Here is a 144,179-nt window from a genome sequence, read left to right as displayed (position 1 = left end):
GTAGAACTACCATAGCATACATCAATCCCACTTCTTGGCATATACCCAAAGGAAATGATATCATTATCTAGAAGATATATCTGTACCTTCCCCTGTTCATCACAGCATTATTCATAATAACCAACATATGGTAATAACCTAATTATCCATCAATAGTAAGCGGATAAAGAAGATACAAATGGATGAATGCACACACACACACACACACACACACACACACACACACGTACATATATATGCATATACACCTACACATACATATATACCATGGAATATTATTTGGCCATAAAAAGGAAATCCTGCATTTGCAACAACATGGATGAACCTGGAGAATTAAACAAGACAGAGAAAGACAAATGTGTGATCTCATTTATATGTATAATCTTAAAAAAGCAAACTCAAAAAAAAAAAAAAAGAGTAGAGCTGTGGTTCCCAAAGACTGGATGGTGAGTTTAGCCAAAGGATACAAACTTCCCATTAGAAGATGGATGAGTTCTGGGGATCCAATGTACAACAAGGTACTAAAATTAACAATACTCTATTGCATACTTAAAAGTTACTAAAAAAGTAGATCTTAAATGTTCTCACTTCAATATAAAGGTAACTATGTGAGGTGATGGGTGTAATAATTAACTTTATTGTGATAATAATTTCACAATACGTATGTGTTAACAAATCACCACATTGTACACCTTAAAATTATACAATGTTATATGTCAATTATATCTCAATAAACCTGTACAGGGTTGGGGTGGGGGGAGAAAGTAAATATTCTATGCTCTCTTTCTGACCTTCCTATCTCACTATATTGTCTTCCTCACCTCTACATGCTCTCCGTAAATTAGTGACTTAACACATACTTTTTTCTAATAAAACTTAATACATATAAGAAGTTCTGGCTATCCAAAGTCTTTTATCTGGTTTTCTATTATGATACTACTTTATTCATACTGATTTCTAAACATTCTTTATTCATTGATGACATTTGTCTTCCATATATATAGTAATTATCTTTTATTTTTGTTAGCTTATATTTTGCTTATTTTTTAACAGAGGATTTTAATTTTACATTGTCAGTGTTCTTTTATTTTATTGCTTCTTTCTGAGTTGTCACACTTAAAGAAACCTTTCTTAACCTGAAATCTCACATATATTTACTAGTGTTCTCTTCTAACCACATCAATCGGTGCTTTTTTTTCTCGTTTTAATACATCTAGAATGTGAAGTTTCTTTTTTAAGTATATGTATGTATCCTATGGACCTAGTAATTGTTGAAGAAGTTAATATGTTGTGAGTAAAGGAAGTTCCAGCTTGATTTTGCATTAACTGGTCCATATCCTGAAGTGTGATCAAGACTGTGATGGTTAATTTTATATGTCAACTTGACTGGGCTAAGAGATCCCCAAATAGCTAGTAAAACATTATTTCTGGGTGTGTCTATAAGGGTATTTCTGGAAAAGATAAATGCATTTATATCAGTGGACTAAGTAAAGACGACTGACTTCACCAGTGGGGGTAGGATACAGCCAATCTGTTGAGAGCTTGAATAGAACAAAAAAGACAGAAAAGGGCAAATTTGTTTTCTGCTTGAGCTCAGACATCCATTTCTTCTTTCTGCCTTTGGATGCTGGCACTCCTGGTTCTCAGGCTTTCAGGCTGGGACCCGGTTCCATCAAACTGGTATACCGTGAGGCCCATAATGCACAGGCCGTCAGACTCAGCCTAATTTATACCATCAACTTTGGTAGTTCTCCCACCTACAGATGGGAGATTTAGGACTTCTCAGTCTTCATGACAGCATAAGCCAAATGAACATCTATATTTTATTTATATAAAATATATATAAATATATTTAAAATATTTAAAAATTTAAATTATTTAAAATTGAATAATTTAAAAATTACATTGATTAATTAACAAAATTTTGTACTTAGGATTCTCCAGAGAAACAATACAAATATATGTCTATATCTATATCTGTATCTATATCTATATCTATATAGATATATATTTGTATTGTTTCTGGTCCAAAGGATCTGAAGATGTCAGACTTAGGTCAGTCATCCTAATTGAAGAAAAATTAGGTCAGGGGGAGCCTAAGTGGCCTAGTTAGTTAAGCATTTGACTCTTGATTTTGGCTCAGGTAATGATCTCACAGTTTGTGAGATCAAGCCCCACATCAGGCTCAATGCAGGCTCTCTCCCTCTCTCTCTGCCCCTCCCCTGCTCTCTCTCTCAAAATAAATAAATAAACTTTAAAAAAATTAGGTCAGTTTTATATCCATTTCCACTGCTGCATCTAGACATTTTCACTATTCTCACACTAGCAGCCTCAGCCATCAAAGTGAGGAGAGCAACTTTATCCCTGATGTCATTTAGGCAATTATTATTTTTCATAGATTAGGATTATGGTATTATGGCAGAGAATGCTGCTTCTAATTGCAAAATGCCTTATTACTTTTAGTATACCTTAGCTGTAAAGCGGCTTGATTATTTGTTCTCAGAAGTAGAAAAAAAAATGGACTGTCCAGACATATAAGCCCAGGTATGGTCGTATTAATAGCGGTGGTGGAGGCTATGTGCGTGTGTGTGTTTACATACATATGTATATGTATATGTATATGTATATGTATATGTATATGTATATGTATATGTATATGTATATATATGTTTATATACATATATATATACTTGAAAGTATTTATATAAACATACAATTTAAATACCTACACATTAAGATGCTTATTCATAGTGTCTTATAAACTTTATTCTCACAGATATGGTTCTGGAAAACCCTACTTTGTCAATCAATCAGCAAATCCTCCTGCCCTGGGCAAGACACTGAGGACAGATACATAAAGTAAAAGTGACAACTGCTATCCTAGGTGAACTTCTAGTAGAATAGAATAATCAGGACCAAGAAACAAACAGAAAAAGTAACAGATCCAAGTAACAAAATTTTTTTTAAAATATACAAATATCAGCTATAAACTAGTAAGACACAGATAGAATAGTTTTAACAGCCCATTTCAACTCTAAGTCTAAGGACAGAGACCCATTGACTTGGCTAGGAGTTGGGGCTTTGTGGCTATGTATAGGGTCATGATCATCAGCTAGTCTAGAGGAACAGACCATCCAATTCACCAAAGACTCTATGTTAATATAAAAGTAGGTGCGGGGTGCCTGGGTGGCTCAGTCGGTTAGGCATCTAACTTCAGCTCAGGTCATGATCTCACAGTCCATGAGTTTCAAGCCCCACGTCAGGCTCTGTGCTGACAGCTCAGAGCCTGGAGCCTGCTTCAGATTCTGGGTCTCGCTCTCTCTCTGCCCCTTCCCCACTCATGCTCTGTCTCTCTCTCTCTCTCTCTCGTAAATAAAATAAAAACATAAAAATTTCTTTTAAAAAAAGTAGGTGCAAGTTCTCAAAACATGATAAATTGTAAAAGGTCTCTGTCCCTTCTTCCCTTTCAGCACTTTTTTCACTGACATTTATTTATTAAAAATATTTTTATATTCTCACAAAATATAAAATTCATTTATAATATCTACAATGAAATAGGTTCTATGTTAAGCACCAGAAATACAAAAACGAAAAATTCAGCCCCTTCTCTTATAGAATTCACAATTTAATGAGATCCCTGGGTTGGAGACAATTATAGTGTGAAAAATGCCACCAGTCTGGGGAGAAAAGAAGTAAAAAAAAAAAAAGACATGGGAGGCTTCCTGGAGGAAGTGTTACACTGAAACTTGAAAGATAAACAAGATCGGGAGGGAGGGAGGGAGGGAAAGTGTGTGTGTGTGTGTGTGTGTGTGTGTGTGTGTGTGTGTGTGTGTGTGTGTAGGATGGGTTTATGTGGTTGGAAGGAAAGATCATAAGCATTGTGCATCATCACTGAAAGAAGCGCTATCAAAATAAACCCAATGTGTTCTTGAAGCTCTTTGCACGTTTACAAAGCACTTCTTTGTTGGCCACAACCACTGAGAAAAATAGAATTGAAGTGATAGGATCTCAATCTACAAATCTACAACCAGCTACCTGCTGTGGCTTTAGCCACTCCAGCAGGGTTCTTAGAAATATAGATCATGCAGAAATACAGATCTTACATATCATTATAGCTGGCAAGTACATGGTGTTTACTAAAAGCCAGGGTTATGGTCACAGATCAATGAGTACTGGACTAAGCCTCAAAAATCCCTTTGGTATAGAACAGTAGTTTTCATATTGTGTGCATTGGGGCCCCAGTGTTTTCAAAAGGAGACACAGAGTAGCACACCAAGCTAGTAGAAGTCTAGAATCCCACTCCCGATTGCCATTTCATTGGTTTATGTATTAGAATGTTGCCTAAGGGTTTTCTTGAAAAGAGTTCTGCTGTTAACAAAAAAAAGAAAAGAAAAAGAAAACAAAAAAGGTTAAAACCATTGTCCCACTAACCTATACATTGATTGCTTCTATTTTTTTTCATAATTATATCTGGAATACCCTTAACCTCTAATAAAATTTATAAAGATATAATAACGGATTCTCTGGTCCTAAGGTCTTTCCAAAGACATTCTTCTTCCTATATTCAACCTCCCTAGTTCCCCATTTCCATATTTTTTGATTCCTAATGTTCCAATCCTCCATTAAATATGGTTTCTTCCCAGGAAAAGAGATGCTATTCTTTCTTTAGAATTCCATCAGCCCATAATTCTTGAGGCCAGGAAAGTTACACTTTTTCCTCCTACATTTGCCCTGGTTATAGACTTTCCTCAAAATATGTTTTAATTAGAATTGCTATTACTGATACTTTACAAGTCAGTACACTCATAATCCCAGAGAAAAATGATATGTACTCAACCATGGATGGACTCTCCTCCCAAACTCTTTTCTCTACTTTAGAATTACTCAGGACTATATACTTTAAACAGTAGAGAACATCCTTTTCTGTCATTCCTCTTTCTGTTGCTAAATGTACTTCCTCTGTGCTCACCCCAATCCTTTTATTCATGTTCAGCTGGGTTTTAAAAATTCTAATCTGTTTCATAATTTGCTTCTCCATTTTCTCTGAGCCTTTTATCTTTGCAAGCAACAAAAATTGAATTCAAACCCATAAATAAAAACAACCTATGCAATTGGAAAGCCCAAGGGATGCTAACTTCAGGCATAGCTTAGTCTAGGAGTTAAGAAGATGTCATCAAGGGGCACCTGCATGGCTAAGTCAGTTAAGCGTCCTACTCTTGATTTCAGCTTAAGTCATGACCTCACAGTTCGTTAGTTCGAGCCACGCATCAGGCTCTGTGCTGAAAGCACAGAGTCTGCTTGAGACTCTCTCTCTCCCCCCTCTTTCTTGCCCCTCTCCCACTCATTCTCTCTCTCTCTCTCAAAAATAAACATTAAAAAAAATGAAAAAAAAAGATGTTATCAATTCATGCTTATCTCTCCCCTCACCCTTCTCTTTCCACCCCTTCTCTCTCTCTCCCTGCCTGCCTCTTTTCCCTATCTCTATCATCATTTTTCAGTTATTGTTTCTCCTATATTGGCCTGTACTAAGGTAAACTCTTTCCACGTGTCAACAAATATGGTCCTTAGCCCCTGTGTTTTTAAAAGTAGAGGGACTTTTGCTCAGTATGTCTATCAGAGAAGAATACCAGTTGCCTTTGTCTAAGGCATGTGTCCAACCATGGGCCAATCACAGTAACTGCAGAGGAGAAGATGATCTACTGACAAAACCTAGATCTCCTGCACTCCCCCTCCAACTCTCTCTGCCATCCCCAGCCTCACCACAGAGAAGGTATGGATATGATCTAATGTTGAGGCAGTTCCCAAAAAGAAACAAAACTAAGAAACATATAAGAATTAGCATTATTGATTTCATTTGAGTATCTTCCTTCCTTTTTTTAATTCTCTCAAAGTCTCTCATTCTATTGCAAAATTAAAAACTAGTCTAAGTGAATGCACTTCCATTCTGGGTTTTTGATACTCTCCCTCCAAAGCTTGAGCAGTAGCTTTTATTCTCATACCAATGTTGCATCTTTTATTTACTGACTGTGTTTTCATTTTGTCTGGAACCAAACAGCTCTGAGATCCAAAGTGTCCTAGGTAAAACTTTTTAAAATTTCTTGCTTCAACTTTGGGTTTGCAATAAATCTGCTAATTTTTTTCTCCACTCATCCCAAGAGAATATATGCCTGATATATGAACCCCTATACTTCTCTATTTCTTATTTCTGCTAGATTTTTACCACTCCCTTATTTATGATTAAACTCACATTCTAATTTCCCTGACATATATAATCATAATCATCATTTTCTATTCTGTCCATCCTGGCATAGAAACAAGATTGATTAATTGACAAAGGATGGAAAATGGTAGATGACAGATGGACAGACAGATGGACAGACAGGTAAACAGATAAAGAAAATCTATTTACTTAGAAATAGAGCTAAAGCCATCCCATGTACCAATAATTGCAATTCCAATTCAAACAAAGAGAACTGTTAGGCTCTGCCTAAAGCAATACATTCCTACTCCCTAGAAACACCCACCAAGATTCTTTCCCTGTGCTAGACACTTTGCCTCTAGCCAATGTTCTTTGAAGCTCTTTGAGCAGACCTTTCCTGAATGAAGAAATGGAGAAATGACTCCCCATACCTGCCAAGGTCAGATTGCTCCAAATGGGTTGTGGTTCTCCAGGTGATCTTACTGCATAAGGCTCATGAATGAGCTCCAAAAAATAATCTCCTTTCCTACCAGTGTCATATATCCCATTAGTCAGAGGCCCTAATCAAGATAATCTCCCAAATCAGGAAATCTTTTTCTGCTCGCATAAGATAACACCCATAAGAAAATGTTTTAAATCTTGACATCCCTCAATGAACCTGGATCCCTAAATTTAGTTCCTGATATATATCCTAACTCCCATCTGCAAATGATAGTCATGTATCTGAGAAGTGAAACCAGACTCAGTCTCATTATATCCTCCCATGGCCATATGAGGACAAGAGAAAGCCTTCTTTTCATCCTACCATTTCTCCCTTAAACCATCCCTTCGATGTTTCCATTTCTACCCTGATCTACTTGATCTTTCAAAGGTCAAGAGATATAAACCAATAAGAGATATCACATGGGAATCAGAAAAGAAAAATTCAATAGAAATCCAAAAAGAAAGTCATCAAAGTGAACACATCACCCAGAAACGGAGTCCTGCAGAAAACATACCGAGGGATATCTCAGGAAGAACATTTGTCCTAGTTATGAAAAGGTTTATTTCAGCAAAACCCACTGAGTAATGTAAAGACACTTCTCAGCCACCTTTGTTTTTCTACACACACACACGCACACACACACACACACACACATACACACACACACAAAGCCCAATGTATAGCAGTAATAAATATATTGCATAGAGACCTACAGTAATGAGGTACAACTTTAAATATTTAATTGATAAAAACATATACTTTATTACTTTAGCTAAAAAAATTTTTTTCAGTAACACAGTCATTAGAGTTCTTAAGAGGAGAATTTTGGAAAGACAGATGTCCATGTTCAAAGAACATTATTAATGTTCATAGAATGGACATAAGGTGAGTATATTCAGTTAGATCTTGGTTCAAATCCCAGCTTCACATCCCAGGTAAATTATTTAATCTCTTTGAGCCTCAATTTTATCTCCAGGAAAATGTAAACTCCCCCCCCCATAAGATTCTTGGGAGAATAAATTAGAAATCTGACATAGCATACCCAATAAATGATCATTATAGAATTTTATTGTTAAGTCTATTGTAGCTAAAAATTAGAGAACTAGTAACTCTTCCCTTTCTTCCTAGATTTAGAAGAAAATCTTAAGTGTTTACTTGTAGTGATTATTACAGAATCCAGTGTCTAAACAAAAAGTCAAATTTATCCAGGCAAGAGTTTACTTGAACCAACTCTACCATGAAACTTTATATAGTATTATTTCACAATTGTGATATAATATATTTACTCAGGTCTCGTCAACCAATAACTCTTCACTTTTTCTAGCCCCAATCTGAAGTATTTCAACAAAATGCATCTTCTTATATCTGTATGCATCAGCATTGTCTCTTCACCAGATTACAAAATGATAGCAATAAACAGATCATTGTTTCTGAGTCACTCTAACATTGTACCCTCTTAGTATAGCACTATAGGAACCAAAAACAGGCTTGATCTTAAAAGTTCTTCTCCAGGAAAATAATAAGAGCATCCAATTACTAAAATATAATCAATGTTCCTATAAAGCAAATTCTCAGATATTTTTCAGGCTTTCATGGTCTGCCTTTCAAATTAAAAAATATAAAAAGATAAAGAAATAATAAGTTTTGTGATGTAGAACTTATTAAAGATACTGAGAACATGCTTCAGAGTGTGAAGAAAAACTGAATCAGAGTCAAAAGACCTAGGATTCAATCTCACCTTTGCTATTCATAAGCTTTAGCCATTTAAGCTAAGCTTCAGTTTTCTCATCTGTAAAATAAGAATAATAATATCTACTTCACAGAGTAATGTGAAAATTATGTGAAAAATGCCAACTCCAGTGCTTTCATGTAGTAGGTCCTCAAAAAAAATGTAAAAGAATGCCTAAATACTCTTGTAGTTATCTCTCCTTCCTTAATCTTAGGAAAGAAAATTAATTCAGTTAATCAGGACTTTCCCTAATACAGCACTGGTTTCCCAGTATCAACACTCTTGTTTCAAGAAAAATTTTATGTACAAACATAAAATGTTTTACATTATAATATGGTCAGAGCAGAGCTCCTTCTTTCAACCACCCATCCATCCATCCATCCATTCACCCATTAAATATCATTGGTGTCCAGTGTTGTACTAGACACTGGGAGTACAAAGAATAAGATATGGCTCCTGCTTTCAAGTAAATTGGCATATAGTACTGTCTAATCTGTTCTGGATGAGTCTTAGAAATTGGTTGTTTCAAAGTGGAAGATCCTGGGTGGACATGCAGACACTCAGGTCAGAAATAGGGGTACATGAAATGGGCTATTTGCTGCAGACCTAGCAGAATATAAGCTGAAGCCAGTCTTAATAAGTGAGGCTGCTAGAAAACAAGAAATAGTCTGAAACATCAAGTACAACATCAAGCTCCAACAGGAAGGCTCAACACTTAAGCAAGACAAAGTAAGGATTCCAAGGGCAGATAGATCTCATATGGTGACCGCTTACTGGAGAGGGGTTTTCATTCAAAGGGCATAGCTACTTAAGAATTGGATAGGAGTAAGTAGTAAATGACTTAGAGCAAGTTTGAAAAAGGAAAAAGTTATGGACATACAGGAAAACATACTCAATAAAGTAATAACATATAAAATTTTAGAAGTATAAAGTTCAGTGAGGCACCACATCCTATGGCAAACATTGATGATTTATAGTTCATTCAAAGGAAGGAACTGCATGGGTAAAATGGTCCAGATAGGATTTCACACTAGGAATGCTTGAGGCAACTAGGTTTATTTAGCCTGGAGAAGAGAAAGTTGTGCCATAATAACTGATACTAAATATCTAAATGGCTATGAGAGAGGAAGGATATAACATTCTGAGCTCTTGAAAAGCCATTTCCAGAGTTTTTACTATGATCTCTGGTCCCTTCTAAGATATAAACAAATCTAACTGTAGCCTAAATAGTTACTCTAGGCTATCCACTTAAGACAATTGTGTTTAAAGTTCAATTGTATTATTTCCTTTCCAAACTTTTCATCCTATATACTGTATCCTTTTTTACTGGCATCCCCTCTTAGCCACCAAGAAAGAAACTTGGAAATCATTCAAGGTACTTTCTCTAGCACATCCACATCAATTTAGTTACTAAATTATCTTCATTCTATTCCTTTTTTAAAAAAAAATTTTTTTAATGTTAATTTATTTTTGACAGAGAGAGAGACAGAGCATGAGTGTGGGAGGAGCAGAGAGAGAGAGAGACACAGAATCAGAAGCAGGCTCCAGGCTCTGAGCTGTCAGCACAGAGCCCGATGAGGTGCTCAAACTCATGGACCGCAAGAGCATGACCTGAGCTGAAGTCAGACACTCAGCCAACTGAGCCACCCAGGCACCCCTTCATTCTATTCCTCTAACATGTAAAGGGAGTTTTCCAAAAAACAGCTATGACCATAGTTCAATTTCCTACCTAAAATTCTTAAATGGATCTATGTTGCCTAGAGTAGACTTTCTCAATGCACACAGTACCAAGCATAGTCCTAGGTACAGTGTTTGAGTGCATGGGTAGGTGTGTTCCAGGTACAGAAGTTTGGGAAACAGAGTTTAATTGAAGCCTCTTAGTCATCATAACATTAGCATACTAAAGTGTGAGAAGTCTTTAAAGAAAATTGTTTTGATTTGTGCAATCAGTATTTCTTAGAGGGTTTTTGGTTGATCTTTTAAGACCTCTTATTTTTCCATAGTTAGTGTTCCATAGAATACATTTCAGTGAATGTTGGGCTATAAAACAAAATGGCCTAAACCCATTTAGAAGAGGTTTACAACTTTATCTGCTATTGTATTTATCAATCAATCAATTCAGGAAATACTTATTGAACAGCTGTAATGTTGTGTGTTAGGGATACAATAGTGAGTTACTAGACATAGTTCCTGTTCTCACATATTTACTTACAGTTTCCAAAAATTCTGACATCTTTTATTTCTCTAAGCCATGCCTATTACCTGGAATATCCTTCTCCCATATTCAATTTTTTTTCTTAATGTTTATTTATTTTTGAGAGAGAGAAAGAGAGAGAGAGAAAGAGGAAGAGGCAGAGAGGGAGGGAGACACAGAATCGGAAGCAGGCTCCAGGTTCTGAGCTGTCAACACAGAGCTCAAAGTGGGGCTTGAACCCATGAACCATGAGATCCTGACCTCAGCCAAAGTTGGATGCTTCATCAACTGAGCCACACAGGCACCCCATCTTCTCCCATCTTTAGCTGATAAACCTCCCATTCTTTAACTGCTTATACCCTAAATTCTAAGCTCCTTGACCAAAGAATATCTTATTTTTATTTTTCAATGCCTAGCATACGTTCTACTCAATAAATGCATATTACATTAATAAATGGATAAATGACTAATATCGAGTGTCTTTATTCTAATATTGAGAATTCAGTTTAAATTTTCCAATTAAAACATATTTTTGTAATAGTGATATCAAAAGAAAAGACATTAATAACTTCTTACTTTAAGGAGATGCTTACAAATCTCTCTCTCTCTTTTTTAACGATTGTTTTTTTGAGGTGGGAGAGGCAGAAAGAGAAGGAGAGAGAGAATCCCAAGCAATTCGTGCTCAAAGCACGGATCCCAATGCAGGGCTCAATCTCACGAACTGGGAGATCATGATGTGAGCCAAAATCAAGAGTCAGAGATTCAACCAACTGAGCCACCCAGGTGCCTCTCTGTTTTAAATTTTATCTTCTGACTCCTTATCTCAGTTCTTTAGCATAAATTACAGGTATACCTGTCATACTCTTAATTGTACATGAAGTACTAATTTGCAAGAGTTTTAAAAATTTATGTTACATGGAAATTGAAGTAAAATAGCAGTTTAAAATTGAACTTAAGTTTTAAATGATCTGATCTCCGAAAAACACAAATACACAGTAAAATTGATTTGTCCTATCATTAACATAAACTGAAGTGTCACAAATATTAACATTTTAGTATTCCAAATGCTGGGTGAGCCTACCTTGAACCAGCATGGTTTGTCAATGGGTTCAGAAATCAAAGAGCTAAGCTCATTTTTTACACTAACAACAGTGAATATGCTAGGTTTTATAGATCATATATGGTTAGAATTTACCTAAATCTATTACAGTCAAGTGTCAACAAGTAGGTTATTCTGGTGAATGGGGCCAAAAGAAGGGAGATTTAGAGGGAAATATTTATATACTAGTGATAAAGAAAAAGCACATGATATAAATGGGAGGAAATAAACTTGAAGGAAAGAGGTTAGAGATTGGCAAAAGACTGGCATGTGGAAGCTACATGGTAAATACAGGGGGAGTCATTATGCCATTCTACCTACTTTTATGTATAAGTTCTCCAGGTAGAATGATTATGATGTCACACTGAATATGGGATTTACACAAAGAAATGAAGACTAGAACACTGGTAATAAAATAGAAGCAAAGTATTTTTCTTACTTTTAATTATTCAAAAAAATGTGATTGTCCAAAGCAAAAATAGCTGCAATGTATTTTGTGTTTATGGCATATGTAGAAGTAAAATGTATGACAACAAAGCACAAAGAATGGAAGGAATACATCAAAGGGTATAATATTTGAAAGTAGGATGTCAAGGGAAAGATGGAATCCAGACTGCAATGAATCTAACTGTATTACAGACAAATCTCATAACCTCAAAGAGAACTGGAAAAAAAGGTGTTAAACTAAATTATTTTTACAGGATACTGTAAAGCTAAAGGCAAAAGAAACTATTCTCAAACACCATTTGGAGTAGTAAATTTGTTAATAAGGTTATGTGCTACCAATTCTCAAAATACTTTATCTGTATACAAGAGTTGAACAAATAAGCAAATATATATAATGAGAGGCATGTTTCTAACTGTTGAACTAAAGACATTTAAAATAAGGAGTGAAAGAAGGCTAAAATTAGCTGTGGGATAGGACTGAAATCAGACCTATCAATGTGGAGTTGCAGTTTAACAAAAGCATAAACATACAGAGAGATGTACAAATGTAGAAACAAACGTAAATGTGTGTCATGAATTAGCCGGTATAAATGAGGCAACCTGAAAGAGCTCTCAAAAACCAAATTAGGAACAATTTAAACAATAAAATGTATTATTCAGTGTATTGGATTATAACCCAATGATTTTTTAAAAATCCAACAGTTCATACTGATGTAACTAAATAACTGAATAAATAAATGGCAGATAAAGAACAATTCTTCTTACAGAATGATTTCAGTTAAGAAATATACAAAGAACAGGGGCACCTGTGTGGCTCAGTCAGTTGAGCGTCTGAACCTTGGTTTCAGCTCAGGTCATGATCTCGTGGTTCGAGCCCTGTAACAGGCTCTGCACTGACAGTATGGAGCCTGTTTAGGATTCTCTCTCTCTCTCTCTCTCTCTCTCTCTCTCGCTCTCCCCAAATAAATAAATAGACATTTTTTTAAATGTAGAAAGAATGAAGGAAATAGAAAATCACCATTAGTACACCACAATGTTTTGTTTTTAGGCAAGATCCACTGACAGTAATTAGTGAGCAAAATTTAAGAGAAATGGAATATCTGCATGGCTTCAAAATAACTCTCCCACAATATTTACAAATTACAAAGGGAAATATAGTAATGTTTAGAATATCCCAGCAGATGGCACTTAACCAAGGTTAATACCACTGCTAATACATGTTAACATTGTGAAACCGCCATTAAAATGCACTGAGAGGGGCACATTACCTCTATGGCATCCTTCCCAATAATGCATAACCCAATAACCCAACCTACTCATGAGAAATCATCAGACAAACCCAAATTGAGAGACATTCTGCAAAGTAACTGACCAGTAGTCTTCAAAAGTGCCAAGGTCATGAAAGACAAGGAAAGATTGAAGAACTGTCACAATTGAAACAATAAGGAAACATGATAACTAAATACTGGATTGGATCCTAGAAGCCAAAAAAGAACATTGGTGAAACACTAGATGAAATTCAAATTATGTAGTTAATAACATTTTACCAAGATTAATTTCTTAGTTTTAGCATATATTTTATGGTTTTGTAAGATGTTAGTATAAAGAAGAACCTGGGTAAAACTGCAACTCTTCTGTAACTCTTAATTATATCTCAAAATTTAAAAGATGAAAAAATGGATTACTGATTAACCCTGATCTCAACGAACTCAATCCCTTAGGGAAAAAACACATAAAATAATACATTATAATGTGATAAGTGTGAACAGAGATATAAAGTGTTATGAAAACCAAGGACTAACTGCTGAGCAAATCAACAACTGTGTCTAGGAGAAAGCGTAAACTTTGAGGTGAGCCTTATAATATGCTGGTTATAGAAGAAAGCTAGAATTTCCAGAAAGAATTTTAAAACATAAATGAAAGACTGTGGAATATTCCAGAAACTACAAGTAGACTGATATTTGAAGCAAAGGTGAAGTGGTAAAACTGGAAATACAAGTAGACATTAGACCCTGAAAATGTTATCTTCTATTCTAGGTAATTATGAGTAACAGAAATGCTTTACATCAAGGACATGATAGAGGTAGTTTTATGTTTTAGAAACATCACTTTGATAATATTATGGAAAATAAAATAAAAGAGCACAAAGTGTTCTTTCAATGTTTATTCTTCCAATTTAACTTTTATCTAGAATGATATATTAACACAATGTACACCAATTTCATAAACTCTTAGTAATGGAAATATTGGGAATTTTCTAATGCCAATACATTAATCTTCACTCCTCATATGAAACAACCTAGAAATATCTATCGCTCACCAGAGAAAATATATTTAAAGTTCAAATACTATGCTTAATTAATTCATCAAAAATATTCTTGGGGTGCCTGGGTAGCTCAGTCAGTTGAGCTTCTGACTCTTGATTTTGGCTCAAGTCATGATCTCACGTTTCATGGAATCAAGCCCTGCATCAGGCTCTGCCCTGGTAGTGCAAGGTCTGCTTGGGATTCTCTCTCTCACTTTCTCTCTGTCCCTTCCTTCTCTCAGAATAAACAAACAAACCTTAAAAAATAAAAAAATTAAAAAATGTATTATTTGTACTTCTTTGGATAACAAAAATAATAATACTGCTAATGCTAATAATGTATAATATTTGTATACATAATATTTAATACTAATGCTAATAATGTATAATATTTGTATACATAATATTTACTGAGCATCTACGGGTGTGAAGCACACCATTATAGGTGTTAAAGATTTAATATTAAAAACACAGACCGAAATAAAACCCCATTCATGAAGTCCGTGTTCTAAGGCTCAGTGGTGATATAGAAAAACATGATTAACTAAATTACATATAACTGTATATTGGAAGATGATAAGATTTTTGGAGAAAAATAAGAGGTAATAGAAAAACCAAGAAAATGTGGTATTGTAATCAAGAAATGAAGAAAGCAATTTAAGGGAAAAAATGATCCAAGTCTATCAAAAGCAGCTGATGGTTTAAGTCAAATAGAGACTGAGGATTGTCAATAATTTGAAGGTTATTTGGACCTTGGCAAGAACAGTTTTGGTAGAGTGACTGGGGGCAAAAGCCAACTGACTTGAATTTAAGTATGACAATAAACAACAAAAGGAAAATAAACTCTTGCTGGGAGATTTGCTACAGAAGAAAGAAAAGGTGAGGTCAAAGGTTTCTCATTAAAATGGGACAAAAACAACATGTTTATGTTGATAGGAATGATCAGATAAAGAGGAGGAAATTGTTCATATGGGAGAAGGAGGAGAAAATTGTTGGGAACATGTCCTTGTGTATGAAGAAATGATGGAATCTAGCCCACAGATAAAGATGCCATCCTTAGATATAAGTGGGACAGTTAATCTATAATGGCAAGGGTCAGGCAAAGTAAAGGTAAAGAAATGGTGGTTAAGCAGGCAAGTGGTTAAATCTGATTGTGGGAAATTTTGAAAACCATCTTCTGAAAGTCAACAACTGAGAATAAAGATGGTTAAAGGGTTTAGAGATTGGAGGAAAAAGATGATAGAAGATAGTTAACTAAGGAAGTGGGAAAGTGACTGCATCAGAAAGTACAGTGATTGACAGGGAGCATTAGAGGTTTGTATCATAAATTTCAAATGAAAGCTGTCAACCATGCCCTCTTGTTTTTTTCCTGCCCTGTTCATCTACATTGGAGCAAACAGCCCTATGTCAGATATAACCAGTATTAAGAGTTTCACAAAAACATATGACAGAGAAAAGAGTAAGACAACTATATATTAGAGGGAAGGCTATTAGTGAATGAAAATAGCAATTAATCTGGGTAAAAAGATAAGTGACATCATGAAGGAGTAAGGGACAGTGAAAAAATGTTAAGATCAAAGGACTGTCTTCCAAATGGGCTGAAAGATCGTTAAATTCAAATATTTGATAGAATGACCCCAAAAGAGGGCAGAGAGTAGGATGCATGAAACTGAGATTATAGGTGTCTACAAAACTCCAGTAATGACAAGGTCATGCATGTTTACAAAGTCACAGACCTTATTCCCAGGTGCTTGACATGTATTCACCCATTTAAATGACATAAAATACTGATGATGTACTTAACATCAAGAAGCATAATAAACCACTGCAATACCAAGTAAAGTAGTAATAATTACAGACTTAATCTTCTCTTTGGCAATCCATAGTTTATGTCAGAAGCAGATCATCACAATCCCTCCTCATTTAACCATGGATAGGCAAGGACATCTTTCTAGAAGATTCCTATGCATCTCCAAGAAAGATACTAATCACTTCACAGCTTGTATTGAAATATCTGTCTGTTCTTTGAGGCTTCTTCTGTTGTTATCAAGGACGTTATTTATATAAGTTATAAACAAAGGTAAATTCTGTAGCAAGAGAACATTGACTACATGTTAATTTAATAAATCATCTTCCCTAAGGAAGAAGGAAATCTATTTTTAAACTTATAGGAAAATACAAAATTCAACAAATAATCAAAGGGGTTAATTATGTATACGTAAATTATATAATCAATGAGTTAACCCTCTTAGAATGCACTGAAGTTTTTCTCTAAATCTACCAAATTCCAGAATAATGTTTATTTCTCAAGACAGTGTCTCGTATTTAGTTGGAGTTCAGTAAGTATTAGTCGAATGAGTGAATAGAAAGTGAGACTGTCCTTTCTTGAAAACTAGTGACCTCCATCCACACTTAGTTTTTTTCATTTTTTTTTATAATATAAAATCTCTGAGTTAAGCCTGTTTTTTTTTCCTTTTCCCTGGACTACACTTACACAAGTTCTTTCCCAATTCACATTAGGTAACAACATTGCTTCATAAATACAACACTGCCAGAAGTGTACTATTTATAGCCCCTTGGCTTCAAAAGACATCCCCCCCCCCTCATTAATTTGTTTCCTTTTGGTCCCAGTCCTCAGCCTTTATAGGACAATATGTAACAGGAAGAAATCTTCTTCTGCTTTGCTCATGCTCAGAGGAAGCTGAGAGCCTGGAAAGCTATACTTCATGTACAAAGATGATGCCAGCCAAACCCTGGCAAGAGAATGACTGAGCATTCTCAGATTAATTTCATGGCTATTTGTTCCATCCCAGAATCACATCAAGCACAGGCCTCCAAGTTGAAATTGCATCACTCTGTCCTTGCTGCCCAGGTAAGGGCAGTGAAAAATGAGCATATTCCCTACTCTCTAATGATAAATAATGACTTTTCCCTTTACAACTGGGATGTATTTTACAGCATCATCAGAATAGTCTAATTACCAAACAAAATGATAAGATATATCAGGACAGAAGGAGCTTAGATTAAACTCACAAGAAATAGGCATTTGCATCTTTACCATCCTTCAGTGTCACTGCAGTAATAGAAAAATGGCAACTGGAAGGTGCATAATAAATATTCCATTAAATATTCATTGGATTATAAATAACTTAAAATTTTAAACTACCCAGTAAAAGATTATAAGAGAAGGGTGCAAACATGTATGGCTGCTAAGGGAAAACTGACAAGCAGAGTTGGAGGGAAAAAAAATAGAGGAACGATTGAGTATTAACTGGGTAAAGAAATACTGTGGGCACAAAGAACAAAATGGGGAGCATTAGCTTGTAGGGATTGGACAGGGCAATTCTAGCTTTCACAATTTTGATCTGTAATTGTCCAAGTGGACCAATATTATGCTTCCTACAATAGGGTCATTCTTACAATCATATTTAACACTATTAGTCCCTTAGTCATAAGCATGGCTCTTAACATTTTAGAGGTTTTCCTGGCCGTGAACTTATTCTTTGTTTCAAGTTTATGTGACCCATTGATCTGGGTACTGAATCAAGACTTTGAGTATTCTAGATTCTTATTTATTAAGCTTGACCTGTGATTCCAGTATCAATAAAATAAGAATAGCAATAATAACTTGTTGGGAGCACTAGGCAAAAAGAGGATTGAAAAAGAAGGTTGAGGGAATTAACACTGAAGGTTGAAAGGTTAATGGGAATTAACATTCACTGAGTACCTACCAAGAATGAGGTACCATCTAAATACTTAGCAGTTACATATATAATCTTACTGTATCCAACAACAACCCTGCCTGGTTAGTATTAGTGTAATCAGTTTTTAAAATGAAGGAAGTGAAGTTCAGAAAAGGTGAGTGATTTGTCAAAAATCAGAGTAGGAAGGAGGTAGAACCCAAATTTAAATCAAAGTCTATTTTAAACCCATAGGTCTTATTCTTTTATTATCTCATATGGTCTTATTTGTCCCGCATTTTAGATCATAATAAAAAGTAAAAGATGGGGCGCCTGGGTGGCGCAGTCGGTTAAGCGTCCGACTTCAGCCAGGTCACAATCTCGCGGTCCATGAGTTCGAGCCCCGCGTCGGGCTCTGGGCTGATGGCTCAGCGCCTGGAGCCTGTTTCCGATTCTGTGTCTCCCTCTCTCTCTGCCCCTCCCCCGTTCATGCTCTGTCTCTCTCTGTCCCAAAAATAAATAAACGTTGAAAAAAAAAAGTAAAAAAAAAGTAAAAGTTACAGGCAAATTGGGGTTGGATTCTTCATACCCAGTGCTTCTTAAGATTCCTGGCACAGAGTATGCACCCAATAAATACTTACTAAAGGAAAGAAAGAAGAAACAGAGTTAGAGAGAGGATATGGGAGAGGGAATGAGACAGAGGAAGAGAACCACATTACCACTCAATATTAAACGATTTTTAGGAATATCATAAGTATAACCAGTTAAAGATAATTTTTAAGAAGATAAATACATACAAATATAAAAAGAACACATGTGGCAAAGATTTTAACTAGTTAAATGAGGAAACCAATAAGATATTACAAATGATACAAAAGGGAAATTGAAAGAACCACATTTAGATATAAACCATAAGGAATGCTGAAATGAATTTGCTTCATAGATGCAAAACTGGTTAATACCTACAGAGAAATAATCAACCACCTTTCCAGGGGACATAATCTGCACTTCTATGGACAAGAATCATTTGCATTACTATTTTAATTGTACAACTTTATAAAGTCATAAAATAGCCCAAAGACCATGAAAGGCAGAAATAACCTAGAAGAAAACACTAGACAAAAGATCCAATAATTTTGATTTTTGCCCATTTCAGTCTTTCACAGTTTTTTCTGACAAACTATTTTAAAAAACTTACTATAGAAACAAGAGTAACTTCAGTTTTACAAAGTAGTATCCTAAAAGTTTAACTCGATCAGTAGACAGCAATGTGTTTCTGATCATTATCATTAGAGGTTTTCCTGGTTGTGACCTTATTGTTTTGGGTTTACATGGCTTGTTAGAAACCACTGGCAATCTATGAAACACAAATGATTAAAGCTATTGTATATATTTCTTCATGAGGGTAAAAGATTTTCAAAGAATCATAAAAGGGAATATATTTTCCCTAAAAATTTGAACTTGCAGAATTCAAACAGCGGAGAATTATAATGCCAAGAGTTAAAACCAGAACTCTGCCAGCTGCCATTGGACAGCCATTCTCCCACTGCCATTTTGTGCTTTCTTCCACCATTGCCAAATTGAGCAAATAAAGTTTATGTCCACCTTCAGGTTTGCTGGTTGGAGTCTGTCACCCTTAAAATTTTTGTTTGTGTTTTTGTTTTGCTAGATCTCTCTAATGTCTCTTTTTTTCTTATCATCTCTTTCCCTTTCTTCCTGCAGAGCTTATATGCCCTTCAGGTCTATATTTCTAAAACTGGAACACTGTACAAGCATATGAATCACATAGAAATGTGTTTTATGAGTGACTTTTCAGATATCTACATTATCCAAAGATTTAATTACACCTGTATCATTACCTTACAGCCTGAAGTTAATGACAAAGATTTATTTAAAGTTCATTTACTACTGGTTTACAGGTTGTTTTCATATAGTTTATTTTGTGGATAGTACACTAATCTCCCTGTTCATAGATATTTCCTTATCCAACAGTAAACATATACTGTATATGGTACAGTATATCACTCAAAACTACTTGGCAACTTGTTGCCTAAAAATGATTAACAAACATCAGAAAATATCTCCTCTGGGCTCAGGACATATTTGATAGAGAACCTGATTAAGTATAGCATGGCATTCACCTACTTAACATGAATGTTCATGCTATTGCTGGTCTAATCCTGCCTATTCAAGATGTGGAAATTGTGTAAGCGGTAGAGTATTCCAGAATAATAGAAAGACATTCTGTTCATCTCCAAATTACTACACAGTCTACAAAGAGGCAAACCATAGCCAGCACATGTCAGCACAACATTGAAAGTTATGTATGAGTGGCAATTTAGGGGCTTTTATAGTAGCTCCTGGAGTGCTGCCCATCCAGGATTTTGCTATACCGGTTTTGAAAAGACACTACCAAACTTTAAGCCAGCAATCACATTAGGCTATTGGCAGCCAAAGGATTATTCTGTCCTGGAAAATAATAGGAGCACAATAGAAAGATGCTCTTCTCCCTATTTTACCATAGTGCTCTCCTCAGCATAATAGAAGACTCCAACTTTGTTGAAGTGTGTCCAGATCTTTGAGAGAAAGATACTTTAAGAATGTTTTAATTATGTATGGTAAATAAAAACAATGGTACTTTAAATAATTGAAAACCTGGATGATAAGGAGTAATAGTTACTGTAATCTTGTTTTTATTACCACACAATTTATACCCAGGATATGTACAGAAAGAATTTAAGATTCAAAATTCATTTAACTAGGGGCAAGTGGGTGGCTCAGTTAAGCATCTGACTTCAGCTCAGGTCATGATCTCGCAGTTTGTGGGTTCAAGACCTGCACTGGGCTTTGTGCCTAGAGCCTGGAACCTGATTCGGATTCTGTGTCTCCCTCTCTTTCTGCCCCTCCCCCATCCTCTCGCTCCTTCTCTCTCCCTCCCTCTCTCTCTCTCTCTCTCTCTCTCTCTCTCTCTCTCTCTCTCTCTCTCAAGAATAAATAAACTTTTTAAAAGATTCATTTAATTAACATTGTGCTACATGTCAATATGATATGGTCTTCCTTTGAAGAATCTATTTGTCAGAGAGTCATAAACTAACTGGATAAAGTACCAAGGAAAGGCAGAGAAGGGAGATTAATTCTGCTCAGAGAAAATCCTGGAGGGTTTCACACAATTGATATGAACCTTGAAGAATAATAAAAGGAAAAAATGCTTTTCTGGATGTCTCTAAGTAAAGGTATACCAAAGGAATTACAAGTAATTAGTTGTATCAAAAACCAAAGTTATCGGATGGCAGTATAAGGAGCTGGAAGGGAAAGGGGAATGTAATACTCGAAATCCAAAGGACATCATTATAAAGAACAATGAATGCCATGTTAAATATTTTACCTAATCTATTGGTAATAGGAAGACTCCAAGATTAGAAAAACAGGAGAGGTATGTAAAGGTCAAGTGAAGAAAATTGTCAAGAAGGGAGTGGATAATGGTACAAAGGCGACAGAGTGATCATGACAGGTGAAGGGACAGGACATTTTTATTTTTCTGCTCAACATCTAAAGAACTTGGTTTTTTTGTTTGTTTGTTTTTGTTTTGTTTTAGGGGAAATCCTGCTTTATGTGAAGGGCAAAGGGTCATGTTTTCACTAAAGAAGGTAAAGAGCAACCAGGGTTTATTGAGATAAGTGGTCCAGTTCAGGCGATTAGATATTCCACCCAGAACTTTCAGTCTCAAGTGAGAATGAAAATGTATAAAGATAGCTCAGAATTCATATTCAGAGCTGTGGAAGTATTCAGCATTCCCCACCACTTAACTGAAGTATGACTTGGCCATGCGACCTATTACTCAGGAGTTTTTTTGCTTCTTATGCATTATCTAAAATGAAGAAAGGTAAACAGGAAAAGCCAAAGTTGAAATTCTTTTCCTCTTGTTTGCCAATGAAAAGACTTAAGCATCTTCATAGGCTAAATGGCACTGGTTAGAAAGATAGAGATTTTAGGAGAGAGGCAATATTTGATCACATGAAATACCAAAAACGAGTTGGAAAATAAGTGGTTAGAAGGCTCTTTTGGAAAAGTTAGTCTTTGAAGAGTGGGAAGGATAAATGAAGATAAAGAAAACTTAGTAGTTCAAGGAGAGGGATTTTGAGAGTTTCCACATGTGATAGGATCTCTTTTATCTGTGAAAAAGGGAGATTAAAGAGGAAGTACATGTATCTTAATTAAGAAAGATGATAAAGGGTTAGAACAATTTAACACCAAGAAAAGATAATTACTTATGGAGAGGGTGAAGAAAATGTTTGCTAAACACTGCTCACATTGAAAAGTCAGTATGTGCTACCAATCAAAAACATCTTACAAGTAGTGCAGCCATATTCTTTATATAGCAATTTCTTGGGGAAATCTGTAACCACCATATTAAACCAATCCAGTGGAGGTATTTCTGCAGAAAACTAAGGTGGTGCAGTCCAAGCATAGAGATTTCTAGTCATCTAAATTTCTAAAAGATAGAACTTAAACAATAGATGAATCATATGTAATTTACCTCATAATATTTTCTCAATGTCTTCACTCTAACCACCTAGAAAATTCTTATTCATTCTTCAAGAAACAATACAAATGTGGCCTCTGATCTGTAGTCTTTCTCCACCTGTAATAGACAATATTTCTCCTGCCTCTCTTAGTCATTGTGTCACTGTGTTCAAGAAATAATTATAATGCTTATCACATGATAGATCAGTAGTAAATCTACTTCCCATGATAAAATGAGAAGTCCCTGGAGATAAGTATTACATGTTATTCATTCATGAAAACCCAATATCTGCAACAGCACCTAGAACATAATAGGAGCTCAACAAATGCCATTTGTTAATGAATGGATGAAATTATATTGACTACCATTTATACTAGTTAAGTGATTGATAGGAACTGAGTAGTTCATATAACTATACCCTATGATGCAGATTGAGAGCACAGATTCTCTGCAGCTTAATAAAGAAGGATCCATACTGGCCCAAGGTTTTGTTCTCTGAAGTTCTAGAAAGTGCAATAGAGTATGTTCTGTTAGTTCATATTAAAGATATTAAAATACTGCTGTCTAAATAAGGCATGTAATAATTGTGACTCTAATATCTTGGACAATAACTTTATATATCACATAGACATAGCATATATTCTGCTTTTGCTACAGTGACTCTTTATATCATATAAACACTTCCATACAGTAGTAGATTCTGAATTTCTTAATAGGAAGGGCTTTGAGGCAGCACTCTGGTTGGATGAGTTCCTATGTGCGTGTGGTAAGCAAAGATCACAAACTTGCCTGAAGCTGTGCCTGCATTCTAAGCATCCAGTTTTTATATAGGCTGTATGTTTAATGTGGAATGGTTTGGGGGAAATACTGAAAATTTGGGAGAATATTATTACAACACCAATTCCCAATAGTAAAAATATAAAAAAATAGGTGTACACACATACACACACAAACACACACACACACACACACACACACACACACCACACACACACACACACACACACACACACACACACCACTCTCTGGGGACCATTACTTCCATAATCAAGACCTTAATTATACCAATATGTTAACACAAACAATAAGTGCATCTCATCTTCATGGATAATCATCTATCTTATCTTAATCTTATAGAACAAAAGGAAGACTATGGAAAAGTATAAAAACATATTTACTAAAATGTGCTTTCCCTGAATTAATGATGAATGTAATAGCTGGTTAAGAACACTCTCACGAGTACCAGTAGCACTGTGTGTTTCTTTACATCCTACTTAATTAGAATTGCCTGTTTACTTGTTAGTCTTTCCCACTATGTTATAAATATCTTATTTATTTTTGTCTCTTCCATGCCTAACACAGTCCTTGGTATTTGTTAAGCATTAATGAATTTTTCTGAGTGAACAAATATATACAGAGAGATAGATATATAGATACAGATAGATGCCCTTCATCAAGTAAAAAAAAGGCAACATTGATATTTTAAAGAAGATGGACATTATATGAATATTTGACCTTTCCTCTTAAAGACTAAATTGTTACCTAATTCTGTGTGCTCACATTAGTACTCCATTTTTTTCACTCTTTATATCTTATTTAATCAATGTCTGCCGTGTCTAACCAAAATATGAGGAAATTCAATTTTTTTCCTTACCTTTCTAGTCAAAATGCTATGTAATAATAGAAAATCATTACTAATGGCATGCACTTGAAAAACACGATTCATATTTAATTTTTAGATTTGGACATCATAAAATTTACAATCATAACAATCTATGCAGTTGTCATGCATAAGTAGCTTCAGGAGGTCAGAGTCAGAAATATCACCCTCTGAAATTATAACCAACAAAATGAATACAAAATGGACGTAATTAGCCATCTGCAGAAGTAGCATGTCGTATAAGGTCTGATTCATCTCTATACCTTGGCATAGTGTCCCTCAGGGAGCTGATACTGTAATATCCACCAAAATGCTATGGCATGGACAATGACCACTGTGAATTATCTTCCAGGTGAACTTCTCATGAGAAATGTAATAAAGAAGCATTCAGGTTTATATCACATTCTCTTCTGCTATCAGTTAATGTGGTGGGTTCCCCCAGAGCATAATCAGCCCTTTGCTGAACCATTAAGAGGACATTTCTAAATCTACAAAGCTGAGAAATGCATTCTGGACCCATGGTGACCCCATTGCCATTCAGACTCCTGTAAGTTCAGTTTACTCAGTCTAAATCTTTGCACAAACCTCTCTCCTACCATCTTACCTTCAACAGGTTATAGAGCACTGAACAAGTAGGTGATAGAAAACGCATCCTCTGAGAAAATAACCAAGGCCCTGCTGAGACATGCGTGCCTTCTCAACACACCATGCCCCCCAATTAACAAGGTGACAAAGAAATTTATTTTCCTCTACTACACCTCCTTATTGTAAAATTTAATGTTAATGTATACTGCCCTTCTGGGAAAAGGACAACCAAAAGTCCTAGTTGTTTCAATACTTCAGTAAATCCATGATGGTCATGAAGAAAATAAATTTCTGACATATTAAACCCAGATCTCTCAGAGTATGAAATGTAGCTTGTTATATTTCTTCAATATTTTTTGATTTGTGGGACAGATTGTGACTGACGACAGTATGCAGCAAACTGCATTTCATAATTTTATCCGATGACTCATTCTCTCAACAAGATGGTTGCCTCCAGACAAAAGAAATGGTTTTGAATTCAAGCAAACAGAAGCTTCACAGCTTCCAAGCAACACCACGTTATGTTGAGCACAACAACAAGCAAGTTCTTTTACTAGGGGTCCTACAAAGAATAGAGGCTGCCTTGAAGGGCATCTTTAGAGGCAGCTGAGAAACTGCATGGCCATCTGTTCTGGATGATACAGAAAAAATTATTGCATGCAAAGAGGGTCACACTAGACAACTTCTAAGTTAGCTTCTAATTCTAAATCTGATATAAAAGATTATGTAAAATACAACCAATATAAGTGCCATTTAAAATTTCTCTTCTTCAAGATAAATATCTACATCAGCTTACATGGAAATAAATTATCTTGGTCAACCCAATTAAAAGGGGCAGCAATTTGAAAGACAATGCCTAAAACAAAATTCTGGCAAGAAGAGAAAGGATGAGAACGTTCCTGACATGCAAAGATCTGTTTCCTAAAGAAGAAATGGCAATTCTCCTTAGGAAACACTGACATTGATGTTTCCTGCTCTTTAAAAATAACATAAATGTGTAGGAGTCCTTATTTCTTTATGAAACTAATTTTTTATTGTTAGGTCTCCTTGGAGAAATATAATTTTTTATGATTTCAACTGGCATTTGAAATCTATTTTTGTGGCTTAACAAGAAAAGCAATACTACCATCATGTGGCAAAAGAGATTAAATTTATTTTTTAAAAAATAAAAAAAGTTCCAGAGATGAAATTTAAATCCAAGAATAGAAGTTCTAACCAAATGTACATCCATTCTTGTATTGTTTAGATAATGTTCCTATCTCTCAATAAATAATTTTCAACTTTTCCAAATTCTTGTAATAAAGGCAAAGTTTAGGGGCGCCTGGGTGGCGCAGTCGGTTAAGCGTCCGACTTCAGCCAGGTCACGATCTCGCGGTCCGTGAGTTTGAGCCCCGCGTCAGGCTCTGGGCTGATGGCTCAGAGCCTGGAGCCTGTTTCCGATTCTGTGTCTCCCTCTCTCTCTGCCCCTCCCCCGTTCATGCTCTGTCTCTCTCTGTCCGAAAAATAAATAAACGTTGAAAAAAAATTTTAAAAAAAATAAAGGCAAAGTTTATATGACAAAGGAAAACTGTAATTAATTTTCATTTAAGTTAGACTGTGAATAGCGGCTTCCATCCTGTTTCCTTGTGTATTACCAGTAAAACAAAAGAAAAAATCTGAAAGCCTATGAAAGTATCATTTATTTTACTACAACAGTGCAGTCATAAATACTTAAACAAGCAAGCAAAGAATTCTAGAAAGATAATCAAGCAAAGAACAAAAGCTAGAACTTTGAATATTACTTCAAAATATAAGATAATTTCCCATGTGTTATCTTAATTAACCCTAACAACCATCATCTGATATCATTATTAATATCTACATTTTACTAATAGGGAAACTAAAATGCAAAGATAATAAATAATTTACTCACAACCAGAAGGTATTTTCACTTACTTTGTCAAGATTCTCATGATGCACTAAGGAAAAATTAGCAATTTTCTTCTCAAACCCTGCTAACACTTTGCACTAACTTCTTACAGCACTTGTCACATTGCACTGTAATCACGTTTTTTCTCCCTCAGCTGTAAGGAGGATTCTTGAACTTGGTGATACTTATTCGGTAAATATTATCAAAACTTGACTTACTCACAATGAACAACCTGAAGTGCATTTCAAATACAGCTTTCTCTACATCAGTGGCTCTTAAAGTGTGGATCCTAAGCCAGCATCATCAGCGTCACTGGAACTTGTTAGATATGAAAATTTGGGGCCCCTCTCCTAATCTACTAAATCAGAAAACCTGAGGATGGGGCCTACCAATCTATGTTTTAAAATGCCCTCCAGGCGGCACTTGGAATGAGCACTGGGTGTCACACATAAGTGATGCACCCCTGGGATCTACTAACTAACTTGAGAATAAAATAAATAAATAAATAAATAAATAAATAAATAAATAAATAAATAAATAAATAAATAAATAAATAAAATTTTAAAGAATAAAAATAAAAAGCCCTCCAGATAATTCCAATGTACCCTCCAGCTTAAGAACCTCTGTTCTCACCAAATCACCAAGGTGGATACTGCTGTGTGCAGGCCAAATGACGTGCATAATGAAAGCACTCAATCCACCTGCTGCTAGAAGCAAAGCAGCTGACAGTTCTCAGCTGAGTCCTTCTCAGAGAACCGATCCCAAAGAAAGAGAGTCCCCTCACCTAAGGACACACTTGAACATCACCTCCTATGGGAAGCCTTCATTAAACAATATATTCTTCTCCATGTGGACTGAGGGTCTCTGCTGTGTACTCCCATAGCACTTTGTTGATTATTTCATCATAAACAGCACTGCACCTGGAATATAAATGGCACGTCCATTAAATAAATACGTATTTATTTAATGACTATCACTTGTCACAATGTGTCTAAATCATCTATTTAAGTGTCTATTAATAATCTTCCTCTCTGGACAGTAAGCTCCTGGAAAGCAGAGACAATACTTCACTTATATACTAATGTCCAGTGCCTGGCACACTATCTGACTAATTAGTGCTACATAAATATTTAGTAAATTAGTAAACATTCTACTTTCTGTGGATTCAAAGATGAATACAATATGGACCCATCAATGAGAAATTCACACTCCAGTTGAAAAAAGAGGACTGTGAACTATATAAATCATGGTGCCACCTGATACATGTTATTAAAGAGTATGAACAAACTGCCTTACACCATACCAGGAATAATATTATCTCCTTTTACTTCAATCCTGCTTATCTTTCACAGCTCAAGAAGACAGATCTCTCCCTTCCCTGACTTCCTATAATATATACTCTCTTTTTCACACATTTGGCTCACAGTGTATATATGTTGTTTAGCAGTGTTTTATATATATGCCCTGCCTACCCATATAGATTGAAAATTTAGATTAGGAAATATGTTTTTGTATCTCAAATGCCTAAACCAATAACTCAACAATTATCATATAGTTGTCAATTTAGTAAATATTTTTATGGAAATAAAAAATAAATTAGCCCTGCCTTAGGTAGGGTTCCCTAGGAAACAGATTTTGAACAGAGATTTGCATATAGAAGATCAACTGGGGAATGTCTGCTCTGGAACACCCAGAACAGGGTGACACTATTGCAACAAAGGCCTCAGCCCGTCCTACAGGAGCTCTGGAGCCATGATGGCTCTTCTCGCTGTCCCACGTTGAAATCTGAGACTTTATGTCCCCACATCAACCACTGAATGGAGGCTGTCCCTAGGAAGGGGCATAGCCTTGGAAAAGACAACTCCTTTCAGCAAGAAGTAATTACTAGAGGGACTGACTACCTGTGAATGAATCATCATTACACAACACTCATAACACCTGCAGAAAGGAAAGTTTTGGGCCAGCAGAGGGGATCTGGCTGTGCACCTCTGTATCACTGTAGTACCAGTGTTTTAGTTGTGAGAACTAATCATACATGTGAAGAGACATATTTGCTGTTATTGGTACTTGGCTTAATATTTGATGTATTGATGTTACATCTCCATTAAATAAATTCTGAAAGCCAATTTGTCTCAAGAATTTAAACAGTAACTACTACATATTTTACTCAATACCTTCTTTAAAAAATTTAAACTATTATTATGGCTGAGTCTCCAAATACTGTCCTTTATCAACGTTTATTTATTTATTTTTTTTTGGGGGGGGGACAGAGAGAGACAGAGCATGAACGGGGGAGGGGCAGAGAGAGAGGGAGACACAGAATCGGAAACAGGCTCCAGGCTCTGGGCCATCAGCCCAGAGCCTGACGCGGGGCTCGAACTCACGGACCGCGGACCGCGAGATCGTGACCTGGCTGAAGTCGGAGGCTTTACCGACTGCACCACCCAGGCGCCCCCAAATACTCTCCTTTAAATAGCAGACAAACCTGCACAAGTACAAAGATTATAAACTCAGCTTTGCACAGTGTGCCTAACTTGATCTAAAGCATCAACACCATAGATATAAATTATTTATTATTATTATTATAACTTCCAAGGTTATTGCTTTATTTATATTGATAGTTTCCTATGATTTCTGAATAATTTTCATTCCTTCACAGGAATCCAGGTTGCAGAATTTGGTTGGGACTAATAAAACCTGGTGGCTTACATATAAATGATTCAACAGCCACCGGTTATTAGAATGAGACCATTACTAATGTGAAGATTTACTTGATACAACATGAATTTTTTAAACTTCTGTCATGTGATTTTAATTTTTTCATTTTGCATGGCTGATAGTCCCTAACTCATAGCTCTTTTATTAAGATATATCAACACATTTTGTATATTTTAATACCTGAATTTACTATTAGTATTTTATTATAACTACCAGAGACATTTAGAGGTTTCATATTACAGAACATAAGAAACTGAGTCTGTATAACTTGTCATTTTGGAACATCATACTAAACTTTCTTTATAATATTGACTTCAACCCATGACTATGATATATCATTTTACATATTTAGGTCTTATTTAATAATGTCTTTCAATGAGGGTTGTGTTTGTCTCCATAGGAATCTTAAACATTTTGTTATATTCAAAAAACATTATGTTGCTATTGCAAATATCTTCTTAAATCACATTTTCTAATTAGTTGTGATGGGAAAGAAAAATAAAATTGATTTAAATATCAATATTATATATTATAGTCTTGTAAAACTCTCATTAGTTTTAATAACTTCTCTATAAATTTCTTTTGGTTCTTCAAGTAGACAATTATATTGGCTGAAAATAATCATTTAGGTTTTTTTCTAAACATGTATTCCAAATGTTATTCTTTTAATTAACTTATTAAAAAACTGATAACTACAAAAATCTTGACTTAAAGTGGTGATATCAGGTAGACAAGTCTTGTTCCTAATTTTTAAAGAAATTCTCTTAGGAGTGATGTTTGGTATGAATTTTTATGGATAGCTCTAGCAGGCTAAAGTTCTCTTCAAGAATTTTCTTTCTAAGAAGTTGTTTTTTTTAAATATTGAATTAGTGTTACATTTTTTCAATTATATTTTATATCTTGATATGATTATATCATTCTTGTCCTTTAAATTATTAAAGATACATTGATTTTTCTAATTCTAATGCTGCATTCCTATAATTCCAATTTCATAATAATGTGTTAGCCTTTGATGAATTCTATTCCTTAATATTTACTTAATTGTTTTGTGTGTTTTTGTGTGAAATACCTCTATAAAATCTTTGTTTCTTATCAGTTTTTGTTATCAAGGCCTTACTAGCCTCATAAAATGAATTAGAAAGTTTAGTATTTCCCAATTAGATGGTATATTTGTCAGTTGTCTTACAAATGTGTCAGTGGTTTTCATAGATATTTAAAACTAAATACTAGGTGCATGCAACTTTAGAATTTTGAATTTTCATAGTGAAAAGAAGTTTTTACCAAGGCATGCTATTTTTCCCTAGTAATTCTTTGTCTTAAATTCTTTCTTGTCTGATATTTAAGTAATAGGCAGCTTATATGAAAGCTTTCTCATGTGGCATCAATATGCAACAGGTAGGAAATTCCAAAGTAAAGGGTGAAGCAAGACTATATTTTCAAATGATGGATCTGAGAACTGGTTTCACATATTTAAAAATCATTTGCTCAAACGGAGCATCAAAACATAGCAAAAGGGATAGAAAGGATTAAATAAGAATAGTTATTCATTGTACTACTAGGAGTCAACCCTTCCACTATCACCACAGACAGAAATATAAAATGTTAGAAACAATTCCCTATGTATCTTCATATTTATACATGTTTAGGCATTAACAGCCCTTTTGCTCCATGACTCTTTCATCAGGAATGGTTTTCAGATGGTCCTGGCAGGATAGAAACAGAGACTCACTCTGGAGAAAGTTTATTTACATTTATGTATAATAAAGATAGAGACATCTTTTCTCCTGAAAACATTACAAGGTAATAATGATAGAGATGTCTCCCTTTCTCCCAGAGGTACTTGTTTATAGACCAGGTAATAAAGATAAGGTCTCTCTCCAGAGAAGATGGGTAGGTTTGCCAGCAGTCTCTCATGAGATTGGAGGTTTCCTGGGGTGCCTGGGTGGCTCAGTGGGTTAAGCGTTCAACTTCGGCTCAGGTCATGATCTCATTGCTCGTATAAATTGGAGCCCCGTGTCAGGCTCTGTGCTGACAGTTCAGAGGCTAGAGCCTACTTTGGATTCTGTCTCTGTCTCTCTCTGCCCCTCCCCTGCACCCCCCCCCACTCTCTCCCTCTCTCTCAAATATAAATAAACATTTAAAAAATTAAAAAAAAAAAGATTGGAGGTTTTCTAAGATCAGTGTTCCTCAGCTTTGACACTGACCTACTCAGCACAGAATCCACCTGGAGCCACTTCCAGATCACTTCTTGTAAAACTTTCAGGAAAAGGAAAACTGACGTGAACCTGCAGCTCATGCCGCCTGCTGTGCTGTAAATAATAAACTCTAAATCCATTTGGGATCATTGTCTTCTGATCAGCCAAAACTATGGAAGACAAGCTACTGGCATCTGTCACCATGCTACTATTTACAAACTGCTTGAGAACTTCAGGTCTGATAAAGTTAAAAAAGTCTGCAGAAGTTCTAATAACTTGTTTCTTACAAAGGTTCTTGAATCCCAAAATCAGATGTGAAATTCATAGTTGGAATGTCAGTATGGGATCATTTTTAAAAGTCCCTACTTAAGACAACTTATTACTAGGATAAGATGATCATAACAAAAAGACAATGTGAAAAGTACTGCCGGGGCACCTGATAAAAGAGCATCATCTGAAGAAGAGCCATTGCCCACTAAGAAAGTTGTAGTTTGATGGGCGTATGTTTTCAGAGAAGCCATGAGAGGACTCCACAAGAGAAAAATCAGTCAAATAAAAATTTAAATCAGTCAAATAAAAATTTGGATATACCCTTTACTTCTTTTCCAACTACAATATAGCTCCTTTCCCAAAGACTATCCAATTACAGCTAAATCCTTCAATGAATGTAGAAGTGTTCAATAATGTTTGGAAAGGAATCTGTTTTGCAAGATAATGTAATATTGGAATTCTTTTCTAAGAGTAAACATAAAAGTCATGGGATCTAGAATTGTCACTGAATAGCAAGGAAAGTAGTAATCACCTTTAAAGCATTGAGTAGGTATTAAAAAATAGTAGGTAACAAAGGTAAAGTCGGTTTCATAGTTATACTCCATAAACACTGATGGCTCAATATAGCCACTACATTAAAGGAGTTAAACTAGCTTTCTTTTAGTTACATTTGCCTACTATAACTGTTTCTAGTATTTGTTTCACTCTAGTTTGAAAATTTGTCTTTACATGGATAATTGAGTCTAACATTTACATTTACTGTGTTATATTTGTTTTTACTTTTTCTATATGATTTCATTTTCTTCTTCCTGCATTCTTTTGAATGCATGTAGTTTCTTCAATTTTTCTTTTATTCATTCTGCTTTTTCCTTGTATAGTTTTAAAGTTAATTTAATCATGCCACTTTATTTTAATAACTTTAGAAATTTTCCATCGAAATCTAGACTTGAAAGAAAAAGTATAAAAGCTTAAAATACTTTAACTAAAATCACTATCTTTTAACTTCTATTGTCCAGAAGCTCAGGGCTTTTTTTAAAATTTATAGTAGTTTCATCTTTTTATTACCTCACAAATTGGACATAATATATTTACTCAAATGTTTACCATTTTCTTCTCTCACTTCAGACCTTCTGTCATTATTTTTCAAATGAAACATTTATTTTTTAAATTTTTTCCCAGGAAGTATTAACCTTTTATATTTCTTTTTTATAACACAAACTATTTTTATTTATTTTTAAGTTTTTATTTTAATTTCAGTTAAAATATAGTGTTATATTAGTTTCAGGTATACAATATAATTCAACAGTTCCATGTATCACCCTGTTGCTCATCACAAGTGCACACCTTAATCCCCATCACCTATTCTTTCAAGTTTTTATCTAAATTCTAGTTAGTTAACATACAGTTTTATGTTAGTTTCAGGTGTACAATACAGTGATTTAACACTTCCATACAACACCCAGTGCTCATCACAAGTGCACTCCTTAATCTCCATCACTTATTTAATCCATTTCTCCCAACCCCTCCTCTGATAACCACCAATTCTCTATGGTTAAAAGTCTATTTTCATTAGGATATAAAATATATAAAGAACTTAATAAAACCCTAAAATGAATAATCTAGTTAAGAAACAGGAGACATGAATAGACATTTTTCCAAAGACATACAGATGGCCAACAGACACATGAAAAGATGCTCAACATCATCAGTGAAATACAAATCAAAACTACAATGAGATATCACCTCACACCTGTCAGAATGGCTAAAATCAACAACACACGAAACAGGTGTTGACAAGGATATGAAGAAAAGAGAACACTTTTACCCTGTTGGTGGGAATGCAAACTGGTGCAGCCACTTCGGAAAACAGTATGGAGGTTCCTCAAAAAGTTAAAAGTAAAACCACCCTATGACCCAGCAATTGCACCACTAGGTATCTACACAAAGAACAGAAAAATACTAATTCAAAAGGATACATGCACCGTGGTGTTCATAGCAGCCTATCTACAATAGCCAAATTATGGAAACTGCCCAAGTGTTCACCAACTGATGGATAGAGAACACGTGGCATATATATACACAATGGAATTTTAGCCATTAAAAAGAACAAAATCTTGCCATATGCAATGGCATGGATAGAGCTGGAGAGTATTAATGCTAAGCAAAATAAGTCAGAGAAATACAAATACCAAATAAAATGTATCTTTTAAAGGTTCTTTAGTGAGAAGTTAATAGAAAGTTTTCTTTCTCTCTTTTTATATACCTTAAAATGCCATGATGACAATTATTTTCTCTCCAGTCTCTGAAGATTTTATCCCACTGCCTTATGGCTTTCCTTGATGCAGTTGACAAGTCACTTGTCAGAATAGTTATATTTCTTTGTAAATAATCATTTTATTTTTCTCTCTGGCTGCTTTAAAGATTTTTCTTTTGGTTTAAAAATTAGAACTCTAATTAGATGTAGTTAGATGTTCTCATTTTTCCACATCTCTTAGTTTCTCTTTACTATTTCTCATTACTTATTTACTTTTTGTTTTACTGTCTTTAATTTCTTCAGACCTTTCAGTCTCCTAAGTAACCCATCCATTTTATATCCAACTGTCCATTTAAAGAACTTTTCTGGATTTTTTTCAAATATCAGATAATTTTTATAGTTTCTTTTTTAGGTAAATTCAAAAATATTTGTTCCATTTACATTTAAATAATATTTGGACTGATATATAAGTCTCAGATCACAATCTTCCAGTATTATATGTTACTGGAAAGTCTGTGGCCAGCTTGATATATTTTGTTGTTGGATAACTTAACCTCTTTGCCTGTACGCACAAAGTATTTTGTCTTTATTGCTGGCATACAGTAAATGTCAAAATACAAAAAACTTTTTCTTCATTAAAAAACTGTAAGATAATTGAATATTGCCAGCAAAAATAATATCAACATATTGTGGGGATTATGACCCATATTGACATAAAACGCATGACAAAAATGGCACAAATGAGGGTGATTGAGTGTAAAATTGTACAGGTTTTTTTTTTTTTTAATTTTTTTTTCAACGTTTATTTATTTTTTTGGGACAGAGAGAGACAGAGCATGAACGGGGGAGGAGCAGACAGAGAGGGAGACACAGAATCGGAAACAGGCTCCAGGCTCTGAGCCATCAGCCCAGAGCCCGACGCGGGGCTTGAACTCACGGACCGCAAGATCGTGACCTGGCTGAAGTCGGTCGCTTAACCGACTGCGCCACCCAGGCGCCCCAAAATTGTACAGTTTTTACACTATGCAGTGGTCTAATATTACTTGAAGGTTAATGGTGATAAATATACCTTAAATATTTTAAACTTTAGAGCTGCTGCAAAAAAAGTAGAGCCAATAGGCAATAATGAAGATAAGATAGAATATTAAAACACACAATCTAAATAAAGGCAGAGGGGTGCCTGGGTGGCTCAGTCAGTTAGGCATCCAGCTTTGGCCCAGGTCATGATCCTGCACTTCATGAGTTCAAGCCCCACATCGGGCTCTGTGCTGACAGCTCAGAGCCTGGAGCCTGCTTCAGATTCTGTGTCTCCCTCTCTCTCTCTCTGCCCCTCCCCTGCTTACACTCTGTCTCTCTGTCTCCCAAAAATAAATAAACATTAAAAAAAAGTTTTTTAATAAATTAAGGCAGAACATCAGGAAAAAGAATATACACCACAAATAAGAAATAAACAGCAGATACTAGACTTAAATCCAAATACACTTAAAATCACGTTAAATATAAAGAGTCTAAACATGCCAATTAAAATGTAGAGATTGTCGGGGTGCCTGGGTGGTTCAGTTGGTTAAGTGTCTGACTTCAGCTCAGGTCATGATCTCACAGTCCGTGAGGTTAAACCCTGCATTGGGTTCTGTGATGATAGCTCTCAGAACCTGGAGCCTGCTTCAGTTTCTGTGTCTCCCTCTCTCTCTCCCTGTGCGTGCTAGCACTCTGTCTGTCTGTCTGTCTGTCTCTCTCTCTCTCTCTCAAAAATAAACATTAAAAAAAAAATGTAGAGATTGTCATGAGGTGCCTGGGTGGCTCAGTCAGTTAAGCATCTGACTCGGCTCAGGTCATGGTCTCACAGTTTGTGGGTTCGAGCCCCACGTCGGGCTCTGGGCTGACAGCTCAGAGCCTGGAGCCTGCTTCAGATTCTGTGTTACCCTCTCTCTCTCTGCCCTCCCCTGCTCATGCTCTGTCTCTCTCTCAAAGACAGATAATAAACATTAAAAAAAAAGTGTTTAAAAATGTAGAGATTATCAGAATGACTATGGATTTTTCTGTGATAATTTTTTTAGGATATAGTATTGCTTTTCAATTTTTGATTCAAATATTTTGGTTCTAAGACACTTCTTGAACTATAGCTTTCAATCTTTCTATTATATTTTTCAATCAAAATAATTATGGGTACTTGAAATTCTCCTTAGTCTCTCTTCCATACAAATTTCTCTCCAAACTTTTTTATCTTCCTATAGACACTGTAATAAATTACCACAAACATAGTGGCTTAAAACAATAAACACTCTCTTACAGCTCTAGAGGTCAGGAATGTGAAGTGGGTTTCACTGGGCAAAAACCAAGGTGTGGGTGGTGCTATGCTCCCTCTGGAAGTTCTAGAGGATAATCTGTTTTCCTGCCTTTTCCAGCTTCTAGACCTGCATTCCTTGCATCCCTTGGACCATAGCCCCTTCCTGCATCTTCAAAGTCAACAACATTCCATCTTTAAATACATCTCTGCTTTATTAAATCACTTTCTCCTTTTCTGTCACCATGGTCAAATATCTCTTTACCTACTTCCCGTAAGGACAGTTGTGATTACATTCAGGGCCAGCAGGATTATCTCTCCATCTCCAGATACTTAATCACATCTGCAAAGTCACCCTTGCCATATAGATAACATTCATAAATTCCAGGGATTAGGATATGGGTATCTTTGGGGGCATTATTCAATTTACCACAAATCCTTTTTAATTACTTGTTCATTTCCAATTCATTTTGCCTGCTTCTCCCACTCCTACTGGGTTTTCAATCACTTCCATTATCTTTTGTTATATTAATCACATGATCTTCATTTCCGGGGGTCATTTTTTTCATTAATTTCTTCTTAATCTGAGCTCATGTATTTTTTAAATTGTAAGAAGTATTTAAAATCTTCAAAAAACAATATGATGATTTTAAAATAAATTTGTGGGGCGCCTGGGTGGCGCAGTCGGTTAAGCGTCCGACTTCAGCCAGGTCACGATCTCGCGGTCCGTGAGTTTGAGCCCCGCGTCGGGCTCTGGGCTGATGGCTCAGAGCCTGGAGCCTGTTTCCGATTCTGTGTCTCCCTCTCTCTCTGCCCCTCCCCCGTTCATGCTCTGTCTCTCTCTGTCCCAAAAAGAATAAATAATCGTTGAAAAAAAAAATTAAAAAAAAAATAAAATAAATTTGAAAATTCTTTGATGCTTATCCCATCAAAAGCTGAAGTTTAATTTTCCTTCTTTTAAATATGGGTTACTCTTGTTGACTCACTTGTAACAAACAGAATATGACATAAGAGTCAATATGTAGCTTTTGAGGCTAGGTTATAAAAGGCATTGTTGCTTTTGTCCTATGACCTTAAAATCACTCACCAGCGGGTAAGCCAACAACATGTTGTAAGAACAATAAAGCAGCCTGTGAAGAGGTTCATATGGAGAGACACTAAGGCCTCCCACCAATAAACAGTAACAATTTGCTAGCCATTTGACACAGAAGAAAGATGGTTGTCTATGAACCAGGAAGCTGGCACTTACCAGAAATCTCTCAATGCTTTGATCTCAGATTTCCCAGCCTCCAGAACAATGAGACATACATGTTTGTTGCTTCAGCCACCTAGTTTATGGTATTCTGTTATAGAAGCCCAAACAGATCAAGACATTCTTGTTCTGTAAAAGACCATTAAGCCATGAAACATTCTGAAATTATTTTTATGCTTAATGCATATGAGTTCTTCATCTATAAAGTCAAAATATAAACTGATAGCTACTACATCTCACAAAGCTATATTAAGAGTTGATACAGGGGCACCTGGGTGGCTCAGTCGGTTGAGTGTCCGACTTCAGCTTGAGTCATGATCTCATGGTTCGTGGGTTGGAGCCCCATGTCGGGCTCTGTGCTGACAGCTCAGAGCCTGGAGCCTACTTCAGATTCTGTGTCTCCCTCTTTCTCTGACTCACTCTCTGTCTCTGTCTCTGTCTCTCTCTCTCTAAAAAATAAAAATAAACATAAAAAAAGAGTTGATACAGTATTTTATTACTATATTGGAGATTTAGGAAAAGTAATATTCAGATGGTAACATTATTATTGTGTTATGACCTCCCTTTATGGTTTGGGTAATGAGTTATTTAATTCCCATAATATTAAACAATTTAAATAAAACTTCTAGAGATGGACAAATTAAATGGTTTGATGGCATAATGTTTAGAGTGAAGCAATTGAATAAAACTGTAGGGATATTTGTAATCAAGCTAGATTTAAGTAACATCTGATGTACTTTTATGGAATAATAGCTTTGATGATAAGCTAATTTGAGAAAAGTAGGTCCAGCTGTATATTCATTAGAAATAAGGAAAATGCTCTCCCTAAAACATAAAGCAACATACAAGAGGCAATCTAGTAAAGCATCCATTAGCTTAAGAATATGTATATAATTCCAATGGCAGTCTTAGCTCCACCAGTGACTAAGCAAGTTCATTTCAGCTCCTTCTTTTATGTTTCAGTGCCTCAGAAAAACAGTGTAAAACAATAGTTTCATATTTATCTTGAGTATTTCATGAATACATTGTGATTTTAAGTGTACTGATATGGAGAAAGGGAACAGATATATGCACATTTTAGGGAATAAATCATTTCAATTTATTAGGAAAAAAACTTTGGAACTTTCAAACTATATGTATTATGAAAAAACAATATATTATCATTAAAGACAATGTTATTTTTCTCCCTCTCTTTTTTTTTAAGTAGACTTCACACCCAATGCAGAGCCCAATGTGGAGCCCACCACAGGGCTTGAACTCACAACCCTGAGATCAAGACCTGAGCCGAGATCAAGAGTCAGATGCTTAAACAACTGAGCCACCCAGGCACCCCACAGATAATGTTATTTCTAAATAGTTTGATTTTATTTGCACTTACTGACTCTAATAAGCACTTGTAAAATTCTTTTAACATCTTAGCAATTTTATAAGATGCTTTTAGAAAGCAGTTTTTTTAATGTTTACAAATTTGTGGTAAGGTGTATAGTATTCCTCACTCTATCCTATGAAAGATCACAATGTGGTATATCACAAAGAAGATGGGTTTTATGTGCCATACAAAGCTGAGAGGGAACCTTCACAAATAGTTTAAGTTACTTAGTAATGTTACCTCTTCACATCTGTTTTCTAATCTATACAGTGGGTATTGTAAAACCTACCAGTGTGGTTTGGAAGATTAAGTGAACAACATATATTTATTTAGTATCTGAAATGACATAGATGCTTATAAATATCTTCTCTATTACTAATTCTGAAGTAATTTATCAATTTGTTCTCCCTTCCCTTGCTCTACGTGTTTCGCCCTCTTTCTACACCATAATCTGATCATATAATTTGATCACAAAAGGATGATTGATAATTCATGAGTTTGAAGAGGGAAAATTCAATCACTTTCGAGTTCCTTTTTGGATTATAATCATGGGTAAGAAAACTACAGCTCACAGGCCAAACTCAGCCTGCAGCCTGTTTTTACATGACCGACCCATGAGCTAAGAGTAAGTTACAAAGAAGGAAGAGGAAGAGGGGAAGGAGCAAAAGAAAGAGTAAGGAGAGGAAGAAAATGGGGAAGAGGAGGAAGAAGAGACTATGTGACAGACTATATGTGGCCCAGAACACCAAAAATATTTATATTCAGACCCATAAATGAAAACATTTCTGGATTATACCCTGAAGGCATTGTGATCTGAAACCTCATCTTACTGCATGGAATTGAGAATTCACCATAATTAGCTATAAGGAAATAATAAATAAAAACCTAGACTTGGAAATAACTGTGTTTATTAACAATAAAGAAACCAAATAAAGATTAAAGGTATAACAAATCTGTGATTATTTTTAGATATTAGTAAAAATAATTCTTAGTTACCTAGAGTCTGAGTTAAAATTAAATTCATTTGAAGTGTTGCTTAAATTACTAGAAAGCTTCCAGTTTTGCAACCAAGCAGGCTCACTGCACCATACACTACTTGAATATTACAGTAGTGGAAGTTAAAGATGTTTAATTAAAATGCTTGAACTGCAATATTAGTAGTTATTTATTGAGCTGTTATTTCAGAATTTTGGAGGAAATACAATTTATGTGTTAAGCAAGCAATAAAAACCCCAGCATAAAACTCAGACTTCCAACTACTTCTTACTCCAGCAGAAATTTAACTTTCTTGCCAAACCTGATTTATTTTCATATGCCCAAGCATATGGAAATGAGCACAGGACTTAGTCAAGGTACAAAAGAATCAAATTGCAGGCAAGAAATTTAATAAAAATTAGAAATGTAACCCATAATGTTAGTGGTCTTCAGTCTTAGGAATCCTGTTGTTCACTATATAGATAAGATACATGAACCCCTTTTCTTGGAACTGACATACTACACACAAGCTGAGCCCCCCACAGCATTATTTGTCCCATATGATCATGTTAGCCCAGCCATAACCCTTCCAAATGGACGCAATCAAATCTTTCTCCTAAAATGGGGTTTCAGATTCATAGTCAATCTCTGTTAACTGCTTGAGCGTTTGTGGAACAAAAGTGGCGGTGGGGGGGGGGGGTCTTAAGCGATATTTATAGAGAAGCAGGAAAAAAAATCTTTAAACAAGGAAATGTTCAGATTCACAGAGCAAGGCCAGAATAGAGTATGCTATTCTGTATCTAGAAAAAAATCTGTGTCATTACCTTGTCTCCTGATGGGCTTCCTGTTTCTGTTTCCCATCCTGTGAGGCCCAGCTGACCTTCCTATTCCCCACTTGTGTGAAATACTATTAATCCATATATAATACATATTTATTTTCTCTACAGCACTGCTCCCTAGAGCTTCTGATCAGTAGGCCTGAGAATCTGTATTTCCAAAATGTTTACAGGTGATTCTGAAATGTGGAAAGGAGAACACACTTTGAGAATTACTACTTTAAGGTCATTATGTATACAAAAAAGTCTTTGGTTCGAGTGATGGGATGGGGTGGTTGAGCGATGATATGGTATCATTACACAGGTCAGCAAATTGGAAAAAAGAAACTATGGTCTTCAATCTAGATGACCCTGCTGCGATATGAACCATCCAATCATCCAAGCACCCCTTAATACACTAGTGTTTCTACCCACTGTGTGATAAATCAGGACTTCAGAAACTGTTAACAAGTGTCTCAAGCCATGACTTCTAGTGTCATGACCTAGACCTCTAAGCCTTGTTGAAGAACCATCACTTCCATGAACCGTGAGTTTTGGGGGAACAAGATGCTGATCCTTATTAGTCCCAACAGCCTTCCATCATCTATGATACCCAAACTCAAGGACTCAAACATCTCTAACATCTTTCCCAGAATGAACCACTTCTATTGGAATCCTTCCCAATCTATAATAATCCATTTGCATCACTTTGATGAGCCTAAGCTTTCAAAACTAAAGGTTCTGTTTGACATATTGTGAGGGCAAGAGGATAAGTTACTGGGAAAGAAGGGAAAATCTCTGAATATAGAATGCAAGTCATTAGCTTTGGGTAGGTACTAGAGTTGAAATATAATAAATCTATACATTACACAAGATTCATACAGTACCAGGCTATCTCCCAGTCTGGAAGACAGAATCCACCCACAATTTCTTAAGGTCAGAACTTCAGTATATCAAATCACCTTCGTGTCAAAACCAATTCCTGTAGATTTTTATTCATTCAACAAATACTTTTTGGGCACACATACTTCAGTGGAAGACCCAGGCTTCACAGGCTTTAATCTAGCACAATCTAGCACAAAATTTTATATAATTTTAAGAAAAATTATATAAAATTATACACATAAAATCCTCCATAAAAATAATGAAAAAGTAAACCACAATAAATTACAAATTGTATTAAGTTGCAATACCAAAACTATAAAATCAGAAAGTGACATATGTCCGTTAATTAACTTCCTTTACTAAATTAACTTTCAGCTTCACAATTTGTCATTAGTAATGACATGAAAAATTTTAGAATTATTGTCATATTTGGGAAAAACTATCAAGAAGAGGACTGTTTTGACTAGGTGTTGATAAGTGAAAAATTTATTTATCTACTTATATTTTACTCATCTGATATTTGGAAGACTTTTCCACAAATTAGCTTCTGGCTCTGAACTATTCTGTTTGTTCTCCTCTTCCCACATACTTTAGGTCCTGAAGCTGTAGTGAGTTCATATTATAATAACTGCCTATGCTGCACTTTTATGCTTCAATCTTGATTGAGTCAACACAGCAGGCTATCGTAATATTCCTAGAAAACATCTCTGCATCAGCATGGCTAGCAATGACTTAACACTATGGGGGAATGAATACAAATAACATAAATAAATCTCATTAAACAAAGTATATTGGCAAATCAATTTCCTCTAAGCCAGATTCCAAAACTATCCATAGCTACTTGAGTGCCAAGCCAAAGATGCAGTAGAAGGATTTATTACAGACTGAAAAAAAATCTTATTTTTAAAAAAATCTTACAAAATCTTATAAAAATATATGAACAGTGATAGGGCCTCTCCCAAGACTTTGGAATGAACCCATGCAAGTAAGAGGCCCTAAAACTATGCTGTCTTTAATTCATGCTAAACCTACCTCTATATCCTCCCACTAGACAGACCAGGAGTTGGCTTTATTTTAGAAAAATGGGTGACATTTAAAAGGTAAATGCTCTGGACTCAAGAAGACTGGGTACAACTTTGAGGCTCCTACTTAATGCCCTGTTTGTCATGGGCCATGCACTTGACTTTAGTTTCCTCACATCAAAGATGAGGCTGGTGGGTAATAATGTCTCCACAAAACACATATTTAAGTGAATGCAGGGTTGTTGTTCTTTTGTTTGTTTGTTTGTTTGCTTTTAGAGAGTGAGAGTATGAGTGGGGGAGAGGGACAGAGGAAGAGAGAGAGACTGCTAAGCAGGCTTCACGCCAGCACAGAGCCTGATTCCATGTCCCTGGGATCACAACCTGAGCAGAAATCAAGAGTCAGATGCTCAACCAACTGAGCCACCCAGGCACCCCTAAGTGAGTGCAATTTTTAAACTATAGAGTGATTTATAAATGCTTATAATTATTTTTATTAATAATATCAGTACTACTATTCACACTACTAGTTTGAATAATCAACTTAAGGTTATAAAAATTGCTTTTACCCTTCTGCATTCTTAGCATCTAGTCTCTACAATGTTTGTTCCTCTGTGACTAACCTAGATGAAATAAAAGCATAGCAAGATTACAGACTTGCTATGCATGGACTCCTAGTGCACAATTATCCTTTTCTGGAAAAGGTTTCCCTGGTAACTTGCCTTACTAAGCCTTTTACCCATAAGTACCTGAAATAGCCAAGCAACCACTGAGTGTGTGAGTTATTTTTTTTAACAATCTCTGTAAAGTCCAAGAAATTTTTGAACAGGACTTCTTAAAACAGTTATATCTTTTTTCCTATTCTAAGCATTATTGCAATGTATTGGAACAGAACCTTATGATTATTTTTGTTTGTGTTTTTAACAAAGATAGATAGGAGTTCGCTCATATCAAGGGATCAAGCTAATGTACCTTAAGATGGCTCATGGCTAATCTCTCAGGTAAATCTACTTGGGAACCCAGCAAAATTCCCAAACTTTTAAAGGAAATTTTATAAAAAGACAGCATTCAGAACTTTTCACAAAACTTTATTCATATTTATCTGACAGACTAAATTTAGATTTAGATTTTCTCTTGAATACTTTGCTTGGAAATCAAGTTTCCAGAAAAGAAATTTTAAAGATTAGAAAAAGAATCTGGCATTCTAAAGTGGGCATAAAACTCTTAACAAAATTACTTAAGTGCAAAGGGGGTCATTTTAATGTGACGTGGCAAAGAACGAAGAAAAATCAAAACAGTTCTTGGACCATGCCTGTTAATAATCCTGAGCAGATTTGAAATAATTTTATGGTATTTACATTATAGCAGAACACTGTAGAAACACAGTAAAATTTTAAATATATCCCCACAATTCTTATAAAGTAATTATTTAACTAGTAAGTAGAAAGTGAAACCACAGCATAAAAGAACAGAAATGCACAAAATACAGGGTTCCTGGGTGGCTCATTCAGTTAAGCATCCAACTTCAGCTCAGGTCATGATCTCATGGCTCATGGGTTCGAGCCTTGCATCAGCCTGTCTGTGCTGACAGCTCAGAGCTTGGAGCCTGCTTTGGATTCTGTGTCTCCCTCTGTCTCTACTCCTCCCCCACTTATTCTCTATCTTTGTCTCTGTCTCTCTCTCAAAACTAAACAATAAAAAAAAAAGAAATGCACATAATAAATACAAGATATCAAAGGCACTAATTTAAGAAATTTAGGTGTTTTAAAGTATTAAAATGTTGATAGCAATTTCTGTGGGTGTTTATTTCCAGAATAGGGTCTTCTCTCCCTATTGTGTACCATAGAGTTTAGGATCAGCTTTTCTATGTATCATGTTTGGCTTTTCATCCATTCAACAAATATTTACTGAATACCTACAATTTTGCAGATGCTATGTGAGACACTTGAGGTATAAAAGGAGAACAACAAAAAATGAAAACACTAATTTGAAAAAATAAATGCACCCCTACGTTTATTGCAACATTATTCACAATAGCCAAGATATGGAAGCAACCTAAGTGTCCATCAATAGATGAGTAGATAAAAAAGATGTAGTACATATACATAATGGCATAGTACTCAGCCATAAAAAAGAATGAAATCTTGCCATTTGTGACAACATGGATGAACTAGAGAGTATTATGTTAAGTGAAATAAGTCAGAGAAAAACAAATACCATATGATTTCACTTATATTTGGAATCTAAAAACAAAACAAATGAACAAACAACACTAACAAAAGAGAAACAGACTCATAGAGAACTAGTAGTTGCCAGAGGGGAGGGAGTCAGGGGATGGGCAAAATAGGTGAAGGGGATTAAGAGGTGCAAACTTCAAGTTATGAAATAACTAAGACACAGGGACAAAAAGTGTATCATAGGGAATGTAGACAATAGTACTGTAATAATTTTGTCTGGTTAACACATGGTAACTACACTTCTCATGGTGAGCATTTCATAATGTATATAATTGTTGATGGGGCGCCTGGGTGGCTCAGTCAGTTGAGCATCTGACTTCCACTCAGGTCATGATCTCGCGGTCTGTGAGTTCAAGCCCCACGTCAGGCTCTGTGCTGACAGCTCAGAGCCTGGAGCCTGCTTCCGATTCTGTGTTTCCCTCTCTCTCTGCCCCTCCCCCACTCATGCTCTGTCTCTCTCTTTCTCTGTCAAAAATAAATAAACATTAAAAAAATTATATAATTGTTGAATTACTATGTTGTACACCTGAAACTAATATATGTCAACTAAGCTGCAATTAAAAATACACACACACACACACACACACACACACATAAACTGAGAACAGAAGAATAATGGTCCCAAATCTCTGGTATTGAAATTTTAGTGGAATATAACAGAAGGACCATATGAGATTTGGTCCTGCATTCTAGGAATTACTGCAAAGGCTCGATATTATATGCAAAACATGTAAAGTTCCTACATTCTAAGCTCAGAAATTCATCAACAGTTGGGCTTACATTTATCTTCAAGGCCAAATGAGGGGCAAGAATCCAAAATCTTTTCTACTCCACTCAATGCTCATCATTTTTGACAGTCACAACACATAGAAGACTGGGGAAAAGAGAGTGAATTGCCTTTTCAGAAGTGCACTATCCAAGGAAAAAGACAAATTTCTTCTTTTCTCAATACAGCTAAATGAATGGTTCTCCTTCCAAAATCCACTGGAAATGGGGAGCTTCATGAAAATCACTTATACAATAGTAGGATTTCTACAAGAAAAGGAGAAAAACGTTTTGTTCGCAATTGAATATTTGTGGAACCAACAGACTCATTAATCTACCCCTGGGAAACCATCAGCTGGAAAGAGAGAAAGAAGATAGGGCTAAAACAGAGGGAACAGTAAAACTGCACTTATACTGTTAAGGCTGAGGCAAGTGGACAGTAAGATGCTATGGGGCAAGCAAAGAGCTAAGGGTACAGGTAGCTCTAAGACAGAGCTAGATTTCCCATATGAGGAAGTCATCAGGGAATCTGAACAGATTCTGACTCACGACAGAAATGACCAATGGCAGCCAGAGACCTCTCATCAATTAACAAATAATTGCATCCATTCTCAGTTCAATAAGCAGAGGTTTGGTGTTTTTTTTTTTTTTTTTCTATCTCCTTCCTCTCCACCAGAACCTGAGAGAGGAGCTAGACCCTAGAAGAGGAAGTCAGATGGGGAAATTGTGTTCAAAGCTACTGAAGACCAGACAGTACTAGTTATGCTCTGAAGACAGAGTTTTGAGTAGAGTTTGAGACAGAAGTCTTAAAATATACAAGACTGGGATGTTAAAGGCTGAATAGGACTGTTCTAATAACTGAAAGTGCCTGGAATATTAAAGAGTCTATTTACAATTCCATTAGGCAAAGTGAATAGCATTGGTCTCCCAAGAGTCTGGCTCAAGTCATGAGGAAAGCTAACAGCGATACAAATGGAACCAAGCAGATGTGTCACTGAAAGCTAGATGTGGGATTTAGGCAGGCCCAAATCCCAGAAAAGATATCTGAACTAAGATACAGATTTGAAAGCTCTCAGCACCTAAAATATCACCAATAAATAATAATATTAACAAAAATATAATAAAATAATATTAACAATAACAAGTAACATTTATTGATCTAATTGCCAGGCACCATACTATGAGTCTTATAGGGATTAGATAATTCAATCCTTAGGACATCCTAATATACCAAAGGTTCCATTTTGTACCCATTTTTCAGAGAAGGAAAATGATATTTATAGAATTTAAGGGACTTGCTCTTGTCTCCTAGTTGGTAAATAACAGAACAGGTATCTAAACAAAAGTAGTTCTGACTCCTCCAATGGCCACTTGCTTTATTGAATTCAATAAACTGCCTTCTGAAGATTTTCAACAGTATGAAAGTAGATATTATCATTTAGAGATAAAGTAAGAAGGAAGAAAAGATAGATAAAAAAATAGGAAAGGTTAATTTAGATATTTTGTAAGATGAGGACAGTGAGGTCATTACAGAAATATAAAAGGTTGATTTGTTTCCCAAAACAGTGTTGAGAGCCAACTTAGAATGAAGAACATAACTTTATAATAGCACCTACTTTGCTGGTGGTGGATATGCCTTTACAAGCAAAATGCTTGTTTTCTCTGAGACATCACATTTCACCTATCAGTTCCATTCTCTATTCCTTGATAACAGCAGCACAGAATAAAGTACATAATTAATAAGTCTCTTATATGTATATACTTATAAAAAAAAGTACAGATAGTGAATGAGTGTGTATATATATATATATATATATATATATATATATATATATATATATATATACCTTTTTAACAACAGTGGTATATTTTGTGGATTACATTCTTTTAATATGATTCATTTTGTAAGTTATAGAACATTCTATATTTCCAGTAAGATGCAGAAAACTGCACTAAAATTGCTGAGGTCCATTTGTAGCAAAACATCCAAAGCTATTGCATTCACTATCCTTCTTTCTTTACATAGCCACATCTCATTTAACTGATACAGCACAGGAAGGAGAGGTGCAACATAAATTCTCCAGGGTAACTGAACCTTACCTACTGTAGTATCAAATTGATTCTACTTTAATTAATTTGATGGAAACATTTAAAAATATGTTACATACTTCCAGTCAGAAGGTACATTATATAAAATGTATCCTTTTCTTGATGGTCTAGACTCATAAATATCATTAGAGAATCTGTGGTACACTCTAAACTAGCAATACTTCCAGGAGGTATTCAGGTCATTTTCCTTTAGACTAAGACCACTTCAGAATAGGCATAATTACTTGAATAAAACAAAGCACAACAAAGAATACCATGTGCCTTGGATTCGGCTACACATGGATTAAAATCTTGGCTCTCCTATTCAGGAGCTAGGTCACTCTTTAGGTAAGCTACTACCCACTTCATAGTCTTTGTTTTCCCATTAGCAAAATGGAGGTAAAATAAGAGTTAATAATGAGTAGGTACTAAGTGCTGGCTACTATGCTATGGTCTTGACTCCAGAATGAGCAGTATAGTGCAAGTGTTAAAAAAAAAAAAAAAATGTGGAGTTGGATCATTTCCTAGCACTGTTACCTTAGGCAAATTACTTAACCTCTCCATGCCATACTTTCATCATTAGTAAAAATGAGATCATAAAGATACCGTCTTCACAAAGTTATTGTGAAAGTTAATATCCAAAACACTTAGAGGAGTGCCTAGATCCTAGTAAGCATTGAGTGAGTGATAGTGATAAAGCTGAGGAAGAGGATCTCATGTAATCCCTCTAGCAATCTTGAATTACTTAATTTTACAATTCCTTATTTTGGAGATGAGGAAATTAAAGCTCAGAGACCTTAAATAACTTGCCAAGGTCACACCACTAGTAAGGAAGTGTTGACATCATATGCAAAGATGTAACCACTAAACACTGCCGCTATGTGCGCACTCCCACGTGTGCTGCTCACACTGTTGGTGAAGACCCTAGAGTTATGCAGGGCACAACCTCATAAAGTAAAGCAGCCCTGCCACCTAAGGTTGCCTCCTTATTTCATGCAATATCTTTTGAAGGTTAAGTGAAAGTATGGGGCACTCGACACAGTTTCTTGCACACAGCCTTTCAATAAATGATAAGTGTCTATTACCCTGTCATGCTTCAGTTTCTTTTAGCTCTTTTGGCTATATCTAATCTAGTACATGCCAAACCTAAAGAGAAATGGCCTGAGGGATATGCTCTTACCTCCTACTAGGCAAACTTCGTGGATTTCTTGACAAATGTTTTATTCTGGGTGTGGCGGAAATTTTCTAAAATGGCCCTCAATGATCATCACCTCCTGGTATTTATGCCCTTGGATAATCTCTTACCCTGAGTGTGGGCTGAACCTAGAGATTTGCTTCTAACCAACAGATTAGGGCAAAAGTGATAGATGTCACTTCCAAGATTGGGTTATAAAAGACTATAACTCTTATCTTGCTTACACTCTCTTGCCCTCTCACTTGCCCACTCTGATGAAGCCAGCTGCCATACTGTGGGCTGCCCTATGGAGAGGTTTCGTAAGAAACGAAAGGTTGCCTCTAGGCAATAGCAGCCAAGTACTGAGTCCCTCAATCCAACAACTGATAAGAAACTAAACCCTGACAACAAACAAGAGTATACGGGAAGCAGACCCACCTGAGACAAACCTTATGATGACTACAGCCCAACCATGATGGCAGCCTTGTGAGACCCAGAGTCAGAGGACCTGCTAAGCTAGACCCAGGCATCTGACTCACAGAAGCTTCCAGATAATGTTGTTTTAAGCCAGTAAGTTCTGAGGTAATTTGTTACATAGCAATATACACTAGGGCTTGTACTATTTAGTCTCAAAACACTGCTTATGTTTCATATGGTTAACCAAGACCACACTACTAAAAATAGATAACAATCTCTGACAAAACTTTTGCCACATGGTATTGCTGTTTTGTGATTTCTTTTTTGCCTATCATAGTAGACTGTGTGAGCTCTTTGAGAGTTAAAACTGCTGCCTTCATTTTCTAAAAGCAGGAACCCATCTACCAATGTTGGAGGATTTTTTTACAATACCTGGGATTCCTTGTCTCGCCACTTGCAGAATTAAGAGGTGGACACAAAATGAGCAGCAGGCAAAAGTTTATTAGAGTATAAGGTTAGAAAGGAAGAATAGTAGGAAAGTTCTCTTTACAGAGAGGGGACATTGGAAAGTGAATGCCTGCGACAATCGGCAAGGGTCTTTGTTTTATAAGGTTTTGGTTAGCCTTCCCCCTTCCCTTCCTCCTTGTTCTTTCTCAGGTTCTACCCTTATTGGCTTGATAACTCTAGGTGCTGGGTTGTCCATTCCTGATTGGCTCATTTTCATTGTATGAGGGATGGTCTATGGCCATATTTATGTCTTTTCTCAAATTCCTGAGGGAAAACTGCAGGGGAGTAGGTGGTGTCTATTACATTCTTAAGAGGAACCTTACACCTGAGGGTGTGTGCTGTGGTCAGACACTCCTAGCATTGTTCCAAAATATGTGTTTTGTCCCACCCAGAGACCTCAGGTCCTACCCTTTCCCTCTCTGCCCATTGAATCCTATCTTCTCCTATCACAGTAATACCAGAAAGAAACAAAATATTGGAGGATATATGAATGAGGCAAGGAGGCTATGATCAAAGAAATGATTTCTGACTTCAAAGACCTACAAACAAAACAATCAGAATGATGATAATATATGAAATGTGGGTACTCAAGCCATTTGTAATTAGCCCATGACCAGTAGCTTATCAGAGACAATAACCACATGTTGAAGAATCAGTGGCAAAGCTCCCTCCTCGCTTTTGAGAAAGGAATCAGAGCTAATGCTGACAACCCAACCCTCTATAATACTTCTTGGCCTCAGGAATGAGAACCCAAGACCATAACATCACACCCAGTTCCATTCCCAGACACAGCATGGAAAAAGAATAGAGGGTAAAAATCTTGACACCTCACTTAGAGCAAGCAGTTAATTAAAAAAAAAAAAAAACTATATGCATTGAACTTTAAAAGATTAATATTACATCGCACTTAAAAAAATCAACTGTTTAGTGTACTTTATCTCTTCAAGCTGACCTAATACTTGATGGCAATTCATTTTTTCTAACTTTGGAGGAATATTTCAGAAATGTCATAACCATTTTTTGTTTAATAATTTACTTTTAAAAGCTTAACTATTTGTTTAGTTTTATTGTGCTAGCATTTTTGCACTTTTAACTTGATAGCAAAAATATTAAAATATCTGTGTTTTTCTTTTCTATTATGCATTTCTTATATAATGATGGACAAAGTTGAAAAGAGATTATAGCCAAAAATATAACACAGATCACAACACAGGGGCTTTGGGTTCAAGTTTCAGATATTTAGCTAACAAAATGTGTCCTTAGATAATATTTGATCTCTTGATGACTTAGTTTCCTTATTAATCCAATTAGTATGATAACTGCTATAGAATTTCTATCTGGATAAAGTGAGATGATAAATGTGAAAATCCTTTGATAAGGTTAAATGAGCTGTTCAATGCAGATTATAACATAGATGTCAATCTGCATCTATGACCTCCTTCAAGAAGGAACTAACTCACCTTCTCTAAAAAACTTTCTCTAATTCCAATTTTGCCAAGCAATTTCCTTGCCACTAGAGTTCTTCTGTCCTTCTTGTGTGGTTTATGTTATCACATGCTTATTTATAATGATAATTTTCACTCATGTTAAAGGCACAAAAGTAGAAAAGGTTTTAAGATAAATATCAAAGTGAACTTTCACCTTCCAAATTAGCACCAACCAAATGTGTGCCCCAAGTAATTTGTTAACCTCTCTAATAACGTGATTGAATGTTATACATCTAGAATATTGCACATCATCTCTCACCACTAGCAACAACTGAGCAACACTTTCAGAATCATATTTTCCAGGATGCACAATGGCATTATTTCCAGGAAGTTTGAATTTGTTTACAGGGTACCAAAACCTCCCGGTTCCAGGAAAATCCTTGCCACAGACAAGGTCCCATGAAAAGAAGAAATGGGAAGGAATACCTCCACTCAGGTCCTAAGAAGCGTAGGTTCTTCTCTCAAACATTACCTAACACCTGATTGGAGCTGAGCCATCAAACGACCTTTCAACACACAAGCCCATCATGCCTAGAATTCCAGACCAACTGCAAGTACATCATGCTGGACACTTGACTACCATCCCCACACATGCCTCACAGCAAAGTGAGGTAAACTTTGAAGGTTAGAGAGCCCAATATCAGCAGGTCTTGTTCTACTGCTGTGGCAGAAGCAACTTTCATTTTCTCCAAAACTCTTCCACTTTATATCTACAACCTCTTCATCAAGCATAGATAAAACTGAGTATAAACATTTCAAAGTGTAAGCAACACTTAGTTGTGCTTAAGTGCTTAAGTCTCTAGTCTTTCCTAGGGTTTCTACTCCCATTATTTCATTGTTCCAAATTCACTTTCCTTTGTTTTTTTTTTTGTGACTGGTGTGGTAAGAGAAAAGGTGAAGAAGAAAAACTCATATATAGCCCACCATTTCCACAAGGATCCTATCTGTGTGGAGTTGAGGATCCTACCTCAACAGGTACAGAGATGCTAAATCACTAAGTGGTTAGCATTGCAATCACTCAATTGTAATCACGGTGTCTTATCCTTGAGTTATTTCTCTGACACAAAGGCATCTCTGCCAGAGTGCTTTCCAAGTCATCCAAACTTCCAGTGCAGGCACTCTTATCCCAGGGTACACCAATCATCCCTAATTATTATTCCAGCTTCTAGAGAATATACGGCCAAGACACCACAAACTGTACTCTCTTTCACAATGCAGGAAGCTATTCCTAGAGAAAACAGCACATTTTAGCTGAGATTAAATATCTCTTATATGCACCTACAGCACACTTATGTGCATGCCCTTATTAAAGCATCTATCACGACATTATTTTGAAATCATCAATTTTATCATTGAATAAGAAAATTATAAAAACATTGTTTTGAAATTTTCCCAGTCAGACTGTAAACTCTTTGAAGACAGGTACCAGACCTTAGCATTCTTTTTTCAGAGCTATATATCTGTTCATGTCTTTTGTATTAAACTAAGTAAGAACAATGTTCTGGGAAGTTGTAAATCCTCAGGATATCCCTGCCATATTTCATATGATCAGAATACAAAAATACTCCTAAAATCTTTGAAATGGAAATATTAAGCACTTTTTAAAAATGAATGTTCTATGATCTTAAATTTCTTTGGTATTGTTGTAATTAAATCTTCCAAAAATATGTGCACGTCTTAGCATCAACATGTATTTAGATTCTAACTCTTTGACTTAACTTTGCTTTATTCAAGTGCCATAGTAAGACTCTCTCACTAAAACAGAAAACTTAATACTTCTCATTTATAAAATATGATGATAATACAAAATAGAATTATAAAAGATTGTAGGTCCTTGGATAAGCAGTGAATAGGAGACAGAAATGCATCATATTTTCTATATTAATTAGGATTTAAAGAGATAATAAAGTCTTAAAACTAAACAACTGAGTAACTAGATAGCATATTAGAAACTACTTTAAGTGAAAAGCTTTAAGTGAAAAGCTATCCATCTCATTTTTTGTTTTAGACCATTAATCACAGATTATTCTTACTAACTCCTTTGTATTAATAATAGAAACTTTCTTAGTAATAAAGGCAACATAAATTTGGCTCTGTGTAGTTATTCCTGAAGGTCCCTTGATTTCAGAGTAAATAAATCTCTTTAGATTATAATGTTCTATAAAATTGGCCATGTTCATAGGGAACAAATGCTATCCTATCCAAGTGTATTTCTCTCTCCAGCACTGCCCCAAACCACCCACCCAACCACAAATACGCATTAAAAACCGCCAGAGTACAACTTTTGTTTTATTTCATGTGAGAGTATAACCTAGATCTCTCTAAAGAGACAGACAGGTTGCCTTTTGGGAAGAGCTCAGTATTGCAATTTATGCCATATTTTTTGATTCAGTCAACAGCACTTACTGAATAGCTACAATGTCAGCCGACCCCTTCATGCAATTTACAGTCCAATAAGCATATAACACTTGAGCTCACCACATCCTTGAGAACACGGACATTCAAGCACAACCTAAGCAAATTCAGTTATTTTTCTCTATGCACTAAACTTAGTACAAGCCTATCTATGCATACATTTTGTAATACCGAAGTTCTCCATCAGAGCACCTAGGTCCCCATATGCTGTCACTCTCCTTGAGGTCTGGAGTCCACCCGCAAATAACTTAAAAATAAATTATCATGATGTCCCAAAGCTCTCTTGTCCATGAAGACAGAAATATTCATTTCCACCATCACCTTTCAGTCATGCTCTCTCTCTCTCTCTCTCTCCTGAAGGCTTTAGATTTATAGCCTATTCCCTCCTTTTACTCATTCTTTCATGCTATCCAGCCAAACAAGATTGTTTTTCTCTCACTATGCTTTGGGAAAATATTGAGAAACTAACTTGAAGGAATAAACTCAGAAATGAAACTTCCAGTGACAAGAGGAGAAATGAAAACAAAAAGTATCAAAAAACAAGCTAGTAGAGATATTAAATTGATATATCCTATACTTGAAAGCCATGGTGATCTATCTGTAAAATTGAGGATAAAATAGGTAATGAATCGAACAAAAATGGGATTGAAATTTCAAAGGGACATTTCAAAATTGACATGTTTTTCCCTTATTCATAACAGATAAGAAAAATAGAAGGGATCCGAAAATAAAACTTCAAGACAAGCAAATAGATACATGGACCCACTGTCAGATAAGAAAACAGTTAAGGAAGAAAGCTGCTATGGATGCCATCAAGAATAATTATAATAAGCCTTACTTATGAGTCTGTATACATATAAAATTATTTATTAGTAATTGTAAATTATGCATGAAAACATTTATGACAAATAATTATTTCATTAACATATATCTGATCAAAATCATGTAGTAATTAGGTTCTTAGTGTCATTTAGCATAGGAAAAAGTGTGTAAACTTTTCCAGGAACTCACTCTTTAAAAGATAAAATAACATTGAAGCATCACTATTTTTACAGACCACAGTCCTCAGGGAGATCTATTTGTGAAGTTACTCATAAGTCAGAAAGGGCCTCTACGATCTTTATATTTGGCTAATTTGTTTTTGGCCTTGAGTATTATCTTAGATCTTCTTTGAGTTAGATGTCCATCTTATGTACCATCATAATATCTTATACTTCTATCACAAAACCAATTAAGCCTTATTTTATTGGCTTGTATTTCCTGCAAAATTTCAAGTAATTTTCAGTGAAACTTTGTTTTACTAATATAGCCGCAGATCTAGCAAAGTCTCCAAAACATAGTAGGTAGTTAATAAATATCTACTGAAGCAATGAATGAATGCTTAGATAGAAGTGATAACTTACCAAAGAGTCAAGAATATATAGTCTAAAAATTCTGTAACTTCCTGATAAGTATTCCTGGAAAATCTTAGAGAGGATCAATGTTAACATTAAGGTGACAATTAAAAGCATTATGGTGCCTAAGAAATGTATGCCCATTAGAAGCATAGGACTCTAGGAAGTAAGCATCCAACCTGCAATAGTCTGATTCTCAAAAGTCCAATTTTACAGTGTTCATGATACCATGTCCTATATTTAGAATTCCTTGTAACGACCGAAGCCCAATGAGACTATAAAGTCTCTGAGGTACAATTAAGTTAGAATAACTAAATGTTCATGAATTTTAAAGTAACAGCTACAATATAATCCCCCTACAATTACTTGTAACTGCACAAGATCTATGTTTTATAAAGGGACAAACTCAGAAACAAATTAGAGTTTAGGTTATTTTGGTATATATGAACACTTTCTTTCCCCACCCACCAATTCCTTAATAGTTAACATGTATACTGAATAGAGGTTTTCTACTTATAAGTTCCTTCATTTAATATAAGATTAAAGAATGATCTCCATTGTTCGTGTTGAATTACATAAGAATTTCAATTTGGTTTTCAAGTTATAAGAATGAACCTATCCATTTTAAGAAAAAAGGCGGCAAGTATAGTAACAGACAAACTAGACTAAAGAGATACATAAAGAGAGATTTTTTTAAAAATCAATCACATACTACACCTGCAGCAAATACTTTGAGGAGTAAACAATTATAATTACATGAAGAACATTATTTCTTTCAGGATAACAAAGAACAATGACTCGCTTAATATCTAGAAGAGGACTTGTACATGAGAGAAACAAATTTCCTCTCATAAAAAACAATAAATTATTTCCAAAGAATATTTTATTCAAAAATTCCTAAATTGAAATGCTAGGATAATCTCTCACCATAACCAATCAACCAGTTATTTGTTTTTTTAACCAGTTATTTATTAATAATTCACTACTACACCAAATATAGCTATAAAACCCTAGAATACATGGGGCAGCTACTTGAGGACTCTGAAAAGTAAACAGCAGTAAGAATACCAAGAAAGAAAAACCAGAAATCAAAGCACCACTGAACTGACAGTGAGTTTTAACTGGAATCCTTTAGGCTGTACTCTAAATTGAGTAATTAGATTAGATAACTTAGAAATAGAATTTGGTCAGAGAAAGTGCTAAGAGAATCCCTCTACTTCTGGATCAAGGACTTCAGGGCAAGTAAAGGGGTCCCCTAACACTCACAGAGAGAACAAGAAATTCTTTTTTTTTCTTTTTCCCATTTGTTCATGCCCCAGCCCCCAAGCAATCCATTGGTGGCTCAGTGACCATAACAGACGTGACAATGGAAGAACAGGAGCCTAAAACTTTATGTGAGGGGAATCTTCATCTTCACTCATATGAGTTGTGTTCCAAAGAGAATAAGGAAACTGCCCCCCTTCCCACCACTGTCCTCCTGCTCTTTTGCACCAGATATGGAGAGAATCACAGGAAGTGTATGAGTGGAGTAAAGACCCATGGTTCTGGCCAGAGGACCAGAAAGGGAAGCAGCAAAGTACAGACAAAATTGCAGAATGAACAGTGTGGGAAAGTAATACCATAAATTGTTTATTAACTTCTGTGCTCACCCACCAGCTGCATATGTGTATATTTGAACTTAAACAGCAGACCAACAACTCTAAGAAGTGAACCATGATGTAAACAACTGCCCAGATCTCACACTGGCCGCTGAGAGTGATACATACATGAAAAAGACGCTTTATACTATAAAAGCTTTAGAAACAAAACTGATATTGAAACCACAACCTGCAGAAGGCTGGTTGCAGTTTATGGCTTGAACCCAAGTAGGCCAACTGCCAACTAAAACAAAAACATCAATTTTTTTTTCATAAAATTGAAATAAGACTCAGAGTCTGATAACATAATATTCAAAATGCCCAGGATATAATTCAAAGTTACTTGACATATGATGGATGAACCAGAAAAATCTCACCTCACATTGGGAAAGAAAATCAACAGAGGCCAATGCTGAGTGACATGGATTTTGTAATTTTCTGACGGAGATTTAAAGCAGCTATTATAAAAATGGTCCAACAAGTAAGAGGAAATAATCTTGAAATAAATGGAAAAGTAGAAAAATCTTGAAATAGAATATATAAAGAATCCAATGGAAATTCTAAAACTAAAAAAATACAATAACAAACTTAGAAACTGAATAGATGGGCTCCATAGCAGAATAGAGATTACAAAGGAAATTACTGAATTTGAAGATAGAGTAATAGAGATTGTACAATCTGAAAAATGGAGAGAAAATGACTGAAAAAATTAAATTACATTAAACAGAACCACAGGAATCTGTAGTACAGTAACAAAAGGTCTAATATTGGTATCATCCAAGTTTCACACAAAGTCAAGAAAAAGTATATTTATAAAAAATTTTTTTAAGAAATAATGGCTGAAAAGTATCCAAATTTGTAGAAAAGACATAAAACTACAGGTTCAAGAAATTTAGTAAACCCAAATAGAATAAACCCAAAGAAATCCATGCCCTGAATGATCATTATCAAACTGATAAAAACTAGACAAAGGAAATAACATAAAAGTAGCAGAGGAAAAATAATGTATTATATACAGAGAAAAATTATTCAAATTACTCTGTCTCATGTAGGCCAGAAAGAAATGGGACATTTCATAACATATACAAAATGTGGAAAGAAAATTATTGTCAATCCAGAATTCCATACCCAGAGAAAATATCTTTTAGGAATGAGGGTAAAATAGGGATATATATTCTCAGATTAAGGAAGATAAACCAACAGAATTTCTTGCCAGTCAATCTATCCCAAAAGAAATGTTAAAGGAATTTCTTCAAACAGAACAGAAATAATACCCAAAAGATGCCTACAGCATTGAGAATGAAAGAAGAGCAGCAGAAAAGGTAAATATCTAGGAAAATATAATAGACTATTCTTATCCTCTACAGTCTATAGTTCTTGAAAATATGTTTGATATTTTAAAGTATACATTTTAACATTGTCTTGGTAGGATTTTCAATGTATGTAAATGTAATACACAAAGGAATTACAATACAAGGGGTTAATAAAGGGAACTCTAAGGTGGAAAGGTAACTGAGTGTTTACCTAAATTTAGTGTTCCCTAATTCTAGGGAAACTAATTCTAAACACTAATTTAGTGTTCCCTAATTCTAGGGAAACTAATTCTAAACACTAATTTAGTGTTCCCTAAATTCTAGGGAAACAAAAGTAGATGTAAGAATTCCAATTGCAGTGTGACTTTAGGAAAATGACTTTTAAAGTCAGAAGCAAGATCAATAAGGAATAGACTGGGGAGAGGTGGAATATGAAATCCTTACATGGCATATAAGAATCCGCGTGATTTAACTCATGCTTCATCTCAATCTTTCTTTCCTGTACTACCATATAAAAATTACTTGCAATTTCCCAAATATTCCATATTCACATGCTTCCATAACTCAGTAAAAACTATTCTTTCTTATTAGATTTCCTTCTTTCCTTTCTTCACCTGGCTAACTCTGATTTATTTATCAAAATAAGCTGAGGTATTTTCTTCTCACAAAGGCCCTCCCAAAGTTCATTTTCATGACTTTCCTATGCATCCCACAGAATTTATTATGGTTGTCATGGTACTTAATAAAATATATTATCCGTTTATTTAGCTAGGTATTTAAATAGTACACTAATATTATATCCAAAATAAAAATTTCAAACAGAAAATAAATAAATATATATATATTTATAAATATAAAAATTTATATATTAAAATTTATATATATAATTTATATATATAAAAACCTCATAGATAAGAATAAAAATTTTATGTGAAGTAACATTACATACTCTTTTGCTACTCCTAGACTGATGTGTGTTCTCCTGGGTTTTTTTGTTTTTGTTTTTGTTTTTTTACTAATTTATATAACTGCACACATACAAATTGGATAAGACTATTTGTATTGTTCTATAACTTCTTTTTCACTTAAAAGTATGCCCTAGGGAAAAAAAAAAAGTATGCCCTTTCCAGGGCATCTGTCCATGACAGTAAACATGTATCTACTTCAAGGCATGGATGTGGCACACTTTATGTAACCTATTTCCCTTCTGATAAAAATTTAGTTTATTTTGGGGGGTGTCTGGGTGGCTCAGTTGGTTGAGCGTACAACTTCAGTTCAGGTCATGATCTCATAGTTCGTGGGTTCGGGCCCTGCATCGGGCCCTGACAGTGCAAGACTGACTTGGGATCCTCTCTCTCTCTCTCCCTCTCTCTGACTCCACCCCTCAAAATAAATAAACTTTTTAAAAAATTTAGTTCATTTTCAATTTTTTCACTACTTAAAGAATGTTCCAATGAACATTTTTGTGAATAAAAATAATTTACATTTATAAGTTACATCCTTAAAAAGTGGAATTTCTAAGTCATAACACAGGTAATTTCAGTTTTGCTTGAATTCTAATATACTGTATAACAAAAATCCATGCCATTCATTTATTTGGCAAGTATTTATTGAATGCCTACTGTGTGCCAGGCACTACTATATGTACTAAGAATTTAGCAGTGGACAAAAACATTCTAAATCCATTCTTCCATGGAGTTCACATTCTAATTCACAAAAGCAGATGACATACATATAAGCATATACCATGTTGATGCTGATAAGGTCTAACAAGAAAAATAAAGCAGGATAAGGGGATAAAGACAGCATCCAAAACAGCATCACTTTGCCACACTCTGGCAAAGGGTACATGTGATACTATCAACCATCTCATCTACAAAAACTGTAATAAATTATTTATCATTCCCATGATTATTAGTGAATGTATATCTTTTCATATGTTAACTGGCCATGCAACTGTCATTTTACCTGATTAATTTACTCATAGACCATAAGCTCCTGGCAACCAACAGCCGTACATTTTTTACCCCTAGATCCTATCAGAGTACCTGGCATAAAGTAGGCTAAAAGACTGACAATATAAGTAGTATTCATTAAATGTATGTAACATTAATCACATTATTATATACATATCTAATGTTAATTACATGCAAAAACTCTTTGTCTTAAAATTTCTAATGAATACTATTAAATGAGTAACATAATAAAATTATAAATCAGTAATAATTATTTTGGGAAATAAAAGTCCTCTCAAATCAATATATCACAGGAATAACTGGAAAATAAATGAACAGACTTAAACTCATTTAGAACCAGTAAAAAACTGCATTTAAAATTATGTCTAATACATTATCCCATCAAGATGTATCTTGACCATTATTATAATGATCCTAACTAATGTGGTTAAATGCTCAAAACCTTCCAAGCGGTGCTGGAAGGACTTTTATAAAATATGGAAAATCAATCAATGTGATACATCATATTAATAAAATAAAAGATAAGAATTATATGATCCTATCAATTGATGCAGAAAAAGCATCTGACAAAATTCAGCATCCTTTCTTAATAAAAACCCTCGAGAAAGTCGGGATAGAAGGAACATACTTAAACATCATAAAAGCCATCTATGAAAAGCCCACAGCTAACATCATCCTCAATGGGGAAAAACTGAGAGCTTTCCCCCTGAGATCAGGAACACGACAGGGATGTCCACTCTCACCACTGTTGTTTAACATTGTGTTGGAAGTGCTAGCATCAGCAATCAGACAACAATGGGAAATCAAAGCCATCAAAATTGGCAAAGATGAAGTCAAGCTTTCACTTTTTGTAAATGACATGATATTATACATGGAAAACCCAACAGACTCCACCAAAAGTCTGCTAGAACTGATACATGAATTCAGCAAAGTCGCAGGATACAAAAGTAATGTACAGAAATCAGGTGCATTCTTACACACTAATAGTGAAGCAACAGAAAGACAAATAAAGAAACTGATCCCATTCACAACTGCACCAAGAAGCATAAAATACCTAGGAATAAACCTAACCAAAGATGTAAAAGATCTGTATGCTGAAAACTATAGAAAGCTTATGAAGGAAATTGAAGAAGATACAAAGAAATGGAAAAACATTCTGTGCTCATGGATTGGAAGAATAAATATTGTTAAAATGTCAATACTACCCAAAGCATTCTATACATTCAATGCAATCCCAATCAAAATTGCACCAGCATTATTCTCAAAGCTAGAACAAGCAATCCTAAAATTTGTATGGAACCACAAAAGACCCCGAATAGCCAAGGTAATATTGAAGAAGAAGACCAAAGAGGGAAGCATCACAATCCCAGACTTTAGCCTCTACTACAAAGCTGTAATCATCAAGATAGCATAGTATTGGCACAAAAACAGACACATAGACCAATGGAATAGAATAGAGACTCCAGAATTGGACCCACGACAGTATGGCCAACTAATCTTTGACAAAGCAGGAAAGAATATCCAATGGAAAAAAGACAGTCTCTTTAACAAATGGTGTGGGGAGAACTGGACAGCAACATGCAGAATGAAACCAGACCACTTTCTTACACCATTCACAAAAATAAACTCAAAATGGATAAAGGACCTGAATGTGAGACAGGAAACCATCAAAACCCTAGAGGAGAAAGCAGGAAAAAATCTCTCTGACCTCAGCCGCAGCAATTTCTTACTTGACACATCCCCAAAGGCAAGGGAATTAAAAGCAAAAATGAACTATTGGGACCTCATGAAGATAAAAAGCTTCTGCACTGCAAAGGATACAGCCAACAAAACTAAAAGGCAATGGACGGAATGGGAAAATATATTTGCAAATGGCATATTGGACAAAGGGCTAGTATCCAAAATTTAGAAGAACTCACCAAATTCCATACCCAGAAAACAAATAATCCAGTGAATAAATGGGCAGAAGACATGAATAGACACTTCTCTAAAGAAGACATCCAGATGGCAAACAGGCACATGAAAAGATGCTCAACGTTGCTCCTCATCAGGGAAATACAAATCAAAACTGCACTCAGATATCACCTCACGCCAGTCAGAGTGGCTAAAATGAACAAATCAGGAGACTATAGATGCTGGCAAGGATGTGGAGAAACGGGAACCCTCTTGCACTGTTGGGAATGCAAACTGGTGCAGCCGCTCTGGAAAACAGTGTGGAGATTCCTCAAAAAATTAAAAATAGACCTACCCTATGACCCAGCAATAGCACTGCTAGGAATTTACCCAAGGGACATAGGAGTGCTGATGCATAAGGGCACTTGTACCCCAATATTTATAGCAGGACTTTCAAACAATAGCCAAATTATGGAAAGAGCCTAAATGTCCATCAACTGATGAATAGCTAAAGAAACTGTGGTTTATATACACAATGGAATACTACTTGGCAATGAGAAAGAATGCAATATGGCCTTTTGTAGCAATGTGGATGGAACTGGAGAGTGTTATGCTAAGTGAAATAAGTCATACAGACAGATACCATATGTTTTCACTCTTATGTGGATACTGAGAAACTTAACAGAAGACCATGGGGGAGAGGAAGGGAAAAAAAAAAGTTAGAGAGAGGGAGGCAAACCATAAGAGATTCTTATAAACTAAGAATAAACTGAGAGTTGATGGGGGCTGGGAGGGAAGGGAAAGTGGGTGAGGAGGGCACCTGTTGGGATGAGCACTGGGTGTTGTATGGAAACCAATTTGACAATAAATTTCATATTTAAAAAAATTATGTCTAATACATTATCCCATCAAGATGTATCTTGGTACCATTATTATAATGACCCTAACTAATGTGGTTAAATGCCCGAAACCTTCCTAGAGGTGCTGGAAGGACTTTTATAAAATATGGCAGATTCAACATAGTCAATGGCTTAAACCCAACAACATTAATTGCATCCAAGGCAACTTAATATCCTTATTAGCTTAAGGCAATCCAGGGCTATACCTACAGCTGAACTTACACACCATGTATCAAAGGAATGGAAAGTGTAAGAACAATCTGGGATATAAGAAAGATGAATAAGGGAAAGCAATGTTGTTTAATCAATCAGTAAATGTCCACTATACTAGGAGAGAATGTTCCTTCATCCTGCAAGGCAAGAGTCATTTACAGACTTCATGCAGTCTTTTCTCACCAAAAAGTTCACCAACCGCCCCATCTTCTCTATAAATCCCCTTCTACCAATGTTATTGTCATACCCTGAGTTCACCAGATTTCTCATGTACATACTGTAGTTACAGAGCAGTCCACCAAAGGAATTTTTTCTGATTTGAGAACACATATGTATTATACTTACATACCAAGATATGTCTTAGACATGTATAACTGTACATCTACAGACCAATTAATTTTTAATGGATAACTTTTAATTGAAAAACATAGAAATCATATTAAACAAGGGCAAACAGACATTTGATGATTGTCTATTTCATTAGCATTTTCTATGTATACTTACTAAAATTCATTAATGAATTTTACTCCCTCCAGGATAGTATAAGTCCTGACTAAGCAGAGTTTAAAGAAGAAGATAGGATTGGTGTTAAAGTTCAAAGAAATGTAGAAGTCTATAAAATGACATATCAAATGAAGACCAGAATTCCCTACAGCCTCCTCCCTTACTACTATCTCTCTACCAGGAGAGACAAAAGAGTAAGAAAAAAAAAAAGAGAGAATGAAGGAAAATGTAAATGGAAACTACTTCATATGAATGACTTTAGGGAAAAAACTAAAGTTCTACATTAATGGCAGAATATAATTTATAAAATTTTATTACTGTTACTATCATGCCCTAAACACACACAAACACAAATCAGAATTATTCAAAGAGAAGAAATCCAAGGGGAGGGACCTAAACAATAATATTCAAGTATACAAAAATCTTAACCAAAATGAAATTGAAAATTACTTAATTAAAAATTTTTCCACATAATTTCTAATACACATTTTTAAGCATCAACAAGACATAAAAGAAAAGTGATTTTAGAAAAACTTTCAACAATGATGTTAAACAAAAAATTATTCTAGTTAAACAAAAAATTCTGATTGGCCAGAATACCCGACATAAATCAAGTATTTTTTTTTTACCTGAATTTCAATTTTATGTACACACAAGATATACTTAGTCTGTTTTCACAGAGATTAGTTTACACTCTAAAATGTAGTATTTCCAGTTGAAAAGCTACTAAATATTGCTATTAGTTTTTAAGGAAATGTTCAATTCCCTGTCTCTGAAGACTTCTAAATCTGTATGGCCTAGAAGTAATCAACCTTATATCAGTATCCTGATGTGCTACTAAACAGAGAACTCCAAAGATAATCCACTCAGGACCTAATGTGCAATTATGTGAGAGCATTCACATAAACCACAGGGAGGAAGGGAGGAAAGGATTCACTCTTTTATTGTGTTCCCTAGTACATGAATGAAGGGTCTCAGAATTATCACTGCTATTTTTATTATCATGGTTGTTTATTAACCAGCTGAACTGTAAATTCCTGCTTCTCCTTCCAGTTTCCATTAAGCCTCAGCCACAAAGGCTTCCTTGTCTTCCCTGAACAGGGATGGACCTTCTTTCTCCTATGCTCCCACAGTATTTTAAACATACCTCCATTATTGCCATTAAATTCTCGTATTTTAATTCCTTATTTGCATTACCATTTCCAATGCAAGTTTTAATCTCCTAGAGAAAGACATTCTATTATTTTTCCAAAGCAACTTTTGCTTTTGTTGGAGTTCAATATATACTTGTTAAATGAAGGAATGATCAATCAACATTGTATCAGAGATTCATTCCTCCAGTTCATTATATAGAATAAGACTTGAGATGGCAAGACAGTTTCTCTGACATATTTTCCATTCCCAAACTCCCTGTATTACTAAAGAAAAGGCCTATAACTGCCTTCTCAATACAAAGAAAGAAGTATTTCCTGCTTCCATCAAAGACTAACCTCTCCAATTCTATTTCATCCCTTCTGGTTTTTCATGGGATTTGCTCTCACAATTATCTCCTCTCTCCTGCATCATCAATTATTCTCTTCAGTTTAATTATTGCCATCAGCTTACATAGTCTGGTATCCTGTCTCTTAAAATTTTTAAATACAAATAAAGCAAACAAAAATAAACCCTGTCTTGCCTTCATATCCTCTTCCAGTTACTATTTCTTTAAGAAGCTGTTTCTCATCTCCCCTTCACTGTAAAACTTCTTGAATGTGTTAGTGGTATTTGTCTTAACTTCCTCATTCCCATTCTCTTTTAAGTTCTCTCCATTTGGGCTTCATTTTTTTATCACCACTACACTAAGACTGCTATCAGGAAGGTGCTACGGATCTCCATGTTGTCAACGCCCATAGACACTTCTCTGTTATCCAGCTCAACCTCTCAGGTCATTTGACAAGGTGGGTCACTCCCTTCTTCTAAAGACATTTTATTCCCTTAGCTCCCTTAACACACAGTTAGTTTCTTGTCCTGTTAATTCAATGACTGTTTCTTAAACTTATTTGCTGACTCATCTTCTTCCCCTCAACCTTAGGAGTGACCCAATGGTGAGCTCCATTCTCTTTTCTACATCTTCTCCTACAGTATTAAATACAATCTATATACATTTGCCTTTCAAATTTCATTCTGTAACTCTGACCTCTCTTATAGTGACCTGTGAACTTGACATCTGCACTTGAATTTCTACTAGGCATCTCATAATTAACAAGTCCAAAGCTGAACTCTTGATTCTAATTTGTTCTTCCCCCAATCTTCTTTATCAAAATAAACTTTACGATTTATCAGGTTGATTTCTTAAGAACAATGAGGGTCTTTATATTATGTATTGTTCTGTAACAATTCTCCCAAAGAACAGCTTAAGACAATAAACATTTATTAATCTTAGACTCTGCAGGTCAGGAAACCAGGTACAGCTTACTGGTTCTAGCCCAAGGTCTCTCGTAAGATTGCAGTCAGGATATTGTCGAAGATTGGTCATCCAAAACTTTGAGTGGGGCTGGAAGTATCCACTCTAAGGTGGCACACTTAGTCAGTGCTGACTATTAACAGAAAGCTTCAATTCCTCTCCACATGGTCATCTTCAAAAGACTTTCCAATTAGCCTCATGATATGGCAGCTTACCTCCCTCAGAGCAAAAGATCCAAGAGTTAGCAAGGCAAGAACAGGAATTCCTTTTATGACCTAGTGTCAAGATTCATACTGTCATTTCTGCAACATCCAATTGGTTACTCAGGTTTGCCCTACTTGGTTTGTGATGGGATGACACAACACCAAAAGCATGGATCACTGGCAGCCGGCTAATACAATCTCACATAGAGAAAAAGAAATCACATAATTGAATTCTTCATAGTTTTTTCAACCCCAAATGTTTCTTTACTATAAAATGTCCCACCACACAAAAACGCAACACAGAAAAATATGGAATATGGCAACCTGACTACTGGTTCCTGTCACTCTCCTCTTCCCAAGCCTCAGTATATTTGTATAGTGTGTTTGAGACTATAGGATTTACTAGAAGCTTTAGAAAAGTAAGTTAGGGACTTTCATATACTGTGTACTAAGTAGGAGACTAGAAGTCTCAGGAGGTAAGAGTCCCTACTAAAGAAAAAAGTCATAGGTCCCAAAATTAGCTTAGCTGTCAAACATGTGAGAAGCTCCTCAGAAAGGCCAGAACCTAATTGTGAGCAATCCTGATAATCTCCCCAATGCAGTTATATGACTTCTCTGTTTTCTATATACAGCTCTGTAACATACTGAAATGATATAAAACCTTACCAAGGAATTGGAAGGCATTCTCACTGAGAAATATCATCATTAGTACTCTAAAAAAATTATTTTACTGGAGATCTTTGAATTATAAGTGACAAAAATCTAAACAAAAAAAAAATTGTTGTACCATACAATCAAATTCTAGGGATGTAAGCTAGCCTCAGAAACACTAAAACTACTACTCTCTAGCTTTCGTTTCTGTTTCTCTTTAGGCATTAATGTATTTTACAGACTAGACGTTTCATTCAGTTGTAACTATAGCCAGCATTGGCCCCTGGTTCATATTTTCTCAATTTAGTTACCAGAAAGAGAAGGCTCTTCCCCCTGGACCCAATTTGAAATAAAAAAAATCTCAAAGGACTCTCCTTGATCCAGCGTGTTAACCACCTCACTGAATCAGGGGAACTGAATGCTATAACTCAGTTGGATACAGTGTTCATTCCTGAGAGCAAGGAACATGGAAAAATCCTTTCAGAACGCATGTTATAGTGGAAGAAGTAGTTGTCCAAAGGAGGAGGAATGCTATTCCCAAAAGAAATGAGAGCCAATTGCCAGACAAAACAATAAGTGTCAACTTTACTTCTAACCTTAAACTATAACAGCTGTCAACATACTTGAACGTACAGGATCTGGGAAATTAATGGTTACAAAATAAAAAATAGTTATTTTAATATTTTCATGGACTTAGCCAGTCTTTGCTAGGACTCACCTCATTTACTGGTGGCAAATTTTAAAAATATATATCTTATAAGAATATGTAAATGAAAGCAAATCAATGCACACAATAAAAAAATCAGTTCAGAGAAGGTCATTTTTGAGAATTTCATAGTGAGTTACTATAAAACATAAAGGTGTAAAGGAAACTGGACCAGTGAATTCAAAGCTCAGTCATCTCAAAACTTACAGAAAAAAAAGACAATAAAATAAAAATCACAGAAGGAAGGACATTAGAAAAATAAGATATACCCAAGATATCAAATAGCCAATAACAGTTTCAAAAGCAGGGAGAAAAATAGACTGGAGCGACTCAAAAGAAAAAGAGGAAATTTTCTCAGACCAGACCAAATAGTAGTCAAGATTTATGAAATCAGACCCATAACTAGACATAGCATGGTGGAAAGACTAAGAAATAAATAAACAAATAAATCTTACAAATATGGAGAAATATTTTATAAAAAGTTTCCTAGTGGGCGCGCCTGGGTGGATCAGTCAGTTAAACGTCTGACTTTAGTTCAGGTTATTATCTCTCGGTTTGTGAGTTCAGCCCCTCATCGGGTTCTGTGCTGGCAGCTCAGAGCCTGGAGCCTGCTTCGGATTCTATGTCTCCCTCTCTGACTGCTCCTCCCCTGTTCACACTCTGTCTCTCTCTCTCTTTCAAAAATAAACAAAACAATAAAAAAAAAATTTTTTTAAGTTTCCTAGGAAGAAAAGATTGGATTATATTATCCATATACAAGCTTTCTTTTTAGTGATAAGAAAAACTCATCCTTTCACCAAATATTTATTAAATTCCTATGAACTGTTTAGCAGCTGGAGATACAACAGTGAACAAATGAGATAAAGTTTCTGCTATGGAACTTATATTCTAGTAGGACCAAATGAAACTGCAGGCAAAGTGGAAAAAGCTTGCTGAGATAAATAATCTCTATGTAGGTAGGAAACTTTGCATTTCATTGTATTTTGTTTCATCATATTTCAGAGGTGACACTACATTTATTTTGTGATATTTGTTCTATCAATTAGGATTACGTTCAGCTCTAAAATTAAATTAACAGAGGTTCATATTTCTCTTATATATAAATCCACAGGTTAGGTGGCCTGTGGGCACTCTAATAGTTCAATTCCATGAAGTCTTTAAAGACCTAGGCTCCTCCATCCCTAAGAATGTATCCTGTACCTACCTGGCCACACCACACACACACACATATACACACACATACACACACCCGATCTCCCAAAATTATTTGGGGAATCCAAGGAATTAGCATTTTAAGAGGTATCCCAGGTGATCCTAATGAGGTGGTTTGTTCCCCACCTAAGAAATCCTGAGGTAGGGGTATGAGGAAAAAAATAGTGAAATAAAATTACTTGCAAGAATCAAACTATGAAATCAATAAATAGTTGCTAAGAGCAGAAATACACAAAGCTAACTAAAGGAATATAAACGACTCACATTTGACAAAATCCTAACTTTTAGATATTTTCTTGTCTACAGAAACAGTCAATGTGAAGCTGAATGATGCAAATCAAGTCCTCAGAAATAATAAAAGCACCTAAAAAAGAGTCTCAGAGGCTTTCTCAAGATGTGACACCTACATCTTGTTGCACACCCTTTTAGAACTTCTCCAACCGTTCTCTTATGAAAAGTTTGGATTTACTTGTTACCTTTTAAAACATGCCAGATGATACTTTATAAATTTTTTTAATATTTATTTATTTATTTATTTTTGAAAAAGAAAGAACACAGGCCAGGCAGGGGCAGACAGAGGGGGAGACACAAAATCTGAAGCAGGCTTCAGGCTCTGAGCTAGCCGAGCTCGAACTCATAAACCGTGAGATCATGACCTGAGCCAAAGTGGGACACTCAACTGACTGAGCCACCCAGACGCCCTGATACTTTATAACTTAAATTAATTTTGTGCCATTAATATTATCCTCCGTCAGGTTACGTCTTAAAAACTTAGGTCATATTAAGCTGTTGCTACTCATATCAAAGGCTGTAATGAGATCATTTTCAGCTAAGGAGTTAGGCAAAAATGCAAAATGAATTTGGCTTTCACATTCTCATCTCCCTTTCATTCTGAAGAGAAATAGGAGGCAAAAGAAATGAGAAAAGAAAGGACAATATATCATAAAGCCAGATAAACAATAGTTAGCACTATGTTATAACATCTATCACTCTACTTTTCCTTAAAACAAAAGCAAGATGGAGTTGTTTCTGTTCACCAAGTGGTTTTTGAAAATTCCTATCCACTGGTCCTGTTCACAAAACAGATGCATATCCATCTAAATTATCTTAAGTTCAATAGCTAAAGTAAACTTCAGACCATTATACTACTCCTCCTTAGAACACTTCCCCTTACCTGGTCTTTTTGCTAAGTCCTATCCTCTAAAATTGCTGTTTAATTTCCAATTAATTATTCTACAGTTACCAATCACTCAACCTCTCAGTATGCTGTGCAAGGCATTCCTATGATCAAACACTTTCAAATTGGTGATAGAGTGTTTATTTTCTGGCCTCCGCCAAGGAGATCTGGAACTTTGGGTAAGTCTCTTCAACGTTCTGAACTTAGTTTATATAATTTGAAAAAATAATGTTTGGGGGCACTTGGGTGGCTCAGGCGGTTAATCCCACTCTTGATTTCGACTCAGGTCATGATGTCACTGCTTGTGGGTTCAAGTGCCAGTGCAGAGCCTGCTTGGGATTCTTTCTCCCTCTCTCCCTTCCCCTCCCCTGCTCTCTCTCTTTCAAAATAAATAAACTTTTAAAAATAAGAAGAAAAAGAACGTTTGTTACAGATTTTCTAAAATCCCATCGAATTTTTAAGTGTATGATTGTGATTTAAACATAACCAGCATTCCTATAAAGACATGGTAGATTTTCTTCAGGGGAGCTACTTGGCAAGTTTTATACAACCTTTCCCAAGCCCTTCATGGTGTGTGTACTTAACGGAAATCTACTTATGCTCCATTTTACCTCCAAATTAAAGGGGGTGTGGATAACCTACATTTTTGCACTGAGAACAGAATCATGGCCCCTGCTAAGCTGTATCAGAACGACAGCACAGCAACATACACCCAGGAAGCTTTTTAGAAGCAAAACCAAGGGATTTGTCAGGTGAAAGCTACGCCCCAGAGATGCTTTGTTTTACATGCCAACCACTGCTGGAGATCCTGTAGGGCCAGGCTAAAAGGGCTTAGGGTTTTGTTTTCCTTTTTCTTTTCAAATTTCAAATTCCCTTAAGCCAAAGCCTGGTCTCCAAACCATCCAGTCCGTGACTAAACTGCCTCACCGGTTCTTAGTGTGGAAACAAGACTCCGCCTCGCCTGCAACCGCAAGAGGGAGAAGCAGCTCCAGGACAGCCGGGTGAAGCCCAGAGCCCGTCCCACGGGCCCGGCCCCCGCGCTGACTAGCGGGTGCCAGCCACGCACCGCCAGCGCCCCAGCCCTGAGAGGCTCCAATGTGCAAGCCAACCGCAGCCGGATCCCGGCGGCGGGCCACGTGACTCAGGGCCGCGACCAATCAGCGCAGCCCTCTGCGCTATTCAAATCCGCGGCGCGGCGGACGGTTGTTCCCAGCCAGCCGCCGTCGGGGCCCCCAGAGCCCTAGAGTCGCCTAAGGCCGCCATGCACCGCGCTGAGCGCTGACAGACCTCCGGGCCCCGCGGGCGGAATGGAGAGTCGGAGTGTGCCTCCCGGACCTTATCGGGCCACCAAGCTGGTAAGACAGCGCAGAACGACTAGACCGGCCAACCGCAGCCGTGGCCGCCACCGACTTTACGTGAGAGCGTTCGGAGTTTTGCCTGGGGCGGACAGACGGGTCCCAGAACCTGGTTTGGGTTTGGTTTTCTGAGACGTCGGGGGAGGGGGGCGGGGGAATAAACCGGTATCAGGAAACCCTTGTGGGACACGCCTCACCCCCTTACCTGGAGGTCGGGGCTGTATCCCTCCCTGTGAGCCGTTTGTCCAAAGGGTCTCGTCCCCGGGATGGCGCATCATACTCTGGCCTTGTTTGGGCGACAACTGTGCCTGCAGTTGTCAGCTTGCCCTGGAACATCAGAGAATATTATGATTTTAGCCGTTCCCCACGTCTGATTTTCTACCCCCATCTGGATACAAAAAAAAAAAAAATTCAGAGTTCCATTACTCTGGAGTGTCAGAATGGGGACAGTCCGAATGTGACAGCTTCGTTTTGCGGGGCCTGTAGAATTCAATGCAGGATCTACCGACTGAATAGCACTAGGTAACAGCTGCCCATTTAAAAACTAAACCCAGAGTGTTTAAGATACTCGTCAGGAACCACTGTTGGTAGTCACTGGATTTGTACAGAGTCTTTGTGCACTTAAATTTTCAAACCAAGAGAATACAGCGCCACGGGGTAGGAGACATTAGGAGAGTGACTTAACTGCTGTGAGCCTCAGTTTCCACATTGGGAAAGTAGGGCTAATGATGCATATCTACCTTAAGGATATCCTGAGAGGATACTGCATGTGAACGTGTGTTGTGATGTATAGATCCTATGGATAGGCTACAGCTCAGTGTTTCTTGAGTAAATAAATGTGTGAAATGGGGAGGTGTGGTGGGAAGAAAAGAATACAGTTACTGTGTTTTCAACTCTTAGGTTTTGTGTTGTGGTGCCACACAGTTGGGGTTACAAGTCAGATTTCTTGGCCTCTAATGGAGGATTTTTCAATTAAAAAATGATGTGTTCATTTTGCACCACCACCACCACCTTAGTTCTCCACTGTTCTAGCCGCCACAAACCTTGAAAGTTTGGGTTGAGGACAATTTAGAAAATATGAGTATCTTTTTAAAACATAGGTATATCAGTGTTATTAAATATATAGTGGACTTAAAGCTTACTTAATTTGCCTCATCTGTTCTGTGTTCACTATTGGAATCTTTACATAAGAAACACTATAGTAAATATTGGAGTGCCTGGGTGGCTCAGTGGGTTAAGCGTTGGACTCTTGATTTCTGCTCAGGTCAGAATCTCCCAGTTGCTGAGTTTGAGTGCTTCCTCAGGCTCTGCACTGACAGCTGGAGGCCTGCTTGGGATTCTCTGTCTCCCTCTCTCTCTGCCCCTCCCCTGCATTCCAACCCATGTTTTCTCTCTCTCTCTCTCTCTCTCTCTCTCTCTCTCTCTGTGTCTCTCTCTTTCAAAAATAAACGTTTAAAAAATACTATAATAAATATAGAAGATATTGCAACATTAAAGGTATTTTACCAGTAAAACTACGGCCTGCCATCAATTTTGTTTGGCCAGCTTGGTAGTTATTACTGCAGGTTCTAGAATATTCAAACCTGGGTTTCAATGCCTGAGTTCATCACTTAGTTCTGTAACCTTGGTCAAATTATCAGTCTCTCTGTGCTTCATATTCCTTATATGAAAACGGGATAATAACAGTACCTATTCATAGAATTGTGAGAATGAAAGTGAAATAATGAATGTAGAGCAGTGTCTGACACAAATGTTACCAGCATTTTACTAATATTAGTTAAAATTAAAAAAAAAAAAAAAAACGGGTACTTTCTCTGTTGAAGGTTAAGAAGCAAGTTCATTACAGTTCTTCATTATTTCTAGGTTTCCTAAATAAGCCAACCAGCCAATAAGTGCCTTTACACTATTGCAAAGACATATTATTACAATGCCAGAATTAATAAAGAGAAATCAGTATGATATATAAAATTTTCTATAGTAAATAAGATCAATGATTTCTTCACGAATTATGATGTAATCAGATACGAATAAAATAATGTTCTTTGTCTAATTTGTTTTGAATCAGCACAATGTTTAATTTCTTTTTTAATATTTTCTTTTTGCAGTGGAATGAAATTACAACATCTTTTCGAGCAGGAATGCCTCTAAGAAAACACAGACAACACTTTAAAAAATATGGCAATTGTTTTACAGCAGGAGAAGCAGTGGACTGGCTTTATGACCTATTAAGAAATAATAATAATTTTGGTCCTGAAGTTACAAGGCAACAGACAATCCAATTGTTAAGAAAATTTCTTAAGAATCATGTAATTGAAGATATCAAAGGCAGATGGGGATCAGAAAATCTTGATGACAACAGTCAGCTATTCAGGTACTGAACAGATAAATAACTACAAAACTGAATTACTTAACAATATAATTTAACTCCACTTCTATAATACTTTTACTAAAATTGCAGCTTTCAGAAAAAAAACATGTTTTCTTTATAAAACTGTTACTGCTCTTAGTGCAATTAAAACCACTTAGAATTTAAAGTTAATTGCTACACAATTAAAATTTTTTAAATGTTAGATAGTATATATAATAAAATAAGTATTGGGAGGAAAGAATGAGATATCACTTCTGCATATTCTGAAATCTGTAACATTTCAAGGATAGGTCATTATTAACCTTTAGTTTCATAGATTCAAGAATTAGAAGACAAATTCTCACAGGTCCTTGCCTCCAAGTAACATAATCTCATATAACCTAAGAATACATGTGATAAAAGAAATAATAGCAAACTTTATATAATAAATAACAGAAGAAATATACTATAGGTTAAAGAGAATATTTTTTAAGGATTTACCATATATCAGAAGACCTGCTTTATGATTTACATGTTTTCTTACTTAATCCCTGGACTAGCTAAGCAGGTTAGGTATTAACTTCTTTTTACAGATGAGGAAGCTGAGACCATGCTTCAGTAAATCTTGTTATATCTGTCTGAAATATGTTCTTCTACCTTGAAACACTGTAGACATTGTCAGATTAGTAAATACATTTGCTCTCCTGTCAATTCTATTGCAGCCTCCTCTGGGAGCCTTTCTGACTCTCTTAGGCCAGCACCATTGCTTTTTCTCTCATGTACAGGGTTCTATGTTACATATCATTAAACTAGGTCTTTGGATTCTAATATCCATGTTTTTTCTCTCTACAAAATTAGTACTTTACAAATGAAGTGTCTTAGTAGTTGATATGATTTAATTAACAGACCATCTCTGTTATACCACTTTAGCAGTTCTCTGATCTACTCCTCCCTTCACTCTGATAGTTCATTTTGTTAAACCATTTTTCTCTCTTACCCAGAATTCTGCATAACTCTTCAACTAGTCTCTCTGCCTCTAAGTGTTTTATAATGTTAGCAAATTTATAAAGTATACTTAAAAATAAACTTTACCAAAAATGTGTGAGACTTTACTGGAGAAAATTATATAATTGTTTTAAAGGTAGTAAGTAAAGAAGGATATCCTGTTGATGAATCAGAAGACTTAGTATCCAGAGCGCCTGGGTGGCTCAGTTGGTTAAGCGTTGGATTCTTGATTTCACCTAAGGTCATGATCTCACAGTTTGTGAGTTCCAGTCATGTTGGGCTCTGTGCTAAGGGCACAGATGGCACAGAGCCTGCTTGGGGTTCTCTGTCTGCCTCTCTCTCTGCCCCTCCTCACTCGTGTATGAGCTCTCTCTCTCAAAGATAAATAAACATTTTTAAAGAAAGAAGACTTAGTATCATAAATAAGTCATTTCTCCCCAATTGATATATATATAAATTAAATGCAATTTCATTCAAAACCCCTATATAATTTTTTATAGAATTTGACAAGCAGGTTCTAAAGTTTTTTTAGTAATATAAAAGTCCAAGGCAATTTTGAAGAACAAGGAGGAGAGAATTTCCCTACCCAATATCTGGGCTTAAATTTAAATAATTAAGTACTGAAAAAACAAAACTATACATACAGTTGATCCTTGAATAACGCAGCTTAGGGGCACCAACCCCCTCCCCTGCATGGTCAAAAATCCACATACAACTTTTGACTCGCCAAAAACTTTAGTGATAGCCTACTGTTGACCAAAAGCCCTATCAATAAAATAATCAATTAACACACATTTTGTATGTTAAATGTATTATATACTGTATTGTTACATTAAAGTAAGCTAGAGAAAAGTAAATGTTATTAAGAAAATCGTAAGAGAGAATACATTTATAATACCATACTGTATATACAAAAAATGTGTATAAGTGTGCTGCACAGTTCAAACCCATGTTCAAAGGTCAACTGTACATGGGAACTTGGTATAAGAAAATATTTTTAGGATCATGGAATAAGAACTTCTGAGGTCACTAAAAACTTATGCATATTTTATTTTATACATTATACATATATCTTATATATTAATATATAAATACCATAGAGAAAAAAAACCAAGCCATATGTTGTTTATGTATACTTATTAAAAGTATAAAAACATGAATAAGAAAGAAACACACTAACTGCAAGTTAATGGCTTCCCTCAGAAAGAGAAAGAAATAGAATAAGCAAAGAATTTGATTAACAAAAAAATAATCATGAAGTCTTTTTTTTTAATAATGAAGTCTTGAGTAAAATGTTAAATATTGTATTGTTTGATGGTTGATGATTACATATCTGGATGTTGTTTACATTATTTTCCGTACTTTCTTGTATCTTTGAAATATTTTTTATTATACTGGAGGGGGGAAAAAGCATTATAGTCAAAAGGAATAACAGAGACCAAGCTCTGGAAATTAGAACAAGAACAGTCAGACAAAGATCAGAAAATATATATAAATTAGATAGCTTGTCAAAGAAATTTAGAAAATGGAACTATTTTTTTCTTCAACAGAATTGATCCCAATAATAACTCTTACTTATCCAGATATAAATTTAAAATACATACAATATACTAAAAAAGTAGGAAACCATTAAAATGTTTTTAAAGGTTTAATGGGAAAATCAATTTATGTAGAATCTTCCTTCCTTGGTAATATAAATAATATAAATAAATTCAGTACTTTTGTGATTTTTAAAAGATAAACAGACACTAAAACTTTGTTTCTGATCTTACATTATTTAATTGCATATTATTCTTAAACCAGATTTCCTGCAAATTCTCCGCTTAAAAGTTTTCCACGAAGGCATCCAGAATTGAGAAAAAACAGCATAGAGAACTTTTCCAAAGATAAAGATAGCATTTTTAAATTACGAAATTTATCTCGTAGAACTCCTAAAAAACCTGGATTACATTTCTCTCAGGTAAAACATCCTTTTTACTAATCACTAGTTTAAATATTATTACCATGTACTTAATTATAAAACATTAAAAGTAGATAGTTCTTTAATATTTGAAGCCAATACTAAAGTCTCTTAACCTACATTATATTCCAAAAATATGTGTATATGTTTTACCGTAGAACAATAGAACCCATAGGAACAATTATAAAAATGGTAGTAAGACACACCTGAAACAGTATTTGTATAACTTAAACATGTTTTGTTTTAAATTGATTTGAGAGTGGTAGGGGCAGCTACAAAACCAAAAAGCTTTATTGCCATATGTTAACCTTATTCCTTCAGGTGACACTTAAACTTAGAGCTTCACAGTGGACTGTTTATTAGTAGAATTACTAAATATTAGGAATTGTGTCAGTTCAATATTTCCTTAATTTGAGCATAGCATGTTAAACCAAAGTAATTTTTTTTCCAGGAAAATATAGAGAAAATGAACCATGTAATAACCAATGAAGATCAAGAAAACTCAGTTGATAATAGAGAAATAAGCCCAGAAGATATTGAAGAAGTTTGGAGATATATTATTCTGATCTAGTAAGCTAAAACTAAGCTCTAACCAAGTTCCACAGGTGTTCTAGAATGTTAATTTGACATTTTTATCAAGATCTACAAATGCAAAAAAACAGATTAGTTCTTAAAGCTTAGAATTTAACCTGTATTTGTGTTTCTTAATAAGTGCTCTTGAACTTCTAGTACAGTTGAAATAGAATGTTTTCAGTATGATTTGTTTTTTTCTTTGAGTCAAAGTTATATGTAGCTATAGTTCCGGGTCTGTATTGGAATCATTACAAGGTTACTAAGGTAAGTATATTTGAAAGTGGATACTAACTATAACCTTTATCAGTTTGGCTTAAGAAAAATATTCTGATGGCTTTGTTTGCCATTCATACTCTTTAATATTTATATCCCATTCCACTTATTTTATGTAGAAAAAAGTTTGTATTTTTTCTTCTGTTTAGCCTGCAAACCATTTTAGGTGTGTCATCCCTAGAAGAAGTCATAAATCCAAATCAAGTAGTTCCTCAATACATAATGTACAACATGGCCAATACAAGTAAACATGGAATAGTTATACTACAAGACAAATCAGGTTGGTATCAGTAAAAGAAGTTGGACTCTTTTAAACTTGCTAACATAGGTTGCAGCTATTGTGGGGGTGTAGAGAGACTAAAAATGTAGAAAGTAGAATACTTTAACTGAAAGAGTGTTAAGGGGAGATTATCATCATAAGTTCTTTAGTAATCATTTAAGTGAATATTATTGGTACTATTATTTTAGCCTCTCATGGTATTTATGCATGATTTTTTTTAAATGGCAAGGTTAAACATCCAAAAGGTATGAAAATATAATTAAAACTATTGATTAACTACATTTTATTGAGGGCCTACAATGTACCAGGCATTATACTAAAGATTTAGTGATGAACAAGAGAAAAATGGTCCATGGCTTCTTGGAGCTTACATGAGCAGTTATATATAAATTTACACAAGTCAAGACATATGCAAAACCCTCAAGACCAAAGTCTCAAGACCAGTATTTTAAAGATCACTGGTTTATTATATATATTTATATATACATATATATATATATAATGTATTGATTTTAGATATAAGATGGAAAAATCAATGATATATTCAAGCCAGCTGCATTACATTTAAAACTTAACATTTTAAGAAATGTATCAATAAATCTCAAAATGTTGACTCATTTTTTATAATCAATTGTTGCCTGTAGAATTAACTGGTATGTATTACTTGAGTTTATTTGTGTTGGCAAGAACTTTAAAGTTTGAATTGTAGGGGCGCCTGGGTGGCGCAGTCGGTTAAGCGTCCGACTTCAGCCAGGTCACGATCTCGCGGTCCGTGAGTTCGAGCCCCGCGTCGGGCTCTGGGCTGATGGCTCAGAGCCTGGAGCCTGTTTCCGATTCTGTGTCTCCCTCTCTCTCTGCCCCTCCCCCATTCATGCTCTGTCTCTCTCTGTCCCAAAAATAAAAATAAACGTTGAAAAAAAAAATTTAAAAAAAAAAAAATAAAAAATAAAAAAATAAAGTTTGAATTGTAGGAACAAAAAGCAAAAACTTAAGTTATGTTGCATATGCATATGGCTTGTACCACTCCCATCTTAAATTACCTAAAATCACATACTTAACAGTATATTCTCTTATTCAAACTTTCTATTCTTTATAACCATAAACTCTTCAAGTTAAGTGTATGTGTGGTTTTTGTGTTGGTGTCAAAAAACAGTTCGATTTCATGCAGCATACTTCAGTTAGTAGCAAATGAAAGATTTTAAGCAAGCCTCACTAAAAGCACCCTAATATTCAGATATATCATTTCAGTCATAGGTCTCACTCAAATCAGTAATATTCAAATAGCATACCTATAATCAGAATGGAAATTAAGATAAAGAAAACATGGTGGCAGTGGACAAGTATGAACATTAACTATTTATGAACCCTCCACCAAAATATCCTCAATTTGGGGGTAATTGTTTTATGTATTCTGGAAAGAATCAAACTCAAGATCTCTATGACTTTTAAACTTGTATTTTAAAATATTGTCTTCACCTTATGTCTTATTAAACATATAATAATTTTTAATCCTGGTAATATACATACATATACATACATACGTATATTTGTGTGTATGTAATTATATATAATAAGCATAAAGTTTTAAATATAGTATCATGGAAATTAGGTGATATTATTGAACAATATAAATTTTTTTTTTGTATAGATGACCTTCCTCACTGGGTATTATCTGCCATGAAGTGCCTGGCAAATTGTAAGTTAAACAAACAAAATGTGTATGTATATATATATATTTATAAAATATATTTATATAAAATATATATTTATACTATTTAATAAGAGCTAAGGAAATTTTGAAAACAATTTATAGAAATCCTGATAAAGTATGCCATTTCTTTTGATGTTTGAATGACAATCTAGTAGATCTGATTGCATTTCCTTGCATGTGGAATGCATTATAAAGTCCATAACTTTTTCTATGCAGATGGTGATTTCATAATTTAAGTTCATCATTTGTAGCTCAGTTTTCATAAATCATAAAATCACAGGTTAGTGGATATCAAAGGATTTTTAGGTATAACTTACACCAGTTGCCTTAGTGAGGCCTATAGAGTTCAAATAGCAACTTTGAAGTAATAGCTCTTATAAAGTGGAAAAGTTCAATCAGAAATGAAGTCACATTAAATCTACTTCATTCCCCTTGCCATTGTACACAGCATCAACACTGAGCTGCTTCATGACATGCTTGTACTCCATAAGATACATTAATGGAACTTTTATGTTTGTAAAAAAAAATGATCTGTCACTAATCAGTAAATGGAAAAAAGCTTTTTCAATAGTGAGCAGTGATAATTAATTTTTATAATTTGAGACACTGGCTCAAGTACAAAGCCCTAATTGCTTTAAAAATCAATTTTTTTATTTAAAAAAAAGTTTTTTTAATGTTTATTCATTTTTGGAAGAGAGAGCGAGCGCAAGCAGGGGTTGGGGGGGACACAATCCAAAGCAGGCTCCAGGCTCTGAGCTGTCAGCACAGAGCCCGATGCAGGGCTCAAACTCACAAACCGTGAGATCATGACCTAAGCTGAAGTTGGATGCTTAACCGACTGAGCCACACAGGTGCCCCTAAAAATCAGTTTTAAAAATATGCAGAAATATGTGCTTCTAAATCATTAAAAGTTAAATTATATTTTAATAATTTTTTTATAAAAGGATTTTTTTCTAGTTCTTATGAAATGAGTATTTTATTAATAATGTTCAAGATAGGTACATATTCCCTTGTTGTCCACTGGGTGTCAATATGACAAAATAACAGAATAAATAGCAATAAAGTAAATAATGTAAGTTATAGAAAGATTTTCTTTATCAAACTGAGGTGTAAAGATCTTAATCATAAGCTTGATTTGTGAGTTTCTCTTTCTGCCTTCCCCCACCTAACTGCCCTTCTGTCTTATACTTTGGCTCATGGTTAGCAACCCAATGCTTATGTTTTCAGGAATTTCTCAAATATCCCATGTTTAGAGGTTTTTTTTTTTCCCCTTTCTTACCAGTCCATGTTATACCTAAATGATAGCAAAGATATAACTTACTGGATTCCAGTTTACCAATATATCTAGCTAGAGGTAGCATTTAGACTTTTAGTTATTATTCAATCCCCTACAGTAATCCTGTGACATATAGGAATGAGTGATTAATATACTATCCCCAGTTTTTTTCTAGAAGAGAAAGTAAGGCTTTTGAAAGTCTTCTACTGATACATAAAGATATATGTATTCAAACCTAGATACACTAACTATAAATTTTCTATTTTTAATTCTAATAAGAGTATGTTCTTAGAAAATTTTCTAATGATTATCACATTTTTTTATTCTACATATTAAGAATATATCTTATATCCTCCTTAAGCATCTGACTCTTGATTTCAGCTCAAGTCATGATCTCACAGTCATGAGATCGAGCCCCATGTCAGGCTCCACGCTGAGTGTGGAGCCTGTATAGGATTCTCTCTCTCTGTCCCTCCCCTGCTCACGTTCTCTCTCAAAAACAAATAAATAAACTTAAAACTTTAACAATAATTTTTAAAAAGATTTTTACTTTGCTCTACATAAAACCCATATTAGCCTTTAAGCTGTTAAATGTGTGTGATTGTTTTCTTCAATCCTTTTTCAGTGTGTGTGCTCACATTATGACCATACAAAAATTTGCTGGCAGAAAAGTAAAATTATTTGGGTTTGGGAAGAGAAAGATTTTAACTTGAAAGATAAAATAGTGACTCTCAAACCTGAGTGCATATTACAGTCACTAGGGAGACTAGCCAAAGATTCTGATTTAGATGATTCATTAGGTAGGTTCATTCCAGTTGGACTAAACATGCCTCAAAAGCTTCTTATTAGTGAAGATTCCCACACTCAGCATTTGGAAACTACTAAATTAGTGAGCCAGCAGCAAACATTTCTAAGTCAGTAATTCTTAGCTTCACCTCCATAAATTCTGGTTTGTACAGAGGAACTTACATATTTTTAATAGGCACATTGAATGAGTCTGATTATGTAGTCCATGGAGCACACTTTAAATGTTGTTAGACCTCAAAGCTCTGAGTCTTGCTTTACGTGCTCTAAGTTCTAATTCTAGCTTTGCCACCAATGGTTTTTTTCATCTTAGGCAAGTTACTCTAACCTTCAGTTTCTTCATCTGTAATATGAAGTCAGATCTTATTTCTGAGTAAAAAACTAGCGAGCAAGCATGATTCTTTGAAGAACGTTAAGCTGGGGGTGCCTAGGTGGCTCAGTCAGTTGAGTGTCCAACCCTTGATTTTGGCTCACCTCAGGATCCCAGGGTTGTGGGATCAGCTCTGCGTCGGGCTCTGCACTGAGCATGGATCCTGCTTAAGATTCTCTCTCTCTTCCCCTCTGCCACTCTCCCCTGCTCTCTCTAAAAAAATAAAAAATAAAAATTTAAAAAAAGAACATTAAGCTAATGAAATGGCAATGTAAAGATATTATTTAAACTCATTAAGGGTATGCTTCATGTCAGACAAAATTTATTCATGAAAATGTAAATTTACAAAAGATAATTTGGAAGAATTATTTTCATTATCTACATATTCTTTGTTTTGTAAAATGAATTGCAATAAAATCTCATTAAATAACCTTACTGCTTTAAAATATATTTCAAATGTTGCCTTATATACAGTTTTTAGGTAAATAAGTATTAAGACAAAATGCTAGTAGTTACTTGCAGTGATTTTTTTTTTAGAGTTTATTTATTTATTTTGAGAGAGAGAGCACATGGGTGCAGCAGAGGAGCAGAGAGAGAGAGAATCCCAAGCAGGCTCTACCCTGTCAGCACAGAGCCACACAAGGAGGCTCAATCCGAGCCGAAATCCAGACTCGGATGAATGCCCAACCAACTGAGCCACCCAGGTGCCCCTATTCGCAGTGATTTGTAATGAAAACATAATGAGAAAGAATGAGATGTGATGTGCACAATTCTTTGAAATGTTTGAACTGTGACAGAATTTGTTAAACTTTGCTCCATCATGGAGAACTTTTTGACACTTTTTATAAGTATATCTAAATTTTTATTTAAAATAAAATATATCGGGGTGCCTGGGTGGTTCCGTCAGTTGAGTGTCCAACTTCAGCTCAGGTAATGATCTCGCAGTCCATGAGTTCAAGCCCCGCGTCAGGCCCTGTGCTGACAGCTCAGAGCCTGGAGCTTGTTTTGGATTCTGTGTCTCCCTCTCTCTCTGCCCCTCTCCCACTCATGCTCTGTCTCTCTCACTCTCAAAAAAGAAAAAAAAAAAAAAAGAATAAATGTTAAAAAAATTTTTTTTAATAAAATATATTTTACCAATTTTTTTTTGCCTTCTATCTTTTAGGGCCAAGAAGTAATATGAATAATCCAACTTATGTTGGATTTGAACGAGATGTATTCAGAACAATAGCAGATTATTTTCTAGATCTCCCTGAACCTCTGCTTACCTTTGAATATTATGAATTATTTGTAAGCATTTTGGGTATGTATGAGTTTTTACTTATTATGTAAATTTATTAACATTTTCAAGTTTCCCATAATTTAAAAGATCTCAAAGTGTAGGTAAATATGAAGATGGCAAGCTATAAATTATTTTACAGTTTGGGAATACTATGGTTCCCGTTATGTTGTCTTCCAGTAATTCAAATATATCATTCTCACACCAGTTATTCACATCAATCGGGTGTACTACAATTCAATTCATTTCTGACACTGACTACCCAGAGTTAGACCAGACCCTATAAGTGAAGGACAAATTCCTTAAATTCTGATACTTAACCACCCAAAGTTATGCAGACTCCACAGATTAAGGGCTCAGTTCCACAAGACTGCCCTCACACTTCAGGTACCACCTGCAGATGAGGTCCTCAGGCTTACTCACTCGCATTTCTGCCCTAACTACCAGTTTGGGTGTCCCTACAACCTTCCTTGGGTTTAATAATTGACTACAACTCACAGAACTCTGGAAACTGTTTTATTTAATGAGTACCAGTTTTTATAAAAGATACAAATCAGAAACAGCTATGTGGAAGAAGGAAGTGTTGTACACAGCTTTCATGCCCTCTCCAGGGATTCCACCCTCCCAATCATGTCAATGTGTTCACCAACCTGTATGCTCCGTTGGCCTTGTTACTTCATAGTTTTAACTGAGGGTTAGTTACATAGGCATAATTGATTAAATCATCAGTTATTGGTGATTTTGCTGAGTCTTCAGTCCACATCCTTCTGTCGTTCAGGGAGGTCTGAGGTAGGTTGAAAGCTCCAACCTTCTAAGCAAGTTCAGCCCTAAGTCACCTCATTACCATAAACTCAGATGTTCTCCAGTAGATGTACTATGGATAACAAAAGACGCCCTCTCTGGAAATTCCAAACGTTTTAGGAGCACTATACCAGTTACTAGAGACAAAGACCAAATGTGTAAGTTTTATTGTAGTACAGTTAGTTGTCTTATAATTAAGAGCTTTCTAATACTTGTAGACGAAGCCAGTGATTTTTTAATGTATTTGACTCAATTCCTTTAATTAGATTGTTGAAAAGATTTTTAAGTGATTTATATCACAAGTTGGAAAACCTCTACTCAGTCTTGCACTTTGTAACTGAATGTTGCATGTGTCCTATTTAAGTGGCTTCTGAATTAAGCAACTGCTGTTGTACTATACTAACAATATATACTGTAGTAATGCTTTATTTTTTTAACTTTACTATTGTTTTTGTTTTATTTTTGTCCACTGTCACACAGTTGCATCTTAATTTTTGTTTCATTTCCTGGTAGTTGTTTGTGGCTACGTCACAGTTTCAGATAGACCCAGTGGGATACATAAAATCCAAGATGATCCACAGTCTTCAAAAATCCTTCGCTTAAACAATTTGAATTCCTTCAAATCAACTGAGTGTCTTCTTCTCAGTCTGCTTCATAAAGACAAAAACAAAGAAGAATCAGATACTACTAAGAGACTGCAGATAAGTGATCAAGGATTTCAAGAAAAATGTGCTAAGAAAATGCAGCTAGTTAATTTCAAAAATAGAAGAGCCAGTGCTAATGACATAATGGGAGGAAGTTGTCATAATTTAATAGGCTTAAGTAGTATGCATGTTCTATCCTCTAACGTCAAATCAAGATGCTATTCTTTAGAAGGAATTGTAGACTTACCAGGGAGTTCAAGTAAAGAGGTCTCCAATGTCTTCCATCAATCTGTTGTGAATAGAGAAGGACAACATAATAAGCAGTTTTTAGAGTCTAAGACCAAACAGGAATCCCTAATGAGTCTTCATTCAGAGGAAAGTACTCAAAAACCACTCTGTGTTGGTTTTAAGAGAACCTCTACTTTGACTGTTCAAGACCAAGAGGAGTTATGTATTGGGAAATGCAAGTCAAAACAGCCTTGTAGATCTCAGAGTTTACTTTTAAGAAGTAGTACAAGAAGTAATAGTTATATCAATATGCCAGTGGCTGAAATTATCATGAAACCAAATCTTGGACATCTCAGCACAAGTATACAAACAGCTATGGAAAATGAACTCGGAGAGTCTAGTACCACAATCAATAAAAGACTCTGCAAAAGTACAATAGAACTTTCAGAAAATTCTTTACCTCCAGATTCTTCTGTATTGACTGGCACACAAAGTAAGGTTGATGCTTTCAATGCATGTAATATTAACTTTTAGTGCTTACTAACTGTTTTGCTTACCTGTCTTTTCTTCTCTGAAACTGCTTTGTATTTTTCCTCCAAAAGGAGAAGTTTTTATCGTAAAAGACTCTTGTCATGGCATAACCAAGATTTATTCTACTTATATAAAGCACTTATTTTCTTTTACTTCATTTTAACTTATTCTGAGTCACTTTATTTGTAGTAAGTGAAGGATATTAGTACTCAAATAGGTTATGAAGAAAATGAGCATCTTACCATGCTTTTGAGGAATGTGGAAATTTCTAGGGACAGTTATAAGAAATTAGATACTAAAATATTATTTTAATATTTATATAACTGTATTCTTTACATAACTGTATATGTGCATAGTATGAAAGCAACGAGTGTCATTGATGATTTTTTTCGGGGGTGGGGTATAATTTTGCCTTCCAGGTTTGCTGCAACCTCATTTAGAGAGGGTTGCCATCGATGCACTACAGTTATGTTGTTTGTTACTTCCCCCACCAAATCGTAGAAAGCTTCAACTTTTAATGCGCATGATTTCTCGAATGAGTCAAAACGTTGATATGCCCCAACTTCACGATGCAATGGGTACAAGATCACTGGTAAGTTGATTTCTTAAGGAAAGAATAAGCCTTGGTTCATAAACTATAAAAAGAAAAGCAAATCACCTAAAAGTACTACTTGAATGATGTCCTAGTCTCAAAATCCTAGATTCTTGGGGTAGAAAGGCTCTTAAAAATATCTTTCCTAGTAGCAGAATGTTGGTGCATTAATCCTTTGTGCCCAGTATGTTGTACTTTCATATCCTGACCTTTATCTTGTCTGAGCACTTTACCTCTTCATTCATATCACTTCGTAGTGATTGACCTAGACCATCAGACCACATTCCATTGCCTTATGCCAATGCTGTTTGGTGGGGAAGGAAGAGGAGATAGTAGGCACAGTTAAAAGCATAAGGGCACTATAACTCTAGAGAATTATGGGTATATTATGGCAGTGGGAAAGTTGTATTTGATGAATTATGTGAATCAGGATAGCATGTCACTGTGGGTAAGAAATTGGGACAAACTACTGTGAAGCAGTCTCAGACTCCATAAGAGGATGAGGGTAGAGGCATTTTATACAGCTATTGATTGGAAATGAACTCTTAAAATAGTATCTTCTCTCTCTTTCTCTCTCTTCAAGAGCTGCCACTTCCTCAGTGCAACTTCAAATGATTTTCTTATAGCAAGGAATCTAGAGTTGAGCTCTATTCTTCTACTCATTAAGGACAGTTCTTTAACAATGATAGACCCAAACTACAGAAGAAGAATTATTCTTGCATAATTGTGACACCATTAAAAAGCATAGAGAAGTTTGTAGAGGAATATATTTTGAGAGACATGAGTAGAAAGGAGATAATTTCAGTTTTATGCTTTTTGAGTTTTAGTTTATACAGGACATTCAAGTGAAATTTATCCAACAGACTGTTAGAAATGTGAGCCTGGTGAAGATCAGGGCAGAAGGCAGATTGTTTGGGGGGAGGTGGTAATTGAAGCTTTGAGGGTAAATGAACTCTACAAAACTAAGAAAGAAGACTAAAAAGCTAAGGACTGAGTCTTGGAAGGAGAAAGGAAAACATGACTGCTGACATGTAGGAATAAAACCAAAAATATTTCAATTCAATAAATATGTTCATTGTCTATTATGTACAAAATTCTTAAAATAGAATTCTTATAACTGTAATTATTTTAGAATGAGGTGTCTGTTTACGTGTGTCTAATACTTAGTGGGTAATATGGATATGATTGAGAGTAAATGAGTTATGAAACACAAAACTTATCCCAGAATTTGAAGACTCCTTATGATGGAATTGAACAATACATGTATTGTCTTTAAAGTCTGACAAAATAATTAAAAACTATTTTCCAGAATTTCAAAAGCTAAATGGTACCAACTTTATAACCACTAAGTTTATATATTATGTATTCTCCTGGCTTGTGTTTTATGAGATTAATTTAATGTAATAAGTCATTATTCTTTAACATTCTTTAAGTAACATATCTATATGATACCAATAGAACCCATGATATTTACTGATACAATTGTGACAAAATTAAAGAAAAAACTAAGCCTTTTATAATCCTTTGGAATTATATTAAGGAAATACTTAACAAGTACTTTAAGTTCTTACCTTTCTAATGTAATTAATTGTCCTCATTTGTAAGCTGAAGTCTGCTTATCACTTTATCTCAGTACTTTAGCATGATACCCAGAAACTACTGATACTCTTATTTATATAATACCTTAAATTTTTAAATTCACATCTTTTGTTTCTAGATGATACACACTTTTTCTCGGTGTGTGCTATGCTGTGCTGAAGAGGTGGATCTTGATGAGCTTCTTGCTGCAAGATTAGTTTCTTTCTTAATGGATCATCACCAGGAAATTCTTCAAGTACCCTCTTACTTACAGACTGCAGTGGATAAACATCTTGACTACTTAAAAAAGGGCTATGTATGTATTGTAAATCTTAAAATTGTCTGCATTAGTCAGTTCCAAGTGGCAAATTCATCTCAAACTAGCCTAATGAAAGGGGAAGACTTTATCAGCTCACGTAAATAACCTCTAAAAGTCAGGAATGTAGACAGAATTTGGAGACTCAAATAGCAATAAAACTGTTTCCTTCATCTCTTATTTCCATTTTGGTCCTGTATTTGACAAAAGGCTCCTTCACATGATGGGGGATCCATAAGTGTGATTAAAGTTCTTAAATCACAGACTTAACATTTTTAATCCAAAGGAAAAAAGAACTATGCCTTCACCTACCAGTTTGAAAAGTTCTTCACATGGACTCTGATTGGCCCCATCCAGGCTAAATACACATCTTTTAGGTGGTTGAGGGTGAGTGCGTTGGAGACAGGGCCATGCTCTGATTGGCTCTCCATGGATTAGAGGAGAATCTGTTCTTCAAAAAAGGTGAGGATAGTGGAGGTGGAATAGGAAGAAACTATTAAAAGAAGGAGAGAAGGAATACTGAGTAACCAAAACAACAGATGTCTATTATATTCACTCTTTGGCAGCCCAGCACATATATTCATGTTTCTTCCCATACATACCATTCTAATATTGCCCTGGCTTAACATAATTATCCCTATAATTTCCTTCCTTTATGAGCAGATGTTATAGTATCTTTCCATGCTCCTACACCTCAAAAACAGTATATGAATACTCTTACTACATCAAAACATTAATATTTTAAAGTGAATTAAAACATCACTTTGGGGCACCTGGGTGGCTCGGTCAGTTAAGCGTCTATTGATTTCAGCTCAGGTCATGATCTCGTGGTTCATGAGTTCAAGCCCCGTGTGGGGCTCTCCGCTGACAGTATAGAGCCTGCTTGGAATTCTCCCTCTCTCGCTCTCTCTCTCTCTCTCCCCACACCCCACCTCTCTCCCTCTCTCCATCTCTCTCTCTCTGCACCTCCCTGCCCACACACACTCTCTCTCTCCCTCCCTCCCTGTCTCACAAAATAAATAAAACTTTTCAAATATTACTTTGATTTTTATTGTTTTGTAGTTAAAAGAATAAAATACATGGTTAATAGCAATGATGATGGATGGCTGCCTTATTTAATACTTATTCAGTTCTAAGCCCTCTATATACATTCTCTCATGTAATCCCCATTTTACAGGTGGGGAAACAGACCAAGAGAAGTTAAATAACTTGCTGAAGGTTACAAAGCTAGTAGGTTGTGGGTCTGGGATGTAGATCCTGGGATTTATCACTACTCTATTGCATAACAGTTTTTTTTTTTTTAATGTTGAATGTTTGGTGGCGAATGAATACATGCTAAATCCCATCAAAAGAACACTTAGCAAACAGGAACATGAACAGAATTAATAGACTTGGACTATATCATTTTGTTCAAAACAGATTAAAAATCCTGGAGATGGACTGATTGTTCCTTTGCCAACATATTCATACTGTAAGCAGATTAGTGCTCAGGAGTTCGATGAACAAAAAGTGTCTACCTCACAAGCTGCAATTGCAGAACTTTTAGAGAATATTATTAAAAACAAGAGTTTGCCTCTAAAGGAGAAAAGGAAAAAACTAAAACAGGTAAGAGAATGCATAAGTTCTCAATCACATAAATCTTTTTAAATATGCTGTTGCTGATTGTTATTTAGTAACATTTAGAATCTAATTTCTCATTATTTTGGATTTTAGATATTGTATATATAGGTGTGTATGTAAATGTAACCTACATTCCTGGTTTTACTCTTTATAAATATAAATATACTCTTACTAAATTTAAATAATAACAATAATAACAGATAACTCTTCCTTTACTTCCAATGATTATAACTTAGATTGCCCTGAAAAAACAAAATAAAATTTGTTTTATTACAAATTTGTTGTATTACAAACAAATAAAATTTGATTGTAATACATAGCTTTTGGTGACTCATTATTACCATTTACAATTTTTATCTCTACCAAAATCCAGTAGTAACATGATTCTGGCAAGTTTAATTCCAGGTCTGAGATACTCAAATATGAAATATACTAGATCATTCTGGCCTTCATAGGTTACCAATGGAAAGGAAGAACATCTAGAATTTAGGCGGAAAACACATCAGAAGAGAATCCTAGTATATTAATGTTAACTGGGATCTAAGAAATTTTACCTTATACCTTTCATATATGAGAAAGCAGAGGGAGAGGCAAGGATAAATTGAAAAGATACTCATTTCTGAAATACATCTTTGAGAGAGTCACTGAATTCTTATAAAATGTTGAACTTGGCTTCAGCTAGGATAATAATGTTAAATACTCTCTAATTCCTCACCTCATTTTTAAGTTTCAGAAGGAATATCCCTTGATATATCAGAAAAGATTTCCAACCACGGAGAGCGAAGCAGTACTTTTTGGTGACAAACCTACAATCAAACAACCAATGCTAATTTTAAAAAAAACAAAGTTTCGTAGTCTAAGATACTAACTGTATTAAAAATTATGTAATACTTGTAGAACTTTGGTGAATGAAGCCATACTTAAGAATTTAGCTACTAAAAAAGGAAGTCTATTTATTAATAAGGTTTTTTCTAAATAAAACACATGTATGGAGGTACCAAAGTAATTTTTTATCAGTGTAAGACTGCTAAGAAAGTAGTGAGTCTCAACTGTGAGCAAATAACAAAAGCAATACCAGATACTTTAACCAGAAACATTTTTTTTTTTGACACAACATGTGGAAAAGCTATTACAGTGTGTGCTAAAATTTTATTTACTTGAATTTTGAAACCTGACATGTTTATCAAGATTAAGCTATAATTCTGTCTTTAAAAGAAATTAACTTATCTGCACATGTGCTTATGAATATTAGTTAAAGTACAAGTTATTTAGGGATACTCTTATTTCTAAGAATAAGAATGTGAAGAATATTGGAAAACTCAGTGAATTCTCTACTGTTAAATGCTGCACTCTTTTGTATACTCTTTTTCTACTTTTGATCTATTTATATATGTGTGTTTTTAAAATATGTACATGTAAGTCTTCAGTTAGCTTTAAACATTTATCCCGAGTGCTTCGGTCATTCAATTTTTCAATAAATATCTCTTGCATTCTTATGTTCATGTATCTACTGGAAGATAGTGGTGTAAAAGAAGTATAAAGCAATCATGTATTCATTCAAAATATATTTATTTAGCAACTACTATGTGCCTTTTATTATTCCAGTTATGGAGAGACTAAGATGAATAAAACAAAATGTCTTTCTTGAAAGTATTTATTTTCTAATCAAGGGAGACACCTATCAGATACTTAAAATAACAATACACACTCTGAAGGAGTCCTTCAGCTGAATACTGAGCTCTTTAGTTATGTAACAGTTCTCTCAGCTAGTGTTTTTCAAACTGTTACATATTAGAATCACCTGGAAAGTTTTAAAATAATACATGCTCAGGCTCTACCTTATATCAGTTACATCCAAATTTTAAGGGATGATATATAGGCATCAGTATTTTCAAACTCTCTAGATGATACCAATATTTACCCAACTTTGAGAATCAGTCCCTAAACACTTTTTATAAACAAGTAAATACCAAGCTGGTGGCACATTGGCTTTATTATTTCACTGGAAGAAAATGCAGATTATAAATGCTTTTCATCTTAATACAGGGTTATCCATATTTCTGCTTTAGTGACTTAACACAAACGAGGCAGTTTTTCTTCCATATTTTACTCTAAGATTATTTAATATCCATTGAAGTGTAAAAATGTATAGAGTATCTGGGATGTCATAAACACTTATTGTTCAATGACTTTTGATTTATCAATGTAATGTTGTACTCTAAAATGACAGTGTTTCATTTGAGATTTTTTATTAAAAACTTGAATAGAAAATGGCAACTACATATCTTTTGCCCAGAAACCTTAGCTATAAGATTATAGGACCAAATTAGAGCTTTTTCTAAGGTGTTTATATGCTAAAACTTCCTGTTTAAAGATGTATAATAATGTGAATTCTATGCATATTGAGATAAAAATTATTGTGGGTTTTGTAACAATTTAATTTTGTTTTTGTATTTATTGATATTAAATATATAAATACTATAAAGACAGAGTAATTTTTCATCTGAGCTAGTGTGCATGCAATTGAGATTATAAAATTGGTGTAACAATTTAGTAATATGGGGTGCCTGGGTGGCTCATTCGGTTAAGTGTCTCACTCTTGATTTTGGCTCAGGTCATGATCCCACTATTCCTGAGTTCAACCCCTGCATCTGGCTCTGCACTGATAGTGTGGAGCCTGCCTGGAATTCTCTCTCACTCCCTCTCCCTCTTTCTCTGCCCCTACCCCACTCATGTTCTTGCTTGCTCTTGCTTGCTATAAATAAGTAAATAAATAAACAAACAAACTTAAAAAAATTTTAATGACATGAATTTGAAGTCAGGTTTGAATTTTACCATGCTATTTACTATGTAACCTCAGACAAATTACTTAACTGCTCTAAGTTCTACTTTCCTTATCCATATGATAAAGATTATAATAGTATCTCTCTTTTAGGATTATTGTGAGAATTAAACTGAATAATGCATATGTAGTGCTTAGCAGTATCTAGCCTAGAAGAAGCATTCTATAAATATTAACAATTATTATTAGAATTACCTAGAATTATAGCACTTAGAAGAGATCTTAGCAAAAACATAGTCCTGTATTCTTTCAGTTGCTTTGGGCACACATGAACCAAACAAAATAGTGAACAATTGGTGAGTCTTATTAAACTATTGTTTAGTTACGAGATTAGGGTTCTGATTGTACACACTGGCTAAAAAATTTTAACCTAATATAAAGGGAAAATTTGATAAGGAAGGAAAGTGCAAATACCTTCGGAACCAATATTCTTGAGTATGTGAAAACCTGGGATGCAGTTTTCACCATATGTTTCTATTCTATCATTGGCAATAATTTGACCTCATATTTGGTGGAATTAGAGATAGTTCTGAAATTTTATATCCTGGCAACCTGTGTACTTCTCCAACAGATATACCTGCCTTTGATTTTGAAGGTAAAGAGTGTGTGTGTGTGTGTGTGTGTGTGTGTGTGTGTGTGGCATTGAAGCCTTTCTAGGAGAGAAAATGAAGGATGGCTAGTTTTAATATTAAACTCTTAACTGAAAGAAATAAAGTCAGTTTCACTAAAATAAACCTAACAGTTCTAAATACAATAAAGTACAGCAACTAACAATCTCTTATTACTCAAAAATAGCTCTTTTATTAACTCAGAATCTTATTTCTTATTTTCTAAGAACTAGGGGTGGGGGATGTACAGATTAGCTGTTATCTCCTGAAAACTTCAGAATGTGCATGGAGGAAATGCAGAATGTATAAAACAAATGAAAGTAGTGATGATTTTTTCCTCATTATAAAAACAATTTTTGAATCAAAGCATAGATTCATATACACTGGTTGATCTCTGAATTGTTCTTCCATATGCAACTAGGAGACCAAATTATATGAAACAACTGTTTTTAGACAATGGGCTGTAGGTAATATGGGACTGTGATAACTGAGAAAAGGGGAAACAAAGGTGGTGAGACTTATGATTATCCCTAGATTACTACCTGGAGGCAACTGCCAGGCCACAGTACAGGGAGAGAGAACCAAAACAAAGCCCAGTGTCTCACTACATTTAGTAGCTGGAGGCCAGAGTTCAGGATGACTGAAGAGCTGCAAAACAACAAAAAGCTCTAGAGATCTGCAGAATAGTCTAAAGGTTTTTTCTGAGTAATAATTGGGGCTGGGTGAAGGAAATCATTTGAGTACTATTCAACAAAACCAACAAAAGAATAACATAAGCAGTAAATCAAATAATCCCTGGACCTCACTGAGCTGGGAATATTTCATGTTACCAGCCAGAATAGAGCTTCTAATACATGGGGCATTGGATAGCATCTTCAAGAGAGTTATGCTTTACTAGTGGGACCAAATTAGCCCTAGAATAAAAACTGCTTTGGATTAACCCTAACAAATCTTAAAAACAAGCCTCAAAATGTTCAAATTGATCAAGTAACTTCCTGTGTGCCACCATAAGTTCCACACTTTTAAAAATAAAACAAAACCCAGCATTCAACAATGTAAAAATCACAATGTCCAGGATCTAATAAAAAATTACCAGACATGACTTACTATGTGATCATTTCATAATATATACAATGTTATATCATTATGTTGTACACCCAAAACTAATATGTTGTATGCCAACATACTTCAATAGAAAAATAATAGTAGTAATAAAAAGAAAAAAATTATTAGACATGCAAAGAAACAGAAAAAATATACATAACCCATAACCGGGGGGGAAAAAAATCAGTCAACAGACACTTACCCTGGAATGACAGATATAATGGAATTAACAGACACTTTAACAATTATTATAAATATATTGTAGGATATGAATGAAATAGGGAACACAGTAATAGAAGATATTTAAAAAGATCCAAATAGAAATTGTAAATATTAAAAATACAATACCCAAAATGAAAGATATATATAATGAAATTAAGAGCAAATTAGACACAGCAGAAAAAAAGATCTGTGAACTTGAAAACAGCAATAGGCACTACCCAAGATAAAGAGAAAACAAAATGAGAAAAAAGCACAGAGCCTCAGTGAAGTGTGTGAAACTATGAAACTGAGTATGTGTACAACAGGAGCCTAGGAATGAGAGAAGAAAAAAGGAAGACATAAAAATTATTGGTCAAAAGTAATGGCATTTCCTCTAAATGTGATGAAGACCACAAATCCACAGAAACTCAGGTAACCCCCAGCAAAAGAAAGAAAACCACACCAAGGCACATACTACAATCAGGTTGCTGAGAACTATTGATAGAGAAATCTTAAAAGTATCCAGAGAGGATCATCTGGGTGGCTCAGTCGGTTAAGCTTCTGACTCTTGATTTCAGCTCAGGTCGTGAAAGCCCTGTGTAGGGCTCCACACTGACATCTCAGAGCCTGCTTGGGATTTGCTCTCTCCTCCTCTCTGCCCCTCCCCTGCATGCACACGCACTCTCTTTCTCTCAAATAAACATTTTTTTAAAAATCCAGAGAAAAACATAATTTATACAGGAAAATAAAAATAACAGTAGACTTGTAAAAAAGCAATCCCAGAGAACAATTGAATGATACTATTTTAGATTTGCTATTCTGGCTGGGAGCTGTTGGCAGTTCACCAATAAAAGTCTGGGCAGGGACTATTAGTACCTTACCAGCCACCAGTGATAGCCCCCTCATTATGAGCCAGCCATTGGCTGATCTGACTCTAAAACTCAATTTTAGTCATCTTCCTGGAACTAGTCTTAGTTCTATTATAGGTCATGTTCCCCATATTTTGAGACAAATATTTGCATGGAATATTACTGGAAAGTACTCTCGGGAACACTTGTAAGAAAGTGATGGAGTTGGGATTGGGCAAAAGAAAAAGTTGAACTACAGTGCAATTGCAACAGAGGCCTCAGCTGATCCCATGAGGGGCTCTGAAGCTGAGATGGCTCTTCAGAATTGTCCCAAACAGAGAAAGTGTTAGGCCTTTGTACCTTTATGTAAACCAGTCACTGAATATGGGTTGATTCTGAAGAGGAGGTGTAACCTTGAGTGAGACAACTCCCTTCTGCCAAGCATACAGTTCCTAAAGAGGACTGCAGCCAATAGTCCTGGCAGCTGGGGGAATTCATGACATAGCAGTGAATGGAGGTCTGCGTGGAACACCTCATCCTCACCACAGAGGATCCCTAGCATTAAAAAGAACAAAAAGCGGCGAGGGGTTGGTGGGGAGGATTTCTGTTAATATGAGACCAGAGAGAAAGGGGGATGGAGGGAGGAGAGGTTGTGAGAATCAGTTTTCATTTAGTTTTTACTTTAGCATTTACTAATTTTAATTTCTCTTGTTAAAAAGTTATTTCCATTTATTGTAGATGATTTGGAAACAAAAGTTTAAATCACCCATAATCTTACCAACCAGATACAGCCCTATGAAAATCTTGAAGTTCTTTCTCCAGGACTTTATGTCTTTTAATGATTCAAGAGAAAGTAGCTCTTTTTTTGTCTTCTAAAACTTCTATGGCTGGTTAGGATTTAAGATTGGTAATAAATTTCCCAAAACTTCATGCCGAAGCTAAAAATACAATGATCAAGACCTGCCATTCTTGTTCATTATGTACAATGTCTCAGATTTTTACATTTGTGGGCTTTCATCAGCTTTCAGGTTACTTGGAAGTTCTGAAGACTGCATTCTGTCTCATGATTCTCATGATCTGATTTGTCAGGCAGCACCTTATGCTCAAGCAAAGAGTCCAAATTTCTTTCTCTTCCCCAGCTTAATTGATACCCTTGTGTCCCCTCCACTAAGACTCATGCCACCTATTGCTAGGCTAGAAATTATCAAGCACGATACTCATTGTTCATTAAACTGAAAATCAAATTTTAACATCAAACAATAGATTGGAAGGAATCACCCAAATGTTGGTTGAATTTAACTTTTGGAATCATTGTTGGATAATTTCTACAATGACTATCTTTTGTTTTGTTTATTTAAACTATTAGGAAGTTTGATTTTGGTGACTCATGGGCAGCAGGGCCATCTGCAGGTCTCCTCTGATGCAGCTCTGATTAGTCCTGAATTGTCTTCTTAAAAGGGATTCGACTCTACTGAATATTTATGGCTTTATAATGTCAAATACAAAGTGATATGAAGCACAAATTTAAGAACCATAAATTTACAGTTACAAATCCCTGTTAGGGATTTTTTAACCCACTGAGCTAATATCAATTGTCGTATGTATAATTATAGACAAAATAATAAGCATAATGTATCGGACCTTCAATATATATGGAATGAGCATAAATATTGGGATCATGCAGGACTGGGTTCTAATTGTGGCTCCATTACATTAACATTTTTAATCTTTCTGACATGCAGTTTCCATATTTATAAAATGAGAATGATACTTCCTTCTTGACATCTTTGAGAGCCCAAATGAGATAACATGTATAAAGTGCCTGGCATAGAATATGCATACAATGTGTCCCAATGAACAATAGTTCCCTTTCCCTTAAAATTAAAACAAACACGTAAGAAAATCTAAAGACTATTTATTGCCTTTGTACCCAGTCTGTTTAAGAGTTGTAAAATATACCATTACCTTTTGGGGGAAAATGGAGTTTGAAGGAACTGTCTTCTTAGGATACTTACTATCCACTGTGCCCTCTGTTTTCATTTTTATGCCTTTTACAGTTTAAATATATGTAGATAACTGCAAAGAACATTTCCTCAAGATAATTACAAGCAATTGATAAACAGTACATGCTGAATTGGGGGGATATGAAGGCTTATTTTTTAATGTGTATATCCTTGTAACTGTTCTAAATTCTATCATTTTTTTTCAAGTGAAAACAAATAAATATAAATATCTGGGAAAGGAAAATATATGAGATTATCCTTATATAAAAAATAAGTGAGGGGTGTCTGGGTGGCTCAGTCGGCTAAGCATCCCACTTCAGCTCAGGTCATGAACTGTTTGAGTTCGAGCCCCATTGTTGGCTTGTGTTGACAGCTCAGAGCCTGGAGCCTGCTTCAGATTCTGTGTCTCCCTCTCTTGCTGTCCTCCCTCCCTTGCTTGTGCTCTCTCTCTCTCAAAAATAAACATTAAAGGGGCGCCCAGGTGGCTCAGTCGGTTAAGCGTTCAACTTCGGCTCAGGTCGTGATCTCACAGTCTGTGAGTTGAAGCCCCCCCCCACCCCCACCCCCCGTCCGGCTCTGTGCTGACAGCTCAGAGCCTGGATCCTGCTTCGGATCAGATACTGTGTCTCCCTCTCTCTCTCTCTGCATCTCCCCCGCTCACACTCTCTCTATCAAAAAATGAATAAACATTAAAAAAAAATTTTTTTAAACATTAAAAAAATGATAATTCCTTCTCTCCACCCTTCAAGTCTTTGCTTCTACATGGAACAAGACAGAAAAGGAGAAGGCTTAACTGAACAATTCAGATTTGGGATAAACTTTCTAAATTCTTAATATATACTCTCAAGGGAACCCGAATTATGTAGTAGACAATTATTTCTCTTTGCAGACTTTTCTACCAAGAACTCAGAAAAATCTTTGCCTTGGGGGATTTTATCATCTATGTAGAAAGCTGACACAAATACAGTTACCTTGGTAAATACTACACCAAGACAAGATCCTTTGCTTATCCAGCATTTAAGACATGTTGGAAGCATGAATTATGCTATGATGATCCATAAAGTCCAGGCTGAGCTAAAAGAAATATAGTAAAACCTGTGCTATCTGGAAAACACAGGCCAGAATAATTAGTAATTAATCATTTTACTACTGGTTTCCAAAGACTTCCGAATCACATTAATTGGCCTTTGTTAACATCTACTATGTTATTGTGTGTTATTGGCAGTAACAGTCACCAGTCCCTCTCATCTTCACCTGACTGAATCAGACTGTGTCCTTAGTACTTAGCTGAGGCAACCCCTCCTCTATGAAGTGGCTCTCTTGTGTGTGCTCCCAAAAGACCCCATGCCTATGTCCAGTACTGAGCTTACCACAATTTGTTAAAATAATTTGCTTACCTGTCTGTCTCCTTCCATTAAACCATGAGCTTCTAGAGGCTAGGAACTGTCTTGTTCATTATTATCTCCAATACCTATCAGTGCCTAGCACATACTTAGGAGAGATTCAAGAGATGTTAAATGAAATAAATAGCTAGCTGCATGGATCTGTCTTGGGCATGGGGCACCGAAGTCTCTAAATGAGATTTTATAGAATAAATGTTTCTGAAAAGCTCTCTTGTACAGTGTCTATGATTTTCACAGAACCAATCAGTTTTTGATCCTCATTATTCACAACTTCATATTTGTGAACTCGTCTGCTTTAACCCTCAAACTGACACTTGCAGCACCTTCATGGTCATCCCTGGACATACCCAGAGCGGCATAATATTTGAATCACCAACTCGCATGTTTCCAACTAAGGTTGAACAAGGTGACATTCTGCCTTCTTGTTTCAGCTCTCATACTCTAAGTAATCGTCCTTTTTTTGCAGTCTATGTGGTGCTATGTTTTTTTGCATTATTGTGCTTTTGGTCTGTGGCTTCACTGTTTAAAATTAACCCCAAGCATAGAGCTAAAGTGCCATCTAATGTCCCTAGGCATACCAAAACTGGAATGTGTCTTACAGAGAAAATGCATGTGTTAGATAAGCTTCATTCAGGCATGAGTTATAGCACTGTCGGCTATGAGTTAACGTTAATGCATCAACAACATATATTAAATAATATGTCTTTAAACAAACACACACAAAACAAGGTTATGAATTAATGGATTGATGAAAATATGACCAGAATCTCACAGGAACCTAAACTTGTAATTATCCTAGAAGCAAGTTTTCAGTATTTGCTAACTCGGTATCCATGGTGACTTTATAGAACATTATTACAAATAATGAGAATCAGTTATTTGCATTGCCATATGTTTACAAAGCAGTGGAGGTGTCATTACTGATTTTTCCCCTATACATTTCTATATTTCCTGTATTTATTACAAACGTACTAATTTTATTACAAGGATAATATTTTTCGGAATATATATATTGTTGGAGATAGTGTGGTATGATGAGTACAAAACACTGATTTAGCAGTCAGATCTGGGTTTGAGTTACTGTTCTGTCATTCACTAGCCATGTAACTTTGGAAAAGTTATTTAACTTTTCACAGCTGTTTCCCCGTGTGTAAAACAGGGATGATACTATGTACCTTGGGGAGTTATTTTGAGAGTTAGAAACAATATATCTAAAATATCCAGCTCACAATGTAGTACACAACGCACCCTCAATTAAAACACAGCTATTAATATTACTAGCTTTCTGCTGGGACCAAATTGCGGAGGCCCAAGCAAGCCTCAGAGGCTCACAGGACTTAGGTCATTCATGTTTCATCCCAATTGCTAACCCCATTCACAAGCACAAGTTTTATAGATTGGGTGCTTCAGCTTCTCTCCACTTGTGTTCGTTCTGTCAACTATTTTTTTAGTGTCCAAATGTGCAAGAACTTTTCCAGTTCTCTTTTCTGATGTGCTAAATCATGTGATTTAGACCTTTGTGGAACTACAGTGACTTTGACCTCGGCTTATATACCCCATCAAATACCAGGATATGGGAGCTGGGACAATTAACTCTAAAAAGTAGCCTGTTTTAGAAAGAGCTTCTTTTTAATCAAGTCCCATCAGATATTTGCTTAGGTACAGTCCCAGCTGTTTGCCTTTTAAACTGTTTAATATGTGTGGCATGATAGTGCTTGACTTTCCCACAATGACCTCCCAAAGGTGTTCTACGTACTTCTTCTTTCAAAAATTCATATTCTGCTCTCTCTCTACCAAGCCGGGAGATTAAACTACCAGTACATTTATGAGAGTCTAGCCTGAGATGGTCAATAGGATCTGACTGTTGTACAGATTTAGCATACTTCTAAATTGGAAGCTCTATTTCAAAAAGGAATTTTTGAGAATAATTGAATCCGCACCTCAGATAAATTTAATAAGAATGACTTGGACATAATTCATGACAGAATTCATGCTTCTAAAAATAAACTCACAGTGGGAGTTCCACTTGGTCTCCCATACAGGGAGGGGCAGCAGTGTATTTCTGTGTGTCCCCCCCCATCATGATCTCAACTGTGTTGTCCTGTTCCTTAGTATAAGAGCACTTGAGATGTCACTATCTGTGTACCCATGTGTTGTCCAAGAGGCTGACAAAATCCCTCCACGCATGGCTCAGTGTGCCACTGCTGCCATTACCAATACAGCTTTGCTGACCTCACCCTTCAGTGTTTTCCTCTTGTCTCTGCTTTTATGCTGCATTCTGCTTTTCTCCTGCACACTGAAATGGCCTCTCCGTACATCCTCCTTGCTTTTGCTTCAGCTCTGAAGCCATGTTGGAGAGACTATTTACCTTTGGGAAATGATATTCTTTTGCCACCAACCCCCTCACCATGTGTTTCTTCTGTAACACACCCTGGATCTTGGGAACAGGAAACAGTAAGTAGTTTTTTTCATTCCAGAACATCCTGGGCCATAGCTACACAGCAGGGATCAAAGCAGGCACACATCAAAAACACCCCAACCGAGAGGAGCAGCCCTCAAGCTTCAGCGCCTCTGGCTCTTGTTATCATCACTGCCTGTGAGTCATGTGTATCTCATCTCATCTTTCCCCTGTCTGCTGTTCCTTCTCCAGGCTCTGCGAGAAATCTGTTCTTTACCAAAAACTTTCTTAACAATTCAAGATAAAAACTCCTTCAACTTTTCCCATCTTTCTTCCTCATATAATTAGTAATAGATAAATAATTTCATTTCTTAAGCCCTTATTGTGTGCCAGATACCATGCTAAGTGATGAGCCTTAAAAAATGAATGACACACTCCCTACTCTCAAGGAGCTTTTGAGTAATGGAGCAAGACAGCCAACACATAAACAGTTCTAATATAGTATAATACAGTCAGTGGTGGAGGCAGGCAAAGGGGCCTTTGGGAGTAAATAAGAGGGATGCTATTTCTCAGATAAGGCGAAGCCCCTAGCTGAGTGTTTTTCCAGGCAGTGGGTGCTGGGATATTGAGGAGGGGTATGAAGGAAAAGGGCAAATCATAGGGATGAGATACAGATCTGTTCTGTTAGGGAGGAATAATAGAAGCAGAAGTGATGAACTACGTATTTGAGGCAGGGAGTTACTGGAGACACAGCTGGGAAGAAAGAACATAAAAATTTATCTGACTCATATTCAAAAATTTGGGCTTTATCCTATAAAGATGAGCTTTACTAAAATGCATCCTCCTGTGTCTGCTTGAATAACAGGCCCCCAAACAAGTTCATGTCCTCATGCCAAAACCCCCTGATTATCTGATAAAACTTAAAAAAAAAAACAATAACAAAAACCAACCAAACAAAAAAACCATTGCAAATGTGATGAAAATAAAGATCCTGAGATAGAGCGATCATCCCAGATTATCTGGGTAGACCCAATATAATCACAAGGGTCCTTATAGAAGAAAGACAGGAGGAATACGGAAGACAGATGTGAAGAGATGGAAGCAAAAAACAGAAGAGAAAATGCTGCGCAGCTGGCTTCAAAACAGGAAGGGGCCACAAGTCAAAGAATAGAAGCAGCCTCTAGAAGCCGGAAAAGTCAAGGAAATAGATTCTCCCCTAGAGGCTCCAGAAGGAAAGTGACCTTGTCCAGCCAATTTAGACTTCTGACCTCTAGAACCATAAGATAATAAATTTGTGTTGTTTTGGTCACTAAGTGTGTGGTAATAATAGGAAATTAATACAACTCCTGAAGACCAGAAATTTTGGGGTTTTTTTCTTCTGTATCTTAAACAGTACCAGAATACACCACCCCAAAATATGCCTCTTTGGCATGTGGGTTATTTTGAGCTAAAGGCTACTGAGAACCAGAACACCCAGAAAAAGATCTAAAATCAGGGCACACGTTTCCCTTTTGTAAAAGAAATTCACATTTATGGAGGAAATTTCCATTTGTAAAGATGTCCCCCTTTCCTATAACAGGAAAAGGAGAACTCAACAACTCACCAATGGAGAAGGCACTGACAAATCTGGTTAACAAACCTTATTAAACCTTATTACACTGTTGCTTACTATACGTTTTCTGGCCACCTTCCCACAACTTACCTTTCTTCCCAAAAGCCCTCTACCCCTTTATCAACCACCCCCAAAATGTAAAAGCTTACCATGACTATTTATGTAACTCACACTTCTGCAGTTAAGCAATTTCAGCTGGGCTCAGGATAGTTTTTCTGGTCTTGCCTGACCTGGAATGTCCTCAGCTGAGATGAATCATCTTCATTTCATGTGGTCTCTCACCTTCTAAGCAGGCTAGCCTAAGCTTTTTTTCATGGCAGAGTCAAAAGTCCTAAGACACAGAGTGGACTTGGGCAATACCTCTAGAGGATTAGGCCTGGAACTGGCACAGCATCTCTTCTACCACATTCCATTGGTCTAAGGAAGTCACAGACCAGCCCAGTTTCGAGGAGTGGGAAAACAGGTTCCATCTCTTGATAGAAAGAGTTATAAAGACAGATTGCAGAGGGCATGAATAAGGGCCACCATTTGTCATCAATCTTCCACATGACCCAATGATTCTTTTCTATCTTACCTCAGCATCATAACTACTCTCCTTCTGAAGTGACAGAAATAATAATAACTGACATTTATTGAGCACTTGTTGCCAGGCAGTATTCTAAGTACTTTGCATTAATAATTTATTTTATTCTCAGAAGAACTCTTTGAGGTAGGTATAATTATTACTGGCATATTAAAAAAGGAAACAAAGGCACAAGGAGGTAAAATAATTTAAGAGATCCTCTCCACCAGGAAAAAAAAAAGATCTCAAAGGAGCCATGTGATGCTGCTGAGAATTAAGACAGAATTGAACAGCTCTCCAAATCATCTGAAGGCATGAACACTTTTCCATAGACTCCGGTCACAACAAAAGGCATTCCTTTTCCACAAGATTCAGACGCTAAAGCACTCAAGAGAGTGAAGCTGTCCCACCATTGTTAAAGAGAGAGTTGTACATTTACAGTCTCAGGCAATGATTTTTAAAAGGCAAAGTTTTAAATCATCTTTAACGGGAAGAATTCCTCTGTGTAAGTTTTCTTCACCATCCCTACAGAATCCGTTTTGTTTTAATTCCAGCAATCTGAATCAAGTGACAATGATGCCGGACACTGGGAACATCAGGAATCATAGGAACTTACAATTTGACATAGCAAAGTAAACTGGAATTAATGAGACAATACTAGAAGAAGAACCAACGAGGTAGTTCCAGAGAATTGAGTCTTTCCTTAGAGCCAAAAATGACCCTGACTGGCCTCAACTTTGAAGCATGCTCTAACCAATAAGAACAAGGTCCCTTGCCTCTCTGTCTGATCTACCTCTGATCTTGCCTTTTAAGCTTTTCCTACCCTGATAACAGGCATCTAAGTTCTATTGTGCCTGCCTTGCTTTAGCCAGCCTGCATGCCCTATTGTAGTGTTTCTCCATCTTGTCTTAACTACCAACTTAGATCTAATGAGCCTGAATCTTCAGAGAGAGAATCTGTATTTCTAAAAAGTATCCCAGGTGATTCTTATGACAATGTAGATTTGGTAAACGCTGCTTTATCTCTCATGTAGCATGATTTTAACTAACATGACTGTTTGAATCTAGAAAGATCACAGCTTAATTCTTATTGGCTTGACAGACTCCTACAAGCTGGGTTCATGAAAATTGGTTTCCATGGTGGGAAGTAAATTTTGCCAGGGAACTCAGTCTGGATATTCATATTGGGTATAGCCCAATTGAGAGACAAGACCTAGAGCCCCACCCCTGATAATCAAAAGTGAAATAGAAAAGTGCTCTCTGGGGGCACCTGGGTGGCTCAGTCAGTTAGGTGTCTGACTTCGGCTCATGTCATGATCTCACTGCTCGTGGGTTCGAGCCCTGCGTTGGGCTCTGTGCTGACAGCTCAGAGCCTAGGGCTTACTTCAGATTCTGTGTCTCCCCCTCTCTCTGCCCCTCCCATGTTTGTGCTCTGTCTCTGTCTCTCAATAATGAATAAATGTTAGAAAAAAAGAAAAAGAAAAAGAAAAGTGCTCTCTGGCATCCATATGGGCCACACATGGGCTGTCAGAAGTAAATGTTCTCTGGTGGAGAGAGATTAAAATTGACAAATATGAAAATATGCTTTGACATACCCCAAATCTAGTTGCTATACTCCACACCAAGGCCATTTTAATTCTTTTTTTTCATTCTATTTTTTTTCAATATATGAAATTTATTGTCAAATTGGTTTCCATACAACACCCAGTGCTCATCCCAAAAGATGCCCTCTTCAATACCCATCACCCACCCTCCCCTCCCTCCCACCCCCCATCAACCCTCAGTTTGTTCTCAGTTTTTAAGAGTCTCTTATGCTTTGGCTCTCTCCCACTCTAACCTCTTTTTTTTTTTTTTCCTTCCCCTCGCCCATGGGTTCCTGTTAAGTTTCTCAGGATCCACATAAGAGTGAATACATATGGTATCTGTCTTTCTCTGTATGGCTTATTTCACTTAGCATCACACTCTCCAGTTCCATCCACGTTGCTACAAAGGGCCATATTTCATTCTTTCTCATTGCCACGTAGTACTCCATTGAAGGCCATTTCAATTCTAAGTTGAGAGTAAAAGCAATGAGACTTTTACTAATAAGTTAGATACACTTTTCAAACTTTAATATCCTAACATGTAAATGGGAGGTTTGTACTAGATAATCTCTAAGCTCCTTTGTACTAATCTTGGATTCTGCGTTGGTCTAGTCAAAGAAAATATAACTAGTCATTGGTATGACTGAAATGTTTATTGAATTGCTGGTAGTTTTACTATATTAATCTGACTGTTAATTCAATAAAGACCAACAAATCTATTTATTTCTGTAAACCCAGCTAATGTTTCCAACTTAATCCAAGTTTGGACATCGGGCAGGGAGGAAGAAGGAACTCCTTGTCACTTCCTTTTCTCTTCGCCTCTTACATTCCCAGAAGCTCTGAAAGAATCCAGTGGTCCAATGACTGATTAAATAGTTTTCCTCCATTCCATAGTAGAGAAATTCATTTAATGCCCTTCATAGAAGAGATGGCACCACTGTCTCTTCTACCCTATTTCAAATGTGAACTTTATACTGATTCTTTCAAATCTATGTTCTACTAGTTAGAAGCTTCACAGCCATAACAATCTAAAATAGATCTTCTCAATGTAACAATTAAAATGTAATTTCAGTGCAATTGGAGCCTTTCTAAATCAGTTGTTAAAAGAAATTCCTAATTAATGAATATAAATAATCACACATTACCCACTCAGAAATGTGTCCTCATACAAAAATATATAAAAAAGCAATTTAGCTCAACAGTAGATGATTCAAACAAAAAAATCTATAGTGTCCACTCAGAAGCGTGAACACTAAAAATGAAAGTGATTTTTAAGATGTAGTTTCTTCGAATAATTGCCTCAACTGTATACGACCAGGCAGTTATGATGAACTTAGCTAAAGAAAGATCATGAGAGATTTATAGTGGGAAAAAAAAAAGCTAGCAAATCGGACTGAATGTGAATTTCTGCATTTATGATTGATGCCAGAAAAAGTCATTGTAGCAGTTTCACGGAATATCTCACAGCTCGAATGCACATTTTTGTGCCATTATCAGCAGTTGCAAACTAATCCTCAAAGCTTGCATGGTAAAAACAAAATGAAACAACAACAAAAAACAAAACAAAACAAAGTTTGCATGGTAAGCTATTAGAATCTAATTTAATTTCCGCCCCCCCCTTGACCTTTTTTTTCTTTTTTTAAATTTTTTTAACGTTTATTTATTTTTGAGACAGAGAGAGACAGAGCATGAATGGGGGAGGGTCAGAGAGAGAGGGAGACACAGAATCTGAAACAGGCTCCAGGCTCTGAGCAGTCAGCGCAGAGCCCGACGCGGGGCTCGAACTCACAGACCGTGAGATCATGACCTGAGCCGAAGTCGGACGCTTAACCGACTGAGCCACCCAGGCGCCCCTGACCGTTTTTTTTTATATGTAACATAAGCAGAGTTTGGAAATAAGTCAATTTGACAAGTCTGACTTGAGCATCTTTAATGAATTCTTTTCTGATATTTCACTTCTTCATAATTATATTTGATGTCCTATCAAATATCTGGCCAGATGTTGAATTATAAAATATCATTAAAGCCCCATAACTTATGCAGAACTTTACCATGTTTTCTTTTATGTGTGGCTTCTCTCCTTCTCTTCCCCTGTGTGCCCTTGTACTATTCTGACCTTCTGAGAAGCAACTTAATTCTGGCAGAGGTTTTCAATGTGACACCTCATTTTACAAACTTGATTGGAATTCAGGGTATTGAATCATGGCTTGAATAGTTTGAGCTAAGCTACAGCATTATATTTCACAAATATCCTAAAAAACAATCTTCCTGCCCATTTTCTACAGTGGCCCAAGGCCATTTGATTATAAAATATATGCTTTATTGGATATACATTTTTTTAAAAAATGGGTATTCTCTTCATAAACCATAATAATAGCATCCTCATCAAATATAGATGTCACCTTGCTAAATGGGTTTACCTTTTCCTTTTTTTGAGTTATGCTCCCGGAGTCATTTTGAGATAGTGAATTAACCTATAGAAGGATGAAGTGTTGTTCATTCACCTCTTCATTTTTAGGCATTGTTATTTTTAAAAAAAAATTTTTTTAATGTTTATTTTCTATAGAACACAAGGTGAGAAAGAGAAGAGAGAGATACAGCATCTGAAGTATGCTCCAGTCTCTGAGCTGTCAGCACAGAGACAGACACAGGGCTAGAACCCACAGACCATGAGATCATGACCTGAGCTGAGTCGGTCGTCCAACAGACTGAGCCGCCCAGGCACCCCTTCTAGGCATTGTTCTTGGTCCTAGAGACCCATACGTGGATCCTGCTGCCAAGGCCATGATCCACAATTAACTGCTGCCTTTTAAAAATTTTATCTATCAATTTATTCTCCATATTGGAAGAATATAGAGCTGCCTTTGCCATATCATGAAGTAAGTACTGGATATTGCTCAAGTGGACATATAATTAGTTTCTCACTTGTTTGAGTTTAGGAAGTACTGCTGTTTATTTGTTTAAATTTGAAGGCAATAAAAAGCTTGATGTTGTCACAGAGATTAGTATTAAAACTTTAAAAAAACAGGGGCGCCTGGGTGGCGCAGTCGTTAAGTGACCGACTTCAGCCAGGTCACGATCTCGCGGTCCGTGAGTTCGAGCCCCACGTCGGGCTCTGGGCTGATGGCTCAGAGCCTGGAGCCTGCTTCCGATTCTGTGTCTCCCTCTCTCTCTGCCCCTTCCCCATTCATGCTGTGTCTCTCTCTGTCTCAAAAATAAATAAACGTTAAAAAAAAAAAAAAAAACTTTAAAAAAACATATACTGAGGGGCCCCTGGGTAGCTCAGTTGGTTAAGAATCTGAATCTTGATCTCAGCTCAGGGTTTGATCTCAGGGTCGTGACTTCAAGCCCCACACTGGGCTCCACACTGGGTGTGAAGCTGACTCACAAAAAAAAAAAAAAAAAAAAAAACATACTGAGCACATAACCCTATTATTATTACACACCAACCTCATTTGGGCTTGAGAATAAATGTGTTGGCTATTTTGACTGTTAGGTGTCAGACCTAACCTGACCTTTTGGTTAAAAGTAACCAAAAGACCCATTTATCCAAAATAACTTCCTTGACAGTCAACCCTAATACTGAAAATTTATACCATTCATTCATCTAATCATCCATTCATTTGTTCACTCACTTATACCGGCTGTGTTCTGCATTGTGCTAGACAATGGGGATAAAAGACTAAATAAAAACACCCTAATCTTGATGTAGAGAAGCTGACAGATTGGTTGGGGAAGCAAATAAATTGCCAATTATAATACAATACAGGTGTTACAATGGGGAAATACAAAGCTGTGAGGTAATGCATGTCATATGTTGTATATTCTTGGGGTTATATTGTCTATCCTAATTAAATAAAACATCTCAATGAGTGAAAAAAATAATAAATTAGGCAAACACTTGTGCTCATGCAAACTCTAATGAAGTCTGATGAAGAAAGGGACTTTGGGGCACCGGGTTGGCTCAGTCGGAAGAGCACACAACTCTTGATCTTGGAGTTTGAGCTCCATATCGGGTGTAGATTAAAAAACTTTAGAATAGGGAGTTTCTCTTTTGATTCACTACCATATACATAGTGTACACACTATTTGTAAGTCTTAACAGTCTTTTTAAAATTTCTTGCCTCCTGCATTATCCAGCCTGCATTAGCATATTATGCCTAATGCCTTTAGTCCTAAAATACTATAATCTCACTTTCCCACTTCCAAAGATATGTAACACACACCCCCCAAGTTGTTCTATATGAAGTTTAAGCAGGTCTCTGAAATTTATGTCAAAAATTTTATCAATTGGTGAACTTCAGCTCCCAACCAAAATTAAGCTCTTAAAGACTAGATTTATCCTCTTGCCTGAAATATTAAAAATTAAAACAACAGTGTCTGAGATACTCAACATCATACGATAAAAAATGATGATCACTAAACAAGGTAAGTCATCAAAATGTACCAGCTTAGTGCTATGAAATGTTTCTGGGCTGTGATGCCCAGAAAATGAACCTAGATAGAACCTAGAAGATTCTAGTTGCGGAGATGAAGCTGAGAATCTGAGGAGAATGCAGTGACTTAAAATTCACAAGAAGGAGTCCCACAGAGGGGAAAACCTACAGAGAGAATTCTGAAGCTCTGTGTAATTTCCCCCTTAAGTATTCTGCTGAAATATTTATCAGTGCTTTTATGTAACCAAATTACCCAAGGCTAAGAGGAATCTGTCTGGATTAGAGGAAATTATAGTCACCTGCATTGAACTGAGAGTAGGACCTATCTATTACTACCATCCAGACTAGAATCTCATGATTCATGGAGAATTTAGTACAACACACAGAAAAATTCTGCCTTAGTATTCGGACAGTACTGGAAAATTGGCCTTACGCTGAGCATTTCAATCCCACTTGAGAAATCTTAATAACAAAACTCAAAAGGACCTGTTTCCAAAAACAATGAGTCCCAGAACAAAGCACAAAAATGTTTAAAGAAATATAAATAAACCTACCAACCAATGAAGTAAAAATGTAAATGCCTGGTATCCAATAAAAATTACCAGGCATGCAAAGAAGCAGAAAAATATAACCCATAATTAAGACAAAAATCAGTCAATTGACACTGACACATATGTTATAGTTACCAGACAGGTATATTAAAATATTCAAAAATTTAAGTAGAGATACAGGAAATATTAAAAAAAAAACCCAAATAGAAATTCTAAAGATGAAAACTACAACGTCTGATATGAAAATACACTAGATGGTATTAACAACAACAGAATTGATTAATCCAAAAGAAGGCAGAAAAAAGGGGAGGGACAAAGAATAGAAGAAATGAACAGAAAACAGTAAGATGGTAGGCTCAAATTTAACCATATCAATAGTCACATTAAATATGAATGGTCTATATATCCCAACTAAAAGACACACATTATCAGATTGATAAAAAAAGACCAAACTATATTCAGCCAACAAGAAATTCAGTTTTAAACACAAACACACACATATATATATGTTTAAAGAGATGGGTCTTTGGAGCACCTGATTGACTCAGTCAGTTTAGAGTCTGACTCTTGATTTCAGCTCAAGTCATGATCTCATGGTTTATGGGATCAAGCCCTGCGTTGGGCTCTGCACTGACAGCACAGAGCCTGCCTGGGATTCTCTCTCTCTCTCTCTCTCTCTGCCATACCCTGCTTGCACACACTGTCTCTCAAAATAAATAAACGTGAAACAAAATTAATAAAAAAATTAAATTAAAAAAGATGGTTCTTTGAGATCAATAACACTGATAAACCCCTAGCCAGATTTATCAGTGAAAAAAAATGAAAAAGGTATAGTTACCAATATCAGGAATGAGAAATGCAACATAACTACAGATTCCACAGATATTAAAAAAATAATATGGAATTATTATAGACAACATTATACCAATATATTCACTAGCTTAGGTGAAATGGATAAATTCTTTGAAAGACACAAACTAACAAATCTTATGAAATAGATATCTTAAATGAAATAGATAATCTAGAGTCCCGTCTCTACTAAAGAAATAGAATTTGTCATTAAAACCCTGTCAAAAAACAAAAGTTTCAGTCTTAAACGGCTTCACTGATGAAGTCCATCAAACACTGAAGGGAGAAATAATAGTCATCTGTACAGAGTCTTCCAGACAAGTTAAGAGCTGATAACAATTTCCAACTCATTCTTTAAAGCCATCATAAACTAACCAAAAACATTACAAGAAACAATACACTATAGACTAATATCCTACATGAACATAGATGTAAAAGTCTTAAACAGAATCTAAAAGTTGATTAAAATGATAATATATGTTTCTGGTTTATCCCAGAAATGCAAAGTTGGTTTAATATTCTAAGAAAATAAATATAATTCACCATATTAACCAACTAATAAATAATATTTATATGATAATCTTAATGAAAACAACAACAACAAAAAGCATTTGCCATAATCTAATATCCATTCCTGATTCAAAACCCTCAGTATAGGGGCGCCTGGGTGGCGCAGTCGGTTAAGCGTCCGACTTCAGCCAGGTCACGATCTCGCGGTCCATGAGTTCGAGCCCCGCGTCGGGCTCTGGGCTGATGGCTCAGAGCCTGGAGCCTGTTTCCGATTTTGTGTCTCCCTCTCTCTCTGCCCCTCCCCCGTTCATGCTCTGTCTCTCTCTGTCCCAAAAATAAATAAACGTTGAAAAAAAAAAAACCCTCAGTATGTAGAAAATTTCCTCAACCTGATAAAGGACATCTATGAAAAAAGCTGTAGCTGACATCACACTTTATGGTGATAGACTCAGTATTTTCTACTTAAGATCAGGAATTAGACAAGGATGTCCTCTTTTACCACTTCTATTTAACACTGTCCTGGAGGTTCTAGTCAGTAAAATAAGGTGAGAAAAGAAAGAAAAACCATCTAGATTAGAATAGAAAAAGTAAAACTGTCTTTATTTACAGCAACATGATCTTCTATTAGAAAATATGATGGAAATCTACTTAAAAAACTGCCAGAATAAATGAGTTTAGGAAGAATGCAGGATACAACATCAATTTACAAAAATATATTTCCATAAGCTAGCATCTAACAAGCAGAAATTCAAATTTAAATAACTACGATTTACATTGGAATAAAATATTTAATAACTACTTACTAAGTGCTGGGCTTTACCACACAGTGACAAATAAACAAGGGCACTGTCTCAAGAAACTCTCTAAGTAGGGAAACAAGAACAAAAACAGATAATATACTCCAATAAGTAAAGGAATAAAGATATATGTGGACATTCAGTCAATTGTTATTAACAAATTTCTTTTATTAGTAAACCTATTTTCCCATTGTCTGAGAATGACCCATAATTAATCTAAAATTTCATAAACTGGATTAGCACAACCAGGATTCCTAATGCTATTAGAATAGTTCTTTTTCTGATATTCATGTGCCTAAAGTTAAGAGGATAAGTTATTCCTAATCCACATTTGAGGTTCTTTTGTCTAATCAGTTCTCTGGTCCAGAGAGGGTGAAAAAAGTCTGTTCTGAAAGATTTCAGCTGCGCATTCTTCTTTGCATTTGTACCAACTTGCAGAACCAGAGAACTTAAAAGTGTACTAAGGCCTTAAATAGCCGAGGCACCATTAATCCACTAGGGCTGGCCCAGAATCCTCTTTTGTGCTTTGTGTGTCTGTGTGAAGCAAGAGCTAATTAATTAAAATAAGACTGTAATCAACATTTTAAGTAAAATATTTTAAATTCTTCAGAGAAAACAAACCCAAATTCCACTCATTTTATAAACACAATTCTAAGATTATTCTCGTGCTCAATTCACTAAGGCAGTTATTTTAGTGACCTATATTAACTCGGTTGAACAAACAAATTTTATTGAGTTCTTATACTGATGCCCTGAACATAATGATGCATAGGCTCTACCTTTTTAAGGATATGTCAAAACATATCACACCCAAGCCAGAGACCACAAAGTAAACTATTACTCACATAGCCATGTGCAAAGCAAGGGGATTTCCTGAGGGGCAAGACCCACCAATAAGAGAGCACTCTGGGGGTGCTTGGGTGGCTCAGTCAGTTGAGCGTCTGACTTCAGCTCAGGTCATGATCTCAGAGCTCGTGAGTTCGAGCCCCACATTGGGCTCTGTACTGACAGCTCGGAGCCCGGAGCCTACTTTGGATTCTGTGCCTCCCTCTCTCTCTGCCCCTAACCCACTTGCATTCTGTCTCTGTCTCTCTTAAAAATAAATAAGTATTAAAAAAAATTTTTTTAATGAAATAAAATTAAATTTAAAAAAAAGAGAGAGAGCACTCTGGTATCTACTAGAGAAGACAGAAGATAGAGTGTACATAGTCAGGGGACTATATATATATCTATCTCCTTCCCCATGACATTTTTCAATGATGCCAGGGCAGACTAATTTTGGCAGTGGTGGGGAGATAAGAGGGGCAGGATATTTGCCTTGCGTGATTTATGGAGGTGCAGCAGAAGTGAGTGCAGAGATTTTGCTAGTCTATTGGTTTTCACCTTGGGGGAGCAGCTGGGGTGGCTGCCAGTTTCCATCCTGACAGGTGTTGAATGGTTTAGCCAAATGTCATTGTGCTGGGTGATTTAATTCTATCACTCAGCAATCATCAAGAAGCTCACAAACTAAAGTGGAAGATAGACATGCTAACAATAAAACAATGTAACGTGATACATATAAAAATGGACTTACATAAACGTTTCCAAAAAAAGTATTAAAGAGAGCATTCTGTCTGAGGCATCACAGGAAGGTGATGCTCTATCAGGGTGGTGATAGAAACTAGGCATATATCAGATGGACAAGGGAAGGATGAGAAGAAAAAGAAAACTTTTTCCAAGAAAAGTTAGCTAGACTCTATGAACAAAGGGAAGCATAAAATGGTACACAATTGATGAGAAGCAATGAGCAGCTTGGTACTGCTGGAGCACAAATGAAAGAGAATGGCAGATGAGGACACAAAGACACAAATGACATAGGCAGGGATCAGGGTATGGGGGATCCTATAGTCATGCTAAAGTGCTTAGACTTTATCTAGTAAGTAATGCAGACCTCTTGAAAGCCTCTAAGAATAGAAGGGACATGGTCTAATTTTCCTTTAAGAAGAATCACTCTGACAGTATTATTGGGGAATGGTTGAAGACGCAGATTAGGGACAAGTTAACTGGGAGGCTTCCAGGAGCATCTGTCTACAAGGAGTACTAAAATCTTATTAAGCACATAATAAAATCGAGAAGATAATATTTATCAGAACTTAAGTGTGGGGTTAGAAATAGTACTTATAAGAATACAGACTGGAATCAGTCTGGAATCAGACTGCTTTGGTTTGAATCCCACCTCCACTGAACAAGTTCCTTCAGGCTAAGGAGGATCCAAGGTGCTATAGGAGGGAAGAAGAGTGGACAAGTCTTACGGAGAAGATGAATATCTTGCAGAATCTAAAATTTCATCAGGAACTCTTGCTACATCCATTTCCACTCAACTATTCCTCCCCTAGTCTTAAAGAACAGTATGACATTCAGTTGCTAAAAATCGTACTTAGTTCTTCATGCATCTGGCTACAAAATGGCCCTAATTCTTCATCTCTCCCTGTATCCATGACCTTGCTGTGTGACACTGTAGTTCTCACTAAAGGCAGAGGCTATTTTCATACCCCTTGAGGTATGGGCTGGTCCCAGGACTTGTTTTGGCTAACAGAAAATTGTGGAGGTGGTTATCAGTTCTGAGCCTAGCCCTTAAGCGACTTTTTGTATTTCTACTTGCTCACTTTCATTTCTGCCACAGGCAGAATGTGCCCAGGTTATCCTGCTGGACAAATGTGCATGGTAAAGCCAGTTTACCCCACTCATCCCAGCTGAGACCTAGAGATTAACCAACAGCCAGGCAAATCCAATCATGACAGCAAGTCCAGCCAATATCAGCAAATCTACCTAGCTAGCCACTCCAGGCACTTACTGTTGTAGGGCACTCAGGTTTGATGATTAATTTTTATGCTACAAGAGATAAATGATAGTCCCCGTGACTGCATTTTCTTACATTCCAGGCATATCAGTTACATCACACAAAGCCCTAAACTCCTACCTACCAAACAGATCTCAAATCCATCTGCATTGCTCTACTCTAGACTAAAAATCGTTACCAGCTCACCTGAACTACTACTATTGCTTTCTCTGCTTCCACTCTAGATGCTTATAATCTGTTCTTCAAATATCCGGGAGACTGATGTAAATCAGATCACCTCAGTCATTACCCTGTTCAAAACGCTTTAATTTCTTCTTACTGCTCTAAGAATACAATCTAATTCAAGTTCCTCACCATGGCCTCTAAGCCCAGCATAGTCTGCCACATGGCTGGGATTATCCTCTCAAAAATGGTTTCTTCAAAGAAATGTGAAATCAGTTCCTATTAAGAAATCTCTGGGGCGCCTGGGTGGCACATTCGGTTAAGCGTCCAACTTCAGCCAGGTCACGATCTCGCGGTCCATGAGTTCGAGCCCCGCGTCAGGCTCTGGGCTGATGGCTCAGAGCCTGGAGCCTGTTTCCGATTCTGTGTCTCCCTCTCTCTCTGCCCCTCCCCCGTTCATGCTCTGTCTCTCTCTGTCCCAAAAATAAATAAACGTTGAAAAAAAAAAGAAAGAAATCTCTGCATGTAGAGGTGCCTGGGTGGCTCAGTCGGTTAAGCTTCTGACTTCGGCTCAGGTCATGATCTCACGGCTCGTGAGTTTGAGCCCTGCATCGGCTCTGTGCTGACACCTCGGAGCCTGGAGCCTGCTTCGGAATCTGTGTCTCATTCTCTCTCTGCCCCTCCCCCACTTGTGCTCTGTCACTCTGTCTCTCAAAAATAACTAAATGTAAAGAAAGCTCTGCATGAAGAAAGGAATATTATTTTGGTAAATGTACCAAAATATATCAAAATGAAATAGTTTGTTTGGCAGACACAGAAACTGAAGATCTGATTTTTCTAAACAACAAAAAATTAAGGTGGAGAATAAGAGGAGAGGAAGAAAGAAAAAGGAACAACACATTGGTGATCCAGTGTATAACACCGAAACAACAGAAGGGTACGGTCGGATGAAAAAGAGATCCACATTTGGGGCTTTAGAAGCCAAGAGGTCAAAACAATGCTTTGGGAAGGATAGAGCCTAGCTGTTTTCTGACTTCACCCAAGAGAGAATATGGAGAAATGGGTTATTTCTGAGGTAAAAGGTATTAGCTGGAAGATTAGACATGAACTCCCACTCCCTAAGCATGAGCATTGCTGAATATCACTTAATATTTGTACAGAGTACCTTGAGCTAAAAAATGCTTTTGCATACTTCCTTTGTTTTATACCTGAAGAACTCCGGGTTCCGTGAGGTTCAGTGCACAGTAATTAGTTTTCATTTTGACTTTAATAAAGCATGCTAACTTGATGACTCACATGATCCATGAGTCTATAAGTCTTCCAGGAATGAACTTTGACTTATATTTTTTTAAATGACCCTCAAGCCACTGATTTCTAGGATTGAAACAAGTTGAGAAATAAAGGCTACCAAAGATGCAAAACTAAATTCAAAAATCACCAAAATTAATTCCTGTTCTTAAACAACATGGCTATGGTCCCAGAATACCAAAGTCAACACAGGAATACCTATGAAAGGCATTTGGTACTGTCATGGGCACTCATCAGATTGGTGTTCATCTCCCAGAAAATGCTCTTCAATAGAAAATGCAGTTTGTCAGTGCTTCGTCACTCAGCTGGTATAGGTTTTCTAGCATCTGGCTGCCACAAAGCCTTCTACTTTGGCCCCTTGCAATAGGAGGTGAAAATGAAGAAAAGCAGCTGGGTTATAGCATTCCTGGAATTTCTCCTCAGTGGAATGACAGTGGATAATGGACAGGTATCACAACATGGCCCATAACTCTACTCAAGAAGAGACACTTCTGAGCCAACAGAAGTGGTGCAAGAGATAGAAATTCCTTTTAACATTGCTTCCTACACTGCCTACTCTCGCTCTGCTCCCTTTACCAGATATTCTTTTTATCTTCTCTGTGCCCATACCCTGTGTGTCACTTAGATTCCAACTCACTCTACTTCCCTATGAAGTCTTCCAACTATTACAGCCCCCAGTGATCTCTTTCTTTAATAAATATATAAAAATCAGAATTCATTCTCTCTGCATTGCTAAAACATCTCTCTCTCTAACACACACACACACACACACACACACACAGTATGTACTTCAAGTATTTGTACCATATTTCAATCCAGAAATCTATCCTTATCCTTTTTTCTACCTTTTATTTCTCCAATGCATTTACCCATCATAAAATTTGATCAGTCCATCTCTGGAATATCTCTTGAATCTGATCATTCATCTCCAACCCCAACACATCCCCCTACATCAGTTACCTTTACTTGTTTGGTCTGTAATTTATCTTGCCCAAATCTCCCTTTCCAATATATAGAATGTAAGTAAAGTAGTCTTAGTAATGCAAATCAGATTGTGTCATCTTCTGAATAACACATTTTGGTGATTCCTTGTGTTCTCAAGATATGGGTCTCAATTTCTTTACATAGTTTACAAAACTCTACATAATCTGGCCTATGCTTATCTCTAATCTAGTTTCATCTTTCACCATTTCCCCAAATCACACTCACTTCTAGACTTTTGTAAATGCTACCAGCCACACCTGAACACTCTTCTCCCTGCCCTTTGACTGGCTAACTTTTACATATTCTTCTTATCTCAGCTTAGAGACTTCCTCAAAAATCCTCTGGGACCTCCATATACCAATATAGATATTCATCCGATGTGATACCACAGTATCCTATATTATCAACATTTTACAGAGACAGAGCTCTTAGTTCTAAACAATGAAACCGACTTCAGTTAATCAAACAGCACACAAATATTTTAAATATTAGGTAGCTAATAGAATCCCTGAGATGGCTAAAGGATGGGGCTTGGATAATACCAGGCCAGTGATAATGCACCAGGCCCCACTGTCGAATGGCTCCATGGAGGCACTATGACTGCCTTGGATGAGCAGAGACACAGCTGGTGCTGGGCACTGGGTACTACCATGAGTACCCCTGCCCCTTCCTCTGATTGGTGGAGCCCAGGTCACAAGTCTGTGCCCTCACTGCAAGGAAAGCTGGAAAAATAAGCTCTTGCCTTCTGTCTTGGGATGCCCAGGTTAATCATTTTGTTTAAGAGCTCTGGGGTGAATAGCCATAACTACTTCTTAATTTCAAAATGGATAATGAGTTTCTCAAAAAATGTTAAAGTTATCAGTTTGTATAGTATATATTTTGTCCATTTCCAGTAGGCAGTACCGTGTCTGTTCTGGCAAACTGAGGCTTATGGAAATGTGAAGGAAATAAGGCCATCTACTCTCTGAGGTCTCCCCACATACCAATGAACAGGAAGGTGAGGTGGAGAGCAAGCAAGCATTAGTGACAGGCAAGGACATGAAAAGGGCTCATCCTTAGCAAACTGGAAGGACATAAAGTCCTCAGTCTCATTGTAACTGGGGTGCTGAATGGGGCCAGTGAAGCAGCCAGAGAGTGTTGGAGGTGCTGCAATATGCTTCCATAACACTCCATATCATGATTATTCCAATCATGGCACTGAAAAAATTTTATTCAATAGTTTGTTAGTTTCTTGTTTTCCTTGCAGAATTACACCATCTGTGATGATGGGGACAATGCCCATCCCTGTCTGACCCATAGACGGTATGTAATAGATGTTTTAAAAAGATGTAAGTGAATGAATAAATGAGGGTGAAGATGAGGTCACAGAGGTGGTAGAGGGAGGTGAGTGCCAGAGAATAGTGCCAGTTTCCAGTGGGGTGACCCGGATCAGCTCAGGCCTGATGCTAGCCACTCCCACACAGCTTCTTTCTTTCCAATCCACTTGTCATTCTCTTTGGGAAGGATTGAGGTCTCTGGAAAACAGCCAAAAAACTGTTATGGGAACGGCAAGCCCAAATAATGCTCAAGCATCAGGAGGATCTAAGTGCTGAAAGCCACTTCTGTTCCCCTTCTCTCAGCTGAGGGGGTGGGAAAGGGTTTGGAAAGCCCTAACTCCTTTTAGAGAGACTTAGAAGGCATATAAAGGCCCCCTGGTTGAGGACTTGCTTCCTCATTCTGCACTTCGTGCCAGAACTCTCAATCCTTCACTGAGAGAAAATGTCCATCCAGTAAGTATCTCTGAGAGATGTTTTTAAATGCCTTAGTGGGTCGATAGTAAATGGGCTATTTCAAGGGGTCCTGAAGAGGATTGATGGCCTGTTTCTGGGAGGCCTCCTGTTTTGACAGGGAAAATTTCTTCCTATTTATATATTGAGGCATATATCTAGCACTTAGGTCTAAATTACTGTTGGATTTTTGTGACTGGGCCTTGAAAGCAGTGGTGAGCATGAAGGTTGTAATGAGGCAGGTCCAGGTTCCAGCCATTTCCTAGCTATGTGATTTTGGACAAATTACCTAACTTTGTGTAGTCTATGTTTTCCCATATATAGAATGAGCATACAAGTATTTACCCATTGTGGTGTTGTGACATAAATGAGCTAATAGCATACATAGTTCTTTTTATGGTGTGCGGCACATAGTAAGTGCTTAATAAAAGATGGCTATCATAATGAGGGAGTCTGATCAGAGTTCCCACTCTAAGAAGTTCTAAAATGGAGCCAAAGTGAGGAGGCAGAAAATAAGCAAGAATATTACCCGAATCTCCTAGTCAGACTATTTTTAAAGGGCACCATAACTCTTGGAGACTGTTGAAGAAATGAGATGATAGGAAGAGATGATAGTATAATATAGGTGAGTAACAGAGAATGAGTTACTAACCCAAAAAGCTGTTATCTCCCTACTCTTGGAGATTCTTTATGAAGCAAGAGAATCAACAAAGCGGTGCAACAGGGCAGGGTAATTCTGTGGGAAGGACTCTGTTGGGAAGTCAAGAGATAGCAACAGGATTAGTTGATTTCAGAAATATGGGAAAACTGCAGAAGGCAGAATTAAGTCCATCATGACATTAAACGGGAGGTCATTTCCCTTCACATCAAAGGTGGAGGACTGACCCAGGGGCCCTGCCTTGCAAACCTGGTGACTTTTCCAGACCCCAAATACCATGTGCTCCCAGCAAAGGCTAGACTGGCAGTGGTGCATTGTCATTGATCCAGAGACTGCCTTCTCTCCTGAAGCTGTGCCTCTGTCTCAGTGGGCTTTTTTGAGTATCAACATGGGCTTCTTCCCCATTATTCCACCTTTTCAGAGTTGAACATCCTGCTGGTGGTTACAAGAAACTGTTTGAAACTGTGGAGGAACTGTCCTCACCACTCACAGCTCATGTTACAGGTTGGTCTCACCGGTCTTGAAACCATCTTCTCTTTTTTGTCGAGATCCCGCTTCCCTGGCTTTTGTTCACTGGCATCTCTCAGTAGTGTTTCCCACTGCGGGCTACAGACAGGGGAATCTGGAGGTGTGGCCTTTTTGTATCAGAAACCTTTTTCCTCTCATTTACCCTTTATTTCCCTAATGTAGAAAAATCCTACCTAATTGGAATCCCTTGGGGACTGAGACTATACCTTTGTCATCTTTAAACTAGTCAGTGCCTAACTCAGTGTCTGGCACATAGTAAATTTCCTATAAATGTCTGTTCCATTGGTGTCCGGATAAGTGAGGACTGGGTGACAAGCATCTGGAAACATTACAATAAAGGGTGGTAGGTTTCGTGCCTGTTACATTGCTTCTGGAGTCAGACAGATGTAGGTGCTAATTGCAGCTCCATTATTTTACTGGCTGTGAATCTCACAAGTTACTTAAACTTGCTGAGCCTCAGTTCCCTTACCTATCAAAAACCAAACTTTCCCTCATGGGGATGTTGTGAAGATTAAGACTAATTGAAAGATTCACCTAGTATTCAACACAAAGCAATCAATAAGCAGTTATTATTACTATTGTTAGCATCATTCAAAGACCTCATATGACCCGTACAGCATCCTTGCTTGGATATGGCAAGTCTTTCCCCCACCCCCCATTTCCTCTTCTGTAAAATGGAAGAGATGAGCCAAATGCTCTTTCTCAGCTAGATTCTAACAATTTAGGTTCTAGCAATGAAATTAATGTTATGCCTTCAGTTAAGTCATGCTCTCTTAAAGTTCTTATCAGAAATACAAATTCTTAGGAAGCAGGCTGCTGAAACTGAACTGTTGGGAATAATCCATTTGTTTAAAAAAAGTTGGTAAGGATTATGCAAACACTGCACTTTTCAATGGATAAAAGGGCACAGACCTTACTGCTTAAGCTAAAAGTCTTAGGCCTTTGTTGTGTACCCCTCATTTTGCAGATGAGGACACTGAGCCCTAGAGATGTCACATGGCAAATCCTGAACCAGAATCCAGGTCTCTGACACCCAGCCCTGTGCAATTCCTGCTACAGCAGGTTAACCTTCATCTGGGCAGTAGTCCATACCCTCAATGGACTCTAGATTTCAAAAAGCCAGTATTATTGTTCCATTTAAATGCTCTTCTCTATTGAAATATCTTTTTATAGTGTTTTGATCTCTGCTCCTAATCTACCTCTCCTACTCCTCACTCCATCAAAATATATCAAGAAATTTGAATTTTTTCTTAAAAGGCAAATGTATTGATACCTGGGGAAATCTGTTAGGTAGAGAATCCATTTCCTCAAGGGCCTTTTCCTTGTCTCCTTCCAACCCTTTATCCAAACTCAGGCATTGTGACATTTCCCGCCACTTGGTCTCCTAGTGAAAGGAGAGTCAAGTCAACAGGCATTTTTGTCAGGGCTGCCCAGCATGAGAACTGGGAATGAAAATCACTGCCAGCTTTACGAAGAGGCTGCCCAATTGAGCTGCTAATATAATCACCACGCCTTACCAGGGATGAGCACAGCAAAGGGCAGGAGTAAGAAGCAATGTTCTATGTCTCGCCTTCATCACAGGCAGGATCCCCCTCTGGCTCACTGGCAGTCTCCTTCGATGTGGGCCAGGACTCTTTGAAGTTGGATCTGAACCATTTTACCACCTGTTTGATGGGCAAGCCCTCCTGCACAAGTTTGACTTTAAAGAAGGACATGTCACATATCATAGAAGGTAAAGAATGCTAGGTCCTACTCCTCCTAGGGGTGAGACCTAGCTCAGCTCTTCCTCCTACGTGCTTCTGAACCTCTTGAACCCAAGAGGAGACCTATATATTTGCTTACTCTCAGAATCCACTGGGCCAGTGCATTTGCATATGTACCTGGGAGGTGTGCCATGATAAAGAACCTAAGAACTAGAGCTTTGGGGTCCAACATGCCTGACTTCAAATTCTATATCTACCAGACACTATTTGTCTAGGTGGGCAACGTTTGGCAAGATGTTACTCTCTAATTCTTGGTTTTGTCATCTCTAAAATGAGAAATAATAGAGTCTACTTCAGGGTTCATTACAAGAATTAAATGAAGCACCTGGGAAGCATTCAGTAATAACAAGTTGTTATTATTATAGTTACTGTTATAGTTATTAGACCATTGGTTTTCTTGACTCCTTTTCTTTTTTAATAATCAGAAAGGCCCCTGGGAAGGAGGGAGTGGTGGCACAAAGAGGGAAGGACCAGATTATGTCATAATAATACAAGAAAGAGAAGTTTTCTAAAAACAGGGGGTTGTTGCTAAAAGGCTTGAAGGCTTAAGCCATCACTCCAGGAAGCACCCATTAACACCACAATAAATAGTCTTATGCTTTAATATTCAGACCTGTTAGACACTTTGTTGATCACCACAGGTATCAGGAATTCTGAAGAGCAAATGGAGACTTGAAGTGGTCAGGATACCTCAGACGGTAATAGAAGAGAATTCGATCAGATCAAGCAAAAATTTAGCTAAGAAGTCAGAGAAAGCTTTCATATGCTCACTAAAGACCTTGGTACTTTTTCCTCTTCATAACTTTGTTTCTTCATCTATGAAACTTTAAACACTTATTATACAGATTGCAGGAAGTGCAAAATCAGATTTTAATTGATTTTCCATGTGAGAAATCCTAGGCAATGTATGGGATATGCTTTGGGAGTTCTGCCTGTACAAGATACTGGATTCAAGAATACCCTACTTTTAAAACTAGCAAAACAAATTTTACGATTGAAGAAAAAACAAGAGTGACAAAGAGAGACTGAAAAGAATATAATTCGACACACCATGTTCTGTATTTCTCCACTCAGTGTAGTTGATGGGTTATAGTTACAGGAAGTTGGAGGTCCTATGTGAACTACCCACTGCATAGTGTGATATGGAGAAATGCGTGTTTCCTGGCTTGGGTCGACTTGAGTTCTAACCTAGCTTCATTACAGACGCCAACCGCTTAATTTCCATGCTTGGACATAGCAAGTCCAAGCCACGAGCCTCAATTTCCTCATCTGTCACTGGGAGGTTTGTAAGGCATAAATTCAAGCTCACAGCATTGTCTCTTTCTTTCTTAGTCACCCTGAGAAAGTGACCTGACAATACTCTTTATTCTTGATGTAGTGGATTTAGGATTCCACATTCTCTCTGACCATTCTCAGCTCCATATGGACATACTGACTGGCCCTGCCTATGACCCTTTGCCATGTCTCTGTGTCCTTCAGGTTCATCCGCACTGATGCTTACGTTCGGGCAATGACTGAGAAAAGGATCGTCATAACGGAATTTGGCACTTGTGCTTTCCCAGATCCCTGCAAGAATATATTTTCCAGGTTACTGAAACTCAACGGCATATTATTAAAGACATTTTACATTAGCCCTTCTCTCTCATGGCTTGGAAGTTACTGGACTGAAAACTCCATTTGTTTCTGCAGGTTTTTTTCTTACTTTCGAGGGGTGGAGGTCACTGACAATGCCCTTGTTAACATCTACCCAGTAGGGGAAGATTACTATGCCTGCACAGAGACCAACTTCATTACAAAGATTAATCCTGAGACTTTGGAGACAATTAAACAGGTAGGACACAGTGCTCAGGCAACATTGCTCAAGAATTTAGAATTTGCACCCTACCATTAATTGTGCAGTTTGGGGGAAAGAACACGAGAGCCAGATAGATTAAGTTTCACCTCCTTGCTTTGTCATCAACTACTACCTAATGTGACAGGGCAAACTTTGTTTCCTCATCTATGAAATTTTAAACACTTATAATACGGGTTGAAGGAAAATCTTTAAAAATGCTTAACATATTCATTCATTCATTTGTGACACAAATTATTTATTCGGTCCCTTCCATGTATGAAAACTTACACTAGATGCAAAGGACACATCAGTAGGTAAGACAACATGGGTAAGACAAAAATCTGGAATAAGTTATTGAGTTAATGGGAAGCTATTGAAAGTTTTTGCTCAGAGAAATGGTATAAGCAGAGCTGTGCTTTAGGATATTTAATCTGGAAGCTGTGTGGGAAAAAAGAAGAGATAAGAGATGGTTAGGAGACCAGTTAGGGGAATTTAAGACCAAAACTAGAAATTCAGTGTAGTGTAAATAGAAAGGAATAATAGTCCCAACACTAAGTCTCTATATCAATAGCTGATTTATCATTCTCAGCAGACTATTTACTAAGGCTTAACATACACTCTCAATAGCTCATTCTTGTTTTTAATGTATGTTTGTAATCATATAAGAGTATGTGTTAGATCATTTAGAGAAGAACTTAAGCTGAGTTCTTTTGTTTTTTTAAGTTTATTTATTTATTTTAAGAGAAAAAGCATGTGAGAGTGAACAGGGGAGGGGCAGAGAGAGAGGGAGAAAGAGAATCCCAAGCAAGCTCCCTGCTGTCAGCGCAGAGCCCATCATGTGTGACAGGGCTCGATCTCACAAACCATGAGATCATGACCTGGGCCAAAATCAAGAGCCAGCCGCTTAACCGACTAAACCACCCAGGCACCATGGAGCTGAGGTCTAAACCATTCATTTAACTCTGATAAGTAAACCTGTACTCAAATTGCTATGGGAATATAATTGCAAATATAATGTTCATGTATGGCTTCAAAACAGCCTTTATTAGGGGTCAGGTTCCATTGTCAACAGCACTGTACCTTGACTTCATATAAAAATATAGTTTTAAAAATCTGAAACTTTTTTATTACTATTACTAAAATAGCTTCCTAACCAGTGCCTTTGCCTCTAGCCTGATTCTCTTAAATACAACTTCCTTAATTCAGTAGAAGCAATGTTTCTAAAATTCAGGCATAAATGTGTTACGGTATCGGCGGCATCCACAGTTTCTAAAATAAAGTCCAAACAGGGCTTTGCGGCTGCCAGATTCTTCTTTCTCCTCCTGCATGCATGCCTTTGACAGCAGCCATGTTCGATGACTAGTAATCCCCAAACAGCACGTGCTATTTCACAATTCAATGCCTGTACATCAGTGTTCCCACTCCCTAGAACACACTGTCATCCTTCTCCACCTGATTAACTTTTACTTGTCTTTCAAGCATTAGTTGGAGTCATTGCCCTTGAGAAGCCCTGCCTAATCTCCCAGTCTGGGTTAGATGACCCTTCTCTACAGATACCATTTTGCATTTACCAGCAATGTACTATATTTTATACACAGCGCTATCAAATAGAACTTCCTGTAATGATGGCAGTATTCTATACATCATTGTCCAAGTGCTATTGAGCACTTGAAATGTGACTACTATGACTGAGGAACTGAATTTAAAGTTTTATCTAATCATAATTAATCCACATTTTAATTACTACATGTGGCTACCATATTGGACAGCACAAGTCTAGACTACAGTTGTTGAAAGCAAAGACCATCTCTGTTTTCCTAGACCCTGGCACAGTAATATTAGCTCAATGAGTACTTGATAAATGAATGAATGTCTTGCCTATTATTTATATAAGAATGCTAAAAACTCCCTTTAAAACACATTCTCCTAATCAAATAGAAAGAATTGTGGTTAAATAAATATATACCTCATCAATTATTCATTCGATAAATCTGTGTTGAGCCAGTCCCACGTAGAAATTCTAGTGCTGATTTTGCCAGCATGTGGCTCTATATCCTTGAAAAAGTCACTTGACCTGTCTGGGACCTCAGTTGTTCTTTCTATAAACAGAGAGGTTTATGCTAGATTTGTGATTCTGAATTTCTTATGAGACTCCAAATTGAATTAAAGCGCTAAATCTTCTCTCCAAAAACATTTGCATTTAATTTAATTCCAGGAGTTTCATGGTTCTCCTGAAGTCTATTTAGGTTAAGACTCTATACTAAATAGAATCTTGGGGTTTCTTTCAGTTCCAAATTTATACTCTCCGCAAGACAACAGGTTTGGTATTTAGATTATACTATACAAATTTGCCATTTTTGTAAAATAAAATTACTGCACATAAGCAGTTTCACACAATTTACCTAATAAAATAAGGGGGATATAAAGAAACCCCAAGATTCAAATTCCCACTTTGAGGACACCCTGCATGCGCAAAAGGAAAGTAGCTAACTAGAGTAGCATCTGGTATACACTGAAGAGCACATCCAGGGACATCTCCAAGATTTCAGAGGTGTTGGGGAGTCAGCATGGGGGTCAGAGGAGAGCTCTGCACTGAAAACGGGCATTCAGGCAGACCTGAAAGAGGGTAGAACCCAGAAAGATGCAAAGAAAGAGAAAATGCACTTAGGGTGAGGCTGCAAGTGGTAGCAGTGAGGTCAGACCTAGAGACCAAAGGGGTAATACAATCTTTCTCTTTACATGGATGACCTCTGCTCTCTTTCCATAGGTTGATCTTTGCAACTATGTCTCTGTCAATGGAGCCACTGCTCACCCCCATATTGAAAGTGATGGAACTGTGTACAACATTGGTAATTGCTTTGGGAAAAATTTTTCAATTGCCTACAATATTGTAAAGATCCCTCCACTACAAGCAGGTCAGTTTACCAATTTGACTCTTCCTAAAATAAGTATCTATATTATGAGAAAGCTACCAGAAATACAGAATACCAGATCAGAATACCAGGATAGCACTATATATGCATGGTGAAATTATTCTCAGATTGCCCTTGCCCCTATCCTACCAGGGACCGATGGTTAAGGGCACCATAGCAGAAAATGACAACTTGAAAATATAGAAAGCAAGTGGCCAAGTTGTTTTCTACAATGTTTCAAAAATATTGTGCATATGTGTATTTGATCATATAAGAGTTAGATTAAAATTCGGGAAATGTTTATTGAGCACTTATTCATGTGCCAGGCAAGATTAAATTTTTAAACCAACCTATATGTATGCATAATTGCATGTACACATATATGAAAGTGTACTAAGTATTTTGTGTGTGTTTAATTCCCCAAACTCCAAACAAATCTATTAACTCATGTTAATATTATAGAGAAAGAATATTAAAACAGAAAGAGAGTACTCTTTAGAATTCTCCATTCATCCTCCATTCATTGCCAGAAATTTGATAACCATCTTGGTGACAGAACTATTTGAATAAAAATGGATTTTTGTTTAGTATTGGGTAGCATGGTTCTGAAGATATAGTTCCTGAATCAGCAGCATTATTTGGGAAGCGGCTAGAAATCCAGATCCCCACCCGTGGTTGACTAAATGAGGAATTCTGGGTGTGGGCCCGCAGTGAGGATTTTTAAGAAGCTCTTTATGTCATCCTGAAGCACACTAAGGTTTGAAGACCACTGACCTAGCAGTAAACAAACTTTTATGTGCTTAAGAATTACTGTACAGAGCTAATGACACAAACCCACATATACTGTACTTTGTAGGAAACTTAAGAGATTATAAAAGGCATTTTGACCATACAAAAGTTTTCCTTTACTCCCTGACTTAGCACCTACCACCTCCAGTTGTACTATGTGACTCCCCTGTACTCTGCCTGCACATCACTATTTGAGTGCACTTTTCCAAATCTGCTGCTATTTGGATTTTCCTGGGTGACTGCAGCTTCTCATGAAATTTCCCTAAGAAACACCAATGACTGAGAAAATGAAAATAAGCTCTAAAACAAAACAAAACAAAACAATCAAGATCTGGAAATGTATTTCTTTACTTGCATGAGCTGTTCTAAATGCTTTGTATTAAAAGAGAAAAGAGAGGCTTTTTCCAAAGCCTTTTAAAACCGCTTTATTTCAGACAAGGAAGATCCAATAAGCAAGTCAGAGGTCGTTGTACAATTCCCCTGCAGTGACCGATTCAAGCCATCTTACGTCCATAGGTAACTTGAAGGCCTGCTATGAATCTTCAGGAAAACCAAGTTTAAAGATCTGTTTTGCCTACCTTTGATACCAATCCTGATCATGACATTTTCTTGCAGAAACCTAAATTTAAATGTAATTAATTTCACGTAGGCACTGTTGATTCATATAACTGAGCATACCTCATGTGCACGTATTTCTTTGTGGTTTGAAAATCAGTCCTTCCCATTCACAAGTTTATTTGTGTTTCTAAACAGTTTTGGTTTGACTCCCAACTATATTGTTTTTGTGGAGACGCCAGTCAAAATTAACCTGTTCAAGTTCCTTTCTTCATGGAGTCTTTGGGGAGCCAACTACATGGATTGTTTTGAGTCCAATGAAACCATGGGGGTAAGACTTACATTTACTTGCCAGATTCATGCTTCTGAAGAAGGTGTTTCATAATGTATGCTGTTTTCCTTTTTAAATCCATCAAAATATTTTCCTCACTTTTCAAGGTTTGGCTTCATATTGCTGACAAGAAGAGAAGAAAGTATCTCAATAATAAATACAGGACCTCTTCTTTTAATCTTTTCCATCACATCAATACTTACGAAGACAGTGAGTTTCTGATTGTGGATCTCTGTTGCTGGAAAGGGTAAGAAAGGACATTGGATAATATTATGTCTCCAGTCACTCCTAGAAATTAGGGACATTTTTCAGCGATGCTCTCAACATTTAATCTGAATTACATCTAGAAAAATAAAGTATGCTTAAGTCGCAGAATATAATTGAGAAAGCAGTAGGAAGGCTAGGTAATCAGAAGCACTCACAAACTGAATATTAAAACCACGGTTAATGACTGAAAACCGATCAGGTCTATGAACCTGACCTGAAACTAAAAAGTGCTACGACCTGATAAGTAAATTTAAACTTAACTTCACTGCAACTTGACAAGATCCCTTGGCGGGTGTGTGTGTGTGTGGGGGGGGGGGGGGGGGGGGGGGGGCTTGAACTCCACCCACTCTGGATTTGAAAGAAAAAGGCATGCTTTCTTCAGAATACCGAGTCACCAAAAAGACAGTAGCCTCTAAAGACACAGATGGAATGATGATGGAGAAGCAGAACAGAAAGTATCATATAAGTCTGCTGTTATTTAAACATATCCATGAGGCAGGTTTGTTTGTTTGCTTGCTTGCTTTTCATGCAGCATGAGCATGGGCAGCAGCTTATGGCTGTAATATACCTGGGTCATTAGCAGGTTCTGAGTTGGAGAATGAAGGACAGGCAGGCACTTGTTCTTCTAAAAGGCATGGATTGTCTCTCCGAAATCATTTGCAATTGTCTGCGCTCATGTCTGACTTCTTACTTTTGCAGATTTGAATTTGTTTATAATTACCTATATTTAGCCAATTTACGTGAGAACTGGGAAGAAGTGAAAAAAAATGCCAGAAAGGCTCCCCAGCCTGAAGTCAGGAGATACGTACTTCCTCTGAATATTGACAAGGTAACCACCCTCTACACAGATTTCAGATATAACCAGAATGTTTCATCTCTCTCAGGATTTGTTCTCCTGCCTTATGTTTATACATAAAATCTTGAAATTTTAGAGCTGGAAGGAACTTTAAAAATATACTAATTCAACTCCCCTCATTTAACAAATGAGGAAACTGAAGCTCCAAAGAGTGACATGACTTAGCAAAAGCCAATGGCAGCAGAGCCAAAATGAAAACCAGGTTTTGATTCTAAATCTGTTCTTTCATTTGCAAAATCCTTTAAAAATATTTTTTCTCAGTGAATAGTGCAGACCACTGATGCCTAGGATCCTTTGTCAATAGTATAAATAATTTAATTCAAATAATTTGAAATTCTAAAGCAATGAAGCTTAAAAAAGTACCCCTGTAGGGAAATCGGCCCATTATTTTGGTTTTCTGCAAACCATCTGAAGATACCGCCACAGGATAAACACCATTAATAGCCTTTGGCAGTCATCTTTTCATCTCTGCTTTTCCTTCCTTGTATTCAGTGGCTCTCTTTTAGAATATTAGATTAACATCAAGAAATGTTAGTGTGATAGAATACCAGTCAAAATCAAGAAAAATATAATTTTCACAATAGATACATGGACACACACTGGGTAAGACAGCTATATGGAATGTAAAACACTGTACTCAAAGCTTAGATCAGATGTACTGGGAAATAAACCCAGTTTAGAACTAGACACTATTGCTCTTAAGCAAGCTTGTAAGCTCTATGAAGAATGAGAAAAGAAGAGAAGGTTGAGGTGGAGTAAATGAGCTTCTACAAAGGCAGGGAGGGATTAAAAAAGCAAAACTTGATACAGAAGTATAAAGAAGTTGGTGGAGCTGATACATTCGGAGCATAGAGGAGATGGGCATGGGGCAGAGAGACTGGAAAGACAGATTGGAATGATTTTATATGGGACTTTAAGCACTTCTTCTAACTTGGCCCTTAGGAAGCATATCTCTGGTATATGGAGTTTAGTGCCCATAAAATACCAAATGAATGAGTCCATTGATTTTAGTGAACTCTTATTTGACTAGTAATGGTAAAATCACAATCATCTTTAAATTAAGGAAATAAAATAAGATCATTTAACTTAAATATTCCTTACCTCAGTGTCTTCACATTCAAAAAGAGGAAAAAGGAAAGATTTTCCTAAATGTGTAGCCATCACTGTCTGAAGAAAGACCACCCAATTGTAAAATAGGAAACTTCAGTGATGATGAAAAATGGCTAATGTCACCCGAGACCCTACCTTCACTTTCTTCCAATAGTTATTAATTACCCACTGTAACACAGCATCGTACTAAATTATTTCAGTGCGTACATCAATAGGATATGCTCTTGCTCTCCTGGAACTCATCACCTAGTGTGGTAGGGAGGAGGAAGGTGATTCAGTAACGATAACACATGTCAGCATGAGACAAGTAGTGTGAGGGAGGCATAAATTGCTTTGGCTATTCAGAGGATGGAGCAGTCACACTTGTTTGGAGAGATTCATGGAACACAGTCATTTGCAATATTCTGGCAGAAGAGATGAAATTGAAGCAGATCAACTTAAGGCAGAAATAATAGTTTGAGGAAAGACAGAGAAGTGGGGAGGGGCAGAAAAGCAGCAGGAACTGACTTACTCCAACTAGTTGGAACATAAGCATAAGTAGTGGAGTACATTGTTGTGGGGGGGGGGGCGGCGATAAAAAAGCTTAAAATGCAGGCTGGGGCGCCTGGGTGGCTCAGTTGGTTAAGCATCTGACTCTTGATTTTGGCTCAGGTCATGATCTCATGGTTTGCGGGATGCAGCCCCGTTTTGGGCTCTTCTCTGTGAGTGCAGAGCCTGCTTAGGATTCTTTTCTTCCTCTCTCTGTCCCTTCCCCACTCACACTCAGTCTCTCTCTCAAAATAAATAAACTTTTAAAAAAAGCAAGCTGGTAATCTCTGAAAGCAATTTTTTTTAAGTTCACTTATTTGAGAGACAGCACAAGCAGGAGAGGGGCAGAGGGAGAGAGGGAGAAAGAGAATCCTAAGCTGATAGCACAGAACCCTATGTGAAGCTTGATCTCAGGAACTGTGAGATCATGACCTTAGCTAAAACCAAGAGTCAGAGGATCCACAGACTGAGCCACGCAGGTGCCCTTTTTTGAAAGCTTTAAGGCCAGGATAAGAGGTGATACTTTATTCGGCAGGTGATGGGAGACAGTGAAGGTTTCTGAGCAGAAGGAAACCATATTCAGAGCTAGGGGAGTGGGTACTAAGTGTGCTGATTTGCATGGTTCTCTCTACTACTAAATGTCCGCCTTCCCTGAACAAGTCACTCAATCACTGTAAGTTCAGTTGCCTGCTCTGAAACCTAACTAAATAATAACGAGGGTCATTTGCAGCTTTAATAACTTGATTTTCTAAAATAAATTTCTGAATAAGTGCTACTGGAAGTGTAAAAAGGACAGAGATGGGGACCTGCGATAGAAGACAATTAAAATCACTCAGGCGAGAGAAAAATGTAGTACCAGGAACAGGCAAACACAGACAAAACTAAGAGCTCCTATAGGTGGAATTACAAGGGTCTTGCATTTGATTGGATGGAGGAATGAATTAAATCTTTGATATGCAAAATATCATAGAGATCCTGTAAGCCTACGTGTCTAGAATAGTGATACCTTTGGAAATAGGGAGTATAACAGGCAGAGCAGGTGTGGGGACAAATATGAATTGCAAAACTATGAGAAAGAGAGAGGATAACGAGTAAGGAGGTTGATTTCACGTCAAACAGAGCCAGGCTTGAGTTTCAGCTGTGCCACTTACTAGCTGGGTGATTTAACCTTAAATTTCCTTCTCTCGGTCTGTAAAGGGAACCATTTAACCTTGTTAAATTTCCTTTTCTTTATTTGTAGCCATCTTACTCAGTTGTTGTGGTTGATAAATGAGTTGATATATGTCTGTTATTAAATAGAGCCCTTGACACAAAGTAAATGCTAAATAAATATTCGTCATCATCATCATCATCATCAACAACAAAATCAGTATCAAAACATCTTCATGAAATATGCTTCATGGGCTTTCATACATCAATGCAGGGCCTTGGGAGATCAATTAGAATCGATAGTTACTGATATTGAAATGATGATCAACTATATGAGAACACATAGATGAGACTGCTAACAGGAAAAAATAAATCTCATTTCAAAATACATTTTTTAAAAGAAACTTACCCATTTGTTTATTTTAAAAATGAATTTGATAGCCCAGAAAATGCTGAGAGAAGAAAAGATGGCCAGGCATGGAACTTTTGGGAAAGCGTCATGTACAGAAGTTGGTATAAAAAGAGGAGACAGAAAGGGAGAGAAAAAGTCTTTAAAGAGCCCTAGCTAGAGCTAAGAGAGGGCAATGCCACATTGGATAGGGCAAGAGGGTTTCATCAGTGCCCACTCCTATGGGCGAGCTAAAAGGATGAAGACTAAAAACCGCACACTAGATTTGGTGATCTCCAAAGGGAGGAGGGTGAGAGAGGCAGCAATCAGGATTCGAGGCACTGAAGATGAGCAAGTGGTAGGATGTGGGAGCACTTACTGTAGTCCACACTGAAAAGTTTGGCAGTGAAGGGAAATACCGGTCATAAATTAGGAGAAGGAGAGATAAGAAAGAGATTGAGGGAAGGGCTAAGGAGAGGAAAGAGTACAAGATGAGTGAAATTTCCAGTCTACTGATTAAGCTAATGGTAGCATCTTTAAAATACATCTTTATTATTTTGAATAGGCAGTGCTTTCAAATGGTCAAAAATCAAAATGATATGAAAAAGTACACACTGGGAAATCTCACTCCAACTTCTGTCTACATCCAGTCCATACCACCTCCATTCACTTTCTATGTGTAACTTTTCATGTCTTTCCTTTTCTTTGGTTTGTTTATGTGAATATAAGAATACACACACACACACACACACACACACACACACACGCATACATGTAACTATTATTTCCCACTCTCATACACAAAAAGTAACTTTCTATATCCACTGTTCAGTGCCCTACTTTTTTCATTTAACAATATATGCAGAAGACCTTGCTGTTTTCAACTGCACAGTATCCTGTTTGTGAACACACCCAAGTCCCACACTGCTGAGCAACAGAATTGTTTCCAATCTTTGGCTGTTACAGATGTTATGAGGAATAACTTTGTATATGTGTTCTTTCATACATGCATAGATATATGAAGAGGATAGATCCTCAGAAGTGAGATTTCAGGGTTAAAGGATAATTGCATCTATTAAAAAAAAGTGGGGGGGATGAAAAGGAGGAGGTAGTTTGTTGGGGAAAGCAAAAGTAATGTTATAGATTTCTTACATAAAAAACTTTATTTACCAATAGAAAAAATAAGATAGAATGAAGTAAGATAATCAATTTAAACTTACAAGTTCATAAATAAGTCTGACATAAGCATTTGATCTCTTCTACCCAAAAACCACCAAGTGACTTAACGCTCCATTTCACAAAATCTCATAAAACTCTCTCCATTTCTCTATTTGCTCTTTATCTCCCACCCCTTCCTCTACTATTTCCTCTTAATGCACCTCTTAATACACCACCAGAAAAATCCCCTCCATCCTCCTCTTAGAATGTTCCTCTTTCTCCTTCTCCTTCTCCTTCTTCTCCTTCTTCTAATCAAAACCTGGCTTTCTTCCGAGGATACTGATCTCTCCAGCAGCAACCTCCAGTCTTCTACAGCCCTTATATCACTTGGCCTGGGGTTAGGGTAGGGGTTCTCTTTGTCCCACTTTTCTGCATCCAGATTCACTGTTCCTTCCATCCACTCTTTAGATATTCCAATTTTAAATCTCACTTCAACGAATTATATAGTCAAGTGGCATATACACCTCTCATTCGCTCATTATTGTTGTCATCTACGAACCACCACTCACTCACTTCCCCTCCTGGCTCAATGTCACACTCCCCAGATCTACTCCTGACTCTTGGTCATTTCCATATATACATCATAGGTGATTCTTCCAACAACTTGTCCTCTCAGTTCCTTGACCTCTTGCACTGATCATGTCTTCCACTCTATCTCAGCCACTCACTCCCCATAGTCACACACTTGACCCTGCCATTACCTATGACTGTGCTCCTTCCAAAATCTTAATTTTGTGCATGACATACTCTCACTATCACCTCCCATCTTTCAAGATCACTTGTCCTACTGTGATTCTTTCCAGGAACCTCCAATCCACTGAACCTACCACCTTCTCACTATACCTCACTCCACTGAGAACTTACCTGTATTCATTACTTAACTAAAATTCCATTGTCAACAATTATAATCTTAGATCTTCATTTCTCTTACCTTTATTACTTTATTGAACTCATTTGTCAAAACCACAATCCTAGTTAAATTCAACTCTCCACCCACTCTACACTTGTACCTCCAAGGCTGAAATTAGGTGCTGAAAACACACAATCATGTTAATTGGTTCATTTTTAAATACATGACCACAAACCTCACTGCTACATTTCTCAACTTCATTTACTCTCCCACTTTGCTAGTTAAGTATTTCACACCCTCCTCTCTTCAAACTTCTAACACCTCCCACCTCCACACTCATACTCAGCTGATGGCTCTGCTTCCTATTTTATTGAAACAAATGAAAGAAATCAAAAAAGAACGTTATACTCCTGCCACCACGTCTCCCCACCCACCAGCATCTGTACTTGTATTGAATTATCTTTCATCCCACCCAGAACTAATCCTTCCCATTTTCCCTTCCTTACCCACTCAAGGACATCATCCAAGCAATTCTCCCCCTTTCCTGTATCATTACTCTCCCTTCTCACTGGATCACTCATATCCTACCATTATTTCGGCCTCTTACAAAATCCTTCTCTTGACTCTTCTTGGCCCCATCGGCTATCCTCATTCCTCTTCTTGTATATTACCTCTTAATGCGAGAGGGCACTAGAACTCAGCCCTTCTTTTTATTTTCTTTTTGTACATTCATTCCTTTTGTAAAGACTCATACTTTAAAGCAGCCTATATTCACATTTTCAACTTCCTTTCAACTCAAGCTTCATATATGCTACTACCAACTCCAAGTCTCCATTTAGCTGTCCAATAGACAGCCCAAGTTTAGTAAGACAAAATCTAAATTTCTCCTCTTCCTCTACCAAACCATTTACCCCACCTGCAGTAGTCCCCATCTTTGTTGTGACAGCTCCAACCTTTAATTATTTAGGCCAAACACCTTAGAGTCATCCTTGACTCCTCTCTTAATTTCATGCCTCTTCCCCACCCCATAGCCTATCTATCAGGAAAACCTCATGACCCTACCTTCCACTTCTTGCTGACTCTAGTGCTACCTAGTCTGAACTCCAGTTCAGCCTAGTCTGAACTACTGTTTTCTTTTGACTGGACCACTACGTGACAGACTAGTTTCCCCAACTGCATTCTTGCTTCCCCCCTACTCCCAAGGGTAGTCTTGACAGAGCAGCCAGAGTGATTCTTTTAAATATCATAGCATGCCAATCCTCTGCCCAAAATCATTCCACGGCTTCCCATCTCTCACTCAGAGTAAAAGACCAAGTGCTCACAATGACCTATAAAGCTGTACACAAGACAGCTCTACCCTCCTCTCCAGCTCCTTTTCCCCAGGCTCAATTAGTTGCAGCCACACTGGTCTCTTTAATGTTCTTCAGCTATATTTGGCATCCTCCTACCTTAGGCCTTTGCACTGTTTATTCTCTTTGTTTAAATGTTCTTCCTGCCTGTTGATTTCTTCACCCCTTGCAAGTTTTGTCCCAAATGTCACCTTTTTGATGAAGCCCACCCTCACCACCGAATAAAATTGTAACTCACCTACCCTTCACACTTTTGATCTTCCTAACTCTGCTGTATAGTTTTCTCCCCGTACTCATGATACACTATACACTTTTAAATTATATTTATTGTTTATGTTCCCCAACTAGAATGCAAGCTTCATGAGGAGAGGGAGTCTATTCTCTGAAATATCCCAAATGTCTAAAACAGAATCTAGCACAAAACACGTACTCAAGTATTTGATATACATATTAGTAAATAAATGTGTTCCTAGAAAGACCTCATGGTATCCTTTCATAAAATAATCTGAAAATCACAGGGTGGGATAAGGGGTTGACAGATCTTAGACAACATCTGGTCCAAGAGTTCTTCTGCATTTTTTTTGACAACATAACTATATGATTTTTTTCAAGCAAAATCAAAATATATCCCAGCAATAAAGATACATTGTATCTTTATAGTACAGATAAACACTAAATGAATCCCTAGAGTTTGAAGTCTTTTGTCATTCTACAGGAAAACATTTTTTTTTCCTCAGAGGCCCTCCCTTAGAGCCCTAAATTTTCTTTGAGGACAATTTCATTGGACACATGTGAAGATTAAGGGCCTAGAGGTTACACAACTTTCCCAGGGATACACAGGCAGTGACTCACACAGGCACAGACAGCTTTCCCAGTAGTGCACTTGGTTGGGTTTGCTTGCCTGTAGCTGTCTGCACTTCTCCTCCCTACACATTGATTTAAGAAACAAAGAACTCAAGAGACAAAACTCAGGAAGACTGCATTTATGGCGGCTTGATTTTTTCCTTCCTTCTCACTGAGGTTTCTGTTATCCTCTTTCCTTAGGCTGACACAGGCAAGAATTTAGTCACACTCCCCAACACAACTGCCACTGCAATTCTGTGCAGTGACGAGACTATCTGGCTGGAACCTGAGGTTCTCTTTTCAGGGCCTCGCCAAGGTGAGATGATTTAGCGAGGGAACAAACTGTTCCATTCAGAAATTAACTTGAGTTTTCCTAAGCATGTCCTCTATTTTGTAGCATTTGAGTTTCCTCAAATCAATTACCAGAAGTACGGTGGGAAACCTTACACATACGCATATGGACTTGGCCTGAATCACTTTGTTCCAGACAGGGTAATTAATCCATCTTACCTAATGCTAGGAAAGTAGTTTGTGTCCTCTACTAGCCAAGTAAAGCACATTGACTGATTAATTGATCGATTTCTCTTTCTTGCAAGCAGCTCTGTAAGCTGAATGTTAAAACTAAAGAAACTTGGGTATGGCAAGAGCCTGATTCATACCCCTCAGAACCCATCTTTGTTTCTCACCCAGATGCCTTGGAGGAAGATGATGGTAATGAAAGCAATGGATATGTCTGAACACTTTCTTTTTATTGAAATTCTATATGTTAGTGCATTAGGAGAGAAGCCACAGTGATTACTCCCTAATGTTCAGATGTGATCCTTAATACTACTGAATGGGAAGCACTAAAGAATTTAAGCTTATTTGAAAATAAGTTTCATCTATGGCCAATATCACTGATTACTCATGGAAAAACGTTAAAGCACCATCTGTGTCATAATGGAACATCATTGTCTACTCTAGATGGAGGGAAGGTGAAGAGAGAACAGCGTGAATTCTGTTTTTGCCTTTTCTGATTTAGATAAATTTCTGAAAAAGGGTAGACTTCTAAGGAGAGAAATTGAGTATTTTAACAGATCAAAGAGAATGAGAACGAGGCTTTGTGCCTCTGCTTTGGGTTTGTTCTTTTATAGTAAGCCAGAGCTACAGCCTGTAACACAGCAACTCAATTACAAAGCATCAATCTTTGTTAACTATTGATTAGCTGAGACAGGAAGGTAGATTATACTCTCTAAGATTAAAATATGGAAAATCACAGATAAATGAATAAAATAAAGAATTATAGAGCCATTTCATGCTGAACAATTTTACAAATAGAGCCAACCCAGACAAAACTGCAAAATGTTTGCTCCCATTTTGTTAGAAGGAAGTAAGCTTCTAGCTAGGTCTTGGAAACTACAGAAATAATACACCTTACTGTTTTCAAAGTCTTTTAATATATATTTTTCATCTGATTGTCACACTTTTTTTGCAGTAAGTTATGTTAAATCTTATGTTACAGATAAGAGCACAGATCCATTCAATTAATAAGATTTTAATGAACAGCTAACTCTGTCCTAGTAATTGTATTATGCTACTGGGATATAACAAGTATCCCAATGACAATCCCAGAGACAAGACAGATATGGTCACTTCCTTCCTAAAGCTGATAGTCTAGGGAACATAAAGAGTTTGAAAGACCTCTTCAGGGTGACCACATTTGTCAGTGCAATACCTTCTATATTATTTCAATGACATTTAATCTATGGTCCTGGGATTTTTTTCCTTCTTTTAATTTAACATTGCCTTCCTTACTTTTGATTAACAGGTGTAGTTCTGAGTGTGGTGGTGAGCCCTGGGGCAGGACAAAAGCCCGCTTATCTTCTGATTCTGAATGCCAAGGACTTGAGTGAAGTTGCCAGGGCTGAAGTGGAGATTAACATCCCTGTTACCTTTCATGGGCTGTTCAAAAAATCCTGAGCACATTCCAGCAAATTATATTTCTATTGACAGAACTAAGAGAAACAGTCAGGTCTCCAATCAAATTCTGTTCAATTTTAGCCTGCTGTATTATATGGTTTTAACTTGCAGATGCACACAATTTTTGCAATATTTTACAGAAAGCACAAAGTTGAGCAAGCAATCCCTTTACAAAAAAAAAAAAAAAAAAAAAAAAAGTACGTATTTAGATAATCATGCTTTCTCTGAGACAGACAGACCATAAGTAAAAACTCTATATAGTTAGTAATCAAATAGAAAATGAATGTGGATTTATCAAACTTTTTGGTTCCTATTATAAAAGTGTATTTTAGGTACCCATCTGCTCCAAGCATTTTTTAACATTTAAAAGCCAAAGTTCTCTATACCAGATTTGTATGTGGCTTTGCTGAGTCAAAGCAGTATCAAGCAAAAAGGCTTAATTCCTAAATATCAGACCAAACTTTTTCACAAACCAGGAACTATCATCTAAGGGTAACCCTAGTAATTGTGTATATATACACGCATACATACATACATGTATGTATGTGTGTGTGTGTGTATAACTGCTCTGAGATTCTCAAGCTTTATGAAAGGCATTTAATATAGGTAATTACTGATTATTTCTGATTTTACAATGAGAAAGCCTATCTCTAACCGACTGAGGGCTCTAACCGAAGAACATCGCAAAGACTAAGTTATTAAAAACTTACATAACATCAAAGCAATTACATATAGCAGTGACTATAACTTTTTGAAATACTCACAAATATAATTTCTACTTGAAATAAGAGTATAGGATAATGTCAGGGGGTTATATTATGTTGCCTCTTATGTTAATCATATTTAAGCACTGTGCAATCACCTGACCTAAGTGAAAGACAGAGAGAAAAAGAGAAAATATTAAATCATTAACATTCAATATTAATACATTTTAAGTACTTTTATTTTTAAAATTACTCTATGTGCTACATGATGTAAAAAAATGAAGATTGACAAAAAATTATATTGTATATCTTAATCCTGGTATTTTATGCTAAGAAGTATTATATATCATTGTATTTAAGATAATCATCATTGTGTTTGACTAAGTAAAAATAGCTTGAAGGAACAGACTGACTAGGGTACTTGATGTATCCATTTGATTTCTTTATTTAGATAAAATGCAAACTCATTTTTTAAAGTTATAAATACTCATTGAAACATACTTCTCAAAGAAATCTAAAATTATAGAAAAGTAGAATTTATAAAGTAAAATTATACAGAGCTCATCTAAGCTCAACTACCATTAAGATTGGGTAAATTCTTTTCCATCTTTTTTCCTCCAGTGGATTTTTAATGTAATCATTGTTTCATTGTGGCTCATTCCTAGCTAGAACTAGAAATTTCACAAAAGAAAAGAAAAATGCCAGGGAATAACATACAATATGTGACTGTAGATAAACATCAGTCTGTTAGTTTTTGTCTCTATACATGGCATATGAACATAATTCCACAAAGAAGGATATTTATCCATTTCTTTTAAAAATGCAGAAAATAAAGTACTGAGCAATTACAAAGTTTTGTGCTTAATAAAGCCTCCCAATTTGAGAGAGTTCCTAAAGTTGCCCCTTCCTACATTTGCCAATCACTCTGTGCCTTCTTCCCGTTCATTTTCCATGAAGCAAGTCTTGCAATTTGGGGTGCCCACCTCCCCTCTTTTTGTAGAAGCCCATTATGAGCACTGTGCTCTGTGAAGAACACCAGTGTTTTTTAAGATAGGAAACAGATTACGCCAAAGTAACATTCTGCCAATACCATTTCACCAAGATAGGAATTCTCTATACAATCATTGCTAATAGTACGCCACGAAGGCTTAGGAGCTACCTTTCAAGACCCAAAATGGGACGTGGGCTTAAGTGTTTTAATTAGAATAAGGGAGATTTAAGTCAGACAAGAGGGAGTAACTTGGAAATTCAGATTGAAAAAATTAAGGTAACTGCTTTCTAAGAATCAGAGCTACATATTTGGGGGATCTAGAGAACCATGTCCCATCTACAAATAAATCTGTTTTAAGGAAAAAAATTCAATTGGATTAAGACAAATAAACCTGTGGATAAGTAGTTATTTTTAAAATAACAAGCTGCTTAGAGTGCTTTTTCTCCCACTTTGATCACTTTATATTTGTCATAGCCAAGTCAATAAAACTTTTGAAAATATCACCAAAGGCTAATTAAAAACTGATAATTGCCTTATGGCAGACAATTTAGACATAGTTCCTGTGCTGTATTGTAAACCAGAAAATACCAATAGACAGCAAAGGCAACCTACTTTGCAAGAATTCTGTGACAATGTTATTCCATCATCCCACAGTCTGGCTGAAATGCAGTGCTTTCTTCTGTAAACCTGATAGGAAGAGTATCAATGATTAGGGATTATAGAGAAAATATACCCTTAAAGAATCCCTAAGGAACATCCCGAAGGAACACCAAATCTGGTAAAATTCAGCCTCGATGGGAAAACTATCTCTGAAAGACAGGAAGAAAGGAAACTCATACTCGGACTGCCTTTTACTTTTAGAGAAAAGGGAAAATTATTCCTAAGACTACATCCATCATGATACTATCTGCACCATTTTAAAAGTGAGGAAAGGGAGGCCAAGTTACTTTTCTAATGAGAAGCAAAACGTAAATTAAAATCTAAATCTAACAGTTCTCCTTAAAAATTTGGTTGGTTTCTGATACCTTTTGAAATAACCCTACTAATTGAAACTTTTATTTCAAATACAACAACTATCATACTACTTAGTCTTCAAGTCTGGGTGCAAATAAAATCTTTGATGGGGCAGTCGCTCTTACTATTGATTAGTAGGCAAAAATGCTCCTTAAATAATAGTGACCATATATCAAGTTATTATGCCAGGGATTCTACTAACCAGTCTCTATAAAACCCTATGTGTAGATTTGATAATCTTATATTGCAGATAAGGAAAGTGAAGCTCAATAATCTTAAATAACTTGGCCAAGATTCCACACAGATGGGGATCTAATTCAAAATATCATCTGTATCTGTTAGACACACTGAACTACTACCTGGAGGTATTTCACAATTTTAGCATTAGATTACTACATTCTTTTGGACGATATCCAAGAAGTAGACATAGAGGAAATGTTTCCCAATTCATTCAGAGGCAAGTATCACCTTATCGCAATTTCAGACCAAAACATCACAAGATAACTACAGACCGATATCACTTTTATTTTATATGAAAAAAATGATCAATAAAATACTAGCAAACCAAATTCAACAATTCATAAACAGTACTGTATCCAGTGGTATTTACCCTAAAAATTCAAGGTTGGTTTAACATTCAAAAATCAATAAATGTTATGTACCATATTAATAAAGGACAAAACCACAAGATCATCTCAGTAGATGCAGACATAGCATTTGAAAACATTTAATAACTATTCAAAAAAAGGAAAAATATTACAAATAAAAAAGAATTTGTTCATCTAGGCAAAGAACATTTATGAAAAATACACAGTTCACATTATGCTTTATGATGAAATACTGAATTTTCCCCTGCCCCAAGACCAGGAACAAAAGAAGGATGCCTGTTTTCCCCACTACTATTCAGCATTGTACTGGAGCTTTTAGCTGCAACAATTAGGCAAGGAAAAGAAAATATAAAAGAAAGACTAAAGCCATCTCTATTCACAGATGACATAATTTCACATCAAAAACTACTAGAATTCACATCGAAAACTATTAGAACTAATAAACAGCTCCGCTAAGTTGCAGGATACAAGATCAATATACAAAAATTGGTTGTCTTTCTATACGCTACCCAAAATAAAATAAATCCACTTACAAAAATATCAAAAAGAATTAAATACTTAGAAATGAACTTAATAAAAGAAGTTTCAAGACTCGTACACAGAAACTACAAAATACAGTTGAAGCAAATTAAGTAAATGGAAAAACATCCCATGTTCTTGGAATTGAAGGTTTAATATTGTTAAGATGGCAAAATAATCCAAATTACCCTACAGATTCAATGCAATTTATCTCAAAACTCCAGCTGCTTTTAATCAGAAATTAACAAACTGATCCTAAAATTCATATGGAAATGTAAAAGACCGAGAATAGCCAGAGCAATCTTGAAAAGAAACAGCAAAGTGAAGGGCTCATATGCTCCCATTTCAAAACCACAGTAATCAAGACAGTATGGTACTAGCATAAGGATAGACATACAGATCAAAGGAACAAAACAGACAGTTCAGAAAACAACCCTCACATTTGGTCAAATGATTTTCAACAAAGGTACCAAGACAATTCAATGAGGAAAAAAATTGTTTTTTCAACAAATGGTGCTATGAAAACTGGATATCCACATATAAAAGAATGAAACTGGACCCTTACTTCACAACATATACAAAAATTAACTCAAAATTGATCATAGAACTAGATGTAAATACTCAAACTTCAAAACCCCTAGAAGAAATCATAAGGGTAAATTATAACCTTGGATAAGTCAATAGTTTCTTAGATGTGATACCAAAAGCATAAACAACAACAGAAAAATATAAATTGGACTTCACAGATATTTTTTACATTTGTGCCTCAAGAATACTATCAAGAAAGTAAAAAGACAACCCATAGAATGGGAGAAAATATTTACCAAAATATATCTGATAGGAACTTGTATATGATATATAATAGATTATGTAGTATATATTCTAATAACATTCCTAGAAATATTAGTACTAGAAATATTGGTGAAATTTTATTCACTTGATTTCAAAGCTAGCTTTAACAAAAGCTTAACATTTAAAAATTATATGCATAATTATGCCCATTTCTTACTATACTTTTCGTACAATAGAGAATGCATAATACTTAACATCCTTTTGGAATCACATAATCTTGAAATTGAAAGGACTTGAGAAGTCTTCCAAACTAGCCTTTATCTGAAGTATAAATCTTCTTTTCCACATTTTAGGTAAGGGATTATATAATCTCTTTTTCAATTCCCTGGTGAAAGGAACCCATTATTTCCGAGACAATAGTTACCATTTATTTACAGATCTATTTGTGAGAAAGTCTTTACTAATTAAACCTACTTACATTAACATTATAAACAATAACTCTCTTACCAAGAAGAACAACAGAAAAATCTTGCTTTGTTCCAAGAAAGCAATGCTTCTGAATATTTTTATGTTAGCCTTAAATAATAGGTATACTC

General features: G+C 36.2%; 2 protein-coding genes and 1 long non-coding RNA gene across 8 annotated transcripts; 2 read left to right on the top strand and 1 right to left on the bottom strand.

Moving 5' to 3' along the window:
- Positions 1–71,340: 71,340 nt before the first annotated feature.
- Positions 71,341–92,143, top strand: DEPDC1 (DEP domain containing 1). 2 transcript variants are annotated; one of them, XM_045477802.1, is made up of 12 exons: positions 71,341–71,518; positions 73,624–73,889; positions 76,674–76,830; positions 77,282–77,400; positions 77,826–77,956; positions 79,605–79,652; positions 83,280–83,417; positions 84,708–85,559; positions 86,017–86,189; positions 87,907–88,083; positions 89,503–89,688; positions 90,431–92,143. In XM_045477802.1, exons 1-12 carry the CDS (start codon positions 71,471–71,473, stop codon positions 90,569–90,571), a joined length of 2,436 nt encoding a protein of 811 aa, XP_045333758.1. In that variant the 5' UTR covers positions 71,341–71,470; the 3' UTR covers positions 90,572–92,143. The 2 variants fall into 2 exon arrangements, with proteins under 2 accessions (XP_045333758.1, XP_045333759.1); XM_045477803.1 differs by lacking the exon at positions 84,708–85,559 and having other exon boundaries at positions 71,346–71,518.
- LOC123598048 lies at positions 83,897–113,007 on the bottom strand. 4 transcript variants are annotated; one of them, XR_006712366.1, is made up of 6 exons: positions 112,855–113,007; positions 112,016–112,075; positions 90,419–90,509; positions 88,396–88,576; positions 85,086–85,127; positions 83,897–84,844 (listed from the first exon to the last, which is right to left on the bottom strand). It is a non-coding gene; the product is annotated as an uncharacterized LOC123598048 (long non-coding RNA). The 4 variants fall into 4 exon arrangements; XR_006712367.1 differs by lacking the exon at positions 90,419–90,509; XR_006712365.1 differs by lacking the exon at positions 112,016–112,075.
- A 5,939-nt stretch (positions 113,008–118,946) lies between these two features.
- RPE65 (retinoid isomerohydrolase RPE65) lies at positions 118,947–140,065 on the top strand. Of its 2 annotated transcripts, XM_045477804.1 has the most exons (14): positions 118,947–119,071; positions 120,148–120,230; positions 121,836–121,986; positions 123,497–123,604; positions 123,707–123,848; positions 126,619–126,766; positions 127,987–128,068; positions 128,306–128,438; positions 128,546–128,685; positions 129,405–129,534; positions 137,198–137,312; positions 137,394–137,488; positions 137,596–137,707; positions 138,804–140,065. In XM_045477804.1, exons 1-14 carry the CDS (start codon positions 119,061–119,063, stop codon positions 138,953–138,955), a joined length of 1,602 nt encoding a protein of 533 aa, XP_045333760.1. In that variant the 5' UTR covers positions 118,947–119,060; the 3' UTR covers positions 138,956–140,065. The 2 variants fall into 2 exon arrangements, with proteins under 2 accessions (XP_045333760.1, XP_045333761.1); XM_045477805.1 differs by lacking the exon at positions 121,836–121,986 and having other exon boundaries at positions 119,057–119,071.
- Positions 140,066–144,179: the final 4,114 nt, after the last annotated feature.

Source organism: Leopardus geoffroyi, chromosome C1 (assembly GCF_018350155.1).
Source record: "Leopardus geoffroyi isolate Oge1 chromosome C1, O.geoffroyi_Oge1_pat1.0, whole genome shotgun sequence".
In the NCBI taxonomy this organism is placed as follows: domain Eukaryota; kingdom Metazoa; phylum Chordata; class Mammalia; order Carnivora; family Felidae; genus Leopardus; species Leopardus geoffroyi.
Note: the sequence above shows the minus strand (reverse complement) of the source record. Positions and strands in the feature narration are given on the sequence as shown.

Bases quoted from the DNA above. Each gene is read 5' to 3' on its own strand.
- DEPDC1 (XM_045477802.1), top strand. From the start codon at position 71,471: ATGGAGAGTCGGAGTGTGCCTCCCGGACCTTATCGGGCCACCAAGCTG. The intron at 71,519-73,623 runs GTAAGACAGCGC...TTCTTTTTGCAG, and splicing joins CTTATCGGGCCACCAAGCTG to TGGAATGAAATTACAACATC. The intron at 86,190-87,906 runs GTAAGTTGATTT...TTTTGTTTCTAG, and splicing joins CAATGGGTACAAGATCACTG to ATGATACACACTTTTTCTCG.
- RPE65 (XM_045477804.1), top strand. The intron at 121,987-123,496 runs GTAAAGAATGCT...TGTGTCCTTCAG, and splicing joins CATGTCACATATCATAGAAG to GTTCATCCGCACTGATGCTT. The intron at 137,708-138,803 runs GTAATGAAAGCA...TTTGATTAACAG, and splicing joins TGCCTTGGAGGAAGATGATG to GTGTAGTTCTGAGTGTGGTG.